The 104,838-nt window shown below is 43.0% G+C and overlaps 1 protein-coding gene across 3 annotated transcripts; it reads left to right on the top strand.

The window, feature by feature from the left end:
- The first annotated feature begins 4,658 nt into the window (after positions 1 to 4,658).
- nhsa (Nance-Horan syndrome a (congenital cataracts and dental anomalies)) lies at positions 4,659 to 99,777 on the top strand. 3 transcript variants are annotated; one of them, XM_033622109.2, is made up of 9 exons: positions 4,659 to 5,251; positions 79,954 to 80,106; positions 81,490 to 81,623; positions 83,553 to 83,615; positions 86,327 to 86,519; positions 89,059 to 89,190; positions 90,214 to 93,021; positions 93,789 to 93,915; positions 94,166 to 99,777. In XM_033622109.2, exons 1-9 carry the CDS (start codon positions 4,972 to 4,974, stop codon positions 94,794 to 94,796), a joined length of 4,521 nt encoding a protein of 1,506 aa, XP_033478000.2. In that variant the 5' UTR covers positions 4,659 to 4,971; the 3' UTR covers positions 94,797 to 99,777. The 3 variants fall into 3 exon arrangements, with proteins under 3 accessions (XP_033478000.2, XP_033478001.2, XP_033478002.2); XM_033622110.2 differs by having other exon boundaries at positions 4,660 to 5,251; positions 93,792 to 93,915; XM_033622111.2 differs by lacking the exons at positions 4,659 to 5,251; positions 79,954 to 80,106; positions 81,490 to 81,623; positions 83,553 to 83,615 and adding an exon at positions 83,649 to 84,551.
- The last annotated feature ends 5,061 nt before the right edge of the window (positions 99,778 to 104,838 follow it).

The following is a 104,838-nucleotide window of genomic DNA, read 5'->3' on the forward strand; positions in this document are numbered from 1 at the left end:
ACAATTTCAATAAATCTGCCCATTATGTTTGCTTTATTCAGTAAATTGTTCGGGCTACTAAACGTCAGAATATTATAAAAATGTCCATCACAGTTACCCAGAGCCTGAGGTCACTGCTGAAATGTTTTGTCTGACTAACAGTCCAAAAGGTTGAAAGAGGTAACTCTAAAGTTTTTTCCCCAACAGTCAAAATCACTGTAAGTGCTTCTGTCATTAAGACATATCAGGTTGAACACAGTGAAGCAGAAGGGCTTTTTAATCTCCACCTGAATATTTTCTCTAAAAAAGATGCCTGCAGTTGACTATAACACATTAACAGTGACTTATAAGCTATTCATACATACTCCAAATTCAAAGTAGATAACAAAATCACAGAAAACAAACATTTTACACGTTTTTCTAAGGATTTGTTGAGATGTGTTTAAAAAAGAGGTACAGTAAAACAATGGACTCACTGTGTGATTATGGGTGAAAATCAAATCAGCAAAGACAGAAATGTCCACTGCAGGGTCGCTGCCTTTTGGTAAAACATTAATAAATGCTCATTTAGACCTATTGATAATGTTGATGGGCGAATTTAGACTGTTACCTTCATTATAAGGCTCTGGTTGGCTATTTTGGGCTGTGGAGAGGACATGGAAGCTCCTGTTGGGTCGAATGAGGTGTCAATCAAAAAGTCAGAGTTCAGCCGCCATTTTGATATCTTGCTATCAATGTTTACATGATAACTGGAGATATTATGGACAATATGGGAGAAATTAGAACATCTGAAAAGATGCAACGTCAGTCTGTGGATATCTAAAGATGTAATAATATGTTTGGCACCATTTCACTGGATTTAGATCATCTGGACCTTTGGGAATGTATCAGGACCATTTTGTTGGAATATAATCGATGTGTGGATTATGATGAGGAAAAATAGGTGAGTTATAACTGTTTGTTTATTTTTTTCTGTTTGTCCAGCAGAAGCATTTATCGTACCTGCTGTGGTTGTATCTGGAAATGGTCTGCATCAGTTGAACTGCAAGGATCGTAGCTTTCTATTGACTTGTCATATCAGTAAACTATTTAAACACAGCAGTTGTTTAATGTCATAATTATCTAATAAAGCATAAGTGAGCCATCGGATTGTTACATGAGCAGATAAAATCCAAATACCCTATGATAATGGTACAATATGAGCACAGTCGTTTAAAATATTAAATGAAAGCATCAGTGTTGAAGTTTCTCAACCTTACACTCAAATGAATAGTATAATGGGGACTCTCTGACTGAGCGTGGTGAATTCTGTTGATGTGATGCTCTGAAGGAAAAGACGGCCTGACTGAGTGCAGCTTTACTGAGCGGGCTTTGCTCTCCCCCCGTGCTGCACCTCTCATAGCTCTGTTTGTGGTAGATTTGAACTTAATGAAACAGGACAGAGGAGGAGGAGCTAAACCGTGCATAATCTTATCAACGAGGCAGACATTTCTGTATTTGATGAGGTTTTCCCAAATAAGCAGGTTATATTTCTGGAGAACGACAATTATGAAAACTGAATGGCTTCTTGTCTGAAGTTTAAAGAAGCCATTCGATCTAATCACTTGAGCTGCAGTTAAAAGCAAGTTTTAAAAAAATGAAAATACACTTTGAGTCTCTCCTCGCTGACATGTCCAATGAACAATAACTACACAGAGGGTCTGTAATTAATGAGATTAACTATTTTTGAATAAATGCACGTCTTACACAGACCAGTGACAGTGCATTTTAGCATTCATTTACCCAGGAAAAGCCTCATTGAGATTAAAAAGCAATCAAAAAACAACATAAAACAGTTGCAGACAAAAAACAAACCACTAAAAAAGCTAGAACTATCACTTCTTGGTTGTGTACCTCTGTGAACCAGTCAAGTTGCAGTTACAGTTTACATCTATGTCCGTGAAAACATGAATGCTTCGCACACAGATGATCTCTACAATCGGCACAGTTTCAAGATTAGAGTCACCAAATCAGTGTCTGAGATATGACGTCAAATAATGGCCAGAAAAGTGTTTATGCAGAACATTATGATGTCACAGTGAAGTTGACCTTTGACCTTTTGGATATAAAATGTCATCACTTCATCAGTTTATCCTGTTAGACATTTGTGTGAAACTTTGAAACTGTGAAACATTTGTGAGGTCACAGTGACCTTTGACCTTCAACCACCAAAATCTAATCAGTTCATTCTTAAGTCCAAGTGAACGTTCGTGCCAAATTTTAATACCACAAGGTGTATGTATATTGCGTTTACAAGAATGAGAGAGACAAGGTCACAGTGACCTTGACCTTTGACCTATGACCACCATAATCAAATCAGTTCATTGTTGAGTCCAAGTGGACGTTTGCGCCAAATTTTTAGAAAATGATGCTGTGCCTAGTCTTAAATATGTGCTTAAATGATTTATTTTGTTTCACTGCATTATTATTGTTATTTATGTAGTTTTTTTATTTTAATAATTAGTATTTATTTTATATATAATGCCATATGTTCTAACTTCGCATATGTTTGTGTAACTTGTTAAATGTTAAATGTTTAAAATCAATAAACATATATTTACAACAAAAGAAATTCCCTCAAGGTTTTCTTGAGATATCACATTCACAAGGGGACGGACAGACGGATGGACAACCTAAAAAACATAATGCCTCCAGCCACGGCTCTCACCAGCAGAGGCATAAAAGCATCACAGCACATAAAGATGTCAGGTGGATCACACAGTCAAAGCATCTACAGTCTGATGCACCTTCCTCCGACTTCTTCAATCTATTTTTGAAAACACTGACAGAGACCAGCTCCCATGACCCAGATAAGTCTCCAGCAGATCCAAAGCCAGGAGCAGCACACCTAAAAGCCCTTTTTCCCAATTCAAGACAAATGCTGTGGTCAGATAGCGAGAGCAGATTTTGTAAATATGTCACAGAGCATAGACAGTGACTTCCGGCATTTTCAGATGGAATAATTTACATAAATAAGAGGGAAGCAAATTAAAGGTCCAGTGTGTAGCATTGAGGGGGGATATTGGCAAAAATGGAATGTAATATACGTATATTTTCCTTAGTGTTTAAACACTGTGTTTTCATTACCTTAGAATGAGCCATTTATATCTACACAGGAGGCGGGTCCTCGTCTATGATATCTGCCATGTTGTACCACCATGTATCTACAGTAGCCCACAATAGACAAAACAAACACTGACTCTAGACAGGGGGCATTCAAGTTTCCACGTCAGCCACTGTAGTTAGCAGCCCCTTGGCGACGAATAGCATCTGAAAAACAACTGCTGTTTTAATGGGAGACCACTTTATTTAGTGTTTTTACAGTTTAAGTCACTTGGTCTGTTTGTTTCAGAGAGGAGGAGACCTCTGCGAAAAAATCCGCTCCTGGTAAAAAACCTCCTTAACAAAAAACACTAAAAGAATTTTAACCAAGAGGAGTTTCAGCTGGTTGCAATCTGCAATCCTCACCACTAGATGTCACTAAATCCCCCTGAATCTCACACATTGCTCCTTTAAGAACTGTCTAGTCTACAATCAAGTTTTTACTCTCTCGATGCCAAAGCTGACATGTACCTCCCCAGAAATGTGACTGTGGTGACGCAGACCTCCTGTCTGTTTCTGTAAGCTGAAACCAGTTCCCTCAGTGGAAACAAAGCTTTTATTTACTTTTATTTCACAGATAAGAAACAATAAACTGCGAAGACAGTAAAGCCTCCACTAAAACAGCATTTTAAGTGTTGTGTGTGATTTATCCTTAAGGGATTTATCCTTCTGGATTTATCCAGGTTTCATATGAAAAGAGGAAATCTCCACTTGTCGCTAGGCTACTTTATACAATGTTAAATGCCATAGGCTGGCGCTAATAACGTTAGCATTTTGTATTTGTTTGGAAAACGTGTTAAGTATGACAGTTGTTTTGTCTGAATCTTGTGAGTTGTAATGGAGCCGAATTGTGTGCAGTTACCTTTGTTAAATGCTGCTGTTGTCCCTGGTTTTATATGAGACAGAGGAAAAGATCGGTAGTTGCTAGGCTAACTTATACAATGTAAAATGCCATAGGCTTGTGCTAATAATGTTAGCATGTTGTATTTGTGGGGAAAATGTGTCGAGATAAAGACAAGCGTTTGTCTGTCAATGCTGCGAGTTATAGTGAAGCTGATTTGTACACTTGTGTTTGAAACTGTCTCTATTAAGCCATGTTTAATGTGTGTTTATTGTGTGTTTTGAATCAACTAAACTTTACAGCACTTCACAGAAACCCTGCCGCTGACCAGTGTTTTGGAGGTGTAACTGCAGAGTGACACACACACACAACCGCACAAGTATAAATGCTCACAACGGTGTAGGCTACGTGCGTAGGGTCGACTCTGCACACAACTATAAATCCTGCTTTACTCTGATGTCACTGTATTTAATGCATGTATAGGTCCTGTTTGTGCATGTGTGTGTGTTTTGTGCCAGTGTGTATGTGGCAACAGAGTGGAAAAATTGAATTTCCCCTCAGGGATTAATAAAGTATATCTTCTTCTGCTTCATCTTTCCTGCTTTTGATGATAAACAAAATAGCCTTAACTATATTAGTGTGTGCAGTGTCCCTCCTGAAAGTGCTCAAGGACCATCACTACATTTTTCCTGAGGGCTGTGGAGCCAACATGTGAGGCAGTCCTGATCCAGTACAGCCTGAGACTCCGCTCCAGGTTTTAGTGCCGCCTGTTTTTTAAAAACCACCTCTACTTGGGAGCAGTGGAAAACACAGAGGCATTAGGGGCAGCAGATGACCCGGCGCTGCAGCCAGGAGCACAACAGTCCTCTCTAACAAATGAAAGGATGGGGGGCATCAGCAGCAGCAGCAGCTGAACTCAGAGAACCTGGATCAGGGGCCGAGGGGAGAGAACCGCTTCCTGCTCACTCTTGGGACACTTCTGTTGGATTTATTCCCCGGTCCACACCAACATGCCATTTGCCAAACGAGTCGTGGAACCTCAGTTACTGTGCAGGCATCAAATCCCAAACGAGGACGCTGTGCTTTTCGAGGATCTGGTCTCCATCAGTAATGTGGCTCTGTCCCGGACCCTGCGGCAGCTGTCGGACCTGGCCAAACATGCCTGTTCCATATTCCAGGAGCTGGAGACGGAGCTCACCTCCACTAACCTGCGGGTCCGAGGGCTGCAGAGCAAGATCAGCCAACTCCAGCAGGGCTGCTCCGAGCTGGACCCCAAACAGGAGGCAGTGCGTGAGTACCCCAAATATGATCTCTGATACGCTGGGGCTGGAGCCGCGTGCACACGAGCCGCGCGCTGCTCTGAGAGAAAGCGGCACGAGGAGGCATCATTTACACTTTTAGATCCAGGCTGAGTTTCCTCTGAAATAGTGACGAAGATAAAAATAAAGTTAGCGAAGTTTACCAGAAGTTGCGTAATGTTGAGTCACGACAGAAATAACAACATGCTGGTTTATAAACTCCCTCAAAGTCGCATTTAACTTAGTCTTTAGCTCCACCAGCACTCAGAAAGCCACTGTATTAACACAGGAACATGTTATTTCTTTAACATTTAAAGTTTATTTCACTTTTAATAAACCCCTTGTTATTTCTGTGCACTAAAGTTAGTCTGTTAGTTCATACTGGGAGACACGCGCTGCTGTTTTCATCTGTTCCCACGCTGAGGGGCGTGTGTCTGTGTCAGCCTGTCTGTCTGTCTGTCCACAGCTCGAGCTACAGACGCTCAGCTATTATATTGATATCTGATTGGTGTTGCTACAACATTGGGCTTTAACTCCTGCACTGACAGTACTGTTGGTTGTGGCTTTATGTAGCTATAGTTAAAGGTAACTTTGTGAACCGGGCCCGGAGGGAAGAAGTTGACCTGAGGAGTTTTGGCATCAAAAATAAATTTGGCAATATTTTGCTAAAAAATAAACACAGGCATTGTTCTTTAATTTTGTATTGAATGGTTTCTTTTTTCTTCTTTTTTTAAAAAAAACTTCAATTCAATTTTTACTTTATTTTATTTTTTATTATTTATTTAGTGTGTTTCCCATTATTATATTCAGGTTTTCTTTTTCTTCATTTTTTAAAATTACTTTTTCATGTCTTTTCAGATTCAGAGTCAATTTGTGCTTTTTTTTTTAAAATTTTTATTTCTTTATTTTTTTCTTATTATATTTATTTATTTATTTATTTACAGGGGTAAAGAGTAGGAGGAGAGGGGCAAGGTGAACATGATTTTACATTTACATTTCAACTGACACTACAGAAAAGTTTGTCGTTGTAAAACACATCAGCCAGTGTTTTCTTTTTCAATCCCAAATTTTATTTTTGATGCAAAGACTTGAAGTGTTTCTTCCTCTAATTTAATCAAAATGTTGACTTTCTTCGTTTGATTTAAACACATTGGTGTGTGTCAGTGTGTTCTTATCTGAAAGGGTGACAGATGATACAGATATTAGCATGAACTTTTCTGGGCACTGATATCTTATGAGCAGTGGTGGAATGTAACATTTGGTCTACTCAGGTACTGTACTTAGTACAATTATGAGGTACTTAACTTGAGCAATGGCATTTTTCTGCTGCTTTTTACTCATACTTGACTACACTTATTTCAAACTGTTAGCGCTAGTTACTTTGCAGACATGGATTGTTTAGCTGTCAACCATTAACGTAAACTGATCGCCAGCTAATTTTATGAACAGTTAATTGCTTTAAATCATTTTTTAAAGAAAAGAAGGTCACACACATTCCAACTTCTTACATTTGAATGTTTTCTGGTTTGTTTACTCCTCCATGTCCAACTGTTTGGGTCGTGGACCAAACAAGACTTTGAAGACGTCGTCTTAGCCTTTTGGAAACAGTGATTGTCATTTTTCACCATCTTCTGACATTTTACAGTCCAATCGATTAATTAATTTATTATTATTACAGATTAAGATAACATGAGACTTTATCACAAACTACTCATCAGTATATAAAGTCATTTAAATCAGCTCAACTTTAGCAGCTACAACATTAAATTAAGTGTAGTGTATGAATAAGTAAGTATAGTCCGATGATTGAATATAACCTGCATTAGTCTGAAATGTGCCATTCTGCATAATTAGTACTTTTATTACTGAAGTCTACTCCTACTATAGCATACTATGATACTTATGTACTTTTACTGAAGTAACATTTTAAATGCAGAACTTTTACTTGTAACAGAGTATTTCTACACTCTGGGGCCACTTTTACTCGGGTAAAAGTTTTGAGTACTTGTTCCACGACTGCTGTTGAACTCAGATGTTTCAACTTGAACACGACACTCTGCTGTTTCACAGCTGTCCTGCTTCATGTGTTAAACTTTGCTTGACCACCACTGAGAACCCTGATAACACAGCATGTGGCCATCGCCTGGCTCTTTTTAGTCTGTGTCCCCCACCTGAGTGACTCGGGGGCAGGAGGGAGGTGAGGTGACAGTAGTGTGTGAGTATTTATGTATAAACCCACTCTGCAGGAAGCACTTAGGAGACCTGTGTGTCCCCCCCCCCCCCCATCAGGATTGTCCACCCCGGAACCGCTCCTCCAGCTCAGACATACCCCAGTGGATTTACCCAGCTTTAGTTTAGGTTCAACAAGTCCATGCATGTTCCCCAGACCCTGCTTCCTGTGGTCTGTGAATGGGTTAGTTTGCCTGCAGGTATTTATCTGCTGCCTGCTGCAACAAAAAAAAACAGACCTGACCCCTCTTAAGCCTGATTCAAACTTCAAGATGTCTGCAGAGATTTTTTTCTGCCAGTGTTTGTAGCCCTTGTTTGTGGCAAAATTTGCTGACTAGTTGTCCTTCCCCTTCACACACACACTCACAAACAGCTGACCATTTGCAGTATGTCTATAAAGCCCTAGACTCATCGTGGTTATATGTAGATGTTGTAAGTCGAAGGCAACTGGATTCAGCCCACTGTCTGCTCATGGAGGCAGTTTGAGTCTGATCTAAAGAGGCTCCATCAGTTCAGATTTGGCAGTGCGCTCCTCTCTGATCTGGAATGCTGCACATTGTGTTAATGAGTGATTAAAAGTGGCACTTTATGAGTTTATCATAGTTTTCCTTTGAGTCCAGCGCTCTGTGTGTAAATTAATCAGGGAAGCTGCTTTGATAAAACCAACTCGGAGAATCGGTGATAAAAAGCAGTGTTGTAATTAGAGCCATATTATTGTGAATGAAGCACTGACAGCTCAGTTTGTATGAAGCTGACACCCACAATAAAGTCAAATGATTTACTGTGTGATTCAGCCCACGTCTGCAGGGTGGAGCGTCGGGATGAGATGATTGAATCCCTTCGTGCTACATGTTGTACGGAATGTTTTGCGTGCTAGGTTCACCACATAACCCCCTTCTGCCTGGAAAAGCCTAATTACTCTTAATTGTGCTCTTCATATTAATGTGTGTCAGGGGCAGCCTTAAACAACAGAGCCCTCCCTCATCTGAATGACAATTAGTGTAAATGGAGCAGTTGAAGGCACTGGCAGCTCAGGAGGTGGGGGTGGGCTTTTTATGATGTGGCTGTGACTTGTCTCTGCTGAAGGACACAGCTGCAGATTCATTCGCCATGTAGAGAAAAGGAGTGTGACATGAGTAGTGAGCAACGTGAAGCATTGTGGGATTGTAAGACATGGAAGCTACTGTAGGTGCCAAGTGCTAGTGGACAACATGGTGGAGTCTGTGCTTTATCCAGCCTGAAAACACGGCGCAGTGGTAAAAGTTTGCTTCATAATCAACTGTCTTAACTGTTCTCATGACCAGCATGGAAAACTAATCCCTAATGGAGTGTGATTTTTTAGTTTTCTAGTTTACAGTGCTCACTCCACTTGACCACTGGAGCTGAGAATCACCCATGGCTTGGGTGGAGGTTCATTAAGGCATTGAGAGTGCAAAAACAAAGACATAAATAACACTGACATAAGTATAAAATTAATGATAAAAAAAAAACAATCAAAATAGCCTTCATGTTTACAGCTAGCGTTAATCACCAGGACGGAAAGTTCAAAAGCACACTTATTAAGCCCCTTTCCTACTGCACATAGAGCTACATCGTAGGCAACTGGACTCGCTTGAGTTTCTCATAGACGTTTCACCTCACATCCAAGCCTCTTCTCCAGTTCTAAAGAACCCTCTTGGATGAGAGGTGAATTCAAGAAACTCAAGCATACGATGTAGCACTTAAGATTACCATGACCTGGATGACAGAATCTTCACCAACATCTGCTTTTGTGTGTAATGGAAAAGGTTACAGTCCGAATTCAGACGCAGGTCAAATTACTCTGCAGTAGTCACAGGTATTTATCAGTTCCGATTGGCATAGATGGAAATAGAACAGCTGGGTAACGCACCAGTATCAGCCCCTTTTACTGCAGATATGCAACGAGACACTACCACAAAATACCCTCCATCTCCGCCCAAGCAGAGCTCCAACATCACACCAAATAAGTCTGCAATGAGTTTGAAAGATAGACTGAACAAGTAGGAGATATATAAAAGTAACCACTTCAACATTCCCTCATGCTGCTTTCTGCTGTTTACTAACCTGTTCTGTGATGTCAAACATGACACACCAGTTAAAAAAAGACAGAAAGGCATACTCATGTACTGCATAGCTGTGTGCATGGCTTAGTCTACTGGCAGTGGTATCTATAGCCTGTTTTTGTGGGGTACTGTGTTTAAAAAACCTGTGTACGTACGTTAATTTTGGTGGAAAAGGGGTTTTAGCAATGAACTCGATGTTAACGAAAATGTGACTTAAGTGAAAGACAAACTGTAATGACTAAGTGTATTGGAAAAATATGTTTTCTTGAGGTTAAAGTGGCGACACAGAAGATGTGTGTGTGTTCAGCGGTGATTCGGTTACCTACTTGTGTGCGAAAGATGATTTCCTGGTCGTTGACACTGAAAATCTGCAGGTCATACACCCAACCATTTGTCAGCTAAAGTTTCCAGACTGCTTGACTGTGTAAAAGTTAACACCACACACAAGGGAGGAAAACAAGTCTGGAAACATTACAGTTTGTAGCTAGCTGAGATCGCTTGACCAAGTCCTGCTCCTTTGCTTCCTTGCTCAGCTTCTCTTGGTAGGGTCTCTTGCGCTTGTTCTTCAACTGGTCCAATCTTGTTTTTTGTCTCTTGGGAAGAAGCATGTGAAGCAAGTATGGCAGGTACTTCCCAGAATGCAGTGCACAGTTGTCTGTTCTCTATATGCAGAATCAGATATTGACCCTTTGGTATCACAAGTTCTGGCACATGAAAGTTTGGAAGTTTATGTGGTGCTGCATCTGACAAAAACTGTTGTTGTGCAATATTGTTTTCCGATTCCCTCAGTGGTGATGTTTGTATGCAGGTATATTTTTAAAAGCTTGGCGTGATGCTGACACATTTAGGTCAAATGACTTGCTGGAAGTGCAGTGTTTCTCTTTCACTCTTGCTCCATCTCATATCCAGGCTTTTATTCTCTATCAACAACACCAGCTGTACAAGAGCTGTACTTAGTACGGCAGCAGGTCCATATATAGACGCTTAAGTGATGCTTCTACTGTCCATGGTTGATTGGCGTTTCTATTTATACAGTGAGTCCAACTAAACAATACCAGAGATCCTTTAAGACGAACAGTACACACTTTAAAATGGTTCTGTAAAGATGAAAAATAAGATGAAGTCTCTGTTTGGTGATCTATTCCTCCAAATCCACTCTTTCCTTCTCGTCGTCTGACTCTTATCCTCTGCCTCACACACACGCTTAAACACACTCATACACACCAGGAGCCTGGCATGTATCCCTCAGCTCTGTGTTTGGACAGCTCTCCTGTGACACCCCATCAATGTCTGCGTTTGACTACCATCAGAGCTCCTCAGCCAGCCCGGGCTCTGTAGTGCAGTCCCATGTTAGAGCACTCTGCTGGGTTTTAAGTTACACGAGCTCAGTGTGGAGGGGGAGCTGTAATACTTGTGGTGGCAAGTGGCCCTCTGGCTTTTCTGGTCCAAAAGCACATGGCTGGCAGTTTCCCACATTCCTCGTACAGGCCGCTCCACAGACCGTCTCACATTGCCAAATAGAGGAAAGTAGTAGTCTCACAGATCCACTGAGTGAGTCAAAGAAACTTTAAACGCCGCAGCACACAAGATGCCTCACATTTCCCGTTAAATCCATCATGCATTAGCGTTGCAAACTGTGTGCGCAGTCTTACATGGTAATCTTGTGACTTTAAAGTATTACGTTGGGAGTGATAATGTTGTTGGTTGTAGCATTAGAACATAAACCTTCAGTATAATTTATTGACAATAAAAAGGTTTGCACCAAGAAAAATGTTTGGAAATAATCCCACACAAAAAACAGCAGGGGTCAACGTCAGAATAACTTTGACATGTGATCAGAATCCACAGTTCCCTCACACGTTCTGAAATGACACATGAATTCACCAGCTGACAATTAAGTGTGCTTCAAAATTCTAGTAGTACATTTGTAACTGTCGGGAGCAGTCAGCCTCAGTGTTTGAACTCAAAGAAATCAGCTCGTACACTAAGTACCCTGCCTGACAGATACTACATGTTATGCAACATTTTAGAAAAGACAAGAGCCTGCAGCAGTTACAATTAATCACGACTCTGCTTAAAGGTGCTTTAGGCTTTTCACTGTGCTACTTTTCCGCCTGCTTAAACAACCCCTTAAGACTGAGCACCATGTATTTATGCTCTGCCGTTGCCGTCCTCTCTGTTTCTTGATTTTACTCCAGCGCTGTTCCTCCTCTTCACCGCTGTGACGTTCATGCAGCTCTGTGATCCTCGCGGCCTTGGATGAAAGTCTCTGTGGACGGTTGTAGCACATCATCTACGCTACTATAAACTCCACCATAAAACAGCTTAGACCAGGGAACCACATTAGCCAGCTGACAGTGCTTCTCTGCTGCATTTCATTGACCCAGTCCCGCCATTACTGGGGCTTTGATTTACTAAGTGAGGCTGCAAAAGAGATTCAATGCACACTCCATCCAAGGTCAATAGCAGTCAGTGTGAGGCCAGAGATATATTTGCCTTTTAACCATGCGCTTGCAGAGACAACTGGCTGTGTCGTGAACAGCATTGCTCACATACTTGTTATACTACAGGTGTTACTGGAGGTTCAACTCGAGGGCAAACCAGAGAACTCAGACTGTGTAGTACTTCAGGCTTTGCATGATGTAAACAATCATAACAGCGACGCTCGAGGAACATCTGTGACGATATTGTTAAGTCTGAAATAATGGTGCTATAGTAGATTGTGTGCATCAAGCATGTCGGGACAGTGGCGAGTTACTTTTTACTTTTAGTTGGTACTGCAGCTGCCCTTAGAAAGCACGTACTGTTGCATGCTGTATGCACACAGTTGGGACGTACCACTTCCTCTTAACATTACGCCCTAAACGTCGACCCACTTGCTTTTATATCCATTACTGTGGAGATAAAACAAAATGCCACATGCTGGCTTTCATACTGCAAAAACAGACCGGATGTAGTAGAACATCCTGGTATTTTTGGCACACTGCATTTGACATATGCACAGCAAGTTTCTCTCCTTTTGCCAACACTGCCCCTACAGCTCATGTGCAGTCATTGTGTCTTGCAGACATGTCACATGAATGTCTGAGGACATAATGCAGGAATGAAAATATTTTGTCAGAGATTGAAATCACATTTTATCAACAGTGTCCGCTAGTGACTCCATTTTTATATATCAAGTAGCTCAGGTAAAGGTATATGTGACATTTCAGCATTTAAATGTTATGTATTTTGTTGAGTTGTGTACTCACATTAACCCAAATCTTTTCAGCCATGTTCAAACCCAGAGCGATTTATAATTTTATTTAAGGTGACACTGCTTTCATTTGGTCACCTGTCAGTGGAAACTGGGAAACAGGAAAACACCAGATGATACGTCAGAGAGAGAGGAAGAAGTGGGCGAGCTATTGTTATGTTAGCTAAGGTTACTTGTGGCTATTTGATTATTAGAAAGAATTAATGTAACGTAAATAATCAAGACTAAAGGTAACACATCCTTGGAACCCATCGGCTGTATTCGGTGTCTGACTTCCGGCAGACGGCGATACAGCCTCTGGGGACAGACCCCTGATTTTTTGGCATTCTGGTTTGATTTGGGCGGAGGAGGCGAATTTCCGTTTCTGACTTTTGTTTATATATAAGTAAATATGCTGAACCATTGCGATGGATTCAGAGTTTGCTGTGACGGCAATTATGTTCCGCCTTGTTAGTTCACTGCACGTTTAACCTGGCAACAACTGCAGCCGGATCAAACGTGATTGGTCAATATCACGCGGACTACAAACAGCCTACAACCGGAAACCAGGACTCTTCTGCTCTTCTTCCGGAGGCAAGATCTCTGGGGTTTGCCTACAGACTCTACATTCACTGAATGTAGTGTCTGTATATAGAGACTAAAGGTAACATTAAGAAAACTTAAATACATTACCCCCTTCAAGAACATGATTTCTACCTGAGGCACGTCAGATTGATTGACACTGAAGACAACAACCCCCATGATACCATGCTGCTTTACGACATTATTGAAGTCCGTCTTTTGTCTCTTTGTGATCAGTCTGTCCCCTCTCTGAATTCAGAGGTTTTTGCGGATCCCTTATCGCAGTGCAGGCAGAACTCTTCATGAGTTTTACTTTTCCCTCTGCAGCAGAGTCAATCAGATCAGTGCATTAGAGGAGCAACTGCTGCAGAGGCCAGTGAAAACAAACTCAGTTTTGCTGGTAAGACCTGGCGCTGGACTGCAACAAAGCCGGTTTCATCTTAAGTTGATTGAAAAAATGATCGACAACACTAAAATATGACTTAATGAATGGTTAAGTCACACTGTGACTGCGCTTGATGCTCTGCTGCTTTGTGCAACGCTCTTTCATGAGAGAGAAAGAAGGAGAAAAACACTTCCAAAAAAAATCTAAATGAGGCGGCAAATGCTGATATGGTGGCGGTGCGCCATAAATAAATAACTGTGTGGGAAACCCTGGACTTAATGCCACAGGCCTCAATCTCTCTCCATAAAGAGAACAAAGACTTTAAGTCATTCACACAAAGAAAAGAATTACATCGGTGGATCTTGGATCACATTTTAGAGCAGGGATTGAAAGCCCTGACTCCTCTTTTTTCTCTTTCATTATGAGAACTGTAAGCATATTTCTGCAGGTCCAGACAACCTGCCGTTGATATACTACCCCTGCTAATTATAGAGCACATTTCAAAGACTTGCTCATTTATTCCTGCACCTTTCCCCTCCTCCCAGACAGACACTGCAAAGGCCTAGACTGCCATGAAGCTATGGCCTGTTGTTTTCATTCAGCTGTCTTATAGCTGATGTCATTCATTCTTACTGTCATTTCTTTGTACTTCCTCATGGCTTATGTTCAGCACTCTGACTTTGCACTTTTGGGACCAAAAAGTACCAAACCGTGAACAAACCGACGGCTTTGTTCAGTTCCTACAGTGTAACTTGATAATGTGGTATAAACATGGTATTGTCAGCAAATTATTTTTACACCAGATTGGTTTGACATTGAAATGAGAAGTGCGGTCTCTGCACCGAGTTGAACTGAAGGTTTCCCCCCTCACTCCTTTACCCATGTGTGCGTCCCAGCACCTCAGCCCCCGGTGGGTCGGTCGGCCTGTGATTGAAGTGGTTTCTGCTCTGTCAAGTCAAGCATTCCAAAAAGCCAGTGACCAGGAAACCGCAGTGCTCGCTTGCACTTTGCACCCCACACATGCTCCCTAAATTGGCCTGGATGGCGGGTGTGATTAGGGGAGATGGGGGAGAAACTGGAGTCGAGGGGTCGAGGCTGTGTTTGTTTATCAGAGGAGACGTTTTGTTAAAATTAAGGTTTTTCATTGCTCTGCGTGAGGGAAACGTGTGAGTGATTACACTTTGCATTCCTGTGGCGGGACCCTCCATGAGAGCAAGTGCTTCTAAGTGTGGGCATCCACACTCTCACCTAAAATCCCTCTGCTGGTCCTCTGTATATTTTCAGGTGTGTAGACGCTTGTGTTAAGTGTGTTAAGGCCTCTCCACTGGAATGTATGCGTGTTTTTGTAACGTCAGGTTCCTCCGGAGGAAGTTAAGCCTCAGTTTGTTGTTGGCAAGAGTGGATTATTTTTCCTGCTGCAGAAACTGGGGGCCATGATAAGCTATCTGAGCTACCTCTGTGTCCTGAGGTGTCTCTTATACACACACTCAAACTTATTCAATAACATTCCCCAGCAGTCATTACTCTTTATGGAGTTGTGAGTGTGGGGCTGCGGCACCGGCAGGACAATTCAACCCTGTCCTGAAGAGGAGGTGGGGGGCAAAGTCGTTTACCCCCTGACCTCAAAAGCCTGCTGACCTCCGCACCCCCCTCCCCTCTACACACCCCTTCACAACACAAAAGAGCAAACACAGCCGCCTCCATCTTGCTTATCACTCGGCCTCTAAAGACTTGACCGGCCAATTAGAGTGGATTTAAGGTTTGACATGATACTGAATAGCCACAGGTCAGCAGACCGGCAAAACCCAGACCAGAGCTGGGGCCGATTAAACTGTCAGAGGCGACTCAATAACTTAAACAAAGTCTTCGGTACAGGTTGTCACTCATGGCTGGAGAAGAGCTGAGCCATGAACAGCCCCATGGCTAGTTTTAGATGTTTCTCCATCCTTCATTGCCTCTAAATCACCCGTTGAGCTGCAACAACATAAACTTGCATTAGACTTTCTAGTTGTTCGTCAATTTGACAGACAGTCGTAAAAATTGTGTCATAATGTATTTATTACCTGTCATTTTAATTTTGAAGACATGTTGAATAGCATTTAATCTTCATTTGTTAATTTAACTTTTGTGATAAGTAATATACAGAGCTACTGGAGCACACCTATGATGCAAGCACATGTGTGCACAGGCATGGTTATGTAACCACTGATGCTACAGTGCCAGGTTTACATATATTACTTAACTGTAACTAGAAAATGAAAGGATGTTTTGCTGCCTCTAGCAGCAGCTATAGACTGAGAACAATATAGATTAAGTCACTGTGCTGCTCAAATGTTACTGCAGACAGCTACAGGCAACTTTTAAGGTGGAATGTAGTCTTGCATGTTACTTAGTGCATGAGTTGATGTCACTAATCAGTCAATGCACCTTAAATGTCAGTGACAACTTTGACCATTTCTTGGTTTTTATCGCCTTTCTTACGTGGCGTATGTTTTCGTGATGATTAAATCTTCAAGAGCATAATACAATGACTATGATTTCAATCTGATTATGTGAACTGCGAATAATATATTTCCTAACTTGGAGAAACAAAGTGACAGAGGTTTGAGGTTTTCTCTGGCAGCACTACAGCACCTATGTGGGGCATGGAGAGAAAAGATGAAAAAAAAAATCAGCACCAATCATGCAAATATGTATATATATATTTGCAATGCTATATAGAGTTATAGCTGACCAGTGCGATGGCTAAAGCCAGCTAGACCAGCGGTTCCCAACTGGTCCAGGCCCAACCCTTATATACTCTTTTACTTTGTAATCACTGAACATTTGAACTACACATAAACAACTTTGAGTCACATATAAGGCTTCAGTGCTGGATGTCTTTAACAGTTATCATGACCTCACAATTCTGCTCTGCAAAGCAGTGTTTTTGTACCTGAAATTGTGAGTACTGCTTGTAATTTCAGACTAAGATCAGTGTGACCTCCCCTCTGTTTATACAGGAGAGATATTCTCTGTTCTTGGCTCTACAACATCTGCTCAGCCGTCTGCCTGCACCCACATATAGCTGTTATTCTTCACACTGTAGCTGAGACGACAAGATTTTGCCCAAAAATCAAATAAATACACATCAGACTTGGAGTTAAACTAAGTTTACTGTAGCATGCAGTTTACAGCACCTCACCACATTCTTCTCCGTGGCAACCTGGAGAAATATTGACAGGTTACAGCACCATAAAACATTTGTCGGCTGGTCTTTGTCTTGCCGCCAGTAGCCAGAAGCGTTTCAGGCCACCTGCGTGGATTTCCACTCTCAACTGAGGCTGTCTTTAAATGATATGATCTCCCGCTCTGCCTTTGTGCTGCTCCACAGGCCACCACCGTCACAAAGACAGACTTAAGTGTTACGCAATGGAATTATTCTTACAGAAATGTTAAGACACATCTCAGGATCTCTGCAGAGAGGAGAAGATGGAAAGCAAAATTCTTATGAACTCTACTTTCCTTCCTTCGTGTGAATTGTGGCTCGTTATCTGGTGAGACAGATTAGTAGGAAGTGAGATAAAGGATCTGAGACACAGAGTGAATCACTGCTGTATAAAAAGAACGTTATATATTAAGTAAAACCTCCCAGGCTCTTCCACCAATAGGAACTTACTTGTTGCTGATGTATGTATGCACGTCAACATTTTATAATGGACACTTTTAAAAGATACTCTGACCTGATGTTAAGACAGACCTAAGGTGTAACCATGCTGGGTGGTGGGAAAAGTTGAGTTAAAAATGACTCTGTATTCTAACAGGAAGGAAACACATGTGAACTTGTAGTCTTTGCCATGCAGGTGTTTAGACTGGGATTTGACTGGAATGTGAACTCCCCTCACCTCGCCTCTGTGTACGAGCCAGCGGATCAGCCAGGTTGATTCTTCAAAGTTGAAAGAGCCTTTTCATCACTTGTCCCACCATCGCACAAGTGATGCAAAAAAAGAAAGCACCTGTGGATATGAGGGTGTGTGTGTAAACGCTGGGCTCATCAGTTCAGGCTTAAACAGTTCTCTTCACACGTAAAAGCTTCTGGGGTCAGGTTTTCTTTATCAGTGTGGTGGGACGGTTTGAGTGATCTCATCCAGGCACAAAGAGATAACATTAAACAGGTAATATTTAAAGCAACCTCGCAGCGACTACTACAAGTTTAGAGTTTTGGTACTGATATTTAAAGGAACAGTTGCAACGTTTGCGGAAATTCACTTAAAGGCTTTTTTCTTAAAAATTAGATGAGAGGAACACCACTCTCAAATCTGTCTGTTATATATGAAGCTACAGGGACCGTAACTTTAGCTTAGCATAAAGACTGGAAACAGCTCACATTGACCAAAGTGCTTTCCAAAAAAACGCATACACTAGAGGCAATATAACTGCCAGGTACACAGTTCATACATTCACAGACACGCATCAGGGAACGCCACATCAGGGGGACTCGAGCGCTAATGAGTAAAAGTAGGTTTTGAGCCTGGACTTAAAGACTCGTATAAATGGGACCTCAGTAGGAGGGGGTGGATCTGATTAGGAGGGGGATGCTGTTCCTCAGTTTGGGGGCAGATAAAGCAAAGGCACAATCACCCCTGAGCTTGAGTCTGGAGCGTGGGACAGCCAGGAGCCCCAGGTCAGCAGAGGTCTGCGATGAAGCAACACAACACGACACCCAGCAAAGGGCCGCAGGCTGGAGTCGAACAGGCAGCCGCTGCACAGTTTTTTTTCTGCAACTAAGCGACCAATGAAATCTTGCTGACTAACTACTAACTTTGTGGTCGACTAATGTTTGGTCGACTGTTGGGGGGGCAGCCCTAGAAAATGGCTTTTGCATTACATTTCAATATCTGCTTAAATTCTCATATAAATGCACACATAGCTGTATTATTTAGTCAAAGAAAACTTTATTGCAATTTGCAGTATTATATTTGGTGGTATGGCTCTGTTCTGGGGCCTCTTGCCTTTCCTCAGGCCTCAGGTCACGCACCTACGTAGAAAGCCTTAAGGCCGAGAGAGCAAACCTCCCTGCCCTTCCATGTGCCTACATGGGAAGCCTAAGGCAGAGAGAGTGATAAGGCATTATGACTGTGATGAAAAATAAGTAGTATAACAATAAAACACAGTATATTTCGATAGGCCTATTCAATTGTTCAAATCAAGCAACACGTCAGTTTTTAATACTCCTGGCAGAGTTAAATGAAATAACATCTTTGTCTTAGACATTTGACAGTAATGTCTTATCACAATAGGCCTAATGAAATAAATAAACCTCACTGAGGTTTACCCTTTATGACCTTAACAGTTATTCAAATCCCTCACACTGACAATTCACCACAATTTTTTGTCCTTGATCTCGGTTAGGGGAATGTAACGTCCATATTTCCAGGAAAGCAAGCTTTAATTTCCTGAGCTGTTGGTCACTGTGTGCAGTGACAATCTAATGCTGACTGACTGACTGAATGACTGAATGACTCATGCCATTTATGTTGTTGTCATAAGGTTGGGTGAGTGATGTGTTGGTCAACGGGTGGTTTGTGATGTTCTGAGTAAGGTTAGGTTATTAATAATTTACAGGAACTTTACCTGCAATAGTCCCACTTTCCACCTTCTCTTTACCTGCCTCTTTGTCACTCTCTGTCTCTCTCTCACACACACACACACACACACACACACACACACACAAGACATTGGGAGTGCTGCTCACTTGAGCAAGAACCAGACAGGCGATCCACACACTGTATTAAAAGCTCCCAGTTGTTTTAATTGTGCAACATTGCACAATTTAATAAGCTTTTAATACAGTGTGTGGATCTCCTGTCTGGTTCTTGCTTTAGTTTGATTTCATCGATGCGCGCCCTCTGCCATGCTGGTGTCGCTCACTTGACCAGTGCATCACTATGAGTGTTGTTAGAACATAAAAATCTGGGGAATAGGCTGCGTGTTTCTGCTATGATAAAGACAAAAGTAACGAGTAACAAGCCAATTTAAATTTCAGTAATTGTAGCTGCTTCCTGTTTCCAGTCTTCATGCTAAGCTAATGCACCCACTGGCATGGGTGGCACCAGACATGAGAGTAATATCAGTGTTTTCATCTGACTCTGTGCAAAACATCAGATGAGAGTATTTTCCAAAAATGTCAAAGTAAGATTTCAAAGATTTGATCGTCTGTTTCCTTGCCTCTTGACTTGAATGGCAGTTACACTTAACAAGAAACAGAAACTCCCATTCAGACAGATCTCACTATCGATAAAGCTTCAGTCACAAATAATCTTCTGCCATTTATTATTTTCTGTCCTGTTGGCGGTAAATGGCTGTCACATGTATTAAACCATCTTCGGGCCAGTCTCCCTCGCCGCGGTCTTATCTGCTTCCTGCTGTGTTTGTGCCGTCCTGCGGGGCCTCACTTGTCACACTGATTTAAACACTTTTAGTGTAAGTGGTGGATGGCACCCTGTAGCAGGCTGGTGGAGTGTTTGTGAACGAGCGTCACTGACCTGGATACTGAGGTTTTCGGTGCTCTGCTTCTCGTCACTTCAGCACCTTTCCACGCAGGAGCAGCGTCACTTTTGACGCAGAATGTTTCTTTTTCTAACTTTTATCTCCCAAAGACGACTTCAGCGTCAGGGGTGAGTGCCAGATCTTACCTGGTGTAAATAATTTATGAGCAGACAGGGAGATCTACTCAGTCCACTCCTTTATTTTTTTTCATGCCAGACGTGCATCATTTTAATGCTGCAGAAAACACGAGCTGTGGCGCTAAGAATAAACTGAGGCCTCCGCACAGGCTCTCCTGGACAGGTCAACGTGAGAGGACGACTCCCCTCCACCCGCCTTATTGTGCTATGAAGCACGCGCAAGTTCACCCGTCCTGCTCTGGCTTTTGTTCCTCCCTCCTTTATACCCTCCTCCTCTGGGATATTTCCTCGCCATCCGGATTCATCTTTTATTCTTGCCAGTAATTTCTGTGCCTGCTCGCTCCCTCAGGCATTTTGTATACTTTGTTCTTCTCCTCTGACTGCTTTCTCTGAGCTTCTGGGTCTCTCTCCCTCCCGCTCTCACTCATCTCTGTATCCCAGTTTCTTATTTTGAGATCCAGCCAGTGCCGCTCCTAGCAGCCCCACTGGGGAGAGACCATCCTGCTATAGCAGCAAAAAAGTGCTCTGCCATAAAAATGGATGACCTGCTCTCCATTATGTTCGGCTGTTCTCTGAATTAAACATTTACTGACCACCAATCAGTCCAGAACTGATGCCTCGTACTTGTGAATTCATATGGGTTAATATTTGATAGTAATATATAATTCAGTGCGCAGTGAGTTTTGTAAATGAGGGTGCTTCATGTGTCTCAGAGGGGCTGAGCTCACTGATCTCAGAGTTTGTTGAACTCCAGTCAAATGAGTAATCAAATGTCTCTTGGCTCCGTTTGACAAAAATAACAAGGGCCATTTGATTTCCAAGTAAATCCTTTTGGTTTCTGTTATGGCCATTGTTACTGATCTCATGACACATCAAACCTCCACACAGTCCGCTGCACACAGCTCGTACCATTAGATATTTAATATAAGGAAGAAAAAACCCGGAAATCCCGGCTTACCATCAATCTATCCCACATGTTTCCCAGGAATGGATTCTCCAGTTACCAATCTAAAAGTTGCACTTTCAGAGCTCTCAGGGGAGTTTTAACTCCGAGGGAACTTCCACTGACATCTGAGCACTGAAAACACTGAGTGAGTGAGACGCTGTATTGTTGCTTCGCCACAATGAAGGTACAGAATTGGTTAAATCCTCCGACTCCACCTGCCTCGCCAAAACTGTCTGTAGCTGTCTTATTGTGAGTGTAATCCTACCGCAGCAACTGTGTTTACTGTTTTACATTTGAGAAGCAGTTCATCAGCCGTCATGTGGAGGGATAACATCCATGTGTCTCAGTGATGTTGAGTAGTCTGTAGCTTCAGGCTACATCCACACTGAGAGGTTTTTGTTTTGAAATGCATAAACACTGCTACATTTACGTCGAGCATAAACGCTTCTCCAAGGTTTCAGAAGACCTTTGTAATGGTGCTGACCCCGTATTAGTTTGAAAGCTCAGGGGTTGCATTTTAGTCTGGAGGGGCGGAAACTGAGACTTCTGGAGACAAAGACACGGACACATGTTCGCTTAGGCCTTTCCAAAACTGGACCCTACCCACTCCCACTCTGTTGAAGAGAGTAATTAGCTTTAAGTCACCTGCACAGCCGAATGAAGCACCCTTGATCAAGATGTATGGTATAAACACAGTCGCAAGCTTTGAGACAAACTTCCTTCTCTGCGGCAGACAAAGGAACTGACATAACTCTCTGTAACCATGGAGAAAAATAAAGCTTAATTCCATTATATGTTCTTCATATGTAGCACTTATTTTGATCTGTATGTGCTGCTGTTACACGTGAATTTTTGTGCAGTATTCTTTTTTTATTAAAGGAAATAAACAACCCGACAAACCCTTAAATAACTAAGTTGAAGTAAAGCTTCTTTGGTGGCATTTCTTTTCTCCTTTTTTCTATAAACATCTTGTTTTTCACTCTGATATTCATAAGCTGCTTGTTTTTTTATGACAGTTCCCACTTTACAATTGAATAACCGTGATTGTTTTCTAGAGACTAGCGAAAGGTATATTTATCCTCAACACAATGTAATGTTAAAGGTGTTAATGTCTGTATAAAAATATTGAATGTCTACCTGAGATTTAGCAGTTTATGTATGTGAGAGTAGTTGCATTTGTACATAGCGACTTTCATGATAAACACAATATGGTGATGCACATGGTTGTTGATCGCTAGTTGGTTTGGGACACCACTTAATGTGGCGGACCCTCCACATTAACGCGGAGACAGAAGCCCCTTTTACACTGCCAGATTTTCCACAAACGTTGGGCCGTTTTGCCAGCAGGCTGCGAGCGTTTAGACACACAGAGCCGGATTGGCGAGTTGATCCGAGGTGCCCAATTTTCCGCCTCGTAGGGTAGACATATTGGCGGAACCCTTTTAGTTTAAACAGACCGAGGCGGCCTTCTGCCACGTGAGGGACTGTTGAAGACGCTGCATGTGTGACCCACTGGCGGTGGATAAACAGGAAACAGCTGATAGCAGGAATTAGCGAGAAGCTAGTAGCAAGAGGGAAACGCAAACCTGACAGACACTGTAAAGATGAGCAACTGGGGAGACAAGGAATTGTGTGCCCTCCTTGCCCTTGTTAACAAAGAGGCCATTAACCGTCAGATGACGGGGATGGTGAAGAACGGGCCGACTTACGAGAGAATCACTGAAGGACTGACCAGCCACGGCTTCCCTTCCACATCACTGTTTACATCACACGCTGAGCTACACGTTTTGTTACTTGCTCACGCCCCCCATTGCCCCGAAAAAGGCGCATTCTGTATAAACAGAAGTAGGCCGGTGTCATTTTGCTGCACTCCCTGATTTTGTTTTTACACTGCCAATGCTGAAAGAAGACTGATTGGGCTTTCCTGCAAATTTGCACAATTCCTGTTTAAAAGGGGCTACAGAGGAAGTGGGAAGGGAGAGGATGTGCGAGGTGCCTTTTGTCAAGTCAAAATATTGTAACCAGGCCTGCATCTTTTGTTGTGATTTCATCCTTCTTGTGTTTGTAATGGATAATCAACCAGGTACCACTCTGATATGTCACAGTATTTGCTTTGCTACGATTCCTAAACTGTGTTACTTTCAGTAACACCCGGTCATCAGTCCAAGCAAAGAAATCTCTGGTCTTACTTTTTACTCTCTCCGTAGTATTTTCTGTGACTAAGCAACCAACTGCAGAGTAGACAATCTGCTTCCTGTTTACATCGACACACATGCTCAGAGTGCGAGAGTGATCATATGATAGAAATTTTCAGGCACATTAGTCTCTGAAACACTCAAGTGCACGGAGATTGTTGTCATTTTAGAACAGCGTGTGAATGTGGCCTGAGTGTGTGATCAGTATGTCCATGCTCAACACTAAGGTTGTTGGGAGCGAGAGAAAAAATAAATAATATTGAGACAAACCCAGTTTTATATCCTCCGTTATAGCTGCTGTTGGGCTTTGTGATGAGTTGCCCAGTCTGTCTTGGCAACCTCTCTACATCAGGCAGCGAACCATCACAGAGCAACTTACTATAAGAGTTTCATTTTTACTGAAACAATGTTAGATAAATCAAATTTGCCTTTACTTCTGGGTTTCCTGTCTTTCTAAAAGAGCAGCAGTAATATCAAGGAAATGAGTTGCATGCTTTTAAATATGTTTTTTATTCTGTGGAGGATTAAGTGATCACAGTGAAGGGACTGCACTTAGATTCTACATTATGCGATGGGATAATGGGGATTCCTCCTCAGTCATTTTGGTAAAGTTGTGAATACTGTGGGCGATGGTGAAAAAACAGGAACCAACAGCAAATACCAAAGTTTCAATGTGGCCAAAAAGAACAAAGGTGACTTCAAACAGGAATCAGTATTTGAATAATCCTTTGATGCCACCGAGCAAGGTGTGTCACTGTGATGCCAGAGGTCATTACAGCTGGCAGAGCTTTCACTTCTGTTTTCACATGAAACATGACCTTGTGGGAAGCTCCGAGACATTTGCTAAATTGGTCCTAGCAGTCTAGTCTCCCTGTATAGGGGCACTGGGGAGCGTCAGTGTTTGTATATACATTCTAACATTTTGTTATGGATTAAACAAGATATAGTTTTAGTGACTACACTTGAGGTTTTGACTTGTTTTCACGGACAGACCCTGGAGAAATAGTTCCTGGAAATAGCTCTTATGACGACTCATTTGTGGGAAATGTGAGGGGTGTTGACCCCTGTTGCATCACAGAGCTAATGGACGGTCGGCCTGCTGTGGATCGTACACATCGGTTTATCTGAAGAGAGTACTCCCTCCCTCAGGCTGTCTCTGAAATGGTAGCTGGACGTGGTGCAAGAGGGAAAGTACCTGAAGGTGCTGCTGTGTTGTTACCAGCTGATAAGCCCCATCTGTTGGCCGTCAGCCTGGAGCCCATAGCGCTGTGGAAGGTGTCTTTCATTAGAAACCCAGACTTTCATATAGACTCTCTCCTCCTGCAGGAACACAGCTAAACTGTAACCAGACATCAGGGTTTGTTTGTGTGTTTCAGTGCGTGTGTGTAACTTTTTCCCTGTGTGGGAGATATTTCGTGATTTGTGTTTTCTTTCCAACTCCAGGCCTAACATCCCAAAATAATTCATTACAGTGTGAGGCTTGTGTTTTACAAGACTAATTTTATACATCTCATAATAAAAATTATGTGGTCGCCAAAAAGAAAAGGCACTGCTGAGATGTAACTAAACCCAGCTCGATTCTGAGGAGCTGAGCAAATAAAGTCTGAGCCTGATTTCACAGCGATTTCCACTGAGCAGTACGGTTCAGTTCAGTTCAGGCTTTTCCGTTTCCACTGTGAAAAGTGGATGGTACCAATGGAACCGTTCGGTACTGTCCCCATGTTTGGTCCCCCCTCTGTTGGGGTACCTAGCACACAGATCTGGTACTAAAAAGTGGAGCTGTGAACACTGCAGTCTGATTGGTCAGTAGAGGACGGTCACTCTGCTCAGGGCTGAGTTGTGTCTGGTTTTGAGGCTCATGTAACCACCGTTCATACCGTGGAGAGTTTTATTAGTAAACTGTAACTATAAAATGAAAGGATGTTTCGCTGCCTCTCACAGCAGCTGGAGTCTGAGAAAAAATAATTCACTGTGCCGACTGCCGGCAACTTTTAAGGTGGAACTTTAACTTGTAATGTTACTCAATGATGTGAATCAATCAGCACACCTTAAATTTCCCTCTAACAACTTTGACCATCACAAGACCAGACAAGGATTACTTTCAGTTCCAAAGGTACCATCCTGAAAGTGTTTGGTGGAACAGGGCTTAGGTGCACTTCAGTCCACTAAAAATCCCGAGTGGAGACGCCAAAAAGTTTTCACACCCATGCAGGAAGTGGAAAAGTTGGTGTACCAATAAAAGGTAAATGTGTCAAAGTGCAATGGAAACAGAGTTAGTGAATAAATGTTTAAGTACGGTCACTGCAGAGGCCACTGCAAGCTCTCCTCGTCGTCTCTGGAGGCCTTTAACAGCCCATGTACGCACACACGGCTGTTACAGGAACTCTAGAGTGCAGAGTTGTAATATTTTAAAATGCTGTTTATCCATATTCCCATGTGCTCTGTTATAATACACCCATTGTTGGGTTGTTTGGATTTCATTTAAGGTATGAGCTTCAAAACCCTTTCCCAGCTTCGTAATAGACAAATCACCCTCTTCCATCAGTGTTTGAGATCATAAACACACTACATATTTGACTAGATAGTCTTCGAGGCCAGTCAGGACACATTTGCATTCAAAGTATGATACATGTAGCACTGGCTGATATGGAAAAATTAAACATCATAACCAAATACCTCAATATTGACAGTTTTCCCCACAGAACTGGAATCTAGGTGTGGTGATGCATCTCCAGCTGTTTTGACAGTCAAATCTGGAGTGTGTAAATAGCAGGACAAACTTCTCAAACGCAGATGAAAGAGGGTGATTTGCCTATTACAGAGCTTGGAAACGTTTTGAAGCTCGTACTGGAGCCAAGGTACCAAACATCCACCCAGGGTCTCCCACACATTCATTTATTTGTGGCGGCCCACCACATTTTGATTTAACGCTCTGTTTTGTTGTCTGTGTCCATGACTATCAGTCTGTCCCCTCTAAATTCTGAGGTTTTGAGTCACGGGATAATGATCAGTCAGTCTGATCAGAGCTGATCAGATCAGATTGATGGATGAGAGGACTGGCTGTTTGTGAGTAAAAGCAAACTTGTTGACCCTACTCAATGAACGATTAAGATTCACGCCTGGCGTTCTGCTGCTCCGTCTGTGCCCAGAATCGCTCTGCACTCAGAGAGTGAGGTGCAATGAATAACTGAACAGTCTATGTATTCCAGCAGTACTCCTGCTGAGCGGTCCAGACCCAAAAATAAGAAATCAAAACATGGCGCTAGATGTTGATATCGTGTCTGGTCGCCACAAATAAATGTGGATGTGTGAGAAACCTTGGGTGTGTTATTATGGCTGTTTGGTACCTTGGCTCTGGTACAAGCTTCAAAACCTTTTCCAAGCTTTGTAACAGGCAAATCGTCCACATCCATCTGTCTTTGAGGTTTTTTTTGTCCTGCTATTCACACACTACAAATTTAACTTGTCTGTCAAAGCAGTCGCGATGCATTTGCATTCAAACTCTGCTACATGTGTGGTCAAATGTGTCTCTGACTACCTCCAAATGTGGCTTGACCAGTAATATCCCGGCATGTCCACAGCAGAGCTTATGTTCATTTGTGATTTGAACACCCGAGGTTGGTTTTGGGTTGAAGCCTGAGCAGGACCGGCCAAATCAAAAGCCCACCCAACTCCCCAGAGTCTCAGCCAGCCAGTAAATGGGAGCAAAGTGGAGGTGAGTCAAACGATCCCTCTAGGAAAGAGACACAGAGAGAAAGAGAGAGACACGTCTGACTGAGACCCAGACATAAAAGAACTTGTGCAAATAAAATGGAAAGCAGGGCTTGAATGGCTGCCATGCTGAAACAGACCGGCGTTGGGGCGAAGGCCTACCCTCGCAGATCTCTTTGTGCAGCCGAGCTGCATGCCAGCTGGCTGGCTGCTGGGAAGTTTTGTGTGACTCATTACCTCTTCATTGAGGGATACAAAGCCAGGCCGCACTCGCCCATCAGAGCTCAGAGTCTCCCTGCCTCCCGTCTTCACCTCAACGTTAGGTCAAGGTCACGGCTCCCATGCTGGGATCGTGGCGTCCAGCAGCCAATCAGTGACAGAAATCTCAGTCACGGGACGTGTTTGAATGAGGCTGTCAGTAGGAAGTCTCCCCATTCACTTAGTGTTTGGACTGTTACCTCGGCAGCACTCTGTCTAAAGGAAGAAATGTCCCAGTTGGACCCATTTGGCAGGACACATTTATGTCCATTGATTTGAATTCTTTCACTACATGTGCCCTTAAAGTCTCATTCTCTGTTTTATTGCCCCTCTGTTTGTTCACTCTCAAACTAAACGCCACGGTGGCACCAGCTTGTGACAGAAATGCCTCATTCATCACCTTGATTATGTCTATTCATTCCTGTCATAAAGACGTTGTTTTTTATTTTGCCAGTGAACCTTCATGTTAGTTTGAACAGGGTGTACCGTGAGGTGGGTGAGCTGTGCTAAGCTTTATTTTGAATGTGTTTTTTCAGAGGTGCAGTGCTGCAGGGAGTGCATAAAGGTGGATCAAAGACTCGTTCATTCTGACAGAGGAGAATAACACATTGTAATCAAAAGCATATGCAGCATGTTTCAGAAGGTTGTAGACGGAGAGCTGTGATGTAGGTGTGTAGATACGGTGTGAAACAGAGCTGCTGTTTTATTCTGGACTTAAAAACATAATAAACTGCATACCGAGGCAGATTACGATGGCTTATCAAAAGCAGCAACAGTTTCTCTGCTTTTCTTTGCTCTCACTCTGTGTGTGTGTGTGTGTGTGTGTGTGTGTGTGTGTGTGTATTTTTCATCTTAGTAAACCAGCTCATATCAGGTTATCTAAATGTGGGAACCTGTGTGAGACATGGCCGGGACCATCTGTGACTCTGCAGATGGCCCTGCTTGTTAAAGTGGGCCATGGTAGGACCCTGTCGTCTACCCAGGACGGGACAATGGAGATTATGGGTGTCTGATCTCTTGGTTTAAACACAGTCTGAGGACTGCAGGACACGGGGAGGGGCACACTGCCCTGATCTTTGCATCACACCACTGTTGCTTTATCCACATCAAGGAATTACAAGACGCACAGGCTTTGTCGGGCTCTGACCAAGTCATTCACCCCGTCACTGACATGTATTTATCTCCTGTTTATGAGGCTGGGTTCGGAGAGTCAAGCCTCAATTGTAGCTGTGTAGGCTTTTTTGTTTGTAGGCCATTTGTCCTTCAATGGCACTCGTGCTGCCTTTTGTTGTGTCTTTTTATGGCGGCTCTGTGTTGAAAGTCAGGCTTTAAGAAGAGGGTATTCAAGAGAAATGGTAATGATTAACAGAGGTCCAGAAAGTTTTGTTTCTTTTGCTGCTTTAATTTTTTGGGTCAAGCATCGCTCTTGTCCATATGAAGCACACATTCCCACACCCTATTTGGCGTTCCTTGTTTCTTGATTGTTGTTGATGTTGGTGCTCGGCCAAAGAGTGATCTGTGTGCTCGAGCTGTATGGCTGCCAGAGTGAAACGTAGTACTCTGGCAGATAGGAGAAAGTGCAGAAAATACTTTATACACAGAGGAAGGAGGGAATTAACCTCTCATCAAAGATATACTGTGCAGGATTTTCCTAAAAACAATGTGTAGACTCATACCGAGGTAATCCCTCTCATCACTTATGACCCAGTAGAAGTGTGTGGCTGTGTATTTTCCTGCAGAGACTCTGCCCTCTCTCTGTATTGTCTTCTTGTTTTCTGTGTTCAGGACGTTAATCGGCGTGTACCCCCCCAGCGCTCAGGTGAGGTCTGGACTTAATAAAAAGGTAGCAACCAGGTGCCAGACTGTAAGCAGCAGGCATCCAAGAGGCTAGGGATGCATGATAATATCAGCATGTCATTAGTATCAGCTGGTAAGGGCTTTCAAATGGACTGCTAGCGGAGTCGGCCAACATGCTGACAACATCGGTATGTCATCGGTACAGTCCGGTGCTGTACTACAGAAGAGACGTGATGATCACTTAAATTAGGCAGGGAAAAAAAGTGGATATATTGATAGCTGTATCGGTTATCAGTGACATGAGATGTTACATATCGGCATATCAGGTATTGGCAAAAAAATCCAATATCCTGCGTCCCTACAAGACACAGCGCTGAATAAAAGCACTTTCACTTACACTAACCAACAATCCAGCGTAGTTTACCTTTAAATTTAATTTAAGTAGAAAATACAGTTCACTTTCTATCTCACCCTGTCAGCTGTGCATTAGAGCTGCAACTATTAATCAATCAGTTGTCAACTATTAAATTGGTTGCCAACTAATTTGATGATAACTTAATCATTTCAAGAATTTTTTTAAGGAAAAAGTCAAAATTCCCAAGGCATTGTGGTTTCTTTACTTCCTTATGATAGTAAACTTAAAATCTTTGGCTAGGGGACAAAGCAAGACATTTCAGGACTTAAGGACTATAAAAAAGTCTTATATCACTCTTTTAAATGTCTAAAAACTGTCAAGACATTTATGAATTACTTTCTTCTGATGTTGCATTGTAAAATCTCAAAATAATTGGTAACATCTGTTTTTTAGAAATAATTTACGGAACTCCTCTGGTAACGTCACATAGATCAGGATAGTTGAACCAACAACTATCCAAGTGGCATTAAAGTCTTAAATCTAACTTGCATTAAGCTGTAGGAGTCCTGGAGAATGTTTCTAGTGGCGCATTAACACCTAGAAAATACACCTTCTGTCTTGCTTTGTCAGTTGTGCATTAAACAAGTGCATCATGAAAGAAGAAATCAAGGGTTCAGGGATCAGATGCACATGGCATGTGTACAAATGGACCCTCCTGTCCCTACTCCTCAGGGGGTCTGCAAGTTAAAGGAGCATCGATCCTGATCTTATTAAGGAAGTGTCGGCCGGTTAGTGAGAGTTTAAAGTAACAGAGTCAGACTGTCGAGGCTGCCGTACTCAGTGTGAGCAGCTGATGTGCAAGGCGTCATGTTTGGTTATTTATCAGGGTGGGAAGACAGAACGATAAGACCGTGAGATGAATCTCGTCATCACTGTGATCACTGAGTACAGATAGTGTTTTGTAAGAACCCTTTTGGCGTCAGGTTGAATACTGAGCTATTGCACAATAATCACTTGACTGGTTCCTCTTCCCACAGCTTTTGTTTTCATGACCTCTGCCACGAGAATACTTAAGAAATCTGAGATGTTGGGAATGATCCAAGGCGAAGGTATCCAGGAGTGATTTACCTCTCTTCCTCCTCATCCGTGAAACACCTTTTAATTTATGACTTCATGCGAGGGAGAGGAGCAGTCTCAGGAAATGTCTCAGGGCGACTTTGACTTTAAATGATAGAGGCTACGTCCTAATTAAAATGCTCACGAGATAAGTCACTTCAGCTATATATCTTCAGTTAGTACTGTAACACTGTACGGACTTTAATCACTGATTCATTCCATTGTCATTCCTCATCCATGTTTTTGTCCGTATAACAGGATATTCCCAATAACAACCAGTGAACTTAAGGTTTAACTGAAATATATTGTTGGATAAAATTTTTTCAAGATGTTGGGAGGTAGCTGAAACGCTCAACTGAAGCTTCCACTTTCTTTTGATCATATCATGTTGCACTACATGCAAAGCCAAATCAGATTTCATGCCGAACAGTTGTGACAATGAAAGCCTGAATATAACTCAGACTATAAGAGCCATTAACATTTCAGAGTTAATTCAGGGTTTAGCCCGTCATTCATTCCTCCATCCGTACTCAACCCATCTCAGTGCTTCTATTATGTTAAAGGCTTGAGGCATCACACTCCTCTCAACAGACAACAATGCTGTTCTAATAGCTACACACAGGGAAACATGGCTGTCCGATGATGTCATGCGCAGCCAGTCATGCCATAAGTAAGAACTATGCAGAGCTTCTTGTTTGAAAGGCGTCTGGGCAGCTGCCTCCTCGTTCTCCATCTGTGAAATGTATACTTTCTACACAGGCCTTTGTTGCTCAGTGGTGATGGCACTGACCCAGGGTCAGGGGTTTGATTCCCACTGTGGCTACCCATTGTGAAAACATCCACACTCATTGTATTTTAGCACACTTTAATTTGGACCAGGTGTCATCCCCACGGCTTCACGAAAGAAGCTCAGAAGTGATTCAAGGGGAAATGAAGGTTGGGATGCAAAAAGATAAGAAGTGCTATCAACAAAGCAATCTGCTTGTTCTCAGTGTGGGCAGAGAGAGTGTTGGGCATGCCGTCGGTGTTTTCATTCTGCCTATCACTCTCTTTCACAAGAGTTTGTTATTTTCAGTAATCAGGCGATGGCTCGTACACATCAGCCTCTCAGTTGTTGTAGCTGCAAGTGAAACACATCGTGGCTATTTGCTTTTTGGCTCTCGCAGAAACTTTTTGTCTATGCAAACCAAAGCCGGTTGAGCATGTTCCGGAAACATTTGATCTGGTTGATGTCTAGTTTACAGTTGAGATGACATTTAGGAATGGCTGCAAAATGAAAAATGATCTGCTCTAGTGAGGAATGTGTCAGTAAAAGGTTACAGAATAATCACAAAAAACACCAGGACTCATTTGTAAAGACTAGATGTGGTGGCAAAAAAGGCCTGAAGTCAAGGCAGCTTTTCTAAAAAGAAATTGCAGGGCCTGCCACAATGTTTCAATGCTTTGTTTTTTTTTAAACGAATTGTGGGAAATTGCACCATTCTGAGTCTGCATATTTAATCTAACTCACCTCACCTTGTGGGTGCAACAGCCATTCAGTTGGTGTGTTTTGTGGTGGTGAACTGCCAGTTTACCCCCGCTTTCATGCATCAGAGAATTAACCTTGCACGGTCTTTAGCAGCAATTTTTGTTGGTAGCTTTGAGCCCCAAATGTCTGCACAACCAGAAAAATGAGCCCTTTCACACAGAGATCACGTTATAGGGCTGCAAAAACTCCCCGAAATCTCTTCTTTACCCTGCTGTTGCATTTTACACTGGCAAAACAACGTTTAGGATCCTAGACAGCATGCAAGCATCCTGGAAGTTAAAGAGGCGTGACAGGCATGACATGTAACTCTTCAGCGTTGGCGTCAAGTGTGGCAGATAACATATGAGTCAGCAGCACTTTCTAACCGATAACAATGGCGTAACATGGCAATAACAATCATTTACCATCACTGTTATACAGCGGCTGATCTTGCCCTCTGCTCCAAGGCTGGGGAGCTTCCGGACCTCATTGTCTTGCGGACATTTTTGGCTACTGTTTTTCTTCTTCGACTTAGCTGCTAACTGCTACAAGCTGTATTTTAAAATATCCCAAGATGGGTCGCACACATAACGTGTCGTCAAAACATCACATGGGCCCCGTCCATGGCCCTGTCATGGAAGCTTTGAGGCAAGACAACTCTGTCCCCAATTCCGCATTGGTACCTTTTATAGGGAAACCAGAATAACAGCATGACATTGAACAAGCAGTGTAAAAGAGCCTGAGAAAGTATTGTTGGGGATGTTAAATAGGGGACTTCTGTGAGTGGTAAAACTTATGGCTTATTGGTAGAATTTGAGGAAAAGTTGCAGTGACTGGACAAAATTGCAAGGTCGAGCTGAATGCACAGGGATTGGTTGAATCTGTGTTAATATGGTGCGATCACAGCATCCTGGAGTGGCTGTCCGCTCATCCGTTTGTCTTTCCAAATGTCTGTATGGTGCTGTCATGTGCAGTACTTCCTCCATGAGTTTTACACATACATTAGAAAGCAGACTTCACTCTGACCGAAGGTGTCTTGGCTTGGTATGACTGTTACCATGGCAGCAATAAACCCAAACTTGGATGCCTAGCTTATATGGATCCACTGATTATCCCTGTTCACACATAACCACAAAAGTCCTGATTTATGGGGGCGATGAAGAATGGTAATGGGTTTACAGCAGATTTTATAGCCTCATTTGCTTCATCACAATGTGGAGAAATCCACCCTTCTCTCAGATCGAATAAAAATCAGTCTGTTTGGCAGCTGCAGCATGATTCATGCAGTCGTACGTTTTTTTTTTTTCTGTTTATTGACTCACACTTGCCAGCGTCTGTTGATGGGTGTGTAAGTGGAGCAAACTGAACATGATTTAGAGTTATTAGTGTTGCATTAGTTGTGGTGTTTCAGTGGATTTAATTGGCGAGTGGTGACAGTGGGGATTGTTGGTGGCTGGTGTTGTAATCGTGTTGCTTATGTTGACATGGAGGGATGTCTGTGGGAGGGGCGCTCATCACTGACACAAAGGACCTTTTCAGCAGACCTTCAGAAGAGACAGGATGTTTTATGATAAGATGTCAGGAATGAGGTCAGGGCTCAGTCGTTGGAAATTTCACACAGAAGTAAGGAAAATGTGAGGACGCTCTGTAAAGTGTGAATCCTCATTTTAAAATCTGTTTTTTTTTTTTTAAGTAGAGCTTCTGTGTAACAGATGAGTCACTGCAATGAATTTGCATATTCCCCGGATCCCCTGGATTATGATGTTTTATTTAATCTGTCTTTTATGACGCCATGGGATTCATCCAAATAAGTAGCTTGAGACCCGTTTGTTTTTTGGGTTGTGTCATCCTCGTCATCCACCCTTTTTTTTGTCTTCTAATCTCTGCAGACTTGTTTTTGTTGTCGCTCAAAGCAAAGGCCCACATTGCTGCTGTCACACCACATGGCTTGTGTTGGTCACGGTCATCAGCGTGAGTCCAAAAAGTCAGAACGTGGAGTTGACGGAACGGAGAGAATAACCTTACAGTCTTGACATTCCCAAAGCCCTCAGGGTGGAGGAATATAGGGGTGATGGAGGATACATTCCTCTGAGCACAGATGTGACCTGTCCATCTGGACTTTTACTCTCTGCAAGGTCACAGAGCTGACAGAGGAAACTAGAGGTGCTATTCTGTCGTTTTGCTCATGTTTCTTGTCGGATATCACACCACAAATACACTGTTTTCACACCAAAGAGAGTGACAAGCCTAAACCACAATCCACCGAGACCTCATTTCCTTCCATAAACAAACTGTAGAGAGCCTCCAGAGGGACCTGTCTACATCCCGATTACTCATTGTTCCTAAATACACTTGAAGTTCAGCACGCACGCACACACACAGATCAGATGAAGGCAAGTTAAAGTCCTGACATCAGGAGTTATGCAAGGTGAACCAGAGTAGCAAACCTCACTACGACCTTAAAAAAGTTCTCTACATGTCATACGAGCGCTCCCAACATGCTGCACTTCACATGGAGACAAACGGGGAAACATTTGATGGATCCAACATTGCAATAACCAAATACTTTCCTTTGGTATCAACCACTATCTCACAGTTATTGTCATTTCAGATCAGATTGCATACAGCACATTTAATGTGTTAGCTTGTGCTTCAATCAAAATCTGCATTCAGATTATAAGCATATGTGGTCCAGATGTGTTCATGACACAGATCAGATTTTTACAGAGCAGTGGGAACACAGAAATCAGATTTTTTTTCCAGTCAGATCTGGGCAAGTTTCATATGTGGTCCTAAATCCAATGCACATCTGGGGTCTCATTAATAAACATTGCGTATGCAATAAACGAAGCCTGAAAGAGGCATACACCACCTTTCGCACAAAAGTTGTGACTATAAAACTGACTTGATGGGACAAACTTTGACCCATGCTTACAAATATTTTGGAGAAATTGGCGATGCAGATTGTAAGGTGGAAGCCTGATTGTAGAAATTGTTAAATATTTTTTGGCGCACACCATTTTTGACTTTTGTCTGCATGTTTATTGTTAGTATGGACCCTATGCATTGGTTGTTTTTTAACCTTTTATTTGAAGTATTTTTAGATGTTTAGACAAAACTTAAACACCACAGAGAACGTTGTGTGGGGGCACCAGTTGAGTAATCATGAGTCCACGTGTTAAGTGTCCTTTCATTGTCCTGACATGCACAACAAAGCTGCCTCTGAAAGAAAGACAGTCCATTTCTCCCATTTTCTAAGGACTATTGCTCCTCTAGACCTCAGAGACAAAGTCATCTTTTCCATCATAAATATCTTCATGATTATGTCCAGTCATTGTTTAAGGCTTGGAACCTTAGATTTGTACCAGTTCTTTGTAATCACTTTCTTGCTGGCAATAAACAGACCTTGACATCATTCGGTATTTCATATCCCAAAATCATTTCCCAGAGCGATCCGTTGAAACTACAGAAGCCTGCTGAAGCCGTACCACTGCTGCAGTAGGCTGCCGCAGTCGCCAGCCAGTAGACCCCAACGGCCAGATGCTTTCTGACGGGGTCAGCTTGCCTACATTTGAGTCGTGCTGTGACGGCGTTGTCGTGAGGCGCTGACAGAGATATGGGAATGTAGCACTGGACATCCTAAAGTTTTAGTGGAACTGTTTCTCTTTGAAACCCTCCACATTGCGCCCCCACGGATACTAACTCAACCTAACAAATGCCTGTCTTGCAAATGTGATGAGCACACATGTGTGTAATGTCATTGGTTGCATGTGAGGCATTTCAGGGATCCATTTACATGCACACTAATGTTCCGCTATCATTTTGAGTATGGCAATATTCTGAATTTAATAAGGGTCATGTAGACAGCATATTCTGTTTGGATATTCTGAATTCGTGGGATACTCTGGCATTATTTGGTTTTTCGTGGCATTCTTTGGAAAGGGGACTTGGAATATGTGTCTCACCTAGGGTTTTTTTAATCAGTTTGTATTAGGAATATTGTCTTTTTCAGATTAAACTGGAATATTTGTGCTTGTAAACGTAGTCAGTGATGTCAGATATGGGTGAACCGTCTGTGCAGAATAATCAAATCTGGGAGAAAAAACTTCCTTGAGCATGAAGCCCTGTAATGTGAAGGTAGCCAAAAGCACTAGGTTCGGAAAGGAGAGATTATTACACTATTTTACTTTTCACCACCCTTTGTGGTCTGGGGATAAACCTTCAATGAAACCATTCATGAAACAGATGAGAGCAGTAGCTTTCTGCAGATTTGGCTCGAGGCAGCATCTTGCCAGCAACATCTGCAGCCCCACATTTAACCTCAGTTTCACAGATGCCGTACATCACTTCCATCCATCCTGTTGCTCATCAGGATTTTGGGCTCAGGGCCATTTTGGCTTGCAGGAGGTGTTGATTTAGTGCGGTGTATCATCACCACTTTGTACTCCAGGATCACTGTATTTGTTGTATTTAAACAGTAGATTTCTTTAAAATTGTGGTCATAGTTTTAAAGCAGCTCTTACAGACTTTTTAGCAGCAGCATGCGGAATGAAAAACAGTGAGGTTATTCAGAGTAGATTCACTCTCTCCTAAATTGTGTCATCCTCCTCACTCTCCTGAAGTGAGATACTGCGTCCAGCAATTGTGTAACATCACTGAACTGCAGCTACACTTTGACATACAATAGAGGCTCTTTCTATTAATGACAATAAAACATAGGGTATTTACCTGACCTCAGACAGATCTCTTTAATCTGGCACACTGGTCGCCCCTAATCTCCTGGTTAAAGGGGATCCTGTGTGAGGTGACACACTTCTGTCCCTGTGAAGTTCGGTGTCACTGCTGGTGACCCTGACTGGGGCAAACACAAAGCATGTGGAAAAGCCCTCTTTCTTCTCATTAATATTCAATCACAAGCTCCTCCCCAAACAGGCGCGGGTGACATCTGGTGTGTTGTTGGCTGATGTCGCTGACCCAAGCCACCTTTTAATCACATGTTTTATTCAAATAGCTGCCAACTTGCACTGAGACACAGGCCTGTTTGTACCTCGATAACTGGCGGCTCATTTAAGTATTTTTTCCACCTTAAAAATATTGATTCTAGTAGAGTGAAAGTATGATTTTAACTGATCCTAAGAAAACAGTGGTTCTTTCTCAGCTGAATAACTTTTACCAATCTCTCATATAAGTGGACAAACTTGAAGGAATTCATTCAGTCACAGGGCTGACACATGGAGACAGACAACCACTCACATTCACACCTAATTAACCTGCATGTCTTTGGACTGTGGGGGGAAGCCGGAGTACCCGCAGGAAACCCTTGGTGACCAACAAACTCCGCACAGAAGGGCTCCCCCACCCCAAGTTCAACCCAGGAACCCTCTTGCTGTGAGGCGACAATGCTAACCACTGCATCCACCGTGCCGAGCTTGAGGGAATATTTAGACGTTTCGGAAAATACGCCTAGTTGCTTTTATGCCAAGAGTTAGATTAACACTCTCAGGTCAGTAAGTCAAAAGTACCAAAATGCACCTACCAGCACCTGTAAAGTCCAGTCCAGACCACAGGTTCAAGATGAAACCTTTTTAGAACACTGTAGGGGAAAGTTGCCGCAGTGTGACCAGGCCCACCTCAGTCGTCACGTGTGGACCTCAGATGATGGCTCACTGCTGCTACTGCGGCTGTATGTACTAATGTCATACACACACACGTTAAAAAAAAAAGAAGCAAAGACCTCTAAAGTTGTTACTTGTACCTGAAAAGCCGGAAGGTAGAACAAAAGCACTGATAGTCGTCTAGACGATACATAGTCTCGTCTAGATGCGTTGGTGTAAAGTGATTTTGCCACAGACTGGCACATTATAGGTATTTGCAAGTTTCTTTCTCTCATCACAAATCTTTGGTCTTAACTGGGCTTAAAACTTAAGCCCAGGTGCAATGAGACGAGTTGAAACACGCAACTTCCTGTAGTGCACTCTTCTGCAACGTTCTAAAAGCCTGCTGTTTCCTATCATGGCAACTAGATGAGATGGGGTATCATCTCTATGCAACAACTCTCTGTACTTCTGTTATGATCTTCAGCTTTTCAGGCTTATTTTGTGGCTGAATATAATTTGTAGCTTCTTAAGATATGAATGAGGATAGTGATAGTGAGATACTGGCTACAGCATTTGTAGTAGTGACGAAACAGTGACACAGGTCTATTCTGAATGGAAAAAATAACTTAATTTTTAAGTACAGTGAATTTCCAGCAGAGAGCTTTTATTTTGAAGTGCTATTTCCTGCTGTAAAGACAGCTACCGGACAGAGACAGCAAAGTAGCTCAACGTCATGGCCAACAGAAGTATGATGCTGAATATATTACACTATGTGGACCTGGAGCTAATGTCTAAGGAGAGATCTGGACCCGTGGCTGGACCAGTTTGGAAGCCACTGCTTTAGGGCTCGGCTACTTCATGATTGACAAGTCGCTAACACAGCAGTGGCCTCGGGTCCTGTATCAGATCCACCCCTCTTCTCATCCAAATATGGTCACTTCTGACTTCACAAAACAAGATTGTGACGACCCAAACGTCCAACTTGAGGTTTCACAAAGGCAGTCCACAAACCATTGTGTGACATCACCACTTCTTCTACACAGTCTGTGGCTCATATAGCAGTGCGGTATCAATATTCTCAAGTTTCTCAGCGAGAGAAGAATTTGTAAAACTGTTGAACTGTTCCTTTAATATTAAAGAAGATTATTCCTCCAGTGTCTGAACGTACTGTATGATTTCAAACCTGACGTAGTGGTACTGTAGGGATAACTTTAATTCTTAATAACCAGGATGGCGTCAGCAGTGATGTTATGATCTGTTAACACTAAGCGGGCTGCTGTTTAACGCCTTCAGCATATTACTTCATATCTCACAATCCTCTTGTTCATGATTAGAGGTTCTGCAGAGCTGCAGCGAAGCTCTGGACCCACAGACTCGTTCGCTGCTATTGGATTTCCAGTGGGGCCTGCCAGGGCGGGATAAACTTGCAGCTCTCAGTGATGTCACTCTGCCTCAGCTGCAGAGTTGATGTGATTACCATCCTAGAAATCACTGTCAGACTGTGGAGACCAAATTACCATGCATGTTCCCTCGGCTTCTCTCCCTCTCTGCCTGCGTCTTCCTTGTCTCTCTGCGAGCGTTCCTGTTGAGCCAGGTTCACCCTGCTGTGATATCATGCCCAGTGGAGCCAGACTAATCACAGTCACTTCCCAGGATCATTCCCACACTGTGTAAGCCATTTATTTTCTAGACATGGGACTGTCTCCACTGCTTAGTCAGAGAAGTAGAAAAAAGATATTGTACTTCTTGCTGAATGTCAAATTTCTGTAAAGTTTTTTTCTTCTTCTTTAGTGCGGTCCATCTTTTCTTCTCCCATAAGGGCTCGACTCAGCCTCGGAGGTGACTGTGCCAATTAAAATCCCTTATCTTATTGTGTCTCCTCTTCAAAGGGAGCTTACTCTGCACACAGGGAGCCACAGGAACTGTACGAGTGGCTTGTGTACAAGATTTTGGTGGCTCTAAAAGCATTGTTGGCTTTCCTCTCCACTCGCATTCTTGCAGCTCTCTTGAGCAGCCTCCTGACCACACAAGAAGGCTAACGCAGAACAGTCGAGGAGAGACGGAGGAGTCTGTGCACACAGTAAATATTTGATAACTGGCAGTTATTCTTGTGTTTGCGTGTTGGCTGAGTGTAAAAAAATCCGGGGCATCAGGAAGCAGATTAATGAACGTCTGCCAATCTGTTGGCTCTCGGAAACTGAGGAATTAGAGTTTAATTTACAGTTACTGATTAGCCAAGTGAAGAGCTCACAGATATTGTTTAGGGCCGTGAAGACGAAACCAACCGCACAAACAAACCAATGAGTCCTCTCACGAGATAAAAGCTCATTTAATGGGAGGGGCTGGTGGTCACGCATAACTGAGTGGCGGCTGCTGAGTCTGGGGTCTTTCGCATGTGGAGAAAGGACATCTTTTACCCCCCCAGCCCAACCCCCGCACACACACCCACATTCTCACACCATGTACACATTTCTCCCTCTGCTACTTCTGAAAGAAGCCTAATCCTTGGGTTTGGTAGATCCTTCCTTAAATCACCCTTTCCTCAGAGCCTACAGCGATGCACTGGAGCTGCCACTACTTTAAACCAAGACTGCAGTTACAGATTGAATGGAAAATTTAAGTCACTTGGCCTCATTTTTCCCCACAAAACCATGTCGTGCCACAAAGAAAAGCATTTTAGATTTTACGATACCTCAAGAATACATGCAAATATGTGACAGCTTTCTTAATGAAGCACACAGTTGGAATATTAGGAAGTAATTAGGAGTAATTCACCCCCCTAATGACCATTTACATGCAGTTACTCACCTTGTGTTACATTGATTTTGTGGAAAAAACGTTGCTTTTCAGGCATGTTTCTTGCATGAATGAGGACTCCAAATGAACTGAAGTCAGAGGCGACCGCGTTCAACAACAGCAAAGCTATATCAAAACATCTTTTCACAAACCCTCACACAACTAGTGCAGTCTAAGTCTCATTTATCCCGTCGTATGCTCGGTGCTTCACAAACAGTAAACCCTTCCTGACAGGGAACTGAACAAAAAGGAAAACTTGCTCTTGTCAAAGACAGATTCCATTGACAGAAACAGGATTCCACATGGCTGAACAGAGGAGCTGCTGGTCTCCCACTGCCTTGATTGGTATTTTGTGTTTGAAAAAGGGCCAGTTGGGTTTCACCAAAGTCACACAATAACACTAAAGCCGTTTTTATACAGAGGTAGCGCTACAAAGTCCCTTCTTTACAGCACCTCTTTACACTGACCCAAGCAACTGCTGCAGCATGCGGCCTGGTGTGTAATTTTAGACAGCATGTTGGTATCCTGGAGCTGACACAGACGTGATGAGTGTGACGTGTAACACAACAGCATTGGCCTCTAGTGTGACAGCGCTTTATAAACCATACCAATGGCATAACATGGAAATAACAACTGTCATGTGGTGGCTGATCTCGCGCTCTGCTCGGAGGGTAAGGAGCTCCTGGACCTCACTGTCTTGCAAATTTGCAAACATGTTCTTCTTCTTTGAGTTAGCTGCTAACTGCTGATAGCTGCTTTTTAAATCTCTCAGTGGTGGATCGCTCAAATAACATGTTGTCAAAGCGTCTCATTCTACACAGACATTGATTTGGTGCTGTTCTTACCTTTGTTGCCGGCTTAAAGGCAAGACAACTCTGTCCCCTCTTTCTGCGATTGTATCTTTAATAAAAAAAACGGCGAGGCAGAATAATGACGCGACATTCCCATCTTGAACAGGCAGTGTTAAAGGGGCTAAACAAACTACTGATTGAGGCAGTGGTAGACCAGCAGCTCCTGTGTTCAGTGAAGTATCATTACTGTTTCTGTTAAGATAAGTTTCACTTTCAGTTCAGTTTCCGTCTGTTTGGGAAGTACTGAGCATACGACTGGAGAAATAAGACTTAGATTATACTGCCGGAGTTGTGTGAGAGTTTTTAAACTGATGTTTTGATACAGTTTTGCTGTTGGACCCCTATGACTTAAATTCATCAAGCATTTTCTCTGTTTTTGGATTCTTCGTTAAGCGTGGAGATGTGAGAAAAACAAAGTTTCCTTCATGAATTCAGTGTAACACAGGCTGAGATAAACAATTGATAATTTTGGAGGTGTAGTATTCCTTTAATCACTTATATAAGAGTGTATCAATATTCACTGGAGTGTGAAGTGTTTGCAAGATGTTACAGCTCAAGTTGTCTCAATTACGGTAGCAACTAAAAAAATTTTTTTGATTAATGGGCTATAAAGTGACAGAAATGGTGCTCAATGAGTCATGTTTCATGGATGAATTAAGATGTTCCTGTTACAGCTATGTGACTATCTTACATTGGTGACAGATAAGTTTCACAGAGCACAGTTTGACTTTAAGGGCGTGGAGCACATCGCAGAGAAACTAGGACAAAACTGTAACGTGATACATCAAGATGAGTTTAAACACTAGATTTTACAGTGGATAAACACTCAATAGTATCGTGGCAGACGTGAGCAATCATATCGAGCTGGAAGGTCAGTCAAAATTACAGCTGTCCGTTAGAAACACCTCATTTTGAAATTAAGGTGGGTGTAATTGTACCCAGATTGCCCTAGCTGCTACTTTACAGAACCTGCCTTTAGTTTAGTCTGTAAGGTTGCTCTCTCACACAAGTTGCAGGAGATTTCATGAGGGAGAGGAGAGAAGGAAACTCCGGTCAGGCTCCACGTGATGTCTGGACTGGAGCAAGTAAATCCTCCGAGCTGTGTTGCCAGGCAAGTTGAGCTAAAGCTGCCTGCTTGTATTTAGACTGGCCCAGTGTTTGTGCTGAGAGTGAATCTGTAACTACAGATAGACTGAAACATGAACGCTGATGCTCGTCTGTGCAGAATGGTTTGCTTTGGAAAAAGTCTAGATATGAGCACAATATGCTGATTCACAGTGTTTCTGTTTGAGATATTATCTGTTGATGGTGCTCGCTGTGTGTTTGTGCAGAGAGATGGACACAGCGGAGTCAGTTTGGTAGTGAAAGTGCTCGTGTGACGTGCTACTGTAGAAGCTGTTTACTTAACAATTATGTCCCTAAATGGGGAAGGGCAATGAAAGGAGAGGACAATGAAATCATCTTGCTTGGTTGGCTCCAGTATTGAGGTCGGCTCTGTTATGAGCAACCCCTCCTGCTCCCCCACACACCCCACAGCAGAGGGACGAGGAGCACTGAACACACACACACACACACACACACACACACACACTCGGTAACAATGCAGAGCAACGCCATTGGCTAGCACACCACGCACTTCTGGCCAATAGTAGCGTGCAGAGATGATACTGTATTTGTACCCCAGAGAGCGTGATTACCTATTCAGAGTGTGTTTTTATTTGAACTGTTGTAAAGCAGGAGTCAGGCAGCTGGAAACATGCACGTGTGGAGCTGCTGTCTCATCTTGGTTTTGCTGGTTTCAAATATAATCAACGTGGTCTTGTTAAAATAACCAATCAATCTTTTGGTTTTCCTCTCAGGAAAATGGGCCTTTAAGCAGAGGAAACCTAATCTGAGTCCATTAATCGGTTATAGGCGATCAATCAGCTGATAATGAGCTGTCAGCTTGTTATTGATAACCCGCTGACACTTCACAGTGAGATCAGAAGAAGACCTTAGTGTTGTTTAGATGTCTAAACTCCACCGCACATCCGGGCTGATGTCATGTGAGTTTTTACTCCGGCTTTTGGTTACATAACGTGAGCATGTCAGGAGGGGCAGGGCCTGTGATGACTTCATCGTCTCTTGGCAGAGAGTGTCCACTTCTGAGGCATTTTCTGGGAAGTTGTATGTGTGTTTGAAACCTGAGAGCTGCTGAGCGTGAGCTCGTTGAGGAAATATCCACCTAATTGATGAACATAACCCTAATCCGTTTCTTTTGTAACCTCATAGTGTTGAAGGCTGGTTGTAATCCTCTACAACCTAGAAACAGAGCAAGGTGCAGCGCTACAAGGCAGAGCAGAGTTTACCTTGGCCTGAGGGGGGATTCAAATGTGCAAGACTTGTCCGTGTGAAGCATGAAAGTGAGCAAATGCCAGCAATGATGATGTTCTGCCTTCATCAGGGGCGTTTTTAGCAAGTAAATTAAGTCAGCTGGGATCAGAGTATCATCTGGTTCACCATTAGCTGCAACGTGGAAAAGAGGGTTTCTATGCAGTGCAGTTGCCAGAAGAAAATGTTGGCGTTGTGTGTTTCCGAAAACCCACAAATACATTACATGTATACATTTCATACCTGTCATAGATGTGATGCAAAATCAGACTTTGTCATGAGGAGGTGGCAGGGATGGTGGATAGAGTGTCACCTTGGCGGGACACCTGCCAAGCTGCAGAACACTGAGCCCAGCAAACAACAAAACTGGTTGTGATTTATCATGAGTGCCACATCGAAGGCAACTGGACTTGCTTGAGATTCTGAAAGAGGTTTCCCGATTGAGGATTCTGTGTTGCCTGCATCTCAGACTGAAATGCAAGTGGTTCCTGTAATCAGCCAGCTTCCTAGATGTTATTAAGAATTCCCGTACCAGTCGAAGGGCACCCTTCCCAAAGTGACTGGTGACATGTTGGTGAAGATTCTCGGTCATCCAGGTTATGGTAATCACGACCCTGAAACTCAGAGCTCACATGTGACCTCAACGACTCCGTCAGGGTTCACACCCACACAGAGTTTAAAGCCTGTGACTCCGCAGCAGTCAACATCTTCAAGAAACTCAAGTCCAGTTGCCTACGATATCGCACTTATGATAAGCATGACCCGGATGACTGAGAATCTTCACGGACTGGTTGTGATGTAACGAGTCATTGCCATATTTCCAGCAGCTGTGTCGGCACCAGACATGGGTGTTTTGTAGCTTCCTGTCACTGTTTTCAAGCAGCTTTTTTATCCACTCGATAAAAATCCCAGCTGCTATGGGGCATGAGAAGTAGTTGTTTTTTCCCAAGACATCACTGCTTTTCCTGCCAGGACTGTGCCCCCCACACCAGGTATCTTAAGCCAAAACATGATTTTTTTCCGAATCATACCCAAGTATTTTTGTGCTTAAGGAAACAAATGTACAATGCCAACATTTTCATGTGCGACGAGGTTGTTCCATGACATTTAGTGCCATAACAAAGCAATGTTTTTCCCCATGTACTATATTGGACAACCATCTGACCTCGATGTGACTTGAATGCCACTCTGTGCTCTCATGTGTGTTGCTGAACCGCCTGCATAGTTTTTGTTTACATATTTTGCTCTTCTCTATGGCAACTTTTGTTCCACACAAAACCAAACAATATTTTACCACACAGGCTGTAAGCTGCCATTACAGTATAAAAAGTACTTTGAAGAAACCTGGAGCTGAAAAGTTTATAGCTGATCACAGCATTTCAAGGTCCGACAGTGCTCATGAAGTTCGGAGAGTGTGTCTTTCACATGATATTCTTCAGCACGTGAACACACAGGTGCACCCAGACACAAAAACACACACGTTAAAATCCTGAAACTGGAGACTTTAACAGGAATTCCTGGGAAATTCCAGTAACACATAGTGGATTGCATCATAGCTGTCTGTGCATATACAGCTGCCTACAGGCCCGTTCCTCCCTCCGTCAATCCATAAGGAGCCGTTTTTCATTGACCCCTGTTCACTGCTTTGTGTAGCTTTTTCACCCTTTTTTGCTCAACACAGGCGAAGTGTACCATAAATCAGCCTTTACTTTAGTGAGAGAAATATGGAAGCTTGTGAGCACTTTGGATGTTTTAACAGCTATTTTCCTATGTGGTTTTTACCAGACCTTAAACTGCTCTAATATCTGATTCTTCACTGTTGGATATGGAAGCATTTAATATGTAATGGTGCTCGTTCAGATGATTGGAAAGTCTCTGTGTGAATTATTGAATGCTACTTTGGGGATTTTGCTGTTGATTATTGATGTAAGACTGCACAAAGTGTTGACTCATTGAAACGTAGTCACAGTAAAACGACGGGAGGCTGTGTTGACATGTGGATTTGTTTTAAAGGGACACAGTGCAACAGTACACGCTGATTGTGTAATGTGTTGTTTCCTGGCTGCAGCACTGTCCCAGTGTTTGCTCTCTTCCAGTAACAACTGGACTAGTCTGTGATCAGAGAGAGATCACTGGGGAGGGGTCAGATCTTTGTTTCCTTGGCCGGACGTGGACCAGCGTGGATAAAACATAAACCATCTGGGAAAAGGCTAACATCAACACGGTTCAACCTGAACCACAACCCAGTCAGAGGGTGAACTCTGCTCATCCCTGCCTCAGAGAGAAACCATTTGCTGCTTTGTGGTCTCTGGTGTTGTTTATAAAACTGCCCGTCTCTGAAGGCTTTCAGAGCCGAACATCTTGAACGATGTCGAAAGTGAGAATAGCTCAATATTGTGACATGGCTTCTAGAGGTCTTGTGGCTTCCTTTCAGTAATGGTTTGCCCTCTGGCTGGGCCTGTACTGCAGAAACCTGCGGTTAGACTGCCGCTGAGTGGTGCAGGCTCTGCCCAGTCGGCACTAAATCCGGAGCCAAGGAATTCATTATAACACAGTGTGTGTTTTACTAGAATTCAGCTGTTTGTCAACAAAATGCGGTACGCTCCAGAGATGTGAATTTATAGCGGCCTAAGTGATGGTTTACACGTCCGAGTTAATGTGTGAATGACACACAGAGCCACCCACACATTCAGTCAGAGAGGTCAGACAAGTGTGGCGACTTTCTTTGAGCACAACGATAATGCGGAGCAGAGCTTAAGAAGTTGGGGAAAGTAATGAAGAAATTCCACTCTCCCTGCTGATCCCTCCAGTTCTCTGCCTTTTGTCGATGCCCCCCTCCCTCCTTTTACTGGCCCCCTGTGCCTACTTTATCCTCATGTTATGGGAAGCGACAGGCAGTATTCCTGGGAGCGTCCTCCAAGCCTTGGCTCTTGTGAAGGCGTGCTCTGAGTGGGCCTGAGTGTTATCTATATAAGGTAAAAAAGCCTCAGATCATAGAGACAGGGAGCGACTGATCAGCAGATAAAAGAAAAATGAAAGATAAACACGACGGCGACCTTTGATGTGCGCGTCCACAGATCCTCTCTGACTGCGGCCTTCTCTGTGCATGAAGGACCATCCTTTGTCGGCTGACCTCCACAGAGGAATCATTATGAAACTCTTTCTCACTGAGAGCAGCTTCCATTTTATTTACACACAGATACACACATTTCATTCACACACACAAACACACATTATCTCTCCTCTATATTGGTCCCTTTGAAATCTGGCTGTCCAATAAAATGCGACTGAATAAGTCCACTCTCTGGCAACAACTGTCATCCCCATGGTGATGTGTTCAAGGCAAACTTTTCCTGTCCTTTTAACTTGAGATTAGTCACACTTTAATTCATTAACAAATCTGCTCATTTCCTCGTTTCTCTCTCTGGATAGATTAGAGTAAGCTTTAAATGATGAAGCACCAAACAGCAGACAGAAAAAGTTGGCGACTAGCCGGTGAACGTGGTGGAGTATTTAGTCTAGGGTGACCATGATTTCAAATTAGGCCAAGGTCCCCCTCCTGAGCTGCCTGTTTCAGATGCTTATCACCAGCGTTTGCCCCGCCTGGAGGCGGACCACCAAAAACGTACCCTTGCAGTGTGTGCAGAAGGCAGCATTTTACAACGGTACTTTACTAAGGAAGGCGTGAATGGTACAGAACATGATGAAGCACTGAAAACAAGTATAATCTAAGGACGCATTCACACTGGTGCTGTTTGGTCTGCTTTAAACGAACCCTGGTCCGCTTCCACGGATAGTTCGGTTCGTTTGGAGTGGTGTGAACGCTTATTCGATGCCAAACGAGTGAACCCTGGTCTGCTTGAAAATTGGTGGTCTCGGTTCACTTGCAAATGAACCCTGGTGCGGTTCGCTCACAGTAGAAAATGCAAATGGACTATCCAGCGAACCAAAGAGAGGAAGTGACGTAGAACGCATTGCATTTTGGTGTTTGGTGCCAATTGATGAGCCGGGTTTTCTTCTTCCCAATACCGCCTCCAAACGAGCAGCTGTTGTAACTGCGTGACATTTTTTCAGGCGGTTTGGTCCGCTTTAAAAAGTGCAGAGTAAAAGTGAACTGACCCAACTGAAGGTGTGAAATTTTTTGGCACTCCCTGCCCAATTGAACCGAGTCCCCCGGACGATCCTGGTGTGAAACCCCCCTTTTATTACTGTTTTAATTGTGGTGAAAAATGAGAAAATTTGGTCATGAATGATATAGACTGGGACATTTTAGTGTACACAGATATTTTTTGGTATAAACCAGGACAAACGTCGGATCACTGTAATTTAATCGCTAAATAATCGCTGGAGTTGATGAGGACCAAAACAGAGCTAAAAGGAGAGTCAGTGTAACATCAGCGGTCCAAGTAAAAATAATGACCACACATCATACAGATGTCTTTTCAAGTTTTATTTCCATCCTTCAATCCTCCGCAGACACCGTGAAAACTACAAAAACAAAAACATAAAAACAAGGTGTGAGATACAAATCTCTTTATCACTTTTAGAGTCTCTTACCAAATGTCCAGCATTTAGTCGTGCCCAACAATAGTCTTTCATGTAAGTTTTCTGACAATAGACAGGCCTCAAAAACTTTGCACAGCAGCATAACATATATTGAATTGTCCATACAGGCCACTTTAACAAATATTATTTATCAAAATAAACTTGCATAAAGAACAATACATTTTTCTTTAACTGAACAATATTTTTAAAGGTGATTTATTTTAAATCACTTTAAAATTAAAGTTACCCTTTTTAATTACCTGTTTCTTACATTTTTAATCAGTTCTTTATGACAATGAATTTAAATGTTCAGACAGTTCCAGTCAGTACTGTGCTTAGATTACTGGGTGAGGCCACAAACACAACTCTAGTTGAATGTTACCTGGCATCAGATTGCTAACATGTCATTATTCTTGTACAGTGATAATATGTCAACGTGTTGTTTACAGGCTGTTCTGCTGCTGTGTAGTGGCCAAAAATCAGTCAGTGCTTTACATGAAAACCACTTCAACGGCAATCACGGTGTTAATTTGAGGTTAATAGGGAAGGTAGAGTCTGTAAGTGGATGAGAAAGGACTTAGAAATTGATGCTGCCTGTCACTGAGTTTTCACTCTGATCAGAACATGGTAAACGAAGGGTCTGTCTAAATCAGGAAGGCAGGTGTGTCCCTCAAACATACACGTGATCAGATGGAGCTCAGCTTGTCAGAACCCTGAAGAAAAGGCAGAGGAACATCTAACTCCAGGTGAAACATGACCCCTATGGGAATAACCACCTCTGGAAACTCTATATGTTCTCTCTATAAAGTACAATGCAGCTGCTCAGATGAGGTTCACTGCTGCAGGAGGACTTGAATCTCAGGCTTCAGGGTGACTTCTGATATTTAGGCAGCCAGGATGCCAGGGGCCATGTTGAAAAGAGACCCGGTTGTTTGTGGGAGGGATTCAGTTTCCCTGTGAGACAGACTGACAGCGTCACTCTCAAACACCGGAGGCCTTGATGGATCCAAAGTCGCTGCCTCAGCAGCTTCGTGGAAATGCGTACCACTGATATATGTGGCTGCGGCGTAGTGTTGGGTGCTCGGTAACGGGAGCTGCACTTCTGATATGATTTGAAGATTTGATGACAGTCGACTGCGTAGCGTTTATGGCTCCACACCTCCTCTAATACATGTGAGAAGTATTTACAACAGCGTGGAGCTGGCAGGTGGCCGGCAGACATTTATATGTCATCGATCTTTTTAATTTCTGTGTAAACTTACCATCAGCCATTAATCAGCGTGATTAATGTCATATCCGTGTTGTTCATAAACACACAGTAGTCTCTGTGTTCTCTCTGATTTATATCTTGCCGAATATTTTCCGAGTGCTCCTTGGAAAGATAAATCAAATGACTCATCTTCGTAAATATAGTTTTCATTGGGATTAATTGATGTTTTATTGTTTATATTTGAAACATCATAAGACTTGGCCCTGAATACATGTTTATGTTTATGTTTAAAGGACAGGAGTCAGATGATATTCAAATATTTTTCCTTTTGTAAATGAATGCTATAAAAACTGAAGCCAAGAAGACATTGATCTCATAAACAAGTATTATCTTTGTCTGATACATCTTCCTCATCTGTGCTATGAAGCTCTGTTGTTGTCCAAAAACAATAAAAACACATAGAATGTTTACATGACATCAGAGAAATGCAATTTATTGTGTTAGTCCAACTAAAACTGGACCACTGCCTGCCCGGACCAGAAGACTCTGCTGGATACCCTTTGGGTGCTGTTCCGTTGGAGTAGTCAGCCAGCTCAAAGGCCTCCCAAGCTCTCCCTCCAGGTGCAGCTATTAGCGGCTAATGAGCCAACACCACCAACCCCCAAGTGTGACATCAGTGCTGACCCTGTCTCCTACCACTTGCCTCAACCACACCCACAAGACACTCATTAGGGAGCGATCACACTGAGATGAAACGGCAGAAACGTGACGCCAGTAAAACCATTGCTTTCCTTGCTTTCCTATGATACGGCTTCTTTTTAGACGTGCATAGATGCTGAAAAGTTAAAATATTTTCAACTTTTTGAGCGTCAGACACCAGTAGCTAGCGCGTATTGAATAAGCGCTCCCAGCATTTCAAGCGTCTTTGAAGCGTCCGCATCTCTAGCGTCTCATTTCTGTGTGATCGCCCCCTTAGACTACCTATAAAGCTATCATAACAATGTAAACATGTTAGTCCAACTGAAATCGTACTAAATTAAATTTCTCAAAGTCGGACTAACCCTAACCCAGATAATGTGTCTCCTGCATATATACAGTCAATCAGACCAAACTGTCTGAGGCGCTCTAAGCATGCTCCACAGTTTCCGCCCCAGCGTTTGACCCGGAAGTCCAACAGCATTTTTGGACAGACGAAATGTTCAGAGCTGTAAAGTTGTCCACCATGGTAGCAGTTAGCTGCTAGCTAACCGTAGCTAACTTGTTTGGCGATTGTTTGGTCTGTGACGTAACAGGTCAACCGGAAAAAGGTCCAGTACTAACAAGCTGAAAGGGGGCATATCGCCACCTATAGTAGCGGAGTCAGACATGCTTTGTTTAATAAACTGATTCCCCTCCTGTGCTTGTATACCGGGACAAGGACAGTAGTCCAATTGAATGGTCTAGTCGAGCTGTAACCATCGCTCAGTTTCCAGTCTTTTCATGTTTCCAACAAGTGTTTTCAAACCCAGACTTTAACACGAACACACATCCTGCAGTTTATTTTGAATGAATCCCACATACACCATCCTGCTGCTGAAAATACTCAACGGGGCGCCACATGTGAATTAATCCCCCGGTGAAAATAGTTCCCAACAGATGCACTGTTTATTCAGAGACAGACCAATGCATTGTTGGTTTAAGTCCATGGCTTAGTGAGAGGCAAGGAGATAAGTCGGACTGTTTTGCATCAAAAATAACGTGACAATTAGACACTCTGTCAGCAGGTCGCAGTAACATTAGTGAACATAATAGTTAGAAAACATGAATAATTTGCAAGATGGCTGAGCTGTTACTTGGAGTTTCCAGACTTGCTGAGCTTGTTGTATATTTGTAATATGCCAGTTTCTAGAATTTCAGGCACCCAACTTTTATGGGGTCACCTTTCAAATCTTGAAACTACTCCAAGTGCTTGACTTTTTCACGTGTGGTCAAACTGTCCCAGTGTCATTAGTGCTGGTGACTGATGTTCGATGAGAGCAAGTTGGAGCCACAAAACTGTCACTAAGTTTAACTGTCCTTGTCTGTGATACTGATTTAGATGTTGGCTACCTTGGCAACGATCGAAGCTTCGAAGCACTCAGGTCAGCACCAGTAAAGTGTGTGTATCTGTCTCTGTGTCATATTTGCATGTTATCAGCTGATATGCTGAGGTGCAAAAGGTCAGGTTGAGGCTCACCTTCACACACACACACACCCCTCCCTCTCTGTCGGATACACCCTCCCCAACCAAACCCCTATACGCTGCCAGAGCTGTTTGTTCAGCTGTAGAGGGGATCCTCCTCTTCTTTCAGCAGAGGAGTAGGGAACTTAAATTCCATAGTTTCACAGAAACCTCTCGGGGTCTGGGGCACCAGTGGCAACAACATGCAGCAAACAGATGTTGTATTTTTCAGCCCTGATTTGCTCTTCAGGGTTGGGACCTCAGGAGCGATGCAGAGCAGATTTAAGGGCTTGTGTGTTTTTATTACTTGGCTGCAGCTCCCACAGGTGCTTTAGGGGAAAGAGCCCAACGTGCTTGTTATTACTATTGCCCTACTCTTCCTGAAAATGAGCCAGTTTTTTTTTTCTTTCTGTTTTGGTTGTGTTTTTGGTCAAGCTGAAACCCTGCGTAAAATTACAGGAAATATATCGAAGAGTTTCCACTGAGAGACTCCAGAATCAGTGATAACAGCCCGGCCTCACTCAGGGTCATTTATTATCTTTACTACACACACTCTGCTTCACAGCTTGGTCTTAGTTGGAATTTCTGAGCTGTTGCTGGAAAATGTAATTGTATATCTCAGCATTCACGCTGACTTTGCAGAGCTGCGAGTGGATCTGAAGTAGATATGAGCTGTGTAGAAAGTGAAGTAGAAATTTGTTCTCAGTGTGATCTTGGGATTTGTAAAGGCGGTTTTAGCCCCAGTCTGACTCGTCCTGTGGTCTGCTTCTGTCTGCAATCTGCTGAGAAAAGCCATCTGGTGGAATTTGGACACCATTAGAAACAGCTTGACTGGATGAAGATAACTTTCCCCTTTACCACCTCTGCTGTGCGCCGGTGGTCTCATGTATGCAGCCACCCAAAGTGACTGGAGAGCACACACCCAAAACTCTGAGCAGGGAAGGAAAACAGTCTTCAATCCACATAAATAAAGACGTGACTGTTTATTCTTTGTCACATTGATTTATGGTTATATCAGCTTTTTAAAGATTAGGTAAAACATGGTGAATGTACCAGCAGCAAAAAATCTTTGTAAAGTGGTTAGTAGTTACAACTTCAGAGTCATTTTGCTCGTGGCCTCGGGGCCGGCTGATTTATGTGAGTGTGCATGTGCAGTCAGTGCAGTTAATTTCCTCCGGTGACGTTGTCAGGTGGGCGGTTTGTAGGTTTTATAAAGTGCTTTTGAATTATGTTTGCCTGTTTCTTCATGTTTGCTTTGGTAAGCAGTCTGTTTTCTTATGTCACTCATGTTGACTTTTACACTGATCTGTAGGTATTTTCATTGACATCAATCTCTCAAACCGAGTTGAAACATTGCTGATTGTTTCCCCTGTTTGTCCTCTGTGAAATTATTTTTGTTTAAGCCTCTGGCATGTGTAGTCAAGGGGCCGGGGGCTGAGAAGGAACATAGCCATGACCACAGGTGCCCCAAACAGTGACTGTCCAATCAAAGTTTATCCACCCCAATCACCAGAATAAATGTTGGCATTGTGCATTTCTGCAAACCAAAGATATGTAACATGTGTATGCTATTACGTAGCAGATATGTTGACACATTCTACACCAGTCAGGTTAATGTGTGGTTATGTTTAGGCACAAAAACTACTTGGTCATTGTCATGTTTTGGCTTTAAACACCCAGTTTGATGGCACAAACACTGCTGGAAATTCCTCCGATGTCTCACAAAAACAAAACGGCCTGTTATGGTGGCACAGTTGATGCTTTAAATGACGCCAATGTCTTGCTAAAAAACAAATAAATAAATAAAAAAAAAACAGTTTAGTGGCATAATCATTTGAAATACCAATTGATGTCTCATTAAAAAAAAAACACACACACACACACTGGAAATGCAGCCAATACCTCACTAAGAAACAACCAGTTTGGTGGCACAATCACTGCTGGAAATTCTCCTGATGTCTATAAAAACACCCAGTTGTGGTGCAATCATTGTCACAGATGTTGTTCATGTTCCTAAAAAAACACCCAGTTTTGGGGACACAATCACCACTAAAAAAACGACCAGTTTGGTGGCACAATCACTGCTGGAAATTCTCCTGATATCTGTTAAAAAACACCCAGTTTTGTGGTGCAGTCACTGCTGGAAATGCTGCTGAAGTCTCACTAAAACCACCCGGATTTGGTAGAACAGTCATTGTCGCGGATGTTGTTCATGTCTTGCTAAAAACACCTAATTTTGGTTACACAATCACCGCTGCAAATTTTTCTGATGTCTGCTAAAAAATACTCATAAATGGTGACACATTGGCTGCTGGAAATTCTCCTGGTGTCTTTTAAAAAACACCCAGTTTTGTGATGCAATCGCTGCTGGAAATGCTGCTGAAGTCTCACTAAAACCACCCAGATTTAGTAGCACAATCATTGTCTCAGATGTTGTTCATGTCTTGCTAAAAAACACCCAGTTTTGGTGGCACAATCACAGCTGGAAATGCCACCAATGCCTCACTAAAAAACACCCGGTTTTGGTGCCACAGTCAGCACTGAAAATGTCGTTCAGGTCTCACTAAAAATAGCCAGTTTGGGGGCACAAGCACTGCTGGAAATTCTCCTGATGTCTCTTAAAAAACACCCCGTTTTGTGGTGCAATAGCTGCTAGAAATGCTGTTGATGTCTCACTAAAACCACCCAGATTTGGTGGTACACTTACTGAAAAAGCGCCCACTTTCATGTTACAATCGCTGCTGGAAATGTAGCTGATATCTCACTAAAAAGCAGCCAGTTTTGTTTGTTGGTCTTGAACAGTGGTATGCAGTTTGGTAGCCGTCTTGCCATTCCACGCCATACACCATCCCCTCCACCTCCAGATGTCAATTCAGCTCATATACGTGTAATTGGAGCTACATCACTTGATAAATGTTGTTGTTGTTGTTCATATCCACATTTATCAACATTTATCACTTGATAAATGTTGATATGACCTGTATGAAACGTACAGTTTTAACATATCCATGGTTTGCAGAAATGTAAAATGGCAACATTTTCTTCTGGTGTATGGGTTGTTTTAGCAGCTGTAACTACGCACAGCAGGACTGCAGAGATTTGGATTCCACCACACATTGAAGTAGTGGGCATGAGGTTGTTTAAAACAAGCCAGCTTTAAACATTAAAAAACAGCTGGAGACAGCAATTCCAACCCACTCATGAAGCTAACACTAGCTTAATTGGCTTGCCAGCTACAACTGATAAAATCTGCCAGTGACAGTTTTCACCTGAGCCGGCAAAATCGACAGCTGTTAGCTGAAATGCTGAGGAATACCAAGAATTTGATTTTAAATCTGGCTCTGATATAACTTTAATGTGCGTACAGTATGTGCTGTTTGAGAATGGAAAGCTTGACGGGTGTAGCTTTTTTCCCCTTTGTTCTTGAACCTCACATTGAGAACTTCATGACTCAGCACTCGTACTCACTTTTTGAAGCTACAGTAACTTTTGTAAAAATATCTTTTGTCATATTTCCTGAAACTCTCCCTGTATTCTGACAGTCGTACACGAGACAGGTAATCACTTTCTTCCACCTTCTCTCAGTGCTTCTAATGACAGGATATTTGCTCCAGTTGGTGTGTGGTGCTTGGTTTTGGTTTCTACTATTCAATATGGCAGCTGGAGCAAGCTTTCTCATTTTACAGCTAAACAGTACACTAAAATATGTTTCTGAAAACCTTTGAGGCAAGAAACAGGCAATGCAGTAACAGAACCTGATTGATATTTGATCAGCGCTGCAGAGTTTGACAGTTTGACCGTAGTCGATTAACAGTAATTGACAGCTGTGTTTGAGACTCCTCAGCTCTGATTGGTTGTTTTCATTAAGCGGTGGTGGATTCTTGGAAAAACCGTTAAGGTTCAATGCAGTGTGTCCTACACTGTTGGCCCTCATAGGTGCTAGTTGGTCCTAGTTGGCTTTTTTCCGCCAATTCAGCATGTCGGTGAATGAAATCACTCTGATTGGCAGTTTAGCTTAGTGCAGTAAAGACATGGAAGTGAGGAAAGTAAACAAAGAGCTTAAGTCAAGAAGGAGAGAGACCAAAACCAACTTATTATGTAATGTAAGATGATTTTTATTTAGCCATTGAGCTCTTAAGTACTGTAGAAACGTTTCTTGATGGTTTTTGTTCTTTCAAGATTTGGTTGTGTCATTAATATGCTAACTGGTTAACTAGCGTCGAGACGGCCTTCGGTTTCCCTTTACGAATGATGATTACAGACTACTGCCATCTGCTGGTGTGGAGAGGTATTTCACACAAGCGCAGAACGTACATGCTGGTTGGCCAACAGTTGCAGTTCTCTGAGGACAGTTTGGTGTGTTTGGGCCTTTAGAAGAAAGAATTAGGAGGAGATCCTCTGTCTCACATAAACATATTCTTGTAAGTTATCAACTACAGCTTTATGGTCTTTGCACTTTGAGATATTTGGTGAGACTGTATAGACTCTTTACTCCACCTTATATTTGCTGGAGATGTCCTCCTGTGTCTGGCAGGGACAGAGAAGTTTGGCCTACATTCCCGTGGGCTCCGACTTGCGTAAAACTGTCACCACACACCCAACCAAGTGTGTCGTGGATGCCGTGTCATTGGCTGCACCCACTAATTTTACATCATGCCATAACAAGAGGACCCATCATTACCGAACTGCTGCTACTGCAATTTAGTGGTTGTACAGTTGTGCACATAGTCGGGACACAAGAAGTCAGAGAGGCATCAGTAAAATACGGGAACAGTGTAAGGGAGTGACGACTGGTTGGTTTTAAAGAAAAGACAGGACAGAGCAGCAAATCTAGAGGGCATAGCTACTCTTTAGCTACAACTTCATAGCCACAAAGAATATTTGCTCTTTCAGCTTGACAGCGTCTGTCCCTCGCAGCACAATACCCAGTGACTGCCATGATCTCAATGTTTATTGGCATCCAGTCCTCGGGACGGCCATTCATGAAGCACTTACATGAGAGAGCCCTCCAGGGGCAGCGGGCCATTCAGGAGCCAGCCCTGCTTTCTTTCCTTGGCCTTTACCCAGGACCATTTCTTTATTTTACTCAGCGTACTCCCTCAGGACACAGCCGCATTCAGAGCGAGGCGGCCGACACGTGAGCTGAGCCCGAGTCTGGCATCTGTAAAGTCGTGTCAATGAGAAACACTCCAGGGAACACGCACACAGAGATTAGAGTGAGGTGAAGATGTTTGGTTCGTGTTGGGGACAGTCTGCAACATATGGTGCATGATAAGATTTTCTCTGAGGACCAGTAACGCAAAAATGTTCCTAATGCAATGAAAAACAACCCTCCTACTTCCCAGCTCGTGTGCTCTCTAGAGATCCATCTGAGCTATTAAAAACTGTTAAATTATAACAAGATGGGTTTTTTTCTGATGTCCTGCTGCAATCAGCTAACAATGTGTTTGCTTTCTTTCTTTTTCATGTCCACCCCTGACTTCCTGCTGCTTTCTGCTGATGATCAATAGGTAAGTACCAATTAGATTTATATGTGCAGTACATCTGGAGCCAATCTGTGTCTTTAAACTTAGACAAATAACTGTTTTTTAATTTATTTTTGTACATTTGGTTAGTTTCCTCGTGTTGCTCAGACTCACATCTGCAGGGGACTCATGGTTCACTGCAGGGCTACACTTGAGTTTTCTTTCCACAGCTGAGGTATGATGAACTGTGAAAGTGCACACCCTCTCTCGTGCACGTCTCGTGCATATGTGCCCATTTCCATGGAGTTTAAACTGAAACAGACAATAGCGTCCTTTTTGCTGGCGTGAGTTGCTATGAGGAGTCAGCATGGGCGCTTACAGCCCGGCTGTGACTCGCTCAGCTCGTACACTCCGGCCTATTGATGCTTTCTACACCACTGTGCTAACGAGTAAACACACACCTCTCTGTTTTATGCTCAGGCCAGTTCACACACACACACTAGCAGTTACACAGCAGGTCACTTCTTTAGCAGAATCATCTCCAACAGTGTGTGATTGAATATTTGTATTGCGGCATTGTGCTGAGTCAGAGAGGCTAACAATAGAAAGGTACACTCCCAGTGTGTCCTGGGAGAAGAGAGGGTGGTCACACGATTTTCAGCAGCTGTTTCCTGGTTTGTTCGTGTCCCCATAGTGACACATATTTTCCTCTTCGATCTTTATGTAAAACCTTCCCACACCAATTAAACATGTTTGCTTGGTTGTATTTTCTCCTCGTGCACAGTTTGTGTGTTTGGGGACTGTTTGGGCGTGGCGGTGGTGGAAGCCACCAGGAACTGGTGTGGCTTGATCCTCTCCATTGTTTCCACTCAAAAGGCTGCTGGGTTTGCTCCCTGCATATCCATCCTTCCTGCCAGCGAATGGTTTGCGTTGAACGAGCCAGGCCTTCAGTTTATTCTCTCTCTGAGCTGAATCCCATCAGGCGGAGATGTGTGAGGGAGGGCCAAGGCTCGGCTCGGCTCGGCCCTGCCAGCTCAGCCTAATGCCACTCCCTCCTAATGACTTTCCCACAGACACACACAGGTCAGTGGCCTATGAATCTGACCTCAGTCTGACCATATTTGTCAGTTAAAGAGAGGTTTCCATTGCAATCGCCCGGGCACAAAATCTGCCCTTGTTGTCTCTTTCCAAACCACACCTTCCCCCGTGTCTGCTTTCTGGGTTTCCTTTTCCCCTCGTTGTGTTTCTCTCCCTTCACAGTCTGTCTGTTCTGCTTATTGTGCTCCATGTGAGCGGTGAGTGATGCCAGTAAACTGCTGAAACCAGAGTCTGGGGCTCACACAGCCTAGTGTTTACACAGGAAACTGTGCGGAGAAAACCTTCTGTGATTAAACTGCTCAGACGCTTATATAACAGTCTGCATATTCCTCTGCACCTTGAGCCAGGTTACAGAGCCATTGTCCAAATGTGTGAAGTTTGATCTCGCTGTGCACCTACACCTGCAAACCAGCATTTACACCCATGTATGTGCATCGGCACATTGATGGCTTCACAGTTTCCATAACCTCCATGGCTCAGCTTGTGACCCGAGACTGGAGTGCCATACACACTTCTGCCCTCTGACCTCTCAGTCTGTCACTCTCTGAATTACAAGCTGATGAATGAGCGGCTGCACAAAACACTGAACGTGTCTCTGCTGTTGAGAGCTGGTTGCGTGTTAAGACCAAAGCTGTTGTTGTTGTGGTCCCCACACTTACTACACGCACCAGCTCAGTCAGTCAACACCGATTTAAATGACGTCGGTCTGAACATGTGTTTGTACAGACATGCCTTTTATTGATGTCTTAGTGTGTGAATCACGTCTGTCTTTATTGACTCTGCTCGTCCTGCCCTGCGTCTTTAGAAAAAGAAAAGATGAAACAACATGAATCTGAGAATTTCCTAGTTTCATGAACCAGAACAAAGACTATTTAACTTTTATTTCTTTAAAGTATGTTATGCAGGAATTTTCAGTAACTGTTTGGAATAAGCGCTGTGTCCACCATTTTTTTTGTAGCTTCTTCTTGGATCACTACCTATTTATACAGTCCGGACCTCATCTGCGTGCTGTGCCCGAACGTTCCAAACACAGCAAAGTAAGGAGAAAATAAGAAAATACAGGCAGAGGGCAGAGTCTCTGCAGATAGTATACCTCTACACACTCCTAGTGGGTCATAAGTGATGATTGGGAGGGATTACTTTTGCAGGAGTCATTGTTTTTGGGGGGAAGTCCTGCATAGTCTAACTTTAACATGCTATATGTTAGTATGACCTGTGTAGATACAACATGATCTCATCCCTAGTTGTCACATTTTGCCACTTGGGCAGAAGCCCTGGCATTACTAAAAAGATGCCGGGGGCAGCCTCTTGTGTTGTATCTTGGCAAAGAGGGGGTCGATGGTAAGAAGGAGTCAGCAGTTAAGTTAAGGTAACAAAAGTACTTGGTTACGGTGAGGAAAAGCTAATCGATGTCGCTAGAAAAACACCTGGAGCCAGGGCGTAAAATTAACATTTTACCTCATCTGCCATTGGCTAGTGACCTCCAAAAATTTACTGGCCAAACACATTTTTCACCAGCCAAATAAAAAAATTGTGCTTTATTTGACGAAAAATAATTACCTTACGTTTTTAGTATGAAAATCCAACTTTAGGAAAATCCAACCCTGTCCTCTGTGTTTCTTTGGCGTGCTTGCGGGAAAGGCTACAGCTCATCGTGTTGGTGTGTGGGTCGTAGGTCAGCCATGACCGCGGCTGGCCAGCCTCGTCTAGTTTCCGTTTTTCAATAAAATGCCATGCAACATTTGTACTCTGTTTAACTGTCTGTTCTTCTTGTCCAAGTCCAACATGTTAATCTCCGTTTTTCCTCTTTTCTGGCGGTGGCTTCACGGCAGAAATGTGTTGCTACATCTTGCTCAGAAGTTACCATAGAATGCCCTATTTTGACCCTCACGGCTTATTGTACATGTGCCGGGAACGCATGACGTGAGGGTCAAAATAGTCTGACACAGCCAGAGGCGGTCCTGGCTAGTTTTACGCCCTGGGTGAACCATCTCCTTCTTCTTCTCTGTCGCCGGTAAGCCGTTATCTTGCGCCGCAGAGCACTATGAGCCTCCGCCGTATTCCTGTCTGTGACCCCCGTTCAACCCACAACCGCCAGGATTCGCCTTTCCTTTCTGCTGCTGGTTGAAACGTGATAATAGGGGCGCCCCAGTGCCCACTCCACTAACTTGACGTCGAAATGAGCAGTAGTCTAGAAAACTGGCGAGTGTTTTTTTGTTTGTTTGTTTTTTTTTGCAGGGCCCTCACCCACATTGCCCATAGCAAAAACCGTCCTTGGACACAGCTGGCAGAAATAGTCGAAGCACATAAAAAACCCACATGCAATTCAAAATTTTCCATCAGCCACTGGTGGGTGTGTGTTTTTGTTTTACACGCCAAACTCATTTTTTACCCGCCACTGGCGCTTGGCGGGTGTTAATTTTACACCCTGCCTGGAGCAATATTCACAGACATCCTGAGAACACTCAGAGAGCTCCTGACTTCACCTAAAAAATTTAGTAAGGAGTCCTAGCTTAGGAATGATTTAGGAAAGGTCTCAGAGGAACACTGAGCAAGGAAGGGACAGAAACTTTGACCCTAGTGAGGAGGTGTGGTTGATCCTGTTGCTAGGTATGATGCATTCTTTTAACAGATGTGATTGGTTGTCACAGACACACCATTTGTGAGCCTGTATGGTGTGGACACCCAGTGGAGATGAAATGAACTGCTGACTGTGAAAGTCTTGTCATTATGGAAGGTTGAGACAGACTCAAGTCATCACTGCTGCGCTGTTGTGTTTTTCCAGTTTTCCAAATATCTTAGCCTTGATCATTTTATTTCTGGCGTTTTAGTGTTAGGTGGGAAATGTGTGTGCATCCCCAGTACATGATTTTTTGATCATTTATTGTAGCCTTTTCTTCGTAATTTTTGAACAACACACTGGACATTCACACCATCGCTTATCTCGGGGAGCTGGAACCTCTCACTGTGAAGCAACACTGCTGTGTATTTTGGATGTTTTCTTTGCGCTAGTCTAAAAGAAGACATCTCAAACTTTCCCAGCGCATGAAGAAACTATGGTGTCAGTTGTGTCTCCCCTTAAATGTGCTTGGATTTATATGTTCAATAAAAAAACAGGTATGAAATGAGATACATCTCCATGTCAAATCTTGCGATGTCATGCACATGGTATTGTTTTGAAATTACATAACGTCTACAGTATGGAGGCAGCATGATGCACACACTTTATTATAGGAGTGACATGCAGGGACAAAAAGCTCAGTGAAGTGTGTTGGTTTGGCAGATAATCATGTCGATGAAAGATTAATCTTCATTGCTATTCTTCTCTTGTTTTTCTTGGCTGTGTGCTGGTGGAAAGGTAAATTCACTCCTGGGCCGCTCATCCTGTCTGGCCACAGAGAAAACTCTTTTGTTTTGCCTTTTTAAATGCAGCCATATTCCCCTAAGCACTCGGGCTCGTGTTGACAGAGCTGACCGTGCAGAGGGCTGCTCACATTACTTCTTCCCTTGTTCTGACTTCAAGGTTTTTCATTATCCTCCACCTCGTGGTTAACACTACTCTTACTTCCAGTAAAGCCTCCAACTCTTTCGCTTTCTCAGTCCCCTACCAAGAGTTCCCGCCTTCCTTGAGGTGCCTGCGAGACGGGAGCGTAGACTGAACAAAAGCGAGAGGTCAAAGGGCACGCATTTTCATTTGTGAGACTAATAGGCCAGGTGTACCTGGAGGGTACGGAAACCCAGAGAGCTATTTCAGCAAGGACCAGCCCAGACACACCCCCTCCTCGTCTGTTCAGGCTGGGCGTAAGTGTGTGTGAGCACTTCAAAGGTCTAGCGAAAGCAGGGACCCGGGCCAAGCTCAGCAGGAGAGCCATTACAGCCCAATAGGAGTCAGCTGTGACCTCAAAGACCGTTAAATGATGTGATATGAGAGGGTGTGCTGCAGCCTCCCAGAGGCCTTTACAGCGAATCAGGAGGACAGGGCTGTAAAATGAACTCCGTGCTGATTTAAGGGGAAAAGGAATTTTGAGTGTACTTAGGAGAATAGGCTGTTTCTTTTTTTATTCTTTCTTTTTACAGTTATTTGTTCTGTTTTTTGTATATGTAAGGAAGGACTCTCTGTCCCTAGTACATTTTCTCAGGGCAGCAATTGCAACAAAAACATTTTGTTTTTACTAATCATCAGCAGGCAGTTATTACTGCTGAAATCAGTGTTAAAGGGACAGTTCACCCCAGACAAAAAGACAGGTTGTTTTTTTTTTTTTTTTACATATTTTTTTGGTGTGAGTTGCAGAGTGTTGGAGATATCAACTGTAGAGATGTCTGTTTTCTCTCCAAAATAATGGAACTAGATGGCACTCAGCTTGTGCTCAAAGTGCAAAAAAAAATGCATCGAAAAACTCAACAGCAATGTCTCTTTCCAGAAATCATCACAGTTTGTTTTATGTTGTTTTATGTTTTCTTCTACACCCGCCAACCATATCACCGCACACAAGGAAGCGCGCATCTACTCATGGACAAGAAGCCCCTGCTGATGTAAACATTAATGGCGTCCTCCTCAGCTAGCAGTAGATGCATGCTTTACTCTCCATAGAAAGAAAAATTTTTCCTGCATGATTTCCTGGTAATCCGTCTAATAGTTAACAAGAGATGTCGCTCAAAACCCCAAATTTCAACCTCATAGTGGCGCTCGTTTAAAAGTCAGGGATCATCAAAGTCGTTAGGATTCATCATCTGGGCACCATGAATATCTGTAACAAAGTTGATGCCAATAGATCTCGTAGATGTTGAGATATTTTACAGGACAAGTGGAAAGTTTAACCTGCTGGTGGCACTAGAGAAAAAGTCAGGGCGTCACTAAAGTCGTTAGGATTCATCATCCGGGGACCATGAATGACCACACAAAATTTAATGGCAGTAGTTGTTGAGATATTTCAGTCTGGACAAAAGTGGTGGATGAACTGACTTGAAAAACTCAACAGCAATGTCTCTTTCCAGAAATTTCAATACTCAAGATAATCCACAGACCTTGTTGTGAGCAGTTTCATGTAGGAACTATTTTCTTTCTACCAAACTACAAACAACTGTATGACCGCGCAGAAGGAAGAGTGCATCTACTGCTAGCTCAGCAAGCACCACTGAGCTAGCTAACATTACAGCTCAAAAGAGGATGCCAGTAAAGTTCACATCTGGCGCTGTCATGAGCATGAGCCTCTTGTCCGTGAGTAGATGCACACCTCCTTCTGCGCGGTCATACGGTTGGTGGGTGTAGTTTGGTAGACAGGAAACAGTACCGACATTTAACTGCTCACAATAAGGTCTGTGGATTATCTTGAGTGACTGGGTCATTTTGGCGCTTCGAGGACCACAAGCTGAGAGCTGTCTGGTTCCATTATATTGGAGAGAAGGCAGACATCTCTACGGCTGATATCTCCAACACTTGGCAACTCGCACCAAAACTATCTAGACTGATAAATAGCACAACAGGTAAAAGGGAAAATATGTGTTTTTGATCTTGTGGTGAACTGTCCCTTTAAAAAACGAGAGGCTTACTTGAGCATTTTAAAACCCAGTGACTGCAGCGTTCACTGTGACAGAGAGGAGGCCGAGTGGAGTGAATGAGTGTCCAATGAGCTGGTGATTTACTCCAGTGTTTACTGGTGTGTGCTGACCTCCCAGTCTGTGTGCAGAGCTAATAATGAGGTGTCTAGAGGTCAAGAGGTAAAAGGTTGCTGAATGCGAGCCCTGACCTCTGCTGACCCCGCTGAGTGTGTACGTAAAGGACAGGAACATGACATGACTGTCCCCGTTAGCTGGAGGTTCACAGGTTTTGTCCTGCTATCCTTTTCACTGCTCAGCGAATGCAGACGCTGGTAAACAAGAGGTCAGGTTGCATTGAGTGGACGGGGTCACACATATTTGCAGTGCAGACAAGTGGAGAGTTTATTCAGAAGTGAAGCGGGTGTGAGAGATTTGAATCGGGGCAGATCTGCTTACAGTAAATTCCAGATGATTTCATCATTGTTTTCACTCCTAAATCAAGGTTTTACAAACAAACTGGTGACTGCAGGGGAAACTCCTACTTCTCCTGTGTGAGCTGCTGAGCGTGACTTATGATTAACTGCATTGCATAACTTCAGAGAGCGCTCCATGCTCCCTGAATGCAGCCTGATCCTGCTGCTGCAGATCTTTAATAAAACCCTGCTGTTAACTGTTGGTAGAGCTGAAGCAAGTAATCGATTAGTTAATGGACAGAAAATGTATCCACATTTATTTAATCAAAGTTATTTTTCAAGCAAAAATGCCAAACATTCACTAGTTCCAGCTCCTCCATCGTGAAGATTGCTGCTTTTTTCTTTTTTACATCAGTGTAAATGAACATATTTGACTGTAGTTCAGCAAATCTCCATTGATTAATCAATTAGTTATCAACTATTACATTAATCATCTAATAATTTGCTAATTGATTCATGAGTTTGAGTATTTTTTAAAGAAAAAAAAGTCAAAATTATTAGATTCCAGCTTATTAAATGTGCATTTTTTCTGGTTTCATTACTCCTTCATTACAGTAAACTGAATATCTTTGGGTTGTGGACAAAACAAGATAATTAAGGACATTATCGTTGGTTTTGGGAAACACTAATCAACATTTTTTACCATTTTCTGACAATTTATAAACCAAACTAATCAATTAATGGAGATAATAATCAACCGTCAGTGAAAATAATCGTGAGTTGCAGCTCTGTTGTTCAGGCAAAATTGAATTTGAGTAATTTAAAAACGTCATCTTAGGCTGCAAGATATTATAAATGATGAAATATATAATGTAATATACATTATAAGATAAATGATTTGTTGAATAATAACATTAATGACAGTAACCATTAGGTGCAGCTCTAGTTGTTGGTGTAACCTCAAACAGCGCTCAGATTAAAAGTACTACACAGTAAAAGTTAGCTTTAGCTGTTGTTAGCTTTGATCTTTTTCACAGTAACTCTTGTGAAATACTTGCGATACTAATACTGAATATCTGTAGATACTGACTCCAATAGCTGGATGGGTTATCTGTGTCAATAGGGATGATCTAATCAAATTCAATTCCATTTTTTTATGTCAGAATACACATACTTGCATTTAGATAAGATAAGATACACCTTTATTGATCCCGCAATTGAGAAATTCCAATTTATGATTCATCATGATTCAGTAGTGTACCGTGTTATCTTTACATTTTATGCAGTTGCAGTTTAATTCCAGTTAATGTTTTGACCAATTTTTTGCTGCATTTAAAAGGTTAACACTTAATGGTTAACATTCAATGCTCATTTTTACATTTCAGGGCTCCTGCTGATCCTTAAATAGTCTTAAAAGGCATTAAATTCGGGGCGTCGGTGGCTTAGTGGTAGAGCAGGCGCCCCATGTACAAGGCTGTTGCTGTAGCGGCCCGGGTTCGAGTCCAGCCTGTGGCCCTTTGCTGCATGTCATCCCCCCTCTCTCTCCCCCTTTCACACTTAACTGTCCTATCCATTAAAGGCAAAAAATATTTTTGGGAAAAAAAAAAAAAAAGGCATTAAATTCATTAATCAGAAATAAGACCTCACTTGGTATTAACATTTCTTAAACCGATATTTCAAGAGTCAAAAAATTGCTTATACAAGGAAATAGAATTTTATTTTTTTTAAAAACTTCTAACAATAATTGTGAAATCTTTTTTTTTTTTTTTAATTTTATTTTATTTCATGTTATTTTATTTTTTCTTCTTGCGCTAATGTCACCCAGAAAGTGGAACCAACACTCATATTTTGTTTCTGGCCCCTCACCCTCTTGCTAGCTCGCTGTCACTGTACTCTGGACGATAAGAGGAAGTGCAAATTCTACAAAAATAGGCCGTTTAACTTACATTTTTTGGCTGAAACCATTATAGGGCAATACATATGAGCCACTGTGAAATGCAGAAAGTTTTTCAAACTCAGCACGATGGGAGTCAAGGCCGTTGAATCCAACCTGTAGAGTGACAAACACAAAATTGCCAAGAAAACAGTAGGTTTTTCCCAGTTCTGTTTTACCCTCGTCTCCACCACGAAACCAAAGTATCAGTTCGCGTGTTTTTTGCCCTTCACTTCACTTTGTTTTTCAAAGTTAGAAAAGCACTGTTTAAGTCAAAGAGTGATCCCAGTCCCTTTCACACAGTGAGTCATACAGCTTATTAATTAAACACTGGTATCTGATTGGTGCTCAGTACTGGCCGATACCCATTCTCGGAACCCATCGGTTGTATTCGGCGTTCCGGCAGACGGCGATACAGCCAATGGGAGCAGACCCCTGATTTTTTGGCATTCCGGTTTGATTTGAGCAGAGGAGGCGAATTTCCGTTTCCGACTTCCGTTTATATATAAGTAAATATGCTGAACCATTGCGATGGATTCAGAGTTTGCAGTGACGCCAATTATGTTCCACCTTGTTAGTTCACCGCACGGACCGTTTAACCTGGCAACAACTGCAGCCAGCTCAAACGTGATTGGTCAATATCACGCGGATTACAAACAGCTACAACCGGAAACCAGGGCTCTTCCGCTCTTCTTCCGGAGGCAAGATCTCCGGGGTTTGCCTACAGACTCTACATTCACTGAATGTAGTGTCTGTATATAGAGACTAGCCAATACCTAATGCACAGGAAATGGGACTGAAAAAGTCATATTGGTGCGTCACTAACGACATTCATTTGTCATCTTTGTACATGTGTTAATGGTCATGTGAGGGCAGTGAAACAAACTGTAAACCCAACATTGACATGTGACACCATTATTAAGTTGTTATGGTAACCAGGAAATTGAAGCTGTGGGTCATAAAACCAAAACAATGAGCTATGGACGACCCCTTTAATATGATCCATGGTCATGCAGCTTATCATTAGTATAAAAAAATAAATCTTTAAAAATGTTGTAGATCAGGTGACAGTAAATTGATCTTGTAAAGCCACTATGGTCCAACTCTGCGCTCACTTCCTGTTCCTCCCCAGTCCTGTTTATTAGATGTACAAACTTTTGCCCTCTGCTCAGAAACATGTCCGAATTTAATGTTAATGTCACATAAATATGTTATGACGCTTGAACAAAATTCCCTGCTCGTTACTGAGCCATAAAACACACCACACACTCTTATGAACGTTCCATGTGTCATTAAATCTTGACAAAGGAAATGTTTCCGAGCGTGTCAGACATTTTAACCATCGCTCGACACATCCGTCTTCTTCCCCAGACCTCCAGAATCTGCGCTCGCCGTCGTCAGAGGGAGAGATCCTCACGTTGGCACCGTGCCTACCCGGCAGTATGTACCACTCTGGAGGTTTGAAAATGGAAAGTATTTCAAAGTCACCGCAGCCCGCCGTTGGACTTTGTAGTGGTAATTTGAAGCAGCTGAGAAAACAGGCCTCAGTCGTGCACCGCTCCTTTTTCTACAGCTTCAGGAGGAGTTCAGTGTCAGGAAATGTCCCGTGTGCAGCAGCATGGTCTCAGATATTATCCAAAAATAATTCTTAGTCAAAGTTGTTTAAGAACTGTGTGTGTGTGTGTGTGTGTGTGTGTGTGTGTGTGTGTTTAGGAAACCGATAAACATTTAAAATTTTATAGCTCTGTTTGGGAGTGTGTCACAAGGGGAAAGCTTTGAGGTTCAAGTTGTGAGTGATGTGGGTTTGAGTTGTTGAAATATTTTTTTTGTCAATCCAAGCTGTTTGTGTGGAGGTTTACGTGTCGCTACATCACCGCATCAGGGTTCAGACACTGTACTGAATATCTGTAGTGTGACAAGCAGCCTGTCCGTGTCATTATTTGCCATCAGCTCTGTGTTGTGTCTACGGAGAGGTAATGATAATGATAATGGAAACTGTGATATCAGATGGGATTTCCCCTTCCTTCCTCATTTCCACCCCCGCTGTTCCTCCTGGCACACGAGCAGGCAGACAGTTAGACGGTCCAAGCGCTGATCCAAATCTGAGCGCAAAGCGACGTCTCCCGAAGCACGAGTATGATTTAATTTCACCACCAGATGAGTTTTCGTGTGTGGGCTTGCGGCACTGCCAACGCGTGCTGATGCTGTGACCTCAAGTCAGGAAATACAAGCGCACTGCAATTAAACGAGAGCAACCTCACACACCTGCATTACTTCTCCTGCTGCGGTGATGTCATCCTCTCACATACATTTCACTACTTAAAGAATATATTAAACACACTAAACATGTCACGGAGTTTACGAGACTATAAATAGAATCTCATAATTGGGGGCTATTTTTCATTTCTGGACCATGTAATTAAACGACTGGTGTCGAGGGACAGTAAAGCACTTCAGGAAGGCAACCGCTGGTTTGATTTCAGTGTAGCAGCCCTTTGCTGTGATACCTGCAGGCTGCTGAGAGCAGCAGCACGCTGCAACAATGGCTCATTTAGCCCCCCTGTAGGCCTCCTGGTTCCCAGCATCACATTCCAAGCAGGGGTCACAGGGCCCACCTGCCGCCCCACATCAAAGCTCCAGGTGAGGTGAGGGAGGGACCATCTGAAAAGGTGTGGCGGCACAGACATTCAGTTTACAGGAAGAGAAAGAGAGAACGAGTGCTAGTCTCTTGCACTAAAATGAGCCTCATCTATAATTAGCCTTCGCATGCTAAAAAGTGCATTTGTGCCAGAGGGCAGGTGAGTTTGCTGAAATTCTTCACCCCTCAAATGATCATTTGCATATCAGTTACTCATCCTGTGTCATGTGTTGACCACACAAAGACAACTTTGTTCTTGCATGACTCCACAGTGAACTAAGAATCCAATAAGTTTGCAGCGGTATGAGATTTTTCGGTACGATAAAGCCTAGTTCACATTACACGATTTTCACCCTGATTTTGCATCGCGGAGACTATTGTAATCTTTTGAGTGTTCATACCTGGCGACGTGTGTTTCTGTCATCGGGAGTCCTGCGTGTGCACACCACAAGATTTCTCCCCCGAGCCCTCGCAGACAGAGCCCCAGATAACGCGGTGACGTCACCAAACTTGGAGACGACACATGGTAAAGGCATGGATATTCTTTATTATCCTGGGTCCAAACACAACGCGCTCCCCGTGATCCTGTGGACGCCGCCATTGTTGTTGTTGCTTGCCAGCTTGTCAGTGTTCCCAGATCTTGGGAGAGAAACAAGCAACCAGGGCTATGGAAACAAGCCCCAAAGAAGCGACTATCATGCATTTAAATAACTTATTAGATGGATATATATAGAGAAAGGTGACGTTTAGAGAGCAACGCCACTTTAGAAACAAGCCCAAAGTCGTGGCTAATAAGCGGACCTGGCAACCCCGTGTCTTGTCCTCCTCACATTTCTTCCGTCCTCCTGCATGCTGACGTGGGACGTATCCCGCCTCTCGTTGGCTGATGCTCTTTGTCAGTCGTGTCACACTTCTCCAGTTTTCTAGCATGCCAGATATCCAGTCCCAGTCACAGACGAGGGGTGACTTGCTCGTAGGCTTGTTCACACTTGAGGACTCGTCGTGGCAGACGATCTGCCGACTCACCTCTGACCCAAGGTGGCTCTCAAGATCCTCTGCGATGTCAAAATCGCGGTGAACAGTATCACAGGACTTATTATTAATCAGACTGACCTTTAAATGAATGAAAACAGAAGGGTTATTGTTGGTTTCCAGGAATGGCGGTGCACTAGACAGACGTTTTTTCCTCCCCTCCACTAGACTTTAGTGTTATAGTCCTAATTTGTTGCCGCTGTAAAGCTGATAAAGTCATCTCTGCAAGACTTTGATGTCATCAGCACCAGGAAAAACAAGCAGACATCGTGCAGAAAACATGCAACCAAGAGTATCAGACTTCGGCTCGACTACGATTAGCTGCGAAGAAAGACGGGTTATTGTTGGTTGAACTGAAGTTTTACTACTATAATTGAAATTATAGTATCAGCTGCAATTTTTAATCAGTATTGTAGATAAGTGAATGTACAAGGTATGATAACTGTCAACTTTTATATCAAGGTAAATCTTCAAACAGATAGCTGCAAGCCTAGAGTCAGAAAATGGAGAAATTTCTTGGTGAATTGGAATAAAGGAAGTCCATATTTAACAGCAGGAAAACTACACTAAAACATTTACAAACTCTCAAACAATTAGTACAGTATAATCCGAGTCTCTTATATCCAGTTGTATGTTCAGTACTTCCCAAACAAACGGCCTCTCTGACGGAGAATTTGACAGAAAGTGAAATGTATCTATGTTCTCTTCAAAACCAGACTCCATTGAAAAAACAGTATTTTTACCTCGCTGAACATTGAAGCTGCTGGTCTACCACTGCCTCGAACGGGTAGGTGTTTTTTGTTACTGTGTTTTAAAGGGTTAGTTCAGGATTTGCCAAAGTCACACAATAACATGCTAAAACTAACTAATAGAGCCAGAGGTCGACCAGCAGCTCCTGTGTTCAGCGATGTGAAATTACTGTTTTTGTCAGTGGGGTCTGGCCTTGAAGAGAGCGTAGATAAAGTTACACTTTTAGTTTAGTTTATGCAGTCTGTTTTGAGTTTGCAAATATCTATACAACAGCTGACCTTCCTTCACATGTCCCGCTCATCAGTGCTGTCGTTATCATTATTTCAACCACTCAATTCCCAAACAGAGTTGTTGCAGTTGTTCCCGTCAGCGTCCCCATCACCATCCCAGCAGGTCTGCAGGCTCCAGCCTCGTCTCCTCCCTGAGTGTAAACACTCCTGCGCCCCACCTGCTGCAGCGGGTCAGCAGCAGCGACATCACCATCAGCTGGGAGGATGTGGGCTCAGAGCGGATTACCGGGGAGACGGGTATTATTCTGTGCCTACTGGCAATGGGACTCTACTCTTTGTGCTTCACTAATCAGACCTCAGAGGGGACTTTCACCAGCGGCTGACTGCAGACACTCAGTGGAAGAGCAGCATTGTGGTTTTTTTGTGGGCCATTCCTCAGTGACAGCAAGCAGATTTCAGTTTTTACATTTTTGGCAACAGGGAAGATGCGGATAATTCTCTCAGCTATTTGATGAGTATCTGTTTACGTGTTGTTTCTTGCCCGATTAAGGTTAGTAGCATTTCTATTTGTTCCTTTGCACTGCAGTGTGTACTAAAACGCATCCAGATGTTAATGTGAAATCATGCTTTTATATTTAGTCTGCAGGTGAATGATTGAATAGTCTGTTGAGTATTTGGTTACTGTCGTCTCTGATGTACAGCACAGTGCTGGACTGGATTGTTTAGAGGGATTTATCCAAAAACTTTATCGACAATAACACACGTGTGCTTGAATTTTGATACTTAACACTTGAGTTATCAATCCCAGTATCGACTGTCCTGCACATCCTTCAGCATTCCTCCACACCCTCCGTGATCCTGCATTGTGGGTTAAGCGGTCAACGTTGTTTCGTCGGTTTGGATTAACACTCCTACTCTCCTGTAGCAGACCATAAACAGATTAGTGGTCGCCCAAGTCAAGGCCTGGCCGGACCATCTGTACCCAGCGCTGGCTGGGTGGGGAAGGGGACATGGGGGAGGAGTGTGAGCAGATGTTCCAGCGGGGCTGTAGGTCAGTGTGGCAGTGGAGCTGAGGGACGTCGCTGCAGAGACATGAGGGGTTTGTGTTGAGGTGACGGAGGGAGAGACTGATTTAATGTCTCAGAGTTAAAACCACACAGCTGTGTCATGGCTCTAGGATGCTGCCTTGCACTCTCATCTAGAGGTACTGTATAATTTACTGGGGCTTTAATTGAGCTGCGTTCACCTCCCGTTTCTTTTTGCACTGCATGCAAAACTCACTGCTTCGACCACAGCGGTTAGACAAACATGTCTGCACTTTGTTTGAGCGTTGACGCAAGATGTAAGAGATGAGAGTGTTCTTCTCTTTGGCCCGTGTGGGAGACATTTGCTTGGCTGTTTGCTTGGTTAGTTTAACGTGTGTTAGAGAGTGAGAACACAACTTAACTGTAGGGAAGCCCTCCATGCTGCGACACCAAGTTGTTGCTGCATTGTTTGTGCAGTAGGAAAGTTAAGTGCTCACTAAAGAAACGTTGCAGAGCCAAGACTTGTGATTTGTGTTCCTCCTATCCAAAAGAACTTTGAATAAGTTTTTAAAGGTCCAGTGTGTAGGACGTGGGGGAATATATTGGCAGAAATGTGATATGATAAAATAAGCATGCTTTCTTTAGTGTGTAATTACCTGAAAATAAGAATTGTTGTGTTTTCATTACCTTAAAATGAGAGGTTTATATCTGTATCGGGAGCGGGTCCTTGTCCATGGAGAATAAGGGTGCTTTCAATCAAACTCAAGTTCCTTTGCCCCCTAAGTGTGGTTCGTCTGGGCAGGTGTGAACACAGCAATCACACTGGTGCGCACCAAAACAACCAGACTGAGACCTTCTTGAAGAGGTGGTCTCAGTCCGGTTACAAACAAACGGTGCAGTTCGTTCAGACCTGGATGTGAACCAACTGCAGTCACATGACACATTGTCTGGGTTAAACATGAGCATGTTACAGTCCTGGAGGATTATTAATGTGCACCTCCTCCTGTACTGCCTTAATATGCACATTCAGCACATCCAATGCATCAAAACATTGTTTTCTAGTTGGAGCCGCGCCTCGTTTTCAAACTGTATGGTTTGACTAAAATGAACAATGACAGCAATATAGTCCACGATGAGCAGCGCTAAAATCAACCTGCGTAGTTGTCCCTCCATTGTGACATTAGAAAGTGTCACATTTATCTTGCAAGTGTACTCTTCTTCAACGTTTGCTTTACTTCCTGGATTTTTCCCACATGGAAATTCTGACCAATCAAGAGCAGCTTTCTCACAAAAGGCATTTGATCTGGTCCGCTTGTAAATGCTGCCGTGAGAACACAAACCAACTCCAGGCAATTATACAACTTTGTGACAAAATTAGTCCCTGATTCAGACCAAAGGAGACGACTCTAGGTCTGAGAGCACATTAACAGACCTCTACGGATGATTTGGCTCCCGGTAAAAAGGAAGGAAATCTAACTTGGTTGCAGTCTGCAGTCCTCACCGCTAGATGCCACTAAATTTTACACACTGTTCCTTTAATCGAACACACTAACTCACATTATATACACAAAGCTGACTGAGCAGCCTGTCTTCCTGTCTGTGAAGTTCAGAAAAGGTTTGTCTTATCAAAGTCTGACCTAATGAGTGACTGACATCTGTGTTTTCCCAGGCCGCTGGCAAATTGTAGGTGTGTGAGAGTGTGAGTGTGGGTGTGAGGGGTTTGTCTTGGCTCCTGTCTGGGCTGGTGCTGAGTAAATTACAAGGCAGAAGGAGTCTGAGGATGCAGGCTTTCATCCCCCTTCTCTTGGCCTGCAGGCCTGCTGGCAGGGCTGATAGCGGTGAGGTTGCTGGGGGATGATCCTGGTGCAGATGAAGAGGAGGGGGTGGAGGAGGAAAGATTGATAGGCTGTGTCATGGTGCTTGATGTTGCCTTTCCGGGAAACTTCACAGGATGATCTTCAGTGAAAATAAGTGGGCTGAAAAGCCTGAAAAGAGGAAAAGCATCCAGCAAAAAATCAAGTAAAGTGTCAGACTGTCTCGGAGTTTTTGCTCAAGGTTTTGTTTTTCTTCTCACCTGAGGCCATGTGGCTCATTTGGCTCACCATGGCCGTGTTGAAGATCACTCAGTTCCACGTGAAAGGAAGAGAAAGCTGCCGACAGGTCAATGAAATGACTGAAAGCTGATGTGTTTTCTTTGGCCTCGTTTGGAGCAACAGCTGACCACGGCTCTCCCATTAAAGGATTTCCCCATATGGACGTCTGACCCCATGAAAACCTCTCAATAGGCCTCTCATGCACTCGTGCTTTGTCGTGTGTGCGCAGCCTCACTCAGCTGAAAGTCACAGATTTCATTGTGAGAGGAAGTACTGGTGTGTTTTTAAAAGCTGGGCGAAGACAAAAACAGGGAAAGTGAAACGGAGTTGAGCACAGTGTGTGTCCTAGTTGTTGTTATTGTTGTCAAATGGGTTTTTAGTGTGCTGGTGACGTTGCGGGTGTCACAGCAGGGCCAACAGTTCATCTCTCAGCAGGGAGGCGGGGGAGGGCAGAGGCTGACAAACAGTGTCAGAGGGCTCATATCTCCCAGCACATCACTGGTTACTCACTTATCTCCCCACAGTTCACAGCAGAAATGCATCATAATCTTATCTGCTGATTTAAATTTGAAGTATTGGGGGCTTGTGTTGCATAGCTTATTGCCACATACACATATAGATGGGTGACTAATGAGAGGAAACACCGGGATGAATGAAATGGAAGACAGATGGTTGAGATCACTCTGATGTCTGGTGGGTAATTATGTAGCTCGAGCCAGGAGCTTGTTAGCTACGCTTAGCTTAGCTTAGGGCATATCAGGTATATTTCTGAACTTTGGACGGAGCACAGTTAGCTTCAAAGTTTAGCTAACCATCTCCTGGCTCTAGCTACTTAATCACCTCCCAGACATCAGTTATCTAAATCAGTGGTTCCCAACCTTTTTCTTTAAGGGATCCCTTTGCTTTCATTGATAACACTGACACGTAAGTGACATGCTTTATGGATATTTAATGTTATATTCAATGCATACTAATAACAATACAGGACAATGTATACGCTGTACGTATAATCCAAAGAGTAAACACAGCAACTGCAGGACGTTTATGTAAAATGAGCAATTTGATGAATTTTGAGTAGCAACTTTTTACACAACTATCTGTCTGTGTTATGTTTTTTCTAACAATCATATACACTCAATATGCCACTGTCACAATACATCAGACATCTTTGTTTCTCTCGCATGCCTCCACGTAGAACGGAGAATCCAAAAACTGAGAGAATTGAAGACTGAAGACATAAGGGTCGACATTTAACAACAGCAAAACAATATCAAAACATCTGTTTACAAACTCTCACACAACTCATGCAGTATAATCCAAGTCTCGTTTATTCAGTCATACGCTCAGTACTTCCTGAACAGCCAACCCTTTCCAGTGGGAAACTAAACTGTAAGCCAGACTCCATTCACAAAAACGGTAATTTTACCTCTCTGTACACAGAGAGTTAGTTTGTTTGTGTGACTTGATGAAGCTGAACGAACCCTATAAACTATCTGATCGAGGCAGTGGTAGACCAGCAACTCCTGTGTTCAGTGAGGTAAAATTGCTGTTTTTGTCAGTGGAGTCTGGCTTGAAAGAGAGTATGTACCTGGAATGAGACTCGGATTATACTGCACGAGTTGTGAGAGTTTGTTAACTGATGTTTTGATATAGTTTTGCTGTCGTTCATCATGACTTCCTTTTACTCCAATTTATCCAGAATTTTCTCAGTTTTGGATTTTTCGTTTATTCTTCAAGTGCAAGAAAAACGGTTTTTCATGAATTCAGCATAACATGCCGAGTAACTGACACACAAATGGTCATTTGAGGGTTGAAGTATTGATGACATGATACGATGACATACCACAAACAATTCCACAGAGAGTCAGTTAACATTCACATGAATTGTTGCCTCCTCGCAGCATGTGAGCAAAGTAAAACATGGCATGTAGTGAAACATTTTCATTATGAAGCAGTTTACTCTCTGATAACCTCGGGCATCCACAGCTGAGCAGGAGACAGAGCACAGAGCTTGTTTTCAGGTCAGCAGGGTCACCGCAGAGGGCTTTCAGATCACTCCGGGGTGTTTTTATGGAAAACGTCAAGGTGTCTCTGGGTTACAGATAAACACACTGACTCTCCTGGGGACCTGTCAGAGCACTCAGAGTAGCAGCGCTGCAAGAAATCACTTTACATATGAAGGAGTTTGATCAGCAGCAGGCTGAGCCTCAGTTAAATCTCCCCGACCTTTAGTTGCTGCCATCAGCAGTTGAGCTATGTCTTTTTTGAGTGAAACAGACTGAAGTTGGCTTCTGGCTACACTACAAAGCAAACTTGGAGCGTGCTCAGCCTAAGCAGCCTCCTGTCTGACACGAGGGTCAGGCAGAGTGTGTTCAGTAAAGCAGCCAGGTCAAGGACAAGCCCAGAAATGTCTGCCAGGTAGAAGACTGACAGATGTGTTAGTCTGCCAAAGTAAAGGCTTAGTATTAATCCTGTACATTTTTGTTGGATTCTGCTACAGATGTGTGAGATGTTATCTCAGGCCAAGGCTGTGTTGTTGATCTTCTGACCACACTGTTGTTTTAATGCTGTCATTTCTTATTCTGAAAGTAACTGCGTAGATCTGGTCTGATGAGTTTGTGATGGTGTTTTCCAGCAGAGATTCTGACCTTGATCGCCCTCCCCATGTGCTTTGAGTTAATAGAGACAAGAGTATCAGTGCAAAGAGGGTGTGTGTGTGTGTGTGTGTGTGTGTGTGTGTGTGTGTGAGAGAGAGAGTCCACCTAAACAGAGTTCACCAAAATTTTACAGCTTATGGATTAGTGTATCTATTGATTATTATTCCAGTCCAGTGTCGTCTTTTTGACTCTTGTATTGAGTCCATTTTTCCATTTTCTCTCTAGTTGTGCTTCTTGTAGTCGCAGTATGTGTGTGTCAAAGATTTACCCATTTACCCTAGTTCCCAGTGATACCTTTCTTGCTTGCCACTAGCAATATTTTGATCCAATATCTGTCACGAACATTTTCTTCAGAAACACACAGCAACTCAGTGTTGGATGTTAAACGCTGCTGCAGGCCTATGGCGAGTAGGAACGAGATGACATTGTGCTGTGTTAGCTTGTGCTTAACCAGGCAGAGAGAGCAGGAGGAGAGCCTTGTGTGGGGGCGGTCCTTCAGCACCCCGTCAAACGGTAGCAACAGCTGATCGATGGTGATCAGCTGTTGCTACCCCCCAATCCTCCCACCATCACAAGTAGATTCTTATTCGGTGGAAATCACATGATATTTCGCTCTGAATCCTGAGAAAACATCACAACTATTTTTGCAATTTCACCTGCCCCCCCAAATTAATCAGAATAAAAGCATATAAAACATTGCAGCATTTATAGCATTTTTTATTTTTTTTTTTTTTTTTAGAAAAGCTGCCATGAAACAAACATTTCAGGCCGCAACAATCACAAAATCAGCCTGTGAAATACCTAAAATGGACCTAAAATCATTTCCATATTTCATGCTAAAGTTTTGCTACAATGCCTGTCACAGGGCATTTTAAACAACTTGGAGAAAGTCATGGAATTGGGGTAAAATATTTGGGAAAAGTTGTGGAAAAGTTTTTAAAATTCATTGGTAAAAATGTGTGGGAACTCTGAAACAAGCAAACAGCTCCTTTTAAACTTTCCCCCCTCGTCCATGTATGAAGTGTAACGTGAGAGCTGAGCGTCTCCCTATGTGTAACCTGAGCAGGTGTGAGGGGGACCTGGGAGATTAGTCCAGCTACTGGCCAATGTTTAGAGGATGAAAGTCACAGTATCAGGTTGCATTAATGCCCATTGTTTTGCTGCAGGTAATAGCATTGCATTAGTAAACAGCCCATTGTCCTGATCATCCTGCTTTTCTTTCTCAGGCTGCGGCTCCGATGTGGTGCTTCACATTCACCTCACACCCCAAACATTTCTGTAACCCAGCTGCTCTCATGGCATCACATCACTGCTGTAATGGAAAGGTTGTTTGTTTGAGTTCACCTTAATGATGTATCACCACAAGAACGTCAGAGTGGAAATTTAAAGGTCTCGTCAGTGGTGCCCGTGGAGCTCAGCAGGCCACCCCTCATGATGGAAGTTGCTTTTCCATTACATGTGTTGGCACACACAGTTTCTGCAGTGACACATGCTGGACTTCATTTATCAGGGCAGATGTTGAAGAGTACTTGAAGTGAAGGCTGCACAATGACAGAAATGTAAATCATGATTATTTTGATCAATCATAAGAACTATATCATAGGTAACTGGACCTGCTTGAGTTTCCTGAAGACGTTTCACGTCTCATTTGCATCAAAATAACTCATAGGTTTTGTTTGCACCTGAATTAAGTGCCTGTCCTATGGTTCGGTATCTGCTGCTGTGTTTTTATTGCTTTATTTTTTAACAGTGATCACAGTACTGTGACACGCTGCAGCTTGCTGTCATGGATGTCTGAGCTGACGCTGGACAGAGACGGGGATTAACTGAGGTGACGTTAGCGACATTACTCTTCTTGGCCTTTATGTGTTCATCGTGCTGCAGGTTGTGGTGTTTTGTAATGTGGTTTAACAAGTTAGTTGTGTTGCTCTGCAGCACACACAAGTCTCTTCAACTCGTTTGCATATGATTTGTTCTCTCCTATATCCACAGTTACAAAGTGCTTTACAAAACCAAATAAAAGACGAAGGCAATTTTTCAGAAGTGATTTAAAAGATGAGACAGAGTTTGCAGCCCTGATCTCAGACAGGTGACTCCAAAGTCATGGAGCTCTGACCACAAAGGCTCTGTCACCTTTGAGAATTAATCTCAACCTCAGAACAACAAGAAAAGATTCATCTGAGGATCCCAAGGTGTGAGAGGGAACATAGAGCAATAAAATATCTGTTATATCGCTTGGAGCGAGGCCTCTCAGGGCTTTGTATGCCATCAATAAAATCTTAAAATCAATTCTAAAAGCAACAGATAACAGATGATTGTGATGTGGTCATGTTTTGTGGTCTGAGTTCAGATTCTGGCAGCAGAGTTTTGGAGGATTTTCGTTTTGACGGCCTGCAGTTGCATCAATCAGGAAAGTTTTTCACAGGATGCATGCACAGCCACATGACAGTTCCTCAAAAGTGGAAGGTGGCTTTTAGTTTAGGAGGGTGACGGTGACTCAGAGGTAGAGCTGGTTGTCCACTAATCGCAGGATCGGTAGTTCAATCCTCGGCTCCTCCTGTCCACATGTCAAAGTATCCTTGGGCAAGATACCGAACCCCAGATTGCTCCCAGTGTGTGCGGATGCGTGTGAATGTTACTGAGCAGCAGATGGCACCTTGTATGGTGGCCTTGGCCACCTGTGTGTTAATGGGTGAATGTGTCGGAAGACTAGAAAAGCGCTATACAAGTGCAGTTCATTTACCATTTTCCATGAGTGGGGCACATTTTAAATGTCAATATCGCAGTCGATCGTGTTCATGTAATTGTGGGAAGCCAAAATTGTGATTGTGATCAATATTCGATTCACTACGTAGCCCTACTTGAAGTGGTAATGTCAGCTGAGACTGTGACTGTTTCGCCTTCTGAACAGCAGCTGGGTGACTCCATATTATTGGCAACAAGTTTCAAGCCATTGCACAGAATCTGAGGAGGAGAGTGTAGGTTAAATATAAGATAAGATAGATAAATATTGATGCTCAGAGGGGACTTGGCTCTTGCAGCTGCACCAAGGGGGGAATACTAATGGCGAAAATAAAAAAACAACAACCAACAGTTAGATTTGTTTGTGTGTTTCTCTGTTTTTTTGTTGTCCATTTGCTTTTGCTGTTTCTTTTCTGACCTGCTCCGTCTCTCTCTCTCTCTGACAGCGGTGTCCAACCTGGATGTGGAGAGTAAGCTGACAGCACATTACCAAGCTCCCTGGCACCAGCAGAGGAACGTTTTCCACCCCTCCACACGGCCAGCATGTGTTGTAGACCTCCACAGGCAAGCCAACCTCAGCCTGTGGGCCGCGCACCGAGGTGAGGCCCCCCTCTGACGCTCAGTCTGACCGCAGTGCAGCAGCAAAGCCAAACAGCTGCTCCAAACTTTCCCTCCCTCTCTTTCTTTCCTTCCCAATTAACCCACTCAACTTTTTATTTGACATGTCATTTAAAAACATGTTCTTGTTTTATTTGTGTTACTGAAAAAGTCCTCATACTTCCCACCACAGAGGTCTGCTTCTGTTATTACTCTGGTGTTGTTCTGCCTCCTAGTGGACGTAGATTGCAACTGCACCCTGGCTGTCAGAGCAGCAGAGGAAAGTGTGAGAGTAGATGACATAATCTAAATCAGATCATTATAAGCTTCACAAAGGCAGTGTTCATCGCAGGCCTGTTGTGTTTTTCGCTTTGTTTTGCACTGTGTGCAATCTCTGTTCCTGTACCTTGTTTCTCCAGTTAACGGATAGATTCACATTTTTTCTCCTGTCCATGTGGATATTGTTTGAGACAGACTTGTGAATAGGCTCTGGCGGTACCTCCAAGACTTGCAAGTTACCTTAGCTTTTTCAGTCTAACAAATAAACAACGTAAAGTCACAAGCAGACAATAAAGGTAATATTCTTACACGTATTCTCAGAGAAATACAACAGTACACCGTCTGAATTCAGGTTTCTCTCTTTCAGTGATTGAAGACCGACATTAGCTAATAAATTAGTCGTCTAGTAAGTGAGTTAGTCCACTGTTCCAACAATCACCAGCTGTGGTTTGGTTGAAATAAACCTTTAATTCGTCAGGTCATCATGTCAAAATACGCTGACTTTACCACGGTCTTTCTCGGTCGTTAGTAGCAGACTGTCTACAGTCCTGTGACGTTATCCCCAGTCATCCCCAGACCTCTGATGCCGTGTGATGTGTGTCATATACACTACATCCTCAAACCAACACCTCAGTGGGTCTAATTGAAAGATGAGCATTTGTATTTTGACAGTACTTAAAATCACACCGTCGGGATTTCGTAATACCTTGGTGAGTAAATTGGGTGCAAAAGTCCTAAAGCCGAGTGTCCACATTTATCTGACTTGTAGACGACATGCTAAAAGACATTAAAACATAGATATTACAATTATGGCACCATGCATCTCCATCAGGAATCAGGATTTATGTACAATTTCTGTCCAGTGTAATTACACCTGACTTCTACAGGTAGGCTGAGATTACAATCACGTCTCCATACATAAAGTCTTCTGCTAAAGCAAGATTGTACTTGCTACCACGTCCTTCTTTGTAGGTGCTTGTCACAATCTTGAGCCAGTCCTTCTTGCCCCACATAATACTGTGATACCGCCTAAGCCTAACTATGATCCAGATATATGTATGTGTGTGAGTATTTGGAGGTTACACGCAGATCGATTCTCATTTCAGATCACCAGAGGAGACGATCCGGCAGCAGGGAGCGGAGAGTGACCATCTCGATCTCTGCGATGCCCCCCATGCCCATGTACCCTTCCCCACACATCGTCCAAAGGAACGACAAGAGAGGCCAAAGTTTGACAACGGTGAGATGCATAACGTTACACAAGAACAGTGTTTCTTGAAAATGTTGTACATGTTTAAAGGGGACCTATTATGCTTTTCTCTATTTTCTATCATATATACAAATGAACAAATGTCGGATATTCATATTAAAGTTTTGAATAATTAGGATTAATGTCTGTAAAACTAACCTCTTTTTTTGATTTTTCTACTGATTTTTTTATATGGTCATCGGCTCCAGGCACATTTGTGTTTGTGTTTGCATTACATACACTGCTACATGTAGCTACACGCTAACGTCAGAGAAACATGTAAACTTGCTTGGTGAGTTTGTTAATTTCTCCCCAGTTTCAGATCATATTCCTGGAACAGAGCCTGGAAATCCAGATCCAAATCTATAAAGATTTAGGGTCTGGCTATGAGTAATGCAAATGGCCCAACTCAAGGGGCGGCACCAAGCATGCATTTGTAAATATCACTGCACGTAATTGGATAACACTACGACCAATCAGAACAATACACGGGGTGATGTATATGCGTAGCTACCAGCGGAGATAACTGGTAGATTAGACTCTTGCCATATCCGGTCGGCAAAACAGCAAAAATGTCCTTCTTGCAAAGGAAAGATTCGAGCGCCGTCTTCTGTTCCTCTTTTAGAGAAAAGCCAAGTCTAACTCATTCATTGTAGCGGCCAAAGCCGTTTCAAACAACTGGTGTTCATCCGCAGCCATCTTGCAATGTTTACTGACTGATTCCGGACTTCGTCGTCGCAGCACTGTCGTCATCTGTTTAGCTCGCCTCTGGCCCGCCTATATCAGATACACTGATGTGATTGGTGCAGCTCGGCTCCAACAGCATGGGTAATGAGCATCATTACTGATTGCCAGAGTGACTCGCTGAGCAAATTCAAATTGTGCTCTCACGAGAACTCTGGATTTCCAGGGTAACTGCAACATGTCAGTTGCACAGATTTTGGTTTAGAAACTTTAATTGGAGATTTTTCATATTAGAAAGTGCCACTATACTCCGTTACAGTCATTCCCCTGGCTGCAATGTCGATGCAGTGACGCCAAGATGCAAAAGACCTGGAAATATTGACCAATCAGAGCAGACTGGGCTTTTTGAGGCGTATGACTCTGCTTAAACAAAGCGTTTCAGACAGAGGGTGAACACAGGTGCTCCAGCACAGACAGTATGAGGAAAAGAAAGTGTTTTTTGAACATTAAAGCTTGTAAACGTGTTCTAGTAGAAACCCAAAATACAAGTATGAACCTGAACATGAGCAGAATAGGTCCCCTTTAATCTAAAATGTTTTGAAACGAGGGAAGCAGTTAATACGTTGATAAGATCGACAGACATTTTGGTTCGCCACTTAATGAATTGAACCATTTCCTGTTCATTATTATATTGACATGTTACTGTTAATGACCATATTAAATTGTCATAATATTTTAAGAGTTCCTTTTCTTGTCAAGCATGTTATTTTTTATTTTTATTTATTTCTAGAGTTTATTTCCTTTTTTAAAATTGTATTTTATAGAGATGACTTTGCAGTGCACTGATTTATAAGTGAAATGCACATTTTCTCCCTCCAAGCAGCCAGAGAGACTTGTTAGAGACGCAGCCACACAGTTAGCACACTCACAGGTAAAGAAGGAGGTGGAACGTGTTCGTAACCTGTTTCATGTGGTCTGTGCAGAGCATGGTTGTTTAAATTTTCATTTAACAGCCATGACTTTATATTTATGTTGAGAATATGAGAATAAATGTTGCATAAATCTTTCAGGAAGGTTTTTTCATCTCATCAACGTGCGCTGACTGAAATATCCTCACCAAGGTTACCCCCAGTGTTGCTGTCTTTTTTGTCCATGTGTGTGTTTATGTTGAATATCTCCATGTTCATTTATGTCATGTGGTTTTGTTGTCCTTTTTTGTTTCGCCCTGTACTTCAGTTTGAATCCACCCGCTCCTCCTCCCCTACCGAATGTTGCCACTTCTCTCCCTGGAGCAGAAAGGTAGTGGTCCTCCCTCCCTCCCTCCTGGCTCCTGCGTGCTCCTTCTAACACTTTATTCTCAACTCCTTACCTGTTCTTGTTTGTTTGACTCCTTCTAATTTACATAATGAGTCTCTTTAAATGCATGCCCACTTAATGCAGCCTTTCTCCGACAGTTGTTAGCATCCTGCTCTAACCAGTCAGGAACATGGTGTAACGTGTTTGTAGTGAAACTGAAGCAGAGAACCACTTTAAAGTTTCATCCCCGCCGACACGTCATATATTGACGCACTCAGACAGCAGTCCATGTGAAGGGCCGGGCTGTGCAGTATGTGAGGAATGTGTGTGTGAGGGCCATAGTCACAGCCGCCCAGCAGCCGGGGTTTCTCTAATGATAGGGTCGACTTCTCCAAGCTTGCGCCTGTGATTACCCATGATCCCTCAGTGCTGCGGTTTCCTCACTGCACCCATCTCTGAGAGGGCTGACATCCTCATGTTTCTGCAGCTTTTTTTTTTCACCAAATATATCGTGCCTGATGCCCGCTGTGAGAGCGAAATGAGTCCGTGGACAAACACCAAACACTGCCACTCCTTTTTTCCCCTCTCATCCTGTACGTGTCCACTCTTCCTCCCTTTTCTTCACCGTCTCTTTCTCCTCCTCTTTCATCCTTCCTCTCCTAAAAACCGCCTCTCTGTTCTTGAAACAAATCAGCTGTAAATGCTTCTCCTTTTCTTTTTTTTTTTTCTACTAGTTGCGAGAAGTTTCCAAGGAAACCGGTTTCTTTTGTGGTCGGGGTTTTTGTCGGGGTCTCATTGGTCTGCCGGGAACAGAGAGCACAAAGGCTCAAGAGCTGGCTTTAAATGGGGGTGGGAGGTTGTCGGGTTGTGGAGGTGGGAACCAGTTGAGCCTGAGAATCACTCCCAGTTTCACATGTGTCTCTCTGTAGGAATCTCAAGGTAAGAACTTAATAGTCTAAATTGATTTATCACAGTGGTGTAAGTAAGAGGGGATCTAGAGTATTTAAGTTTGAAAGTCTGAGGAGGCCCATGGAAAAAGGATCTGGAGTTCTGGAGGAGTCAGAGGGGAGGACTGTGCAGTGATTGATACTGAAGCTGCCGTTCACAGGAATGCTACTGCAAAGTATTTCCTCTCAAATATTTCCGGAGACTTGGTATTACGCAGGAGAGTCACTTGAGGAGCCACAGATTTTCGGAGCATGAGCTAAGAGTTCCCAAAGCAGCATGTTGTGACTGGAAATTACTGTTTGTCACATTTCTGTCCCGTGCAGTAGCCGTTAAGTGAAGGTCTATTTTCCCCAGAGCTGAATTAGTATTTATCACGACATGTGCTGTACAGTGTGTGCCAAACTTTTTATTGGTCAGACATTTTTGGAAGCCTGGATACAGTCAGTGCTGTTAACTTGATTTGAAGGTATAACAATGTTTCCTGGTTTTACCATGTTTTAAATTCTAAATTTCTCCTTTGTGCACTTATTTTTTGCATGAAACCTGCTGAGTAGATTATTTGATTGTTTCTTGTGCTTTCCATTTCTGTCTCTCTCTAAAGCATGCTTTTTATTTACATTACTTAAAGGAATATATCACCCAAAAATAAGATCATTTGTATATCAAGTAGTCATCCTGTGTTGTGTTGAATTTGTGAAGAAAACTATGTTTTTCTCGCATGCCTCCAGGGTGAATGAAGAATCAAAAAAAAAAAAAGATTTTCCGCATTTAACAACATCAAAACTGCATCAAAACATCTACTTACAAACTATATAATCCAAGTCTCTTTTATGCAGTTTTATGCTCAGTACTTCCCAAATAGCCACTCCTTTCTGATGGGACACTTAACTAAAAGTAAAACTTAATTTAACCTCTCTTCAAACCAGACTCCGCTGACAAAAACAGTAATTTTACGACGCAGAACACAGGAGCTGCTGGTCTACCACTGCCTCAAATGGTCGCTTTTGTTTGTGTTATTGTGTGACTTCGGGGTTTTAAAGGGTTAGTTCAGATCCACCAAAGTCACACAATAACAAAAACAAGCTGCTGATGGAGGCAGCGGTCAACCAGCAGCTCCCGTGTTTACCAACATAAAATTACTGTTTTTGTCAATGGAGTGTGGCTTTGAAGAGAGCATAAATTAAGTTTCTCTTCCCGCTCAGTTCCCCATCATACAGGGCTGTCTGAGCATACGATTGGAAAAATGAGGCTTGGATTATACTGCAGAGTTTGTAAAGTGATATTTTGATATAGTTTGCTGTTGGTAAACGTGGACCCCTATGTCTTCAGTTTATAAAGAAATTTCCAAGCTTTTGGATTCTTTGTTCACCATGGAGGCATGTGAGAAAAATAAAGTTTTCCCCACAAATTCATTGTATCACAAGTTGAGTAATTGCTATACAAATAATTATTTTGTGGGTGAAGTATTCCTTTAATGGATCAAACATGAAACTCAGCTCCTGGAAGGGCATGTGTATTGATTTGCCTCCGCTCTGACAGTAAGCAGTCTTTGCAGCAGATTAATAAGACACTAATCTCTCCATCTAGTGTTCATCTCTTTCCCAGATAGACACTTTGACAATACAAACCCTGACTTTAATCACTGTACTCTACACATACCCCTTCCTGAAACCGAGTTTGGTCATTTTTTTACTCTGCCTTACCATTTCTCACGTAATGCCACCTAACCTTAACAACCTAACCATGCAAATATCCATCTGTTGCAGGCTGCGCCCTCTGACCCTGACACTGACGGGGTGGCTTTAGGTCACCGGCCTAAGTTTCCCATCCCTAACATCCCCTCCACCCTGGACAAGCAGACTAACTGGTCTAAAGCCCTGCCGCTGCCCACCCCAGAGGAAAGAATGAAAACCAATTCACAAGTCATCACCTCATGCGTCATCCCCATTAATGTGACTGGTAAATTTACAGCGTTCTGTTTCATGTCTGAATCTGTGTATTGTGACAGGACTGAGCGATGGTGCAGAGATCCTGAACTTCTTTGTTAGGAGAGATTGTCACTCTGTTCCTTAGCAGCTTTCTTTAGCTCTTCTTAAGGGAATAGTTGGACTGTTTGGGAAATGTGCTCGCCTTCTTGCTCCTTGGGAGTTAGATGAGATGATTGACAGCACTCTCATGGTCTGTTAAATATAAGCCTTCAGCCAGAAGACGGTTAGCTCATCTTAGCATAAAGATTGTGTCTATTTGCACACAGGTAAGAATAATCACACTGCAGCTACTCTGCTATTTACACCCATCCCTATGTATCTCATTGAGTGCTGTGATTGGCCGGTACTCATCATGTTGACGTGTCCAGGTTGGAAGTGGTTAGGATGAGGGCAAAAAGGTCATGGTTAGAGCGAGTACTAGCCAGTCTCAAATATTCTCTGAAATTAAAAATTATGCGCTGAGTGTTTGTTTGATACTGAAAATGCTAAAATAAAGGTTTAAAATAAGATATAACACGCTGATAATGAGCTTTAGACATGCTGGTGTGTGTGTGTTTAAAAATTTGATAGCACCAGGCTAGCTGCAGGGTGTTTCCCTTAGTTTCCAGTCTTTATGCTAAGCAAAGCTAATCTTCTCAGCTAAATGTTAGCAAGAAGGGGAATAAGTATATTTTAAAACATTTGAGAGTGCCAGGCTAGCTGTTTCCCTCTGTTCCCAGTCTTTATGCTAAGCTAAGCTAACTGTCACCAAGCCATAGTGTATTATTTAGAGCACAGACATGAGAGTGGTATCGATCTTCTCGGCTAACTGTTAGCAAGAAGGCGAATTAGTGTATTTTAAAACATTTGGTAGTGCCAGGCTATCTGTTTCCCTCTGTTTCCAGTCTTTATGCTAAGCTAAGCTAACTGTCACCTAGCCATAGCATCTCATTTAGTGCACAGACATGAGAATGGTATGGATCCTCTCAGCTAGCTGTCAGCAAGAAGGCGAATAAGTGTCTTATAAAACATTTGAGAGTGCTAGGCTAGCTGTTTCCCTCTGTTTGCAGTCTTTATGCTAAGCTAAGCTAACTGTCACCTATAGCATCTATTTAGTGCACAGACATGAGAGTGGTGTGGATCTTCTCAGCTAGCTGTTAGCAAGAAGGCGAATTAGTGTATTTTTAAACATTTGAGAGTGCCAGGCTAGCTGTTTCCCTCTGTTCCCAGTCTTTATGCTAAGCTAACTGTCACCCAGCTATAGCGTCTCACTTGGTGCACAGACATGAGAGTGGTATCGATTTTCTCAGCTAACTGTTAGCAAGAAGGCGAATTAGTGTATTTTAAAACATTTCGTAGTGCCAGGCTAGCTGTTTCCCTCTGTTTGCAGTCTTTATGCTAAGCTAACCGTCACCTAGCCATAGCATCTGATTTGGTGCACAGACATGAGAGTGGTATGGATCTATTCAGCTAACTGTTAGCAAGAAGGCGAATTAGTGTATTTTTAAACATTTGAGAGTGCCAGGCTAGCTGTTTCCCTCTGTTCCCAGTCTTTATGCTAAGCTAAGCTAACTTAACCATTCCATTTAGTGCACAGACATGAAAGTGGTATCTATCTTCTCAGCTAACTGTTAGCAAGAATGCGAAAAGCGTGTTTCCCAAAAAGTCAAACTGTGACTGCACATACTGTTGTTCTCCTCAGTAAAACAGTTGTTTGTAGTCTACTTTGCACACATAACAAAAAAAAAAGAAATATTTTCAAGCAATTTGGAAATGTTACAATTAAGTATAAACCCTCATCAGTATCAAAGTCTTGTGTTGCCACAGAGAATCTCTCTCCATGTGCAAGTCATGCTTTGAGCCCCGTTAACTTTCTTTCTCATGCTTCAGCGCTTTGTGCCTGTGATTGCGAGGCGAGATGCTGTGACATGAATGCCAATTAGTTCTGTGCGAACTGTTGAAAAGGCCTGCCCCGATGTAATTTACTCTCGCTCACATTGACTCAAAAGAAGAGTTGTACGCCAACACTGGCTGAGTCAGACACAGTTGAGGGGAAAAATGCACATTGTAAGCAAAGTCCAGCAATTGCTATGGTGCTGAAAGGCCTGACCTGCTATCACATGATAGTCATAACGTCAACTGAGGGAGGCAAACAAGGAGGAAACACAACACAGCTGAAGCACAGAGCAGGAGTTTTCTTTTGGTTTGTACAGACATCAACATACTGATGTTATCTGTTGTGTTATATGGCTTATTTTGCATGTTTTCAGCAGCTTAAACAACATCAAGTATTTAATAACTCCACATCTTACTCTGAGCACCCAGATTAGATTGTCTTACTGTGGCTTTAAGCTCCATCAGAGATCTGTCGTCGACTCCTCACTGCTATTTTTGTAGAACATCTAATTTAGTTCAGCAGAGTGTTACAGATTTTTTTTTTTTTTTTTACGAGACAGCGTGAGAGTTGAAGAAGGAAAACACTGCAGTTGCTGCTAATCAAAGATTCCTCAGATGTCCCGTCTCTGTTGCAGGCGTTGGCTTTGACAGAGATGCTAGTGTGCGCTGCTCGCTCGTTCACTCGCAGTCTGTGCTTCAGAGGAGGAGGAAGCTGAGGAGACGGAGGACTGTCGCCGGTGTTCCCCGACAGGTGCAGCAAGATTTAGGTACGTACCTCATCATGATCATCACACTCTTGCCTGTCTGTCACAAAGACTTAAAAAGATGGATGCAAAGTGTTAAAGTGAAATAAAAGTTTGTGTTATTTGCTGCCACTTAAATAAAAGGATTTTGTGTTCAGGGTGGCTGCAGGTCCTTAAAAAGTCTTAAACTGTAACTGTTGACATCCTGGTGTTAAAGGTCTAAATCACATTAATTGTAAAGACAGTGACACAATTGTATGTGTCATTTTGTGTTCAGATTTTATCCATGTCAGTAAACTGTAAAAGAAAAGCAGAATGATCAGCTTTATAGTACGTCAATGTAAATATGAGAGACGTCAGCTTGTGAGGCTTATTCTCAGTATTAGTGCGTTCTGCTTTTTAAGATATTTTGGGGCATTTCATGCTTTTATTAGCCAGGGGCGAGTGGAAAGATGACAGGAAATGAGAGGAGAAAGAGATGGGAAATGACATGCAATAGAAGTTCCCAGCCAGGCTTGAGCTGGGAACGTTGTAGACACTGAGATACAGAGAAATAAGTTTAAAGGGGTAGTTCAGATTTTTTTGAGTGAGGTTGTGTGAGGTTGTTCGCCTTAGTCATATGTTATGTTCTCCATCCATGCTCTCCTCAAAGCCACCAGACTCCATTAAGAAAAACACTAATTTAAGCTCACTGAACACAGGAGCTGCTGGACGGCCACTGCCTCATTTGTGAGTTTTTTTGTGTTACTGTGTGACTGTGTTGAATCCAAACTAACCCTTTAAAACACCAGTCACACAACACCACAAATAAACTCACTGATCGAGGCAGCAGTAGAGCAGCAGCTCCTGTGTACTGTGATGTGAAATTACTGTTTTTCTCAATGGAGTCTGGTCGGAAATCACACTGCTGAGCTCCCAAGGCAGTTCTCCTGCCTGCTTCTCCAAACTGGAGGCGTGCCGACCACCATTTTTATTCATTTTTTATTCTATAGCTGTATCTGAGACTTAATTTTTTTTGTAATGTTTAGTGTTTCTTTCTTCTTCCAGACTCTGATGACTCTCCTGGTTCCAGAGAGCGGACTGTGATAGTTCATGCCAGTCCCAACATCACTCCCTCCAACGAGGAGCTGGCCAGCCATCTCAGCACCAGAGACTCAGGTTGCCAGACAGAAGACTTTTTGATCTCAGGAGCGCCGTCTCGGAGGAGGATCAGGGCCCAGAGAGGCCAGGGAGTCTCCCTCTCCCTCTCCCACTCTGCAGGCAACATCTTGTGCCTGCCAGACAGCGCTGACGCCATGTTCTCCGCCTCTGTGGGTGCACGCCTGCGCTCCCGGAGTCTGCCCAGAGACGGGAGCCGGATGATAGACAACGGGCATCATGACAGCGACGACGATGAGGAGGAGCTCTCCCCCTTTAATGCTGAGGACTTCCTGCCGGGACCTGGAGAGTTGATTCTGAAGGATGAAGAAGAGAGCACGGATGATCAGGCCATGTCTGAACGCCAGCTGGGCCTCAAGTACACGCAGCTGTCAGAGAGTCCGGAGCGCAGCTGGATGGAGAGGACCAGATCCCAACTGCCCAGGAAGGCCGACATGGGCAGTTGTGAGATCTCATCCAGCTCGGACACCTTCAGTAGCCCCGTCCATTCTGTCTCAGCTGCGGGGGTGCTGGGAGGACAAATGGACCATAAGGAGGACCACCAGTCCTCGAGTGGGAACTGGAGCGGGAGCAGCTCCACCTGCCCCTCACAGACCTCAGAGACAATCCCCCCAGCAGCCTCTCCACCTCTGACGGGCTCCTCACACTGTGACTCTGAGCTCTCCCTCAACGCCGCCACTCACGCCAACGATGACCAGACTAGCTTCATGCTGGACCACTACCAGGGTCTCAGGACCCAGCGGGCGGGCTCCTTCTCCTCCACAGCTATGGACATATTAGAGGAAGCAGGGTCCAGCACTCCCATCGAGGGGGAGTGGAGTTACCCCCACTCTGACCCTGCACGCTCACAGGACTTCAGCCCTGAGCCGAGCAGAGAGGCTGAGAGCAGCCTGGGCTGCCCCAGCTTCACCAGCATGGCCACCTGCGAGAGCAGCTACTCTGACAAACCTCCGTCGGAGAAAGCCGACACCGTCTCACACTACTCCGTAGACACTGAAGGCTACTACACCTCAATGCACTTTGACTGTGGTATAAAAGGTAGCAAAAGCTTCACTTATAACTATGCAGCCTCGGGCTCTGATTGCGGCCTGTCTGACTCAAGTGGTCACATGACTCTGGGGAGGCGCTGCCTCTCTTTAAGAAAACCAAAGGCGAAGCCATGTCCGCCTAGGAGGAGTTCATCCTTAAGAAAAATATGCAGTGAGGGAAACATCCCTGACAATAAAGAACCAAAGATTTCGTGCGGGCAGCAACTTCCACTGTCTTCCAAGGATAGGAAACTGCAGCTGGTTTTATCCAGCTCTCAAAGTCATATAGAAAACTCTTCACTAGTCAGAGAGCCCCTTGTGGTGTGGGGGGAGTCAGCTGATCTACCTGACTTAGGCGTGTTTAGCTCCACAGATGCACATTCGTTTAAGGATGAGGGGGTTGTACAGTCAGACTATGCAGATCTGTGGCTCCTGAACGATTTAAAATCCAGTGACCCATACCGATCTTTGTCGAACTCTAGCACAGCAACAGGTACAACTGTCATTGAATGCATCAAGTCACAGGAAAGCTCCGAGTCTCAGACGTCCCAGTCCGACTCCAGAGCCACCACCCCCTCACTTCCATCAGTGGAGGGAGAGTTCAAGCTCAAGTCTCCAGAGAAGCTGGCAGGCCTGGCCAGCCCATCCAGCGGCTACTCGAGTCAGTCAGAAACCCCCACCTCCTCCTTCCCCTCCGCCTTCTTTCCTGGACCGCTGTCACCATCCAGCGGCAAGAGGAAGCCCAAAGTCCCTGAGAGGAAGTCCTCTCTTTCGTCGCTGTCACTGCAGTCGCTGTCCTCCTCCTCGAAGAGAGACCTGGAGCTGCCAGTAATCCCTCCAACCCACCTCGACTTAAGTGCCCTTCACAGTGTCAGCAGCAACAAGGCTTCAGCGTACAGGACGCAGATTCAGATGCTTCACCAAAACAAACAAAAAGCTGCAGTGACAGCCAAACCTGTCGCTGTTCCTAACTCAGAGGTGTTTAACGTCCACCCCATGTCCATCACACCCTCAGTGCTGCACTCAGTACAGCTCCGATCCATCAATAAGGAACATGAAGGAAGCCACGAGGACAAAACAACTTCCAGACTCAAATGTCCCACTGTGAACTTGACTAGCACTGTTTCCTGTAGTAAATCTGTAGAGCTCAAGAGTCCCCTGTTACACAACTCACATCACACGCCCGCCAAGGGGTCGTATGAGTCCGTGTTTACCTCAAACGAAGAGCTCACAGACGGAGAAGCAGCATGTCAGAATGAGATGAGGAACAAGCAGGCTCCTTTAGAGAGCATGACGGCATTCACGCTGCAGTCAGAGCCGTCGTTAGACGTCCCTGAGAGGACCGCAGGTCATGAAGGAGAGGCATGCAGAGAGGTAGTAGAAACAGCTGTCTGCAGCTCGCAGTCGGAGCCTTTAGATCAGCAGAGAACTGAGCCGTCTGAAGAAGAAGCACCAGGTCTCTCTGTTCAGCAAAGTTCACCACAGAGATCCAACGGTCTTGATAAAGTGCCTGCTACTGACGGCCAATCAGAGGCGTTGCAAGAGAGCTCGATCAGTGATGACGGGAGCAGAGATGTGGAACATGAGTCGTCAGGTGCTTCAGCCGAGAGTGCCTCCCAGGACGGCAAGGAAGAGTCCACAGCAGAGACAGAGGATTACTTAAGTAAAGGTAGACACTCGCTGTTCACGCCATTCAGTCTCCGAGCATTTGCTAGTTTTATTGTCTTGTATTTACTTATTAGTTTTTGTTTGAATGTCTTTTCTCTTACTTTTTGCTGTCTCTCTCTGTCAGTTATGTCAGTTTCTTGCTCAGTATCAAGAATTACTTGTGAGCAGCCGACCAGTCCACTATGAAATTATCAATCTATAACGATATGTGGAGTAAAAACAGCTGGGAAACCCCTGATGTACAGGATCACAGATGTTGTAAACTGTGCAGAGCATGATCAATCTGAAGGGTCACATGAAGATTCACAGGAAAGAAAAAAAACATATGCAACACAAAATTGTGTATTTGTTTTTAAAGCTGCTGTTTTTTGACCTTTCCTTTGTTTCTGGTGTTTCTACGGCCCAGTCACCAGAGGGAAATGTTATAAATGTTATATAAGCTAATTTTTGTCATTGTGGAGGGGACAGCGGATGGCGTGTCACCTAAATCAGTGGTTTTCCAAAGGGCAAGCCAAAATCTCAGAGCACACCATTTGAGAACCATGGATTTAAGTGACACTGTTCAAATCCAATGCGGTCGTTTTTTGGTCACGACATTTCCCAGCCGCATTTCTCCCACCAAACCTCAGTGTTTTCCACAGACCCGTCTCTGCTTTTCCAGCAACTTTTGTGCCACCGAACGTGAATTTTTTTATGCTGAAACATGATCTTTTCCTGACTTTAACCAATTATTTTTGTGCCAAAACTGAACGTGTTTATTTCCGTTAGCAGACTCTTCACCCAGTGACAACGCAGTGTCCCCTCTGAGTGATGAGTCAAGGCCAGACGATGACAGCGTGTTTCTGTCCCCCACCAAGGCTCGGACCACTGAGGATCTGTTCGCTATGATTCACAGGTGAGCACATAAGAGCCACATTTCAAGTGAGAAGGAGGACGTCTGGAGCAATTGGGGTTTACAGTGCATTGCCGCAGGGCACCTTGGTGGTGCCCAGGAGGTGAACTGGCACAAAACTTCCATTGTCTTTAGCTGTGAGAGAGTGTCAGACTCAAGTCATTAAAAAGTTTCTCCAAACTCTTCTAGTGTGTGGCCAACATTAGTCACATCTACAACAGTTAACAGAGATTCTTAATTTCTTCATTTCCAGGTCCAAAAGGAAAGTGTTGGGCAGGAAGGATTCCACTGAGCTGAATGCGAGGAACCGGCTCAGTGCTGCGTTGGGGAACACGCCACCCAGCAGCACCGTGAGCTCCCCCGTCTCACTGGTGTCCCCCTCCTCTGCTGTCACCCCACCAGGCCTGCATAGAGTCTCCGGTCCCATCTACAGGAATGCAAAGAAGTCCAGCACCTCCAACGAGGAATTCAAACTCCTGTTGCTCAAAAAGGGCAGTCGCTCCGAGTCAAGTTACCGCATGTCAGCGACAGAGATCCTCAAGAGCCCCATCTCTTCTAAATCTCCTGGAGACTCCCTGATGGAGTCGCCAAGACAGCCCGAGGAGCCCGCCTCTCCCCTGCAACATCAGCAGCACCAATCAGGACCAGATCAGCTCTCCAGTCCCTATCCCAAAGCCAACGCTGAGGGCTTCTCCCCGAAATCCTTCTCCACATCCGCAGCTTCCAGGCAGGGCCGCTCCAGAATCCCCCCACCCGCCAACAGCAGCCGATACGGCATGCGCAGCAGACTGTACTCAGCGCCCATGCAGGCGATCTCTGAGGGCGAGACAGAGAACTCAGACGGGAGTCCTCATGACGACCGCTCATCACAGGGCTCCACGTAGGAAACAGAGTAGAGGTGTCGGAAGGTATGAAATTATTTTGTTAGTTTACAGTGGAAAAAAAAACCAAAATGGACCAGAATGAGTTCTAATATATATGAGATGTGGTGAGGTTAATGTTAACGTATGCTGAACAGTAGGGATTTTGTTTAAGAAAATAATCATGAATTTACTAATTGTGGCTGAGTTTTATAGATGTTTCCTTTTGGTTATTCTGTGGATACTTTAAACACTTTTACCTGTGTTCAAAAATATTTTATACACACAGTAGCTCTAAAGAAATATTCTCATGATCTGAACACGGAGCATTAGAAACAGGGAACCAGCTTAGTTAGAAACATATAGAAATCATAAGCAAAACATTTTACAGAAAACTACTCTTGGGTTAGTTTGTGGCACAAACACATACAACTGGTTGCCTTTAGTCCTGCTATAGTATATTAAAGGGATAGTTTGTCTCTTTTGAAATAGGGCTGCATGAGGCACTTATACGTAGTCAGTGTGTTACCTACAGTAGATATCGGTCGGCACACTCCAGGTTGGAGAAGCAGACAGGAGTACTGACACAGAAGCAAAGCAGTGTACTGCTGTGGACAGGGGCAGCAGCAAAACGTATTTCAGCCACCTAAAATATTCAATGTCAGTTTAAGTGTGCAGTATTTTTAGAGTCACTGCCAACGGGGGAATGTTAACAGCTTCACTTTCCCATCTATGCTCTCTTCAAAGCCACCAGACTCCATTGAGAACAACAGTAATTTAACATCACTGAACACAGGAGTTGCTGGTCTACTGCTGCCTTGATCAGTTAGTGTGTTTGTGTTACTGTGTGACCTTGGTGCATCTGAACTAACCAAAGTCACAAATTAACACTAACTAACTAACCAATTGAGGCAGCGGTAGACCAGCAGCTCCTGTGTTCAGTGATGTTAAATTACTGTTTTTCTCAGTGATGTCTGGCTTAAGTTCCCCCTGAGAGATGAATGTCTGACAGTAAAGAGAGATAGCCCTGGTCTCAGTCTCACTCCCAACTAATCAAAAACTGAGGTTTGGTCGGCGGCTCATCGGCGTCAGACGCTGACACACTGAGGCACCCTTTAGTGGTGTTATGAGATGCCCCGGGTGGCAGCATCCATCAAGCGTGAGAAAGTTGACTTGGAGCAGACAGGAGGGGAGGTGAGGGGAACTTATGGTACTCTGTATTTACCCAGGAGACCGCCGTTCATGTCCCGTGTGAAACCAAAAGTCAATCAAGTTATTTTGAAAACAACATAGGGTGCTAGTAGTTGTAGCATGCTAGTGATGTATACTATATAAAGTTAGTAACAAACGTACTTATTTGCTTTTGTTGACTAAACATGAGGAAGAAAACCTACAAACAAAAGTTTTTTAACCTATATTCAAAGTTTATTTTGAAAAAGACTATGCATTGAATGCGCAAAAACTGTGCATTTCCTGTGAAAACAGAAGTTTATTTTGAAAAGAGATGAGCGTGAATCGACACGCTGCCCCTGAACATCCAAAACTGAGGCAGGAGGGTCATATGTTGACATGGCAGGCCACTGACAGAGCATTTGTATTTGATGAGCTGTGAGTGAGAGTGTGTTTTTCTGTCTGCTTCTCCAAACTGTTGCTGTGCCGACCGCCTTCTCCTGTAGGTAACACACTGACTGTGGTTCAGTACCGCATACAGCCCCTCTTCAAAAAGCCCAAACTGTCCCTCTAATGTTAAATATTAGTCAGATTTCTCTAGCATTTTGAAGCAACTCTCACAGTTTGACATTTATATCTTGTAAAAATAGAATATATTAGATTACCTGTATGTATTCTGTGAATACCTATGCAACTAGACACACACACTTTTAACATGTCTTCAAGCCAGTTATAGAAATAACTTTTGATACTCCCTCACTGATCATCAGGACAAACACTGTGTGAGAAACAGCAGTGGAAATAAAATGTGAAGCCTCAAAGCATCTCTTCATACTGATGACATGTTTGTATATTTTACACAGTCCTTTTAACAGCGTGCTGTAAATTACATCAAAGATAGATTACTGCTACGACATTTTAAAATTCTCACGCAATAAGATGAGTAATTAGAGGTGAGACAGGAAACGTCAAAGCCAAGCACTAACTCGACAATCTTAGGAGACGTGAAGGGAGCAGGTGTTTAAACATGGGAGACGAAAAAGTGATCAAAAAGTCAGAGGTGGGGAAACAGGAGGGCTGTAAAAGAAAAAAGGAGGATCATGGAGTTTTTTAAAAACGTGATAATGGTCATTTCTGGTTTGCTGATTCAGTGCGTTTATGAATCGTTGAAAGGGGCAGAAAGTGGAAAGTGTTCAGGAGGATCAAATATGCCTTATTTTAATCTTAACAAGAGACAGTAAGTGACGAAGCAGCGAGAGCCTCAGCAAGTGGAGTGTTAGTGAGATTCTTTTGATGGAGGATGAAGGGGTAGGTTATCATTCTGGATTTAGGGATGTGGCATTTGCTACTGTTTCGTACCAAATGCTCGTCTTTTGGTACAGAGCCCGACTGATACTCGATTTTTAAAAACTATGTACATACGCATGTGTCCAATTACTCCTCAAGTTTAACAATAAACTTAATTGTCAAAAATTATAAGCTTCATTGGGTATTTAATAACACTGAATAAGGAAAACTTTTCATATCAGTGCATATTGGACAACATATATGCTGATACCAATATGTCAGTATTCAGTATCTATATGTCGGTCGGGCTCTACTATTTTATTCCCCTTCAAAAATATAACCTGCCACGGTTTTGTATTTTCTGTCGCAACAATCTAAATATATTTATTTTTATAAATGATGCAGAAAATCTCCGTACACTCCCTGATTTGGTTTACACCTTTAGATAAACTAAAAATGACATTTTAAATGCAATGAATTGCTGGAATAACGTATTTTATTCAGATAGTTATTTTATTAATAAGAGACGAATACATTTTTAATCTTATTTCAGACACTGAAACACTGAGACAAATAGGAAAGCAACTCCTTAGTGTCATTAGAAGATGGCATGAGCAGTCATAAGCTACAAGTGTACTGAGCTTGAACAGTGACGGGAAGTTCTGGCATTGAAAGGTAGAATTTGGCGTTGAAAAGGGAAACACGGGCATTAAAACAGATTTTTATTTTTAGAAAAAGACAGACGACTTGTTGCTCTGTATGTCCTCCTGAGACCCCGTGTCCTCATATGATTACGTGACCTTTCACCTGTTGTCCTCAATTGTGGACACGTTTTGTGCCATCTAGTGGTAGTAAGAGCACAATACACTAATCCATGTAAAACCAAGATGGCGGCCATCTCTGCCAAGTCAGTCTGCAGCTGATCCTGACAGAAAAGTGGACAAGGTCCAAAACCTGATCACATTTTATGGTTGAAACGTGTTTATTTATGATTAATAATGTTCGTAGTTTGATATGACAACAAATTTGACCAATTTAAATACATTGGGAATTTATTATCGTTGATGTTTCATTTTATATACTTATGAGGTCTCACTGATCCCAAATAGCTTGGAGAAATTAAAAAAGCATACCAAACAAAAGTTCATGTCTCAAGAGGATATACAAATGTAGATCAAAACCTTGTGTCAGGTGCTCGTGGAGAACGGGAAACAACTGGATTGACAGGAAGACAATTCATGCACTCCGAAAAATATGTAAAAAAAATTACCACTGCAGGTCTTCAAATGTTTTTAAAGCCCTGACAAATTCCTGCAGTGGTCGAATAATGTTGGCTCTTTAAATGATTTAGCCTCTACAACAAAGGCTTTTTAATATTTCCCTGCTTTTTGTATATTTTTTCGGAGTGCCTGGATTGTCTTCCTCGCAATTTTTGTTTTTATTTTTATTCTGGAGTCATTCTTTTTGTCATTGTCAGTTTTTCTCTACACCAAAACAGTGACAGAAAGTTGAAACTGAAAAGAATAGACTGAAAAAAAAAACAGCCGTCATTGTAAAAACCTCCGAAACAATCAGAATATTGTTACTGGAAAACATCAGAATGCAAAAAAATATCAAAATAAAGTCATTTTCAGTGCCTGTGTTTTATTTTTCTGTATCAAAACTTACTGTCACTGCTGCAGCTCCATACTAGTGAGGTTTAGTTGTAACCCTGGCACTCTTCGTCCCACGTATTCACAATAGTATTATAAGTATATAGATGCAGCGATGGTGCTCAGCCATTATGCAAAAGTATCTCTGTAGCCATATTTCTTCCCTTTAGGTACACTGTAAATATCAACTTCATTTTGGCCTTAATGACACTCCGTACTGATGCAACGTCATGTAACAGGGTACACAAAGGGTTACGTCTGTGAACCTTCATTCCAACCTTCTTTCTTTCTTTTTCTTTTTCTTTTTTTTTTTTGCACTGATAAAGTGATGTTTGTGAAGTTTCATCTGTCTCTTGCTGTACCTGGAGATATTTATAGACCTTTACATGGAGCTGTTTGACTTTCCTTGAATAATATCCACACTCTGAGTACGCTTTAGGAGTGGAGTAGATGCTTCTGCCAAAGGCTAGGACGTGCACACGTTAGCAGCATCAAACTGTTTATCTCTTCTCGTTTACTTGACTGAAACAGATACTAAAGAAGAATCACAGTAACTTATGGTACTAGATGCATTTCATTTGGACTTCACATCGACCTCTGCATACTGTAGGTTTCAGCTTTGTATTTTTTTTTCTTTGTACAAACGTGTAAATACAATAACTTTTGGAGATGTCACAGAGGTTGTTGAATTGTTTCTTCTGTAAAAAAAAAAAAGTTTACATTGATTTCAAACCTTTGTATATTTTTGAGCTGTGGAACACTTTGTCTTGTATTTATTTTTTAGTAAGCATTGTGGAAATCCCATAGTAAATCCTATCAAAGCCAAGTGCTAGCACAACAGGCTGCTTAGCAAATGTGTATAAGAAGACAAATAAATGTGACTGCCTTGAAAATGACTCGTTGGGTCTGTGGTGATGTTCTGTGTTTTTATTTTTAAGGTTTGTGACCATAACATGCATTTCTGTAGCTCTTGTTTTGTAAATATCTTTTTCTTTTTCAATATAAAACTGCACATTTTGGAGTGAGTCAGCACGCCCCCTGGTGTCACAACATTGGCTGGGCTCAGCCGTAGAGATAGGGTGAGGAGACATCTGGCCGGAGCTCGAAGTAGAGCTGCTGCTCTTTTGCGTCAAAAGGGGTCAGTTGAGGTGGTTCAAGCATCTGATCAGGATCCTCCAGGGCGCCTCCTGTTAGAGGTGTTCCGGGCATGTCCCACTGGTAGGAGGCCCCGGGGCAGACCCAGAACACACTGGAGAGTTTATATAAAAGCAGCATGCCACACTACACAAACTGTTTAGAAATGGCCTGTGGAGCGTGACAAAAAGCTCAAGGTGTGGACCTGGCTTCTAAATTTCCCAGGTCCCAATCTGCTCAAGGATTCTTGTGATGTGCTGGTACCCCAGATGTACCCTAATCCAAGGTGGGGCCTCCTTGGATCAGACTTGGCTCTGACCTGTGGAGGCATGGACACAGGATCTCTGGGAGTGTCCTGCGGTGTCTGGCACCAGTGCGTTGGCGGCAGATCCATTTAGTCCAGTGGGTTGTGAGGTGGGTTAATGGCACGTGCCACAGATGCTCATTCAGATTGGGATCTGGGGAATTTGGTGGCCAGGTTGACACTTTGAGCTTTGTGTCTCGCTCCACAGGCCATTTCTAAACAGTTTTTGCAGTGTGGCATGGTGCATTATCCTGCTGGGGGGCCACTGCCATTGGGGAGTACTGTTGCCATGAGGGGGGGTACTTGGTCTGCAACGGTGTTTGAGTGGGTGGAACATGTCAGGTGGTATCCACATGAATGCCAGAACCAAAGGTTTCCCAGCAGAACAATGCATTGGAATAAAATAATCAAAGTTATTCACTTCACCTGTCAGTGCTTTGAATGCTTTGGCTGATCGGTGTATCTTGTCTGGCCTGGGAATACCTCGGATGTCTGGAATACTTGCCCCCGCGACCCGGCCCCAGATAAGAGCTTCAAATTGGATGGATGGATTTGATTGTGACCATCCCAAAGCACACCTGTAAAGTAATGATACTGCTTAATCAGCATCTTGATACACCACACCTGTCAGGTGGATGGATTATCTTAGAAAATTAGAAGGACTCATTGACACAGATTTGAACAAACTTGCGAATGTATTTACTGAGTGCATACAAGTCTTAAATCTGTAACTTAAACCTGTGAAAGATACGTGTAATGTAACTAAGTACATTTATTGGAGTATTTTCATTTCAAATCATTTTATACCTCCGCTGCATTTATTTAACAGCTAAAGTTAATTTAGATTAAAACATATCAGTTTACAAAATATGATGCATTATTATAAATTAATCTCAACCAGCTACAACCATAACATGAGATCTCCACCCTAAAGCATGTGAACCTAATAATGTAGAATATTAAAACACTGACAGGGGCAGATAAAACTTGTGCACTTAACCCTTTCACATATAGCGGCCACTACAGTGATCAGCTATTTAAAAGCCATTTTCTTGTATACACATGGGTTTTGATGCTGTAGTTGCATTTAAGTCACTACAGTGGACCCTGGTGCGTCATGACATACACCGCCACCCACTGGACAGGTGTTGTCAGTGCAGCACAAATCTTTCAAAACCAAGATGGCCGACGGAAAGCAAGAAATGTGCAGCTCAAGAATATCTTGCCAGTCCCTCTACAATAGCAGACCCTGGCAGGTAAGTAAAATCTGTCAATATCAAGTATCATCTAAGGAGTAATACAGTTGTTAAAATTTCCAAATACTGATTATATGTTGAGGAGGAAATTACAATTAATCATCTGTCCACTAAACTGGACATCATGCATCGGTGGCTATATTTCAACTACAATTAATACGATTACAGCAACTTTGTTGTTCTTGACAATACTTAATCTGCAGTGACTTTGCAGTAACAATAAATTGATTAAGTTATTAGAAGGTAAAGTACCCTTTTTGTAACAGAAACAATATTTAGGAGTTTCTAGGAGCTGAGGAGTCAGGATCAAAGGTCAATGCTTTTGCGTGGCTTTGAACAGTATTAGAATTTGTTTTAAACAAACTAGTTTAACAGCATTTGAATATATTTTTACAGATTCACATGCTATATATATAATTTTTTGAATGGTTTATATTTTTTAGTTTAAAACGCAATGCATGCTCTCCACCCGAGTGGAAATTAACTTCATAATTTTTTTCATGCTTTTCAGCACTTGACAAAAAACTTGCACAAAAACTTGACATAGATCGTAGCAATTCATGCATGAGAGGGCTGAGGAACATTTTCAGTGTTCCTTATAAATTTATTGGAGGCCTGTGTGGCTTCTTTTGTCTTGTTACGATACAAATTTTATCCGCATGAGGTTTAAATTTGGCACAAAGACAAACACTTATCAGAGAGCTGGTGTTCTTTCCTGGGCTGCAGTGTCAGCTTTTATTCACAAGATGGCGCCAAATCTCACAACAACAACAACAACAGACAGGATGGTAGAATCAGAAGAGACAATAAAAATTAATAGTTTTAACAAAAAAAATAGCTTTAAATTTCAGCCCTTTGACATTGTCTCATAGATTCATATTCAAACCACGTTTTTATTTTGCATTCTTAACCAAATTAAGAGTAATTATAGAATAATTTTTACACTGTCATGTTTTTAAGCACCTTATGTGTTTTGTTTGTGTTTTTAAAACAACGTGGAGGTTTTAAGCAATATTCTGAATCACAAACAAACAACACAGCTTCCACTGACTGTAGCCGAACACTAGAGGGTGTTCCTCTGCTGACTCCTCGGGGATATGCCGGGTAATTTAATGCAAATTGGGTGTAAATTATAGGCCTCTTTGTGTTCTGAGCGAAGGAATAACACAGCTGAGATTTTATTTTTTTAAATGAAATCATCGTAACAAGTCTGAGCTGGTTCCACTCCACATACCAGCCTCCAGTCTCAGCTGTGGTTACATTAACCATGTCATTTCCTCATGTGTTGTGTCACACTCATGGTCAAGCTCCAGCTCTGGATTCAGTGTGAATTCTCTTTGTTGCTCTGGCGAATGTCAAACGGACAAAACCGCCTTGTTCTCAGTGAGCGCCTGTCAACTGATCTGAGACTGTAAGAGAAGGGGAAAAAAAGGTAAACAAAGCCGCAGACTGTTTGGTGTCCCGAGTGGGTACCCATCAAGGGGCACAGTGACCGTGAACCCTGACCTCGATTAACACTGGAGACAGAGTGGCTTGGCATGAGTGCAGAAATCAAGTGTTTGCGTTCTCAAGAGAAATATGTGGGATGTATCGCAATACTATGAATGTAATGTGCACAGATGGAGAATAAACAGCTGATCTAAGGTCGGCTCTACAGAAGCCAGCCACAAGGAAATGTCCTACAAGCTTTGATGGGGGTTTATTTATTGACTTTCTCACACAAAAAGTCTACAAGAGAAAACAGGATTCTTATTTTCCTCTTCGATGGTGGTTGAGTACAGAGATGTCGTTCTTTCTTTCAGTGTTTGTCTTTGTGTCGTACAGCAGGCTTTGTGTCATGATTCGCCCTCTGGCTCTGTGGACAGTACAGCAGATATTGTATAGGCCTTAAAAGCAAATGTCAGCCCAACATGACTTTAATCATCGTCTGATGAACATGGACAAAGGCAAAATGAGACCTTCAAAAGAAGCACACGGCTTCTCAGTGCTCACTTGCTGCAGATTTAAGGGACTGTGTGAAAATTATTAGATGGGTGGGGGAGTGGGAGTGGTATCTAACTTCTTTTCTTATCCCATATAATAACACCACGTCATAAAAGTGTTTTACCATTTGCAGATGACACAGAACTTCATGCAGATCTTTTACTGTCACTTGACCAACTTTGCACCGAATCAAATATTTTCATTGGGTTAGTATGCAATAGTGCCACCACTAAAATTTGCTTTGTGTTCTGTCTGAAAAGAAAGGTAAGGCCTGATCTCACAGACAGCATTCTGCAGGTGGCAAAATTAGAAGCACACTGCCTTTTTTAAAACAATCAAATGTCACAAGTAAAAAAAAAAGGCTTTTTATGCACCTTTTTATTGTTGCCAGGCAACCACCCCATCACGTCCTCGCACTAACCTACCATGTAATCAATCTGCTGTTTTTTGGTATTTTAATTTCACAGTAATTAGTATCTAGTTCCTAAAATGTCCAGGCAGAGCGTACTCCATCATTTCAACTGTAAAGTTGTCATGACCACCACAGAAAGCCCACCTCTCAAAGCATCCAATTGGTCAATGGGAAAAAAGAGGACGAAAAAAAGATGCCTGATTTTCTGCTGCCTTGACCGCCTTGTATCTCCTCAAGGTCACTTACGCTGGATTTATATGCATCAAATCGTAAACTGAAACCATTTCCCTCAGTGGAAAGAGAGCTTTTATTTACTTTAATTTCACAGATAAACAATAAATTGTGAAGACAATAAAGCCTCCACAGAAATAGCATTTTATTTATTTATTTTAGATTATTTTTTTGGGCTTTTTGCCTTTATTATACAGGACAGTGTGAAATGGGGAGACAGACAGAGTGGTGGGACGACATACAGCAAAGGGTTGCAAGCCGGAGTCGAACTCTGGACCGCTGCAGCAAGGCATCACCTCTATATATGGGGCGCCGGCACTATCCACTAAGCTACCGACGCCCCAGAAATAGCATTTTAAAGGGGTTCATGTCATTGGTTCGACATCCCATTAGTCCGACTGTCCGTGGTGCTGAATGGCTTGCGTCGGGCGTATGGTGCGCCGCGACCGGCTTGAGGCGGAGCAGGCTCACGGCTTATGTGTTTGTCACTTTCTTTTTCATTTTAACCCACACCATGATCTTTTCCTGACCCTAACCAAGTGGTTTTTGTGCCTAAACCTAACCAGACCTTAACCACAGGGCATCATGATGATTTCGGAATAGACTTCGGAACAATGAGTTTAATATGGTCGGAACA

This window comes from Epinephelus lanceolatus, chromosome 6 (genome assembly GCF_041903045.1).
Source record: "Epinephelus lanceolatus isolate andai-2023 chromosome 6, ASM4190304v1, whole genome shotgun sequence".
Lineage (NCBI taxonomy): Eukaryota > Metazoa > Chordata > Actinopteri > Perciformes > Serranidae > Epinephelus > Epinephelus lanceolatus.

Excerpts from the sequence above, each read along its gene's own strand:
- nhsa (XM_033622109.2), top strand. The coding sequence starts at position 4,972 with ATGCCATTTGCCAAACGAGTCGTGGAACCTCAGTTACTGTGCAGGCAT. Across the intron at positions 5,252-79,953 it reads CCCCAAACAGGAGGCAGTGC|CGGTGTCCAACCTGGATGTG; the intron begins GTGAGTACCCCA and ends TCTCTCTGACAG. Across the intron at positions 89,191-90,213 it reads ACAGGTGCAGCAAGATTTAG|ACTCTGATGACTCTCCTGGT; the intron begins GTACGTACCTCA and ends TTCTTCTTCCAG.